Source organism: Stegodyphus dumicola, chromosome 1 (assembly GCF_044657685.1).
Source record: "Stegodyphus dumicola isolate Sdum_Otavi_A_Nest chromosome 1, ASM4465768v1".
Lineage (NCBI taxonomy): Eukaryota > Metazoa > Arthropoda > Arachnida > Araneae > Eresidae > Stegodyphus > Stegodyphus dumicola.
Window position 1 is genome coordinate 114,664,940 of NC_140768.1, and position 144,179 is coordinate 114,809,118.

General features: G+C 33.8%; 1 long non-coding RNA gene across 1 annotated transcript; it reads left to right on the forward strand.

Annotated features, from left to right (window-relative positions):
* The first annotated feature begins 63,772 nt into the window (after window positions 1-63,772).
* LOC146999212 (uncharacterized) lies at window positions 63,773-115,551 on the forward strand. Its single transcript, XR_015039527.1, has 2 exons — window positions 63,773-63,907; window positions 115,292-115,551. It is a non-coding gene; the product is annotated as an uncharacterized LOC146999212 (long non-coding RNA).
* The last annotated feature ends 28,628 nt before the right edge of the window (window positions 115,552-144,179 follow it).

Consider the following 144,179-nt stretch of genomic DNA (forward strand, 5'->3'; position numbering starts at 1 on the left):
TCGAGGTGCGCATGTTCGGATGGAGTGTTACGTAAATGAGGTGGCTTTAGATGCCGCATGCAAGAAACATGCATATACACATACATATATATTATTCATTATTTAGATATTTTTTAAGTAATATGTGGTGATAACATCTGGTGGCAACAAATTGAAAAGCGATTCGGATAGAAAAATGATATGGACAAAAACTGAGTTTCAAGACTAACAGCACCTGGTGTTAAAAGTTGAAGTAACTCCTCAAAGAAAAACAAGTACCTTATGAAAGTTTACTTTGGTCTACTATGAGATAATCGGCGCATGAGCTGGATGGTTACGAAGAAAAATGCTTTTCGCTGGCAACTTTTAGCCATCTCGGTGTTGAGGGCTAAAAATCGTCAGAATCTTCTTAAGGTATTATCTTCAACATGGACATCACTGCTAATTTTTTTAAACAATTCGATCCATTCTAACTTACTTCGAATTTATGCGCTTTCGTGTACAAATGTACTTAACTTCGAATTTATATAAGTCGCATATTAGATAATTATTCTGTTTTGAAATATATAGGGTTTGGATTTTAATTTAACTTAAATTTAAACAGCTTAATAAACTAAAAGATAACCAAAACATAGACAACACTTTTCCAAATTAATATACTTTGAAAAAGATAATTTTCAAACAATTTTGCCTAACTGGTTTCGAAAGAATGATAAAATATGTTTGTCGTTTTTGGCATGCCACTGGGATTACATTAATTCATAGACTTATAATAATGAATGTTGTAAGGGTAAAAAAAATGTCCACTTTTCTTTTCCTTCGTTGCTTTATCTCTTGCAAGTTTCTTATTGTAGACAGAATTTTTATCAGCTAGTTGAATCAAATCTGAATTAAAATAATGATTATTGGAAGAGTCAAAGCGACAAGAATCAGCGTAATATTCGTAAATTCGCGGGACTAGCTTCAAAGGTTAGATACAGAAACTTCTTCTTAGTGCCATCTATTGATGAAAAATAGAAACAACTGTAAAATAATTCTCTTAAAAGCTGTGGGTAAAGACGGTTTGAAATTGGGATCGTTAATTAAAACTGAGCGATTTTTATGAATGTGAAACACCTCTAAAAAATTGAAGTCTTCAAAGAAATATTTTTTGAGGGGAAAAGAAAAGATTTTCCTACAACAGTGTTGGGCAACACAGGATTTATGCGTTTCCTTTTTTCTTATAGACGTCTCATGGATTTAGCGCGAATTTTAAGGCTTTCTTAGTTTGACAAATGCAAATGAAACCACACTGGTAAGCAATCCTGGACGTAACCCAGGAGTTCATATCGGAAGGGGGTCCTTAAGTATGGAACTGCGAATTTTATTGACAGAGGAGATAAGACTCAAACATTGAATTTCTGTAAAGTATTTGCAGTTTGATAGCTAATCGATGGAAAGAAAGGAAAGGCAAAAGAAATTTCGTATCTTCTAAAACGAGAGGATGCTTTTGGATGAGTTGAGATGAGAACGTTTCAACCGATTGGTCAACAGTTTTAGATGATAAGCCTTAGTTATTAGCAATTGCTTTTAAATTATTTAATTCTTGATCAAGAATTGATCTTGAGGAGCAAACTTTAAGTGCAAAGAGGAAAAAAAAAAGGATTAAAATAACGCTAACTTCTATTTTGTCGAATGCCATATTTTGAAGTGTGGTGGAAGGTAAAGAGATGAGGGCTTACGGTAAACATTAGTAATGAAGTTGGATATGTTGCGCGTAATCAAGCTATTAAGGAACGCAAGACAGTTGGATGTTTTAAGTTCAACAGTGAAATGAATAACAGTATCAATGGAATTCATTATTGAAAGAAGTTTATTTAAATCATCTTTATTACTGTCAAACAGGGTATAGGTATTGTAAACGTAGGGGAACCACAAAGGGAAATTTAAAATTTCAAACTATTTGGATTCAAAATAATACATATAGATATCAGTGAATTATCAGTTATCATATAAATAACAATTAATTATGAATTTTATTAATTATTTATTTTGGAGTCATTGGGATCTTGATTACGGCGATTGACTTTCGGTGCATATTCGGAACGTTCTTCGATGTTTTTCTGTATATTTATTGACTCAATTAATATATCAAGCAAGGTAGTAATTACAATATTGAATAACCAATTTGGTCTAGAAAACATCTTGCGCAATATGCGGCAAAATAAGTAAAATAGAAATTGTAGTAAGCTCGCCTAAAAGTTACCAAAAGCTGTTGCTCCAAAAAGTTCAACACGTTTTAAAAAAATTAATACATATGAAAATCAAACCATTAAACATGTAAAACATTAAAAAAACAGAATCAGATAAAAAAAGTAAGCGGAAAATGGTAAATTAGCCTAACTCGACTTCCAAACTGGCTTTTCAAAAGAAATTTAATTTGTTTGAACGTCGAATCAAGCTAACCCCATTACGCGTTTCGCCGAAACAGACAATTGAATCCTTTTCCCTACAAAAATTTTTTAAATTTAGACAAAGTGTCTTGGAAAATTTTAATAGTCTCAATTCTCTGTTCCAATTTCCCGACGCGTCCGCACAAAATGACACATTAAGGTGTTAAAATATGTTAAAACTATTCCGAAACATCTTAAATCTAGACTAAAATAAAAATCAAAATCAAAATAAAAATAAAAACAAAAATAAATAGAGGTCTGCTATTAGTCCTAAATATACAAAAACATACGGGCTGGGCCTGCAAGCTTAAAGATTAACAATTTTATATATTTTAGAAATCTGTAATGAAAATCTGTAATTAAAATAAAAGAAAATTAAGATGATAACCTACAAAGTGGGTCTTGCTAAGACCAAGAAAAAGTTGTAACAAAAGAAACAAAAAACTGACCTGTGGCGATGCAGAGCTCTCCCTCTTAAAACTAGTTGAAAAGTAGTTGTAATTCCCTTCTGTGTACTTCAGTCGTGTGACGTATGTAGAGGGAAGCGAAGTTCTGTGGGCATCAGCCAACACGAAGAGATTGTCCGTTAGCTGCAACTCGTCTCCTATTATCGAAGGGGGTCGGAAAACTCGGAAAAACGTGAAAAGATTTCAAAAAAGGCGCCTGACATGTAGTTGGAAGGAAAAAAATTGTGACTGAAAGTGAAAATGGCTAATTCAGCTAAAACTACAAAAACTTGGCCACAAAAGCAAGAGTAAAAGTACATTTTAAAGGTTTGTCTGTGTTTGATGCAAATATTTAGCTGTATAGACTAGAACAGTCCCCAAATTTGCTCTATCGAGGATTTTCTGAATTATTTCTTTTTTCACAAATTCTTTGTTCTCTCAGATCGTCATAAGACCCGTATCAAATTTGCTGGCATTTCAGCCGACAGAGCTACAGGTGGCATTGAAGAGTGTCAGTTTAAAAACAAAATATATTGTATTCCGTTAATGGGTAGTTTACCTTGTGTATAAGACAATTTCTAATAGCTGCTGACCATGCTTAAGCACTGGGTTTTTAAACCAGTAAAAACACTTTTCAAATGTAAATTAAAAATTTTGTAATCTTCCAGTATTTGTTTTTGTTTTCATTTTACTGACTGTTAGATCATAATTTAAAAACAAAGACTTAGCCAAAAGACTTACATTTATTTAGAGTAATAAAGGGACTTTTACTCTATCTTAATGTTTCATGTAAGATTCTTGGATTAATAATTATATAAATACTAATTCAAAATTCAAACTATCAAGTTCAATGTTCCTTCTTACCTTCTTCGGGAACATACAAGGACCTGACTCGGAACAGAGAGCTTACTAAAGCTATGTTCACTAATTGTGGTAAGTAGACAGGATACAGACGAAGGGTATACCAAACCCTTTATTTTTCTCTATATACAATAACTTCCGTACTTCGGAATACACTGACCCGCTACTTGGGGTCTAACGTAAAAGTATAAAAATAAAACTAAACTCTAATTTAACTTTAGAATAATAAACGTGGAAGATTGGCCTTATAATAACAGGAAGCGTATGTAGTACAGAGACTGTGAACACTACAATACGTTTAAATTTATCAAGAGGATTAAAACCTCTGGCCTGGAAGGCAAACAGCAACTAAGTAACTTCTAAGGTAAGCGGCCTGCTTCGACTCACTGCTTCCTCTCTCTCGCTTGGCAAAAAGCCACAACTTAAATACTTGGCGTTCGCCAGACAAACTTTGCATAAAAACCTTAACGCTTATAATTCTGGCCGGAAGTAGAAAATAAGAAGTAATAGTAAAGATTTAAAATAAAATAAACGTTAGTAAAACTTAAGATCGTTACAAAACAACAAAAATCAGCGTTATATTTTCAAATTTTTACAAGACTAGTTTCAATGGTTTCACCGAACCACCATCCTCAACTGCAAGAAAAAAAAAAAAAAAAAAAAAAAAAAAAAAAAAAAAAAACGAGAAGACATACTCCTCTTTTTTTTTTTTTTTTTTTTTTTTTTTTTTTTGTGCTCTTGCAGCTGAGGATGGTGGTTCGGTAAAACCATCGAAACTAGTCCTGTGAAAATTTGAAAATATAACGCTGATTTTTGTTGTTTGACTTCTGAATTAGTATTTGTTCGGCGTGTTATTGTGTCTTAATTAATTATATAAATATTGGATGCTAATGAAAACTAATACTTTAGTAATTGTGTAACTGTCCGCTTCATTACTGAATTTGAAGATCATGTATTTCTTTCAAATGAACTAAGTTTAAATGAAATGTTGAAAAAATGTAAATAATTTAATAGGCTTACAAGGAAGTCATTTGGTGTCCACACAGGATTCTTTTATTATTTATTGCTAAAAATGCACTTATATATTTAATGACATGGGTGAGCTTGCCGATTCTTGCGCAGCGTTTCTACATTTGGACGTAAGCTGGTAAGTCTGAGATCGACACACGTACAAATGAATTACTGTTCTTTTTTTTATTTGAGTTAATGATGAAAACCTTTCTTATACAGGTAAGCAGAAGCAAAGTGAATTACAACATTTAATTTATGATTGTATAATTGTATAGTTCAAAATATTGCGGTTTCATTTGAAATGAGGTCCAGAAATTAGCTTTACCTGCTTTGAATTTCAAGACCGGTATCATTAGAGCTTCAATTAACTATTCTCTTTCATTCAGGAACAGTTCATTAATTTCAAAATTTCAATGAAAAGGATCTATTGTATTTAAAGCTTAGAAAATGATTGCCTCACAGTTTTGAGATGCAAGTGTATGTCACTGCATAATTCGTTTCCAATAGCGATATCATTTTTTGCTGAAAATATTCGAAGGTTGGATGTGAAGTACTTATCGTTTTTATACAATTAACTTACAAACCAATTAACCTCTCAAACCCTCTTGATCTCACATGGACATTTGCAACAATCAAAGAATTAGCCTATAGACAGAGATTTCGTCCAAGTTATTGCGAGAATGCATCTGAAAGTTATTCTAATGCTGCTATCCATATGCCGTCAGAAAAAAACATTATGTATATTCTTATTATTTTTGGTTGAAAATAACAGGGCTAATCTAAGAAGTTCACAAAAGCAAATTTTGAGGATTACTTCTGGTTTAGTTTGAGAAATTCTGAGATAAAAGATTGGTTAAAATCACCAAAAATAATTTATATTAAAATCATTTGAAGGTTTTCTTCTTTTTTTTTACAGAGGTCTTCAGAAGCCCTGAAGTCACATTTACAGCTCGCTTAAAAACGTTGCATAATTCATTTCAGGAAACATTTGTTGCTGTGAATACGTTTACAAAAATCAAAAGTAGTCTTTCATAATCATTTGACTTTTATTATGAAACGTTTAGTATTTGAATTCTAGTGCTTAGATTTTTAGTTTAAAATATTTTACTTTCAGTATGAAAAATAAGAAAGGAATCAAATAGTGTTAAGCCAAATATAAGCGTCAGCTAAAATATGTAAATTACCACATTTAGATGACGATATGTACGAGAAGGGAAAATATGACACGAGAAACTGAAGAGCGCAATACAACTTTCCGAAGAAGACCGAGAGACGACGTGATAGAAGAGACAAGGGCGAGAAGACTGACAAATTGCAGTGAGCCAAGTCGATATAATCAAGATCGATGGTCAACAATAACAGACGAGATGCAGAAGAATAGTTCTCTGTTTTCCCTAAAACAACCACGGGACCATGCAGAACTTTTAATCGATATTTCCTATGATACATATCTACAGCTTGGAAATGTTTCATGTCGCATACTAGCAATAGCTGTTAGAAATCCTAAAAATACTTTTTTAATAGCAATAAAACTGTGAACTTCCTAAACTTTTTCTAATCAGAATTCTTTAAATTTCTAGAGTCTTCCAAATTGTTTTAAAAAAGAATATGAATAAATAAAATAAGCATTAAGTAACTGACAGTTTTCAACAAAGCAGAACTCGAAACTTGTGTTTAGTGGAAAAACTAGTTAAAGCTATATAGCAGCGAATGTTAATGGAATCACGTTGGTCCACGGCTATTTTGATAACATTGAACGCTTAGAAAATAACATCCTTCCCAATAGCAACGAATTTTGTCTAATCTCTACATATATAATAAAACAAAGAGATGTGTGTGTGTGTGTGTGTGTGTCTTTCGTTCGCGCTGCGCGTAAGCTAATAGACCCACGGCTACGAAATTTGGTATATAGGTGCATCTGCACAAGAGCCAGTGCACCTCGAAGCGATTTTTTCGAAATTCGAATTAGAATTCTTTTTATTTTATGTTTTGTGACGAAATAGCGTCATTTTGAGACATAATGGGCTATAGGAAAGCGAGATTTTACTCTACACACTCCATTTTCACATCGTCATGAAACGTAGACACTTAGCTATTTTACGAACTTAAAATAAATTTCGTGTTTCAATAAATCGATTAAATACGAATTTATTTAACAAAGGGAGCTTAACACCTTTTCAACGGGATTTTTTCTAAAAAAGTTTATTTTTAAAAATGTACAGTTTATTTTTCTTTGATTTTTGGACACGTTAAACTTTCATCCTTGCGACTGCTTTTACAAAAAAAAATTGGGAAAAATTATAATATTTTGTATTTTAAAAAAAGTTTTAAATGAAGCTTCCGAGTACACTTCTCACACCTTTAAAAATGTGATTTTGGCAGCAATTTTCCTGTCTTATTGTTGTTGATAGGTTTTTGATGAAATCACATGAATTTGAATAGTTTCATTCTTTTGGAAATATGGGTTTGGCAACAAGTTTTCATCGTATTTCTTATGTCACCGTTTCCAAGAGATTGGCATAATTCATTGTCATTTTTATATAAATATAATACATATTTATTGAATTTTTTTGATAAAGTTGTTCTGTAGAGTAAAATTCTGCGCGGAAAGTTATGTTTTTTTAGTTGCTTTCAGGTTATTTTTTGCTTATTTCACTGTTTGTAAGATATTGAAATGTTTTGCATGATTTTTTATCTTCAACGGAAAGTTGGTTAACTTTTTTATTAGGATTATTAATATTTGTATTAAGGGATATAGCTTATTTCATTGTAATTTTTTTCTCTTGAAAATAAGATAACATATTATTAATTATACTTTGCTTTTCAGAAATTTTTGTTTTTTGTATTCTTTTATGTTATTTATTGCTCATTTCACTGTTTTTAGAATATTGAAAAGTTTTGAGTGATTTTTTTAGGAAACAACGTTTTTAACCTCCTTTATACCATTTGAGTTCTTAAAATTTTTCAAAGGAAAGTTGGTTAATTTATTTATTAGGATAATTAAAGTTCGTATTAAGGGATATGGCTTATTTCATTGTAATTTTGTTATAGGTAATAACTTTTCTTTTGAAGTTGTTCTGCAGAGTAAAATTCTACGCAATTTTTAAATTTAACGTTTGGTGTTTCTTTCAGCCATTTTTCCGGTACATTTAAAAGCCAGATGAAGGCTGGCAGCGAAGCTGCTAGTTTTATATAAAAATACCAAGAAACGAATGAAAACGAAATTTCATATAATTTTAATTACACAAATATGAAAATTTGTTAATGAACTCTTCTCAATGTCTTTAACACAATGGTTTTCATCCGAAACTCGAAGCATGTGTGTACATCTATTTAAATTTAGATTATTTTTAATGTGTTTTACAAATGTTTTACAAATGTGTTACCAAACGTGAAATCAAATTAATATTTTATATTCATTAACTAAAACTAAATACTTAATAGGTAAATAAAAATCTTCAGTGCATCTCTCCCGGTAACTACGAATTTTTCGCTGTTTGAGAACCCCTGTTCTAACGCAATGCTTCATCTACGAAGTAGTTATAATATTTATGGAAATTATTTTACCAATACTAGACGTCTAATTATAATGTGCTAATACTCGGATAGTGTCGCTCATTCACTGTAACAGAATATATACAAATAATAAATTTGAAAATTGAGTAAAATGCAACATCAATTTAAAATAGATGTTTTCAAAGAATTTTGTTTTCTTATTTTTAGTTTTCTTCCCAGGAGCAGCGAAGAAACATTCTTCAGAATTAGTTTTCTCTTGAATAAAAAGGATCCAGTCACCTATAAAATCTCTAGAGTTGCTCAAAATCTACTCCAAACTAAGTTCGTTTCTCTCCCTAATTTTAAATAGTTGACTAAAGTAAAAAGTCTGATGTGTAACCACATGACTTCCTTGTATTAAATTATACAAAATTTTTGCTGCATTTCAATTAACCTTATTTCCCTGAATTTAATTAGAGCTATATTTCTCATTCAATTAATTCAGTTCTTAATTCGCGACAAGGTAAAAATATTAAAAATTGAAATACATAAAAAAATGTAAAACGAAAAAAATCTGAAAGTTTTCAGAGTTTATTACTTAAGGAGGCTTTTTTTATTATTTAAGGGGGATATTTATTATTTAAGGGAGCCCAAAGAAGCTTTTTTTAAACGTTCGGTGTGTTACCTTTATTTCTTAAATATCATGTTCTTCGCACTTAAACCATAAAATTCAAGTCAACTGCAATGTCAAAAAATATAATATTATGTGACACTAAAGAATAAACATAATTCTCGCATGAAGACTATATTGTCCAAGTTTTTCTTATTTTCATTCACGACACATCTCATACATAAACATATTAGACTGAAATATAAAACAAGACCAAGTATAATTAATCTGATAATCCGAGAAAAAGAATAAAGAATAAATTAAGGTAGTAAGCAAAAAATATGGGTTACATTCCTAATTCTAAATATTTGTTTACGTAAGCGTTTATCGCAAGGCCTGCCGGTAAAAAAGCTATCAGACGATTAAAAACGCACGATCGCATAATCATTTTATTTTCAACGAACAGCCCTTCTAGCCGAATCGTCCCTTTGGGCTAACGCAAAAACAAGCAATTCGGACAGCGGGCTAGAAGGCATATTTTTCGGTGCACAAAACTAAAAGTTATTTTTGGTCCCACTCGGCAAAAAAACACTGAAAGTGCAGAACTAAAACTAAGCTGACTTAATTCACTATTCTGATACGTTTTAAATGTAAACAAATATGGCTGCTATGATAAAAAAATTAGGCTTGACCGCACTTAAACAATTTTTAAATTGTTGATAATTCTACAACTTTTGCATGCAGATTAACTAAAGGCGTAAAAACCTTAATCAGAAGTTAAGAACAACATAACTGAATCATTTTTAAAGCAAAAAAAAATGCACAATTTACCAACATATAAGAATAAAAAAAAACTGAGCTCATTGAGATGAGTAACAGAGTGGGTATATATATATTTATATACTTTTGGGGCGGCCGATTGCAACCAAAAACGGAGTGCTCATTTACATGTTATAGCAGTCCTATATACGAAATTTCAATGATCTGAGGCTACTCTTTTTTGAGTTATGCGAGATACATACGTACCTACTTACAGACGCCACAAAAAATCCCTTTTGAATCTATTTTAAATAAGTTTTATAATTTTCTTGGGGAAAAAGTGTCCTTTAATCTGTCCTTACGTACAGATGTCACACAAAGACATCGTTTAATTGCATTCGACAACGGTCAAAATGGATATTTTCGTTGAAATGTGGTACCCGAGTTTTTCTTGATTACAATACCGGGTGGCCATAATTAAACTGACAGTGCTCACAGTGTTCTGTAGCGCGATCTATTTGCGCGAATGACGCCACATTTTGTAGAAAGATTAAACAAGACTGGTGACGAAGGATTCCGCGAAAAAACAAATTAGTTCCAAAAGTCACCGCTAGGGGAATATTTGGCGCTGTGTAATAAAAAATAGAGTGTTAACAAATGCAAATTAATACGGAATAAAATTACCTTTTATTATGCACATTTTCTGATTTAGTTCAAGTGCAATATGGCAACACTTTTAAAAAAGCGTAAAATCTACATAAACACCAATAAAGTCTCGTGATTTGCAATATCACGTACGCTGAGCAGAAGAAGTTCTTTATTCAAATTTCACGTTACATCCATTCGCACAGTGCCAGCTGCTTAGGTTTTAAAAGGCGATGTGTTACGTTTCGAATGAATCGGATTGAAAGTTTATGTGCAATGTCTCCTTCTTTAGTCGAGCGTGCGTTACTGGTCAAATTATTTTACCTCAACCAGTGCAACGCGTCAGCCGCTCTTCGTGCTTTTAGAACACACACACACACACACACACACACACACACACACACACACACAAAAAAAAAAAAAAAAAAAGCGCAAAGGTAACGGTCCTGTGTCAGTTAATGGGCAATGGTTGTCAGCAATGTTTGCGACGTTTGAGAAAACAGGTTCTCTGAAGGTTCAGTCAGGCAGAGGACGTAAACCTGTACCAAAGAATACAATCGAAGCAGTTGCCACGGCGATTGTCGACAGAGGACCAGACAATATTGCTTTTACCTGAATGGAACTGTGAATACCCAGCACTGCCGAATTTGGGATGACAAATCACCAAATGCAGTCACAGCAATTCCCTTACATTCACCAAAAGTAACTGATGTGGGTTCACAGCGGAATTTATCGTAGGTCCATTCTTCTATGAGAACATTACCCCGACAGAACCAGAAACCTGTTCTGTTACCGGAGAGAAATATCGCCACATGTTGAACAGCTTTGTCATTCATCAAAGACAATGCCTGGGGGAAATCCTTTTAATGCAAGATGGAGCTCCTCCACACGTTGCTGTACGGGTGCACCAGATGCTACGACAGAAATTCACAACAGAAAGAGTCATTAGCCGCTACTTTTCAACTGCATACCCACCTCGATCACCTGATCTTACCCCAGGCGACTTCTGGCTATGGGGTTACCTTAAGTCCAAGGTCTATCAAGGAGTGGTCCAGGACCTTGCTACGTTGAAGGATAACATATCTCGGACTGTACGGGAGGTTCCTGCAGACATGTTATTTTCTGCTGTTGTGCATACTGTGCACAGAATGCAATATGTGGTCCACAACAACGGCAGACACATTGAACCTCATTTGAATGCAAAATAAAAGGTAACTTCCGTATTGATTTGCATTTGTTAACACTCTATTTTCTATTACACTGCGACAAATATTCCCCTAGCGTTGACTTTTGGAACTAATTTGTTTTTTTCGGGGAATCCTTCGTCCCCCGTCTTGTTTAATCTTCCTACAAAATGTGGCGTCATTCTCGCAAATAGATCGCGCTACAGAACACTGTGAGAACTGTTAGTTTAATTATGGCCACCCGGTACTTCCTTTACTTCGTACAAGGCAGTAAAAAGAAACGGTTTTGTGAATACTTGGTGACATTTTTCTGCGACTTAATAATTTTTATAATAAGTTTTAACCTTGCTTGCGGATTTTCTGTCTTGTCTGTCTACTTTACTTCAGTTTAACAATTATTCTATAATAGGTTGGTCATATTAATGGAATTGTTGATCACAATAAGCGATGTATTTTCCATATATTCGTATATAAACGGCCGGAACTTTGACAATTCGATAAGAATATCCCAATGATAACATTACGTTAAGTGTTACATCACGTTAAGTGGCGTTTTATGTCGATTTTAAAAATTTGTCTATATACTTTAAAAAGATACAAATGGAATTTATGAAGTATCCTATGGTTTATTTTATTAACGCAATTATGGCAAAATTTTTTTAGTAACATTTCAGATTTCAACTCAGCATTTAAAACTCAGTAGCCGAGATTTAATAGCTCAACTTGTAGACAACTAGAGTTAACGTGTGCGACGCAACGTTCATACATACCATAGAATAAGTTGCCAGAAATATTCAGAACCTATTAGTAAAAGATTCTACTGACAATATTCATGTTTTCATGAACTCTTCTGTAAGACTGTATTAAATTAAACTTCCGAAACATTTTTAAGTGAAAATTTCAAACCCTTGAGTAATGAAACAATGAAAAGATTTGAGTTTTCGAGGCTCGAATCTCTCACAAATTCGCAGGTCTGAGGATTCCAAAGCTCCATCTATACATAGAAGAGTATCTTTATGTTTATAATTCATACATATCACTAGTTTTATTCTGATCTTGATGAAATTTTGTACTCTTGACAATAACAGGAAGGTCAATGTCTATTTAGCGACATACAAGAATAAAAACTAAGCTCACACAGCTGAGTAGCAGAGCTGGTATATATATATATATATTTGATGCGGCAGCTTATAACCATAAAAGGAGGAGCACAACTGCATGTTATAGTAGTCCTATATATAAAATTTCAACGTTTTGAAGCTATTCGTTTTTCAGTTATACATACATACGTACGTAGAGTCGTGACAAAAAATCTCTTCTGAATCCATTTTAAATCCATTTTGGAGTTTTGTTTTAGGAAAACGAATTATTTATTCTGTCTTTACGTACAGATGTCACTCGAAAACATCGTTAAATTGCATTCGATAGCGGTGAAAATGGATATTTTCGTTGAAATATGATACCCGAAATTTTTCGCGATTGCAATACTTCCTTTACGCTGTACAGGGAAGTATGAAAACATGATCAGCAATCGGAATTAATATATAAATGTCGAAATTTGAGTAAGTGAGTGCAGTATTAACACAACATTTCACGCATATTGTTCTAATAATTTTCAGTTCTGTTCTAATTATTAAACTGGAGTTCTATCACATTTTAATATCCGTATACTAATTTTTTAATTGAAAATATTTCTGAATGAATAGAATTCCACTTTTGGGATACTCATTTGGCAATAATTAAACATGGAAGGAATAACTCAAAATTGTGTTTTCTGAATTTAATTTTACAAAAGAAAATTACTAAATGCATAAATTGTTGCCTTTGATTTAAATTCCACACAAGACTTTCAGCTGTTATTATGTTTCATTATCTATGGCTGATATCATGTAATTTTGACCAAAGGTTTCTCTAAATAATTTAATTTTTTGCTAAAATTTATTAGCGCAAATGAGCGTTAGACCAGAAGTGCGGAAACATCATTTTGCTTCCGTTCAATATAAATGGAGTATCTCTTTTTAAACCGTTGCAACCAAATATTTTCGCCCCGTATTACATAAAAAGAAATTGAAGAATCCACATGAATGTATGCACGTTTCTCGCAATGTGAAAAAGCAACGATACCTAGAACCATCAAATTTTGAATAACGTAATCCTCCACCCAAACATGGTCATCTGGAATTCCGAATTTTAAATTCCGATTTTTTTTATTATTATTTATTTCATATTCTGTAAAACTTTAACGAACTTTCAATTAACAGACTAAACGATTTCAAAGTGAGTAATGACAACACTGCACGAAAAAGAACATTTTTATCTCCAGCGCGTGAGACTGGCTATCGGAAATATTAAAGATATGCTGATTTTTAATATTTTGAGGTTATTACTCTTGAATTGAATTTTATTTAAGTGCGAAGGACATGGTATGTACTAAATAAAGGCAACACACGAAACGTTAAAAAAAAACTCCTTCATTCCTGTAAAATCTGAAAGCTTTCGGAATTTTTTTGCTGAATTCGTTTTATTGTTCTATTTATTTATTGATTTTCATTCGCTGTATAGAGCGTTCTTTACTCAATGTTTAAGTATATTTACTATTTGCTCCCTACAATTATTCCTGTATTCCATTCTTTTTCTTTCCTTTGGTTTGTTTATAAGAACTGTGACATCTGCTTACAGTGCATTCCATGATTAATTTTAAGGGTTCAGAATTTTATTTAAAGTTTCATCTGTATTTTTAATATTCTTGTTTAATAAGGTATTTCTTAAGATTGAATTTCATCATTTAAATTTATTGCTTGAAAAAGCTTGCTGAATTCACGACAAAGTTTCAAGCGATCTAAAAATATTTTTGAGGTTATTTACAGCTTCTGAAAACGATTCCAGGAAAAAAAAAAAAAAAAAAAAACTGAACGCCTGTGTAGTTGGCAGTTTGACATACTACGTTAATAGGATGTGAAACAACCTTTAAAGGGAAACAAACTGCAACATGGAAGGAATAAACTAAGACAGCGGACGAGGTGCTCGGTCCGCACGTTTCGGCAAGAAGAATTTGGGCCGATCACCTGTTACATTGAAACGTATGGCGTTTACACCACATAATGGCTTTTAATTATTACATTGAGTCGTATGAGTCTTGAAATTGTGAAATTCACAGATGTAGCAAAGAAAAAAAAAAATTATATCATAAAATCACATTTTAATATGCATTTCATTTGCTCATGAGTAATTCATACTTTTGTGTCAACATCTTTACTTCGCTAAAGCAGTAAAAATGTTTATTCTAAAGACTTTTATTATTCTAAAAATTTGAATAATAATTAAAATATTAAAATTAAAATTAAAATAAGTAAAATCAAAAACGAGCTTTTGTTCGCAATAATTTCAGATGAAAAGTATGTAAAGTTATTTTGCAGCAGTGACACGAACCCCGCACCTCTTGAATACGCCCCGAGCGTGCTGACCATTACACCACGAAAGCATGATAAGAGTAACACCTTATATCTAAGTACTAAAATCTCATTGGTCTATAAAGATCACAATGCAGTACTAAACTAATTTTATTATTTATTCAGTTTTTCACAGTTTCGTCATCATTAACGTAATCATTTATCGAAAATGTAAGGTATTCTGCACGTTTTAAAACTTTCATTTGTTGTATCAATTTTTTGGTATTTTTCTACAATGTAATAAATACAGCAATAATAATTTTATTATTATTCTTTTAAAACTAAATTAGATTTGTTATTTTATAAGGTTATTAATTAATTTAGCCAGTTATTATAATTTGGATCTTTACTATAACTTCTTCTTCTTTCTGTTTCCTCACCATAATGTAAATGAGGTCACCTAGTATTTAAACTGAGGTTTTGGGATTTTAAGACAGAGCTCATTTCTGCGTTTAACGCCTGAACGCTGCATTTAACTTTGGCAATTTAAATCTTTAGCTTAGCGTTATTCGCCTCCCGACAAATTAATTTTGAAGCTTCAGTTAGAATTACTAAGCCAGCTAAGAGTAAAATTTAAAATTGTGTAGTATTTGACTACTCCACGTTTTAATTTGCTTTTAACTACTCTGTTTAGTTACATCTCCATAAGATGCGCCTGATACTGTGAGCACAAAAAGTGAATTACTGTTCAAAATTTTGATTAACTTTTTATACCTTTCCATGGCTTTGTAGTTTTTTAGACGTAGCAATATTTCGCTTTACATCTGTTAGGGTTATTGGACTAATTGCCAGGTTCAGATCAAGTAAAATTCTAGAATTTAATTAGGTAGTTTTCCTCAGAATCGTTATCACTAATATAATCTTTTAGGGAAAGATGTACATAAGATTTTCTACATTTTTATAAGTTTCAGAATTGTAGCATTTTCTGTATTATTCCTCAAGTTGTGTTTCGTTAACATGACAGTAATAATAAATTTTTCAGTTTACCTAGAAACCTATTCATAATTTACTAAACATTTTAATATTCTTGAGAAAAGAATTTAAATTTTCAGATCAGGCTTATAACTTAAAAAAATTAGCAGATCATCCTGTGGTTCTGTTAAACGAAACCTGTGAAACAAGTGTTTTACGTTACTAGAATGGTTAAGACATTTACAACTAAACTAGCTACTATGCAGGATGAAAATCATAAGCGCAGCAATAGAAAAAAAAAATCTGAAAGGGTTCAGATTTTAAATTACGTCCAAAGAGGCTTTTTTTTAACATTTTTTGTGTTACATTTACTTAATAAATATCACATTCTTCGCACTTAAACCATAAAATTTAGTTCAACAGCAATATCGCAAAATAGTTTTAAAAATGAGTCTATCTTTAGAATTTCCGATACAGAGACTCACCGCGCTGTAGATAAAAACGTTTTTTCTGTACAACATTGCCATGGCTCGCTTTGAAACCCTTGAATTTGTTAATCAAAAATTCGTTAAAGGTTTAAAAAATATAAAATCGATCATAAAACAAATTCCAAATTTCAAAGTTGGTCTTCCACATGCCCATATTCGTAGGAGGATTACGTCATTCAAAATTCGATGGTTCTATATATCGTTGTTTTATCAGAATGCGAGAAATATATATACATTTATTCAGATTTTTCATCATTTAATTTCTTCAAATATAATGCAGGTCTCTAACATTTGGTGGCAACCGTTTGAAAAGTGAAACGGACATTTACAGTGATTCAACGCAAAATCGCAAAACTAAAACCATTGTCCTTCAGGGACAAAGCCCCTTTGGACTAATAATGATAAAGCTGCCTGAGTCATCCTAACTCCTCGGGCTGGGATCGGAGATTCACTCGCGGTTTTATCGCAGAAAACCCATTTGGGTGGTCTGTTTCTTATAATGTCCCCCAAGTGCAATTGACGAAGAAATAGTTGATGTTTCATGCTTTCTGACTTCAGATATTCAATAGTGCTACAGTAAAGTCGAAGCTCACTGTAATAGACAATTAATTCGTAACTTCGATTTGGTCGACTGGGTATCACGCCTCTCCTCAATTACTTTTTAAGTATGCATCGAGAGAGGAATATAAGTAATTATCGCCATTTCCAGTGCATGATATTATACTACAATCGGTTAGAAGGTTCGGCTTGCATTTCAGCGTCAGTGGTTTGAATTTCAGTAAATCACGGTTTTTACCTTCACGTTTCCTGATCACCAAAATAATGTTTGACACTTTAAAATGACTTTAAAATGAACGTGAAAAATTTTTCACGTTCTGTACAACGTTGTCAATGCTCGCTTTAAAGTCCTTGATTTTGTTAATCAAAATTTCGTTAAAGTGTTACAAAATATGAAATCGATAATAAAACAAATTCCAAATTTCAAATTTGCGCTCCCAGATGCCCATATTCGCAGGAGGTTTACGTCATTCAAAATTGGATGGCTCTGGGTACCGTTGTTTTATCACAATTCGAGAAACATACAAACATTTATACACATTCTTCATTACTTAATTTCTTCAAATACAATACAGGGCGATAATATCTAGTAGCAAAGGTTTGAAAAGTCAAACGAGCATTCAGAGTGATTCGATGCAAAATCGCAAAACAAAAATAATAGTCCCTCAGGGACAAAGCCACTTTGGACTAAAAACAAGAAGAAAGAAATTCTGAAAGGATTCCCATATTAACGTCGTATCAGAGGATTTGTTAAGGTGTTTTTATGCTCTCTGTGAGCATCTTAGGTTACCAATCTGGCCTTAGACTCACTCTTGCTAATAATTTTTTTTGGTCTTTTTTTAACTTTATTATTAAGCACTGCGGTCTTCGCACTTACGCCACACAAAATTCAAAAGCAAAATTTAAAAAAAAATTAAAGCTGCACATCTTTAGAATTCCCGATACAGTGTTGGAGGTTGGCATACACTTTTATAACATTGTCTATATTATTTTTTGAAAACTAGCCGGTCGAAAGGCTAGCCGACTAAAAGATTCTAGCCGACTGAAAGACGACTATCATAAAAGAAAAAAAAGTATATAATGATTTTAAGATTCAGCTAGTGTTGTTTACTAAAATTATTTAATATTTATAATTAGGCATCTTATGATTTAAATTAGTCAGATTAAAAAATGCTTTTAAGATCTGCGTTTATTGCTTTTCAGTCACTTGGTTTGCTACTAAGTAACAGAAAGATTAAACTTGAAATTTAAATATCTTATGCTTTACTGAATGGCAACACTCTAGCACATGGAGATTCTATTTGAGGCAGTAACAACATATTGCTTTCAAATAGCTGAATTTTTGTATTAAAATTGAAAGATAAATATCTTACATTTTGCTGAATGGCAAGAGTCTGGTGAGATGGAGATAAAAATGTCTATTTTTTTCTGAACCGTCTTGCCTGTTTTCTCTTTTCAGTTACTTAGTTTGTTAAACAAAAGTTGTTAAATTTATACAAAATATGAGATAAATCACTCAATGAATATAAAACCAAATTCAAAATTAAAAAATTTGTTTTTCGGCATGCCCATTACTGGTTGGAGTACTACCTGTATTAAGAATCCCACCTTCCAATTGACAAATATACATTCATATATAAATGCCCCAATCTTCATTATTTTATTTTTTGTTAAATCTTACATTTCGGTAACATTGGTGGCAAAAAATTGAAAAGTGATTCAGGCATAAATGTGATAGAGACCAAATGTGGATTTCGAGACTAATATCATCGCTGACTTTAACAAATTTTTTTACTTCTGTTTACACCTTGAATTGGACATAATGTTTATATTTTATGGTGATGAGAAGGCGATGGGCTTTGAGTCCAATAGGAAACAGTTTTTCAGCTTGAAGTGCTTTACAATTTGACCTTTTTTTCTTTACAAATAGTCTTAACGATACGAAACGTTTAGCATAAGTGGTCTAAGATGCTGAGATTTAGATGGACATGGTCTTGTTTGTCTATAACTAATTATGGTTATGGTGTATATTTCATGATATAGAAATGTGATATTGTTACAGGAGCATATTGTTACAGGAGATCTCAATATCATTGAAGATGAGCATTTACGAGAAATTATGCAACTTGGCACCAACTTTCAGTATTAATCAGCACTTTTGCCTTGAACAATTCAATAATGATCTTGATAAATTTATAACTTTAGCTAGTAATAATACCAATTTACTTATTACTACTTTTCTAGAATGGAAAGCTGCACTAACTAAAGAATGTCAGCTCATACTTTTCAAGTTACCCAATTTCAATTATTTACACAATAAAAGGCATCTAGAGACTCTTATTCAGAAACAGCAAGATAACGTTATCATCACAAAGATTGACAAAGCTAGCAACAATTTTAGTGTTATTTGAAAAAAGTTTTATTTCGACCTTATGAATAAAGAATTGAATAGCGCTTGCACTTATCAAAAGATTACTACCAGCACTAAAATTCTTCTCAATAAATTTAATGCACTTCATAAAAAACTTAAAATCCGTCCTCGCAAATATAATAACAGATTTGCAAATCTATATGCACTCCCAAAATTTCATAAGACTCCGGTCAAATTTAGGTTCATTGCCAATAGTACCAAAAGTTATCTAAAGGAAATAGATTATCTCTTTGCACAAAACCTTCATCTCATACGTGACCTCATTAATAATTATGATTTTAAAGATCTACATTGCAACTGAATGATTTCAAGTAACGAACATGTTCTAATAACCTTAAATACACTTAAAATAGAACATATAAAATGCTACGACTTTGAAAATATCTATACCACTTTGCCACTTGAAGAAATTTATAAAATTTTACTTGCTCTTCCTGAATTATTTCCCCAAATTTCTACAATATTAAATGCTGAAAAATGGAAACTTTTTCTTTCATGCGCACTTTTCAATAATTATATTCAATTCAACAACAACATATTTAAACAAATACAGGGAATTCCTATGGGAGGTAATTTTTCAATTGCTGTCTGTGAATTATTCCTTTTTACAAAAGAATTGACTTTTATACGTTCACTCAATAAGGAAGAGCATAAATTTTACCTTTAACATAATAATTATTTTACCTTTAACATAATAATTAAATAATTATTATGTTAAAGGTAAAATTTATGCTCTTCCTTATTGAGATAATGTAATAACCTTCAGCAACTTCAACAAGATTGAAAACGCTAATATCTACCGTTCATGCCTAAAACTTAATACTAGAAATACCGTGCAACATGATATAGTCTACCTTGATTTGCATATTATAGATTACAATTTTTTGAAAGTCTATGACAAACGAAGAGAATTCAACTTTTCAACACTTAAATTAACCAACTAGAATTCCAATATTTCTAAAAGAGTCATCCTCAACACAATTTACTCACAGCTGCTTAGAATTAAAAGAATTTGCAATACAACAAAACACCTTCAAGAAGTACTGTACTTCGTCACACTATTGAAAAATAACCTTATTCCTCAAAGAGTAATTAAAAATACGTTAAAAAAGCTGGCATTAACCTTACCATTTTTTTAGATTTTTTGAGTTAGATAATGAAATTTTATGCTCAAAATCCTATTGGACGGTATAAAGTGGATGGCTGATTCTGAAGATCTAATGTATAAATGTACAAACAATTCCTGTCACTAAGTCTATTTTTCCTCTTAAAATTTGGCACTATACTTTTAATTCTATTTATAAATAGATATGAAACATTTTCTGCCCAATTCTATTCTGTTATTAACTTATGGGCTATTTTGTTTCTGGCAGCTTGAATGCCCTCTAGCTTGAAGAATTACGACTTTAATTAACAAATTACTATTGTTTCATTATTTCTGCTGACTTTAGAGACCATTTTAGGTAATATTTTGTTGAATTAGCCATTTTCTCTTTTACCCAGTCCAGTTTTCTTCAAACTACTAAGACAAGACGCCATTTTGAACCTTTTCCGCATTTATCAACACATTTTACCCCTCTTTGCAATGAGTCAAATTTTTTGCGAACGGTCAGTCACTTTACATTGGCTATTTCCCAGTGACGTTGTTTCCCCCCTTTCTACGTCATCCCGCGAGTTTTTGAGCAGTGGGCACGCTCGGGGTTTGCCCACCCTTTTCGAGTTTCCGCGTTGACCAAGGAAGACGGCAGTGATACAGGTCTTTTTTTAATATTTTTTTTCCTCTAAAAGATTTTTTTCTAGGTTTTAGGAAGACCCTTTCTACACTTCGTCTATTATATTATCTTTTCCGTTTTTAAATATAATTTATGGTACTTTTACAAAGTATTAACTCTTTAAGCTCGCAGGTCCACCCATAAGATCTTGTATATTTTGACTAATAGTATATCGCTATTTATTTTTTTCTGTACATCGGCATTTCCTTTCCATTATTTATTTATTATCATTTTTACACCTTAATGTATTAGTGTAAGCGGACGCGTCGGGAAATTGGAACAGAGAATTGAGACTAAAGTTTTTGACATAGTTTATTTAATTCATTGAAAAATGTGTCGCGTACAGTTTCCATTGTCTGTTTCAGCGAAACGCGTGATGGAATTAGCTTAGTTCGAAATTCATTGAAAAAATTTTCCCTGACGTGCCAAAACGAACTTCGAATTTGGCTAATCAACCATTTACCGCTTCTTAATTTTTATTTTATTTTTATTTTTACTTAGATCAATTGATTAGTACTTTTACTATGTTTTAAATATACTTAATTAGTTTAACATATAGCTTACTATCTTTGTTAATTTTTACTTGTAAATATTCAAATGTTGTATATTTCTCTTTTAACACAATACATTGCAACTAAATTTGCGTATGTTGAAGTTTTCGCAGAACCACAGTTTTTTAGCAACTTTTTAGCGTGCGTACTAAAATTTATCTTCTAATTTCCTTAATTTTTCCTCACAATGCGCAAAATGTTTGACAACATAGGTCTCTTATCATTTGTTCTTTCTACTTTACTTTAAACCATGATATAGAAATATATACTTGAACCACAAAATTCCGTGGCCTTTATTCGAAACCATTGTTCGTGAACATATAAATTTTCTAAGTAAGCAAGGTTTCAAATAATAAAAAATTTCATGGTTTGGTATTTTTAATTTTAAAAATATCAATTTTTTAAAAATTACGGAATCTAACTTATGTACTGGCCTTCAGCATCTATAATCATATTTACGAAAATTTTATATTCATTATAAAAAACAGAATGCAGAAACTGTGACACCCTAATGACGCAAGTTGACCGAAATATTTTAAGATCATATTCATAGGTCTTACATAAACTGAAATCCAAATTGTTAATAATATTTGGCTATAATTAAAATAAAATATCGGTTTACAGTAGTGTTTTTGATGTTAAGGGGACAGTGGACGTTCAAATACTTTTTTTTAATTATTGTCATAGAATTATGAAATTTTGAATGCATGTATATTTTACTATAATTATATCAAATATCTTTGAAAAAAATTTCTAGATCATTGCAATTTAATTTTTTTTTCAAATTTCTTTTGAATTTTTAATTTTTTTTCGAAATGCTCCATGCGACTTAATTTTTTTTCTGTTTCTTGTTATTTTTGCTTTATTTTTATTGAAAATGCATTGCAAACACAACTTAGTATCAATTAGTGAATTGAATAAAATGTTAGTTTTAAATTAATATTTCTTTTACATATACCAGAATTTTGGATAAAATTTCTCACTTTAATTGGGCTTTTATCCCCTTAATGAATTCGCATTCAAAAATGCATGCTAAATTTTGTTACATGTGTAGGGTTTATATTTATTTAACTAACATTTATTTTAAGTTTAAACTATCTTTCCTGTCAAGCCTTACTTTCCCCTGGAATTGCCAATGCCAGAGTATGTAAATTTTAGTAGAACGCGCAAAGTATTCAAATTTTAAGCAGAAGTAATTTGAGTTAAATAGAAGGGAAACGAGTTCGTAAGTGTGCTTTCTTGCTTCACGAGCGTGAAGGTGGCTAGGTAGAAATTGAAGAACCGCGCGTTTCGGCCTGTGTGCTTGCCTCGGCAGATAGTTAAATCTTTCAACTTAATATTCAGATAGTTTGCTGAAATATCAGCTGTATCTTAGAACGCGGTTAGGTTAGTTACGTTTAGAGAGCCTCATAGGTAGTAACTTGTTATTATTCATTTTTAGTTTCTTATTTTTATTTTACCGCTGGATCGGCTTAGTTTGTGAGCGTCAAGTGCAAGCATCTACAACTTCTAAAGTAGAATAAAAAGGGAGTTAAACCCTTCTTAAGAGTTTTGTGTACTTTCCAGTTCATAGCAGTCACTATTATTGTTGCGTGTAGGTTGGGGCCGCGCAACATCACACATGTATAAATGGGAATCTAAATTACAAATTACAATAATTTTGAACATAAAATAAAGCGCATGGAGCATTTTGAAGATGTAATAATTGCGAAAATTTCATTATGAGAAAAATACATTTTAAGAATATGTTTACGCTTACCTATAATATTTACTTATCAGTATGTCCTAATATATAATTTTATTTAATATAAAATATTTTAACATTGTTTTACGTATGCATAAATAATTTTTCTACTAATAAAATCGTAGAATGAGAAGAAATAATTAATAATATTTTAGAAATTTTCTCGAAGACTTTCAGTAAATTCAACCAAATACTTTCTTTAAAACTAAGAATCACTTTAAAAACGTCCTGCACCATATGTTTCCACTTCCTTATTTACATTTTCATTATGTTTACCAAGTTTTGTTTTTGGTAATTCTTTTGTTCTTGCATCCAGTCGAACCCCTCTTTTTGCTTTGATGTATACGACGTTCATGTTGTCTCTGTCCAATAGATATTGAACATGAATTTATATATTTATGTTCCATACTTACAGTATTTAAACACTCAAAATTGAAGTCACTAATTGCTGTGATAACAGCTATTTTGAGTCTGTTTTCAATACAAATGTTTCCTTCGGGCAGTTCTTCCAAATGGCGCTATGTGAACTTGTAAGGATCTTAAGTTTTACTAACGTTTATTTTATTTTAAATCTTTACTATCACTTCTTATTTTCTACTTCCGGCCAGAATTATAAGCGTGAAGGAGTTTATGCAAAGTTGTCTGGCGAACGCCAAGTATTTAAGTGTGGCCTTTTTGCCAAGCAGAAGAGAGGAAGCCGTGAGTTCGAAGCAGGCCGCTTACCTTAGAAGTTACGCAGTTGCTACTTTGCCTTCCAGGCCAGAGGTTTTAATCCTCTTGATAAATTAAACGTATTGTAGTGTTCACAGTCTCTGTGCTACATACGCTTCCTGTTATTATAAGGCCAATCTTATTCTAAAGTTAAATTAGAGTTTAGTTTTATTTTGATATCTTTTAAGTTAGACCCCGAGTGGAGGGTCATTGTATTCCGAAGTACGGAAGTCATTGTACATAAAGAAAAAATAAAGGGTTTTGTATACCCTTCGTCTGTATCCTGTCTACTTACTACAATTAGTGAACATAGCTTTAGTAAGCTCTCTGTTCTAGTCAGGTCATTGTATGTTTCCGAAGAAGGTTAGAAGAAACATTGAACCTGATAGTGGCGCCCGACGAAGAATAACCATGGCCGAGTTTCAAGAAGAACCTGTGCTGCCTGCAGAAACAGCTCAGAATCCAGAAATGCCAGCTGCCGCCCTGGAAGGATTTGGGTACATTGTCCAGACCATGCGCGCTTCGATGAAACCAGAAGCAACGTTTAATGGAAACTCACAGGTAACCAGTTTTTTGGAAAAATTGGATGACCACTTCATGCTCTACCCCGTGCACGAGTTTCAAAAAGTTACCTTAGCTACCAGCGCTTTGAGGGGCCAAGCGCTTAACTGGTTCAAATGTATCGGCAGAAGTCTCTTGGGTCAAGCAGGAAGTCCCACCTATACCTACGAAAATTTCAAGACTGCCCTACTAAAAGCCTTCCCTGTTGTAAGGGATCGTGTGAAATTAGAAACAGAACTTTTCAGTATATATCAACAAAGAATGGAAAACCTCTCGAGTTTTATTTTAAGAAAAATTCACGTTTTCAAGCTCTTGTATGGAAACCGTCCGGATCCTGAAATAATTCAAATGATTTTGTCGAGGTTACTACCCCAAGTGCAAGACTTTATTGAATTGAGAAATCCGACTACACTGGAAAAATTATTTGAGCTAGCAATCCAGTTTGAAAGTAGAAGAACGGCGGACGTCGAAAGAAGACGCCAATATCAACAGCGAAACCAATTTGGTACGCCAAGACTACAGCAAACTCAAGCACATGGCTACGGAGAAAAAGCGAATCAGTGGGCAAGGAAACCCGAGCATTCAAAAACAGCCATTGAACGTCGACAGTTCAATAGACACCCAGGAAAAAAGTCTCAAGGCCAGTGGAGAAAGAAGGAAAGCACCGAAAGGAAAAATAATTTAAACTAAAACGGATTTCTGCTGACGAGAGGGTGCGGAAATCCGAAGGCCACGAAAACCCCTCTTCCTACAAGTTAAATACAGTAATGGTGAAAAATTTAACTCTTCCGAAGATTGAAGTCTTGGTAAATAATATCCCGGCCACCGCACTCCTGGATACCGGCGCGCAGTATTCCTGTGTGGCAGAAGTCTTTTTTAGAAAGTATTTTCGCAAATACCGCATATATAATGCGGATAATACAACAGTATTAGCGGCGCAAGGAGAACAATGTAAGTGCGTAGGTAAAGTACCTTTGTACATCCGTATCAAGGTCGAACAAGTAAAGGTGATGTTTTTTATAGTAAAGAATTTGCAAGCACACTTAATACTAGGAATAGACTTTCTTTCAGACGCACAAGCTACACTGGATTTTAATGAAGCGTCTCTTAAGCTGACGATGAAACCAGTGCGTGTAGAAAAGGTTGAACCGCCAAGGTTAAATCTTGACCACCTGCCTAATGACGAGCAAGATAGAATCCGACAAGTGGTAAGTGAATTTGCTTCCTTATTTAGTGATATTCCAGGATTTACCCAGGTTACTAACCATAGTATTGACACCGGAGATGCATTGCCGGTTCGTCAAAAACCATACCGGTATGATAAGAATAAGGAAAAAATTATAGAATGGCATATTACCGATATGCTACGTAAAAAGATCGTAACGCCTATCTCAAGTAGTTATGCTAGTCCGGTGGTTTTATGTAAGAAAAATAATGATTATCCTTTGGAGCATCCAAAAAGGTGGAGATTCGCTATTGATTACCGTAAATTAAATTCCATAACGAAATATCCGGTATATCCGTTACCGATTATAGAAGAAATTTTAAGGAACATAAAATCAACCAAATTTATGACGACTTTAGACTTAACGAATGGTTATTTTCAAATAGGGATCAGGCCTGAGGACGTGCCTAAGACTGCTTTTATAACCAAGTCTGGCACTTATGCATTTTTGCGAATGCCGTTTGGCCTTTCAGGCGCCCCAGCAACATTTCAGCGATGCATGGACATTGTGTTAAGACCTGTTCTTGGAAAGTCCACATTTATCTATTTAGACGATATCATTATTACTAGTGATAATCTCGACCAACATATACAGGATTTAAGACAGGTGTTTTCTTTATTAAATGAGCCGGTCTAAAAGTTAATGTCGAAAAATGCAAATTTGCAGCCCCTGAATTAAAATATTTAGGTTACAAAATATCGCAAAAAGGGATCGCGACAGATGAATCAAAAATAATCGCTGTACAAAAGTATCCGACTCCAAACACGGCAAAGAAGCTCTCTTCTTTTCTAGGACTTTGTTCATATTATAGGTCCTTTATAAAAGATTTTGCGGCTATCGCTGAGCCATTGTTAAAATTAAAAAGGAAAAAGGCAAGATTCTCGTGGACGGCCGAAGCCAATAGTGCTTTCGAAAAATTAAAACAAGCATTAACGCAAGCCCCTGTGTTGAAATTTCCTGAAAAGGATGAAAATTTAGAAATTTCAGCGGATGCTTCGGATTATGCGGTAGGAGCGGTACTTTCGCAAAATCAGCAGCCAGTGGCATTTTTTAGCCGAACTTTAAATCAAACACAAAGAAACTATTCCGCGACCGAGAGAGAGGCACTTGCAGTTCTGTTAGCAGTGCAAAAGTTCCGAGTCTATTTTGGAAAGGCGCCGATAACAGTATATTCTGATCATGCGGCGGTAACTAGATTGTACTCTGGGAAAAATTTATCCCCAAGGTTAATAAGATGGGCATTCAAGCTGCAAGAATATAATCTGGTAATCAAGCATACCCCCGGAAAGGAAAATATCGTAGCAGATGCCCTGTCACGAATTAAATTAGACGAACAGGGTAATACCGTAAAAATTGCAATGCTGACAGCGTGTACAATAAATTCCCGAGAAACTGTAATAACCGAACTGGGTAAGGATCCTGAGTTTGGAAGTATTTATGAGTATTTGAAGGATCCTGAAAATTTTAGCCACCAAGATATTGTGGCGATAAGAAATAGGGCGGCCCATTACGAACTAATAGATGGTCTATTATTTTATACAAAAACTACGAATTCCAACAACGAATTTCGACCTGTTATCCCAGCTAGTCTTAGATTAAATATCCTGCAAGAGCTCCATGACAGCCCTTTAGCTTCTCATGCTGGTATTCGAAAAACTACTCAACGCGTACGCGAGGCAGTCTACTTTCCTGAACTGCAAAAGTTAACAAGGGCGTATGTCCAGTCCTGCCCAACATGTCAAGCCGTTAATTATATTAATTTCCGCCCGGCCGGGTTTCTAAATAGTATTAAATCCGAATTTCCAAATGAAATAATCGGCATCGATTTATTGGGCCCTTTCCCAAAAAGTCAGTTAAACAAAAGTCCCTATCTCCTTGTTATAGTTGATCATTTTAGTAAATGGACCGAAATTGTTCCCTTAAAACGAGCCTCCGCGAAATTAGTTACCGATTCTATTTTAAATAAATATATTTTAAAATACGGGGCGCCCCTAAAAGTTATATCGGATAATGGTCCTCAATTTGTAAGTAATATATTTGAAGACGTGCCAAAAACTGGGCATACGTCATTTAAAAATGGTCCCGTATCGGCCGCAATCAAATATAGCGGAACGGGTCAACAGAAATATAGTGAAAATTATCCGTAGTTATGTTAAAAATTTTCATAAAAGGTGGGATAACTATGTCAATGAATTTGCTTTCGCCCTTAGGACCGCAAAACATGATACAACGGGCAAAACTCCTGCTGAGTTATTTCTAGGCAGAAAGGTTATAACACCGTTAGATAAACTATTTTATGTGCAACAAAGAGCCCCAGAATTTAAAATGGGTGATATAGAAAAACTAATAAAAGAAGCAAAAAAGAATACGGAAGTAGCACAAAGAAAACAAAAATTGTATTATGACTTGAAACGACGGGGAGTAACTTATAAAGTAGGGGATGAAGTACTAAAAATTAAGCATTCACTTTCTTCAGCACCAGAAGATAAAACTGCCAAATTTTTTCCACGCTTTGAAGGACCATATGTTATAGAAAAAATAACTCACGCTGTTGTAGTGTTAAAGGCAAGAAATGGTGAAACCTGTTCCGCAAACATTGATCAAATCAAGCCCTACTTCGATCGTAATAAAATGCAAATCTTTTCAGATCTTTTGCAGGATCCGGTACGGCAGACACCGCAGGTACAAGTTCCAGAGGTGGGAAAACGACAGGTACAAGGGCAAGCCAATGAGAGACAGAAGCAAGTGAAAAGAAAATTGCCCCGCGGAAAAACTGAAGGTAAAAAGAAAAAGAAGCCGTTCCACCGTCCAAAAAACAGAGTTCACGAACACCCCCAGAATGAAGAAGGGAGAAGGACGACGTATGTGGAAAAGACCGGGAGAAAGGACGGCAACTATAACGCGGCTGTGAAACGGAAGATTGACTCATCCGACAGAACTCTCCGCAGCAAAAGTCGCCGAACTGCGGAAGGGCCATCAGCGGCGGAGGAAAAAGTACAAGAAAAATTTGAACGGCCAACAACGAGGTCCAAGCAGGATCACGACAGAAGTTTCCCGGTTCCACCAAGACCAGCTGCCTTCAAACGGCGAAGACCACAAGCAGAGCACAAAAGGAAGATGTTCAAGGGTGGCCGTAGTGGTGAAAAACGGAAGCTTCCAGAGGAAAGCACTGAAGGGCGAGCCCGTACAAGAAGGAGGATCAACCAAGCTACGGTCTGCAGCACCTTTAAAGACTGGGCCAGGAAAAGGATGTCTGAATATTACAAAGATAAGTAAAATTTTATGTTACTTTACAAACTTAAGTTAATCTTTCATTCTTACTGCAAGTGGCAGATTTCAAGAAGTTTTACCTCATGCGAGGTCTACCTTTATCGCCAAAAGGGCGAGAAATGAGTTGTGACCAATTTTCTTATTATGTTTTTCAATTACTCGCGCGTAAAACTAAAGTTGATGTATAATAGCGTTGTATAAAGACTTAAATATTGTAAAAAGTTATTGTATAAATTTTATTTAAAACATTCTAACAAGAAAGAAGTTTTAGTCTGAAAGACTTTTTGAAATGTAGTATTATTTCAATGTAGAAAGAATTGGCACTTGCTTTGAAAAGAATAGAAGTTAACAATGTACTACTAATGTATGTTTTCAAATGTGTAAAATTAACCGCATCTTGATATGTTCTTGTATACATGTGAACTGTTATTTTGAATGTTTAGAAATACCGTGGTATGGTAAAAGTGAAAGTAATGTTGAAAATTTGTTATTCGTGTGACTGTAAAGATTAAATCATGGTGAATATGTGTTAAAGGTTGAATGATGTAGTTAGGCTCTCTGACGCTACACTTTAGAGTTAGCCACTTTCAGAATAGTACCTCAGGGTCTAGAGTTGAAATTAGGGTGTGTTAAAAGGTCTCGTATGTTGAATTTTAACACGTTAGTGTTTTGATTGTAGGAGGAAGTGTTGAACACATAGACAGAAACACATTCGTGTTCGGTGTTTTTACAACACATGTCAGACAGCACGGGGAGAGATAATTAAAATAGTCATGAATGAAATAAGAATGTTAAGAAAAGTATATTCTATATGTTATTTGCAATGTCATTCTGTAACATTTCATTAAACTAGTTTTCCTTCCAGATCTCTGGAAGGAACCAGAATTGAATAAAGCTCCTGTTTAGATGCAGTACAGATGAAAAAGAAAAAAGATTGTTGTATATTCCGGGAGCTGCTATTGTAACAAATTTCTTTCTTTTTAAATTTTCTAGTTTCTAGCTAAGTTATGATTGTAAAAGGTTGGCCTCGCGTTAGTTTCTAGAGCTAAAAGTTTTCAACAAGGTCGTTTTAGACCTCAGTTTCAAACTAATTAACTCTGGCGGGAAGTATGTAAGGATCTTAAGTTTTACTAACGTTTATTTTATTTTAAATCTTTACTATCACTTCTTATTTTCTACTTCCGGCCAGAATTATAAGCGTGAAGGAGTTTATGCAAAGTTGTCTGGCGAACGCCAAGTATTTAAGTGTGGCCTTTTTGCCAAGCAGAAGAGAGGAAGCCGTGAGTTCGAAGCAGGCCGCTTACCTTAGAAGTTACGCAGTTGCTACTTTGCCTTCCAGGCCAGAGGTTTTAATCCTCTTGATAAATTAAACGTATTGTAGTGTTCACAGTCTCTGTGCTACATACGCTTCCTGTTATTATAAGGCCAATCTTATTCTAAAGTTAAATTAGAGTTTAGTTTTATTTTGATATCTTTTAAGTTAGACCCCGAGTGGAGGGTCATTGTATTCCGAAGTACGGAAGTCATTGTACATAAAGAAAAAATAAAGGGTTTTGTATACCCTTCGTCTGTATCCTGTCTACTTACTACAATTAGTGAACATAGCTTTAGTAAGCTCTCTGTTCTAGTCAGGTCATTGTATGTTTCCGAAGAAGGTTAGAAGAAACATTGAACCTGATAAACTCTCGTTAGCGTTTTGTATTTTTCTAGATATGGATCATGCTAAAAGCTGATTACTGGCTAGTCAATTGATACATTGGCATTATTTTGGATAAAACATTTAGTTTTGATTTGTTTTTCATCATTGAATGAGATTTAGGTTTGATATTTTTAGCAATGCTACACTTAAAAGAAATGATAGGACATCTGTTGGGTGTTTATAATGTCAGGGTAATTCATCCATGAAACAAACTTGCATAAATTACAATCTTCGTAATCTTACACGTTTATATCTTACTAACAGTAAAAAATATTGTCGCGGAAATTAAAATAATGTTCCTCAAATGTATTTTTACCTTTTTATTGACATTTAAAGAAATAATTTTACATAATTTTTTGTTTTTTGTAGACGATAGAGTTAAAACCGAATAATATTATCATACGAAATTTTTATTTCCCAATTTTTGGTCGATTTTTGCTAAAATTATCGTCGACTTTCCCCTTAATAATTTAAGCGACAAATTCTGAAAATTATTGATCAATATGAGTTTTGGATACTTGCTTATAACTCCATCAACAGTAATCAGTAATTCTTTTTCTCCCGCTAAAATGTTTTGCATTTTATCTTTTACTTAATCAGAAAAAAAGTTGTAATTTTTATGACATTTACAATAAGGCACATTTTTTAATTTCTAAGCTCACTCATTACAATAATTTAAAATTGATTCGACTGCGTGATTTCGTTCTATCTTTAATTATTTTCCTTCCAAATGTTGGTAACTTTCCGAAAATTTGAAAATACGAATTGGCATTTTAGTGATACCATTCATTCTTACGTATTCATTATTAATATTTCCTGAAAAATATTGACCATATTTAATTTGCTATCAAATCAATCAACTTTTCTTACAAGAGCTCAGAATTTTGCGTATGGAGCAAAAGTATAAAATGGCCACAAAATAAAATTATTTATAACAAAGCTGTAGCCAAATGCAAAGCAAACGAAGAGAAATGACTCGCCAACACTTAGATTCATATTTAAGAGTATTTATGTCACGGCAACGTGTCAGATTGGACAAAATATTTGATTTATTTGGCACTTACTTATTATTCCCTCGACCGTTGGCGGAAACTTCCACAACCCTTGCCAGTAGTTACTGGGGAATTATAAAGGACGCGTTCATTTGCAATTCGCTCTAAATCGCGCCTCTTGGTTGTTCGATGGGATAATACGTAAGTATCGTAATAAATAACATTTATTTACATTTAACGTGAAATAATGTTTATATACGTTTTCAGAAAACATTTATTTACAATTTTGCAGGTCATATTTCGGCAATTACTGCTATAAGATAATCAGCACTTACCTTGTCGACCGTTCAAGTAGTGATATTTAGCGCCAATTATGGATGACCGTGTCCTTTAAATTCTGCAGTAACAACTGCCGATTAGCGACCTTTGCCGAAACTTCCGAAACGGGTGCCGAGATAATACATAAGCACCTTTATTATGTTTCCATATCACATTTTTCCATATTTTGTAGGTTGCTATAGTGTTTTCTAATATTCGCCGCATTAATTTTGAAGTCACTAAATTTAGCCTCAAAACATATTCAGTGGTCCCGTTAGTACTGAAGTCAGTGTTGCCAGAAAGTTTTCAACTAAAGAAGCAAAAGAAGACTAAAAAAGTCGCCAATGACGTTAGAGATCACGTGACTTTTGTGACGTCATTGTTCTTTCGATGCTTAAAGTCGTTTTTATTACGTATCTTAGGTTTAACGAAAATTTTAAAACAATATTGCTCATTTTCAATTGTTTAAATATCCATTCCTTTTGAAATTAATTCTCATTTAATTTAGATTTCTGTTTTTAAATTAATTTGTAAGATATTCCTCACGTTTACTCAACTTTTTTTTCCTTAATTGTGAACATTTTAATTGAGGAATGCTTTTCAGTGAATTTTCCGTTCTGGATGGTGGATTTATTTCAGAATCTTGTTTATGAGAAAGCCTTATTTATTCTTTCACTGATAAATTTATTTTCGTCGTTATTTAGAAAAAATGCAGTTGCTTTGGTTCTTAAGTAATTTCTTTCTATTCCTTAGTTCTTAGCAATATTATAATCAGGAGGAGAATTTTATATCTTTTTCTGTTTGGGTACCCAATAAATAGCGCGCAATCTTCAAGTTCTTTTGTTCGATTCGTTATCATCATAGAATTGAGGGGGGAATCACCATAGAATTGATTGTCTTAAAAACAAAATTTGTAGAACTCTAAAATCATGAATTAAGGTACTTAATTCTGTGTTTTCCAAAGCAATTTACGCTGTATTAAAAATCTTTGAAATCTCAAAAAGCACAAGTTTGTCAGAAGTCCCAAATTTGCGAAAAATCTCATGATCTGGCAACACTGACTGAAGTACCCATGAAGCTTTGCTATTAACTAAAAGACGAATGACAATTTTTGAAAGCGTTTCCTATTGATATTGAGGATAACTAAAGGCATAGTAATGAGCAGCCTCAATAAACTCTTATACAATTTGTCATTCGCTCTTAAGCTATTGAAATCGTGCAAATCTTTGCGAAGACAAACAAATGAAAATTTTAAATGAAAGAAAAAAATAAGGGTTTTAAATTTGAAATACTCCAAAATAATTCGAATAAAGAATTGTGTGATTGACCATGATTGCGGGTACACCAGAGTAATTTATTTTCTCTTAATATTGTTGAAGAACTTATAATTAGGTTTATTTGTAAAAGTAGAAAAGCAAGTAATAGCGGAAATAGTTAATTTTGCAAATCTCCCCACCGTCCTTGGAAATGATGATTTTACGTCTAACGATTTCCCAGTTGTTCTCCGCCACAAAATTTCATTCTCATTAACGTTTTTGGTCTCAAACGTAAAACGAATAAATAACTGGAAAATAAAAATCTAATATTCTCGCTTCAGCAAAATTTAATTAATGTACTTCAGAATGCTTTTGCTGTCATAAGACATATGATTTATGGATCCCAATTCGAAAGTGGTTTTTAACAAAAGCCTTATTTTGTTTTATCTCTAGAATAATAATGGTAATAATAAAAAGAAAGAGCCTAGTTCTTTCCATCAGCATAAATAAGCTAAAATTATTACAGTTAATTTTCTTTAAGACGTCATCCGTATAATAGGCCACTCCGCTTATTAGGTTAGATTTTTTTTTCCTGATTCCGAAGAGCTCTATTTAATTTTTATGCACTTCACGCTGGCTATTAAGTCACTTTTAAGAGATAACTCCAGTTATGCTGTAGCATTCAGATTCACGATGTGAACAAAATTATTCATTCGTCAGACGAAAAACAGGTCATATTTAATTAAAAAAAAATTCCGAATTGTAAAATTACATTTTTACTTCCTTTAGATATCCATCAAAATGCGAATTTGTCATTTCCTTTGGAAATTATATTACACATGTTTTCAAATTTTCATTTCAGTTGCTATTGCAACCATATCAAGTGACCCTAGGTAGAGGAACAATTTGTTTGTAGATTTTAACAAACTTTTCAGGTTTCCTGAAAAGAGGTTCGTTATCTCTAATTTTAACTTTTAGCTATTTCGATAATTCATGCCCAAGGTTCAAAGCAACATTATTTCTTTTCAGCGAGTCTCCCACCCCATGGATGTGAAGTTATATTATCTCCCTGTGTTATTTTTTGCAGAAATTAAATAATGAGTAATCTACATGTTTCTCGCATTGTGAAAACCAGACGGTACCTAGAAGCATCAAATTTTGAATAACCTACACCTCCACCGGTATATATGCACGCGGAAACCTAAATTTTCAATTTCAGTTTTGTTTTACTATATATTTAATATTTTGTTAAATTTAATTTCTCACACTCAACAATTGGAAAGCGAGCAGTGGCAACACTGATCGAAATAACATATTTTTATCTCCAGTTCGCGAGTGTCGCCGTTCGAAAATGTAAGATATTTAACCTTCAATTTTTATTAATGGACTCCGGTCTATGAAATAAAATATATTTTCCGCTGTCTGAAATAAAGTGCCACCATTCAGTAAAGCTTAAGATACTTTTATATTTAATGTGGAAATTTATTGAGTAATAAACAATAAACTAATTAATTTAAAGGAAAAAATACAGTTCTTAACAATATATCTTTCTGTTTTTTTTTTTTTTTTTGAGATGATTGATTTAAATAAACATGTATTAAAATTATAAGATGTCTAATGAGAAGCATTTTATGACATTACTGGACTCGTGAAAATTATTAGAGGCTTGAGAATTGTTTTGAGAACTGTTTTAGGTTACTGGCCGAGAGAACGATTAGTTTTTAAACAAGTGTAGAGAATCTAAAAAATATGTATAGAAAGCTCGAATTCTAAACATATGCTGTTCTTCAGTATCTTGTGGTTTTGCTGTTGAATTGAATTTTACGTGGCGTAAGGGTGAAGAAAGTGATATTTAGCAAAAAAAAGAGATAAAAATAACTAATAAATAATAAAAAGACAAAACAAATTGGGTTAGTTATCTGACTAAGAAAACTGAAAAGTTTAAAAAATTTTGTGATTTTTGTTATTGACCGAATGTGATGTGAGTGCGAAAACCACTATGTTAATAATAAAGCTGAAAAGGCACACATATACATTCAAAGAGAAAAATACAAGAAAAAGAAAAGAAACGGGTTAGCAAGTGTGAGTGCAAGACAAGGCTAGTATATTGTAAGCCCAGCGGGAGCGTAAAGTCCTTAACAAAACTATCTAGGTTACTGTTAAAATCTGAAACATTTCATGTTTTTTTCTTAAGGATTTACTGATTTACATCGACTTTTATACTACGTTTTAACTGAGTATTTTATTTATGAAATGTGTTTGGATATATCATGTAGTTTTAGTAGTATTTATTTAAATTTTTAAAATGCCCCTCTTTTTCCTGACAGTACATCGATATGTATGTACGTTTTTATTTAACAAAACCATTTTCTCTAAAATTCGTAATAATTTTTATGTATCACGCAAATTTTATTAAAGTAGTACATTCAAATACCGTCGATTATAATAAACTGTAATTTTCAACGTATTTAAATGCAGTAATGACTTTAATTGGATTTTTAAATGAAATAAGGATTAACGGGGAACATTGGCAGGTCTAGTGCGTATGTATACTTTCGGACGCGAGGGCCGAGGGGGAGTGGTGTTTTCTCTCTTCGCCGGTGCTGAACAAATTAAAAAATAATACGTATTTGGGAATTTTTACGATACCATTGATTTCAACTTACGTTGAGCAGACGAGTAAAATGCTGTGAGATAGAATTTCCATCAGAAATCTTTTTACTTGGTTTATTTGGCAAACGTAAACGTTTGCAGAGTTTGCTAATTAATCAGATATCCAGTTAATCGGTAGGGGACTGTACATATCCTATTTACTGGCGTATCCCCCATTTTTATACTGATTTTATTATATAAAAATCTAGAGAAGCAAATCTTACGATAATTTAATTTCTGCAGAATGAGGTTATTGTCAGAACATGACAAATATAAAGGAGTCGTTAATAAACTACACATAACTATCACAGTATTATTTCTTTAAAAGGAACCTACATTCCAATAAGAATAATAAGATTAGCATCACATTATGTAATAGGTTATCCTAATTTCTTTTTCCTGTATCTCGAATGTTGCTCGCTCTTATTGTTATATACTGTTAATCCCTCGGCCTTAAATTGTTCAATGCTGCTAGAAGGCCTGTTTAGTTCGTCTGCTGCAGGTCGTTTTGCAATTAAATCAATTAATAAGATGGAAACAATCATTACAAGGACAAATCCATTTAAATATTTAGGTGAGCTCCCTTTCTGACAGTCTTGAGGAAAGTACGTGAATATTTTTTAAATTTTCGAAACTTTGTTCTAAGAGAAAAATGCGCGAGCAAATACCGCATTTAAAGAAATAAATCATGAAATTTATATGTAATAAGAAATGAATGATGTCTAATTGACTAATATTTTTTAATTTGATATGCCATTTATTTACATGAACTACCTTCTTGCGCCACCAGCCGCCGAAAATAGCTATAATAAAAAAGAATATATATAATTACTGGAATGAGTACATTTTAGGAATCCAGTTAATAATTAATAATAATGGAGACAGGGAACTGCGCGTATTACTTTTATTTGTTATATCATTTTGTTTCTCAAAACAGATTAAATTTCAAAGAACAAATAAAAGTCTTACGTTTATTGAAAGGCAACCCACTCTGGCGAAGAAGATAGAAATATTTCATTTTCGGGCTGTGCCAATAAATTTCGTTTAAATTTCAAATAAGTTTGAAACATAAATAGTTTACGCTTTGCCGAGTGGTAACGTATTTCTTTTACATCGTCGAATGGATTATTTTTGGACAAAATATGAAACTAATTATAACCAAATTCAAATTTGGGGCTTCGAGATGCAGATGATCGTGTGGAAGACTAAGTTTATTCCAAATTTGGTGCCTCTAGCGCATCCATGTTTCGAGAATACGATAAACATGCATATATAGACACAGCTTCTTTATTTAATCATAGATTAAGAAGCATTTTTGAAGGTTTAATTTAGACTTTTATGGATTCCGACGGTAATTTAATTAGGAGTGCCAATATTACACACATTAGGACATGGACACACTCGAAGTACAAATTAAATTTATTTTAAGATGGAATATTCAATCTTCCTTCGAAGATTTCATATTCTGTCACCTACTTTCTTTTTTGTGACATAGCGACCTTTTGTTCCCTCATCAAATCGAATTCCTTTCTGTTCTCCTCCTCCCAGGGGTGAAAGTCCTCTCCACCTCTTTGGCCGTTGCCACAGGTTTTTGTGTAAAATCCAGCTCGCGTTCTTCTTTTGCCCGACGTTCCGTGCCCACCCTCTAGCGGTATATAATCGATTCAGCTTCTGCTTCCTATTTCCTCCCCTTCTTCAGATCAGTGTGTTTACGCCACATTCTCTTTCTTGAAGGGATTGATGACTGGTGACACGTCATACACTCTGATCCCGAATGTCACCGATGCTCGCTCAATTGGAATTGTATATATGCTTTTCCTTTCGTTTTTCTTTTAACCTAGCTAGCCGGCCTTCTAGAATAGTTATCATAGAAAGGAAAGAAATATATATAGGATCATTTTAATGAATCCAGCTAGTGTAATTTCTATAAAATATTTATTATTCCTAGTTAAGCATTAATTGCATCTCGTGATATAAATGCAGTGTTATTTAAGTCAATCAGAGTAAAAAGTAACCAAGATGTCCTTAGGAAATGCGTTTTGTTATTTCCAAACATTTGTTTCGCTACTCAGTAACACAGACAAATTAAATATAAAAGCTTACTGAATGAAAGCACGCTGACACGAAGGAGATACAAGAATTTTATTTCAAATAATGGCAACAAATTGCTCTTTAATAGTCGATTTTGTTGATTAAAATTTATAAATAATTATCTTATATTTTACCAGATGACATCAGTCTTGCTTGTTGAAGACAGGTGTTTTATTTCGAACAGTGTTATCACTGCATGCTTTCAAACCGCTGAGTTTCTTAAACAGGAGTTCATTAATTATGTACAAAATTTGAGACAAATACAAAACTAATTCAAAATAATACATTCGGACTCTGAGATGAACTTAACGCTTTGAAGACTATACGTATTGAAAATTTTGAGGCAGTAGGTGCTGTCGTTTTCCAACAATGCGAGAATGTAAATATTCTAATCGTTCTTTGTGTATTTTTGATTTTCTGCATTACTGTATTGTTTTATTCATTTAGTTTATTTATTTATTTTTATAATGGTCATTTATGGTTTAGTTTGCGTTTAATGTAGTTTGTCTCGTATTTAAATATTTATTTGTAATCGCATGTCTCGTATTTAAATATTTATTTGTTGCATGAAATTATAAATTTCTGAATTCTAAGTGAATTTGGAATTGTAAACTTAGCTCAATTAGAACTTGCAGTATAGGAAATTTTATCCCTGGGAGACCTTGGCGACAATTTTTGTCTCCAAACTGGTGAATTATTGAAAGATTCGCGGAAACGCATTTTCGAAGCCAACAGATTTTTCCAGAAGTTTTCAGAGTCCCTGCTGCAGAGAATAAATGTGTGTCGGAGAATTGGGGAGCTCATTTACTGACTTACGCTGGAGTAGCAATTTATGTGAAACGTGTCCAGCAGTCTTGTTTCGTTTCTGCTGATAGCACTAAAAGTTTTGAGATCGTGACTGTTTCTATTCTACTACCAAAGTCTAGTAGCACCTTTTTCAATATACTTTACAATCCTCTTGATAAAAAAATCACAGAAGTTATTCACTTGCAGTCATCCCAGAGGACGAATTCTTGAATTCTGAATGAATTCTTGCCTGAGATCTAAAAGGATATGAACTTCAGATGCAGAAGCACTAAGTATAACGGCAAAATTATGTTCAGAATTATCCTATAGCTCTAAGCTCCAGAGGGAGCCCCATACAGACGACCGGACATTCTCGAACTATTCATCTCCTGCACTTCAATTCCTATGGCTTTTGAAACCACAGCCGGCCTATTTTCGGATCATATTCCAGTCCTGGCTTCCCTCGGAGTCTCGCAATCTGAAGCTTTCAGAACTACCACCAGTACAGACTGGACACGTTTCTGTAACCTCTTCTTGACCAATGTACCGATTTTTTCTTATCTGAGCACGCCAGAGCAAATTGACTTGGCTGTACAGGAATTAAAAAATAAAATCGCCCAAGCCTATGAAAATTCTACTAACGTTATCACCAGTAAACGAAAACTCCTAAAATTATCCGCAGAAATACGAGACATCAACAAGTACAAAATTAACCTCAAGAAGTAGTGGAAAATGTCTTGGGACCTAATAATCAGGAATAAAATTAACAGCCGAAACAATTATTTCAAAAGCTGATTACGAACCATAAAAGACATATAGAGAGTGATAGGATTTTATTTTAAGTTTTATGCCAGCAGTTTTAAGTCCCCTTCCCCGCAGTTGTATTATAATACTGGCTAAAGTACCCGATGTTGCCCGGGCTTTATGCAGAGTGGAGAGGTTCCATTTAGATAGATCCGGAGAGTTTTTTTGAAATCTCAGGTAGATAGTGATTTTTCTCCTATTTGATTTCCATGTGAATTGTGCAAAATTAGCTCAGTAAAAACGTACCACTAACACAGAGCCATGTAACGGCTTTATTAAAAACTGATATTTTCATTGATATGTGTTATTTCTTTTTTCGAAAAATCATTTTCGAAAAACCACCCTCCACTTTGGCCAATTTCGTCACCGGTTTCAAAATATTCGCGAAAATCTGACAGAAAGCGCCTTTAAATACTGCTTTAAAAATTCTACACTGTTCTGTAAAGTTGTACATTGTTCCAAAGAGTAAACGAACATGGTGCCATCTAACGGTTTTACTGAAGAACGGATAGCAGGACAGTGACAAGAGCCTACGGTATACGTCATAAGCGCAAAGTTCTAATATATACATGCTCAGTTTGGACCCCTTGGAGTAGATTTTATATATACTCTTATATAGAAGGTGACTTTCCGCTTGTTTTGAAGATCAAGATTGCAAAATTTTATTAAAATACGTATGAAATTGTAGATTTTTGTAAATTACACACACATACACACACAAACAAACGTACAATCGTGAAAGCGTTGAAGAGCAGTACATAGAAGCACGAAAAACATATGCGTTATTTTTAGAATGTAAAAAAGAGTATTAAAAAAATTCGGATGTCTGGAAGCTAAAAGTTATGAATGTTCTTTAAATATATAAATAGAAACATAGAAAGAAAAAACTTAAATGTTTGGATAATTAAGGAAGTCGTTCGTGCTATTTGGCTCTAAGTGAAAAGTATAAAACGGGAACTCCTTAACAACGATCGCCTTATACCTTATTTCTTTCGAGTTGCCCACAGAACGTGATATTTAACGAATGTACTGAGAGAGGAATTCTCTTGATCCAAATCGTCACTTTTCAACCACCCGTATTTGCAGCACAGGGGAATAAGAAAACATCGATTCGAGAGGATATGCTTCGGAATGAAATAAAGTAGAAGAGCCCAGCTGAGAACATATACAGCAAAAAAAAGAATCGATTTCGTTCGAGAAGCACGAAGGAGGATCACAAATAAAGAAAAGAGAAGGTTTCATTTATGCAGATAAAAAAAGGAGTATTTGTTCTATAGCCATCCAATTTCTTGAAATTTCCAAGAACCCCTGCTATAAAAATATGGAACAAGCAGACTTTTTTCCAGCTAAAGCATGTATCTGAAAAAGGATATTTTCCCAGAAGAAAGGAACCCCAAAACAATTTTGATGAGATCACTGCAAGGTTTCCTGACAGAAGAGTTTCCTAGATCTGAGGTTTTTCCAACAAAGGAGACCCCTCTTGGGGGATGTAAAAATAGTTCCTTCGAAGAAGTAAGACACGCCTTAATCCGTCCAGGACCGGCGAAAAGAGAAAGGAGAGTTCCCCCAGACCATGCGCACTCAAAAGTATACGTAAGTGTAATGTAGGATGTTTTTTCCACTAAGCCTAATTTTATGTAAAATCATTGCTACAATTCAGTACATTGAAATTTACAGTTTATTATCATTCATAGTATCTGAATATTGTAAATAAATGTTAGCGATATTTAAAAAAATGCGAAATTTAAAGCAAATAGTTTTATTGTAATAAAAAAGCTTTATATATATATATACATTTCCAAAAAAATAAACGCCTTAAAAATTTGAGTAAATTATTTATAAAGCACAAAAAAGACTCATAACCGAAAGCACACATTGAATGACAACAGTCAGTGAAATCTTATTCAAAAATATTATGGACTCAACCGCCATCTATTGTCATTTAAAAATTTGAACAAAAGACTACTTTTTCTTTTCCCTTTTTTTGTTGAAGGACATGAGCACCATTCCTCTACCATAACGTTTAATTTAGGTAGTGCCACGTTCGATTTTAAACCACACCACTGTGATCACGGGTCTCAAGGCACGAAAAGACTCATCAAATGCCTGATATCGTGGGCCGTGAAAGAAGAATCGCGTAATCACCTACATGTGAAGTTGTAAAAAAGCGTGCAGTGCTCTTGCACAGTATTTAAGCAATCATACAATTAATAGATAAGAAAAAAAAGGCTTTAGGTGTTTTTGTTTTTCTCACCCTTTTTATCATTTTACCATTAGAAAAACCGGTCGAAAATTTTGAGAATTCAAAATTTTAGATAGTCTTTTAATAGGAATACAGGATTGGAATTGAGGAAGAGTAGTTCAATGTTCTATAGGTTTCATATGACAATTAACCTTCACTTGCAAGCGCCCCGTTGATTTGTAGATTATCCCATTGTGTAACAGTATTCATTTTTAATTTTTTAATACGCAGAAGGTTTGATTCTCGTCTTTCGGAGATGTTTTTCATTTAAAACTCTACATTATCGCAATGTTTCCATTGTAATAGCCACTGCGTTAGCTCGGTACTTGTAAGCAAGTAACACTTTAGTTTTCTATATCCTATTATTCCATATGGTTTGCCTTGTATGCCATGGAAAGCTAAGTCTTTTACCGTATTCTCTTCGCACCAACTCAATATGACTTCTGATCCTATAGACATATGAAACAGAAATATCATGTTACAATGAATGTATAAAGTGGTACCTCGGTATACGACCGTTCTAAAATACATCCAACTCGGTTGCATCCTATTTGTACGCTAAAATTTGATTTGCTATACGACATTTCTTAAGCAGCTGATCGCACTGTACTTATTTATCTTCTTAGACACAAAGTTACAACTGTCCATGAGCGTATGTACTATATATATATATATGCCTATGGCTGTTTGACATTCAACTGTTTATTCATGTTTCCGCTGGGAAGCAACCGGCTCAATCCTGCAGAACAGTTAAACAGATCAAGCCTGTAAAAAAGTTGAAATAGAAGAAGCCAGAGTAATAGCGCAAATTGAAATCTCAGATGAAGCTCATTTCTGCTTGAATGAATATCTTAACAAACAAATGCGTTGTTTTCGATGTGAAAGCAATCCACAAACGATGTAGAAGAAGTCCTTGAATTCACAAAAGTTCACTATTTGGTCGACTTTAAGGCGTAGTGGCATCAGGCATTATCGTACCTTTTTTTTCGCAAAACAATAGAAGAGACACAGTTCACCGATACTATTTCGTGATACCACTACCGGCATATTGAAAATTCTGGGGATAAGAAAATTTCACGAAATATAACTGTTAGTTGGCTTCCCAGTTGGCTGTAGTGATTTAACTCTTTTAGATTGCATTTCTTGGCGTTATTGAAAGCAATGACCTATGAAAACGAGCCAGTGAGCCTTCGAAACATTTATAAAAACATCGAACGCTGCATTTTGTGACATTATCCCCATTTTATTCCATAAAGTCATCAAAACATTTTTGTCCCAATGACGGGCTCTAGCCGCTCATACGTAATGACCCTACTACGGCCGGAAGTGGTGGCCTGTTTATTTACGGAGGAATCCATTAGGTAGGCCTTCATTGCCTCCTGTTGAAGGGACGGACACATTATATCCATGCCTTCTCTGGGATTCAAACTTGGACACTTCGTATTGCAGTCAGTGTCACTAACCACTTTTTCCTTTGGTCGGCAATCAACGAAAAGTGGATTCACCCATTTCGCTTGTATGCACTATATCGAGGTGAATAATTAGAAGATAATTTATTCAAAACTTAATGTCATAAATTGTACTTCAAAATAATGCAAAACGTTTTGTTGTGTTTAAAACAGTTTTTATTGATTGGTTAGGTTAGGTTAGTTTATTTAATTACGGCAAAGCCTCGAGGGCTATCTGCCTAAGGGGAGGGATGCCTTTGTGGAGAGTTTATAAGGGAAACTGGCTCGTATACACGTTACACATGGGGAAAACCACGAAACACCCATGCAGGCAGCCCGTGCGCGGGATTCGAACCTCGGACTTTCTAGAGTCATTAGGTTAATTGGAAGCAGAAAAGATGAAAAATATGCAACCGCCTTCACCGGGAATCGAATCACGGACCTCTGGAATACCGGCCCAGCGTGTTACCGTTACACCACGAAGGCACGCTAGGGAAGTGGAAGAAATACCTTATAACCGAACTGCGAGTGTTCAGCGACTTTACCGCTCGGCGGCTGGAGGGCTTTTTATTGATTGACTTATCATTTTCGGAAACAATTGACTCAAGTCTTAGTCAAACAAAATAATTCCTAGAATCGTGCTTGCTTAGATAGGTTACCATTTTCAGTAGGTAGCTTTTGTTCAGATGCCAGTTAAATATCATTTATTGCTTGCATTCACGAAATAGGATTTCGATAATTTTCTTCTGATTGGCGGGGGTTAACATCATCACCACGCTAAGAACAAAATTATGCTCTTCCCGCAAAATATGCGCATAAAAATCTAAAATCTAACCTTGAAACTCGTAATACGTTATTGCGCTTTGAGGGAAATGTTACAGGTTGCTTGTAATATTGTTCAACCCGATGGACTTTTAAAGTGCAACTAAAACATTTCTTTTAAGTATTTTTTATCCGCGCGTGCTTTGTGGTAATTTGTTAGTTGACTAACTAAATTAATCGATTTTTTCACATTTTGCTAGTTTTCATAAATTTAGAACACACAGGAGAAGAATGTAAGGCAAATTTTGAAAAAACTGCGATAAGTTCTCAGCATTAAGATCTAGATGAGTGTAATATATTCCAAGGACGAACTTATTATATAATTTACGTGCTTCATAAAATATTCCCATCACTTTGGCCTAAATCAGGGGCTCCCAACGGAATCTATATTGGTTCCCTGGGGTTCAACGAAATTTCGGAAGGTGTCATTGAGGATCGATAGCCAAAAGTGATCTCAACATACAACTGATATATCAAGCGCAGCTATCACATTAATTAAAAACGAACTTTTGTGCAGTTAGAACTTGTGATTTTGTCACTAAAACTTGTTTACATTTATAAAATTAAAAATAATAATAAAACAAAAATAATTCAGCAGACATCTAATAAACTATTCCTTCAAAACTTTTGTTCATATTCTTAATCTAACTGTTATTTTTATGCTATACATGCATTGCAATGTTATACAATCTAACTGCTATTTTTATGTTATTATTAAGTGCGTACGGATTGAATGAAGACAGAACCGACAATATCTTGATAAAATTTCATTTTTCCGAAATGATAGCTCTGGAACTTTTTACAAAATTACTCGCACACTTATTATCAGTATCGTTAAACACGAGACAATATGAATCAGAAGATATAAAAAGGGCTATGTGGCAAAAGTCAAATTTTACAGGAGCAACAAAAAAACTTCTCCATTCCTCACGAGAATGTCTGAAGACAGCAACAACAAATTATGAGATCATGGTAACTGGGATCCGTGTAATTCACCGTTTCGTAAACGTCTTGTAAGGACTGGAATACTTTTTTTTGCTCCTATAAAATCTAACTTTTGTCACATAGCCTCTTTTTGCATCTTCGAAGTCATTTAAAAAGCCTAAAAATGCTCCCATAGTGCTATTTCAAGACTTGACACCACATTAATTTCCAGTTTAAATTAGAGATGAATTCTAAATTAAACTGGAAACTAATGCGCTGTCTGGTCTTGTATTGTTAGCCCCCGGCCGCTGTGAAATTTCCAGGAGCTTCGATTTCTCGAAATTGCTGGAAGACACACGCAGTTACAGTTGCAAAGGGATTGGACCCGCTACGTTGACATAGGGATCGGACCAAAGTGTCGTCAAATAGTCACCAAACTTGGCGGATTTAAGCCATTTATCGCCAAGTTTGGAAACACAAATTAGTCGTCAAATCCATCACCAGTTTAGCACTATCTCGCCAATTTTCACCACCATGTTAAATGTTTTTATCCCTGTAAACCTGTTTTTCAGGCGAAGCTTCGCACTCTTGAGGACTTTTCATGTTATATTATACAAGAGATACTATAATTTACATATAATTTCATTTTTGTAACATTATATGTAATTAGTTGTGTTATGCTTACATTGTATACATCAGATTAAGAAAAATGTAAGGGGCTTTATGAAGATAACCGTTGTTACAAGAGGGATAGCTGCAAGAAAATGGCTGAAAACCCTGGATTTACCATTTCTTCATTAATAACAAGAACTTCATTAAGTAATAAACAATAAGTATAATAAATCTGATAATAAGGTAAACAAACTGAAATATCAATGACATTTGAGTAAAAATGCTTAAATTAATTTTTATGAAAATGAACATTATAAGGTATTTCTCACCCCTTCTTCGCGAGCCGCCTTCGTGGTGTAGTGTTCTGCACTCTCAGCGCTAATTGAGAAGTCCGCGGTTCGATTCCCGGCGAAGGCGTTAAATATTTTTCATCTCTCTTGCTTCCAAAATACCTAATGACTCCACAGTGGCACCCAAACTAAAAGGGTGTTGGATGAGGTTTCTCCACACCCAGGATTTGGCGACTGGGTTCCCCCTAAAAACCCCAGTCGCCCTTTAAAAGGGGGAGTATATAAGGTATTTCTCCCACCTTCTTAGCGTGTCTTCGTGGTGTAGTGGTTCTGCAGGCTGGGCCGGTATTCCAGAGGTCTGCGATTAGATTCGCGGCGAAGGCGGTTGCAAATTCTTCATTTTACCTGCTTCAAAACAATACTTAATGTCTCTACAACATAAAGTAATTGTTACATTAACTAAAGCAAAGCCTTATCTGTGAATAAGAAGAAATTGTTAAAAATATTTATGAATTAATCATTAAAAGCTTGAAAACAAATAAATAATTTTATTTAATTCGAGGAACTAAAATTCGAGGTCTCACCAGTGGCTAAGAATACTTGTAGGTTTAAATTAATTAATTAACTTAATTTCTTGGATGCTACTGAAAACGTCACGCGAATTATCGAAATCTATTCAGTCTATCGAATCTATCTATTGAAATAACAAATGGGTCAGCAAAAGGGGTTTAAACTAGCGGTCTCAAACAGACAACCTGCAGGCCGCATGCAAGTCCGTGAAGTTATATTATGCGGAAATAGTTTTATGCCACGAAGACATTTAAAATATGGTTTCAATTACGTTATAAAGATTTTGAGATTTTACTTATTTGAGGTCAGAATTTAAAATATTTTCATTTCCATTAAAAACAAACATGGACAACGCAGCAGAAAGTTTACAAATGGAGTTAATGAATTTTAAATATGACACAAACCTTATTTAAAAATAATATTTGATTAATTTTAGTTTTACTTGTCAGAAACTAAACAAGATGTGATTACAATCTTTATGCTAAGTATCATCGCTCTTGTGAGGTATGTATTACTGTGTATGTTTTGATAAATATTTAGTAAGCGAAATTTAAAATTTACATAAAATACTTTTTATTTTGTTAGTAAGAATCTTTCGTTTTGTAGTAAAAGACGAAAAATAAAATACTGGCCCGTTAGCTCATTTTAGAACTGGCATTCGGCCCGTATTCAGTTTGAGTTTGAGACTACTGGTTTGAACAACCTCTTATTTAAAACTTTAAACTTAGCAGATGAACGACATTTGCTCAAAATTAAATTTTTAAATAGGGTTTCATATAACATAAATGAACTTATAATTCAACGTAATTTGATGCTTTAGACTTACTAAGCAATAGCGTAACATGCCTTGACTCAAAAATTATATATTCCCATTTAAAATTTCAAATATAACTGATCTGCGACGTATCTTATAATATATAATCTATTCTCTAATGGTATTTTACATAAAATGAAGTGAACTTCTGAATCAAAGTAATTTGATGCTATAGATTTACGCAAACGTAACAAGGCTTGGCTCAAATTCTAACAAATGCGCGAGTGATCTGGGTAGCAGAGTGCAATAATGTAAGTCTCAAAACTGAACGAAGAAACAGAGAGTGTCCGTAAATGTTTACCCTGATTACAAAGTATGATAACTGACTGTCTACTCATAACAAAACACTACTTGAGCCTCAAATGCATGAACTCTCAAAGTTTACAATGGGAGTGAAAGAATTTAATAAACTGCCGTTGTGTGTTCACTTGGTAGCACCTACGAAGCTTCACTCTGCTACTGCTTTTAGCCTTCTTAATAAGTAATGATATAAGTAATGGATCCTGTTGTTAAAATTTGAAAGTTTAGGACTTAATTACCTTCGGACCAAGTAGTGACCTGCTATAACGCTTCTGAACCATTCACTACACATTTATTGGTGATTTTGTTTCTGTAAGCTACACAACGCATTGTATCTTGTACTGTAAGAAAGGCATTTTGACGACACAACGTTTCTAGCGCAAACGTGGCGCATGGGACACCTCTGTAGTTAACATTTATAACTTCCATGTGCAAATGCAACGCAAAATACATAGAACCATAAATATGATTGTTACAAACCATTATAATCAGTGTAAACATTTTATGTACTATGGTCAGCGCCGCTGCTAAACCTTTCTGTTTAACTTTCAAGAACTCTTGTTTTCAAATACTTTAAATACATGTGTCTTATTTACCTTCTGTTCTGAGGAAAAGTAGAATTAATAGCATAATTCAAAATAATAATATAATGGATAAACTAACATCAAATGCATAACATATTGATAGTTTGTCCCAGTTTCAGAACCAAGCAAACGAATTAGCTGTATGGGTTATTTTCCTAATTTCTCTCATATGTAACACGTAAAATCGGTGTACAATATAACGTAAAACAGAAGATAAAAGCGCCAAAGTAAAATTTAAATGTAAAGTACCTATAAAATGGAAAAGAAACACGCCTATGTAAAATTAAATGTAAAATCTATGTAAAATGGAAGATAAACAACTAAAATTTAAATGTAAAATGGCAGAGAAACATGCTAGTGTAAAATGTAATGCAAGGTGGAAGAAAAACAAATGTAAAACGGAAGAGAAATACCACTGTAAAATTTAAAATTGGATATAATCGGCGAACGGTAAATTCACTAAACACTAGTAGTTTATCAAGCGAACATTCTGGCTGCATGAGTGTTTTCATGATTTTCCCCATCTATATAGGGAATGCGATTCAGTTTCCCTTAGAAAATTCTCCCTTTCCTTGTGCAGATAAAGCCATCCTGTGCTTTGCCCAGTTCAACTAACATAAACTAAACTAGTGAACTTGAACCTAATTAATGTATGAGTTGCTGAGGATGTCCATTAATTTCTGAATTCGAATGTCAAATCTTGAGAAAAATGTGTGCGAAAACCTCCTGTATCGAACTAACTACACTCTGAAAAAGTGAAAGAGCTTATCTGCTGTTTCGAGGCTAACTTAAGAAAGCTGGGAAACGATAAAACCTACAATATTTTATTTCGTTGTAGAAAACAAGTAAACCCACGTACCATCCCTTCCCCTTTGAACGCCCGAAGCACACTAGATACCTCTAAATAAAAGGTGGCTGCATTGGAGAGCCTTTCAAACTTCCTTTGATAATAACCCAACGAAATAAAAATTTGAATCGCGTCTTTGCTTTCGGAACTCCGTTCACTTTTCTGTTAAGATAGCGTCGTCATGGAAACAGCTACCCTTTCCTATTCATAAGCAAAATGGTGGTTTTCTCTAATGTGAATCTTTCTTGGCCTCTGAGCGCACGTGCGATCATTTATGGGGATTTACAGAGATTGTAGAGCGGTGCTGCAATCATTAGGAAATCTTCCGGCCGAATAAAAACCTGATGTGGACGCCACATGACTTCCTTATACGCCTGTTCATTTTACATATTTTTGCTGCACTTCATTTAAACGTATTCCCTCGAGTTATTCTAAATTAATTAACCGATCCCCGAAGGCAAGATAAAATAGACATCAAATCCTGAAAATTTTGAAATTAAATGTCTCGTTCTAATTTTTAGGGGAGTCAAAATTCTTGTATTTTTAATAACGTGTATAAAATTATTCCCAAGTATAGAGCGCATTAAAATTTAGATTTCGTTGTTTGTATCAAATTAATTTTTAGATTTAAGATTACTGAAAAATGAATATTTTCATCCTTTAAAACACTTCCATAATTTAATTATATGACAAAGACCTGTAGAGACATTAGGTTACTTTGGAAGCATGCAAGACGAAAAATGAGCAACGCCTTTGCCGGGAATCGAGCCGCGGAACTCTGGCCCAGCGTGCAGACCATCAGAATACGAGGGCATGCTAAGAACGCGGGAGAAATACCTCATGTACTCCCCCTTTTAAAGGGCGACTGCGGTTTTTAGGGAACTCAGTTGCCAAATCCTGGATGTAGAGAATTATCTTTCAACATCCTTTTTAGTTCGGGCGCCACTGTAGAGACATTAGGTTAATTTAGAAACAGGCAAGATGAAAAATGAGCAACGCCTTCGCCGGGAATTCAACTGCGGACCTCTAGAATATGCGCCCAGCGTGCAGACCACCACACCACGAAAGCATGCTAAGAAGGCGGTAAAAATACCTTATAGACCAAGGATTGCCAAAGTAAAGTCCGGGAATGGCTTTTACACCGGGTGAGTGGGGGTGTTATATATAGACTCATAATCTTTTGGTAATGCCGATAGCAGTAAAAAGGAGAGGTGCACAACTAGGTGTTATAAACAAATTTTAACAAATTTTAACGTCCCATAAACAAATTTTAACGTTCTACGGCTTAGCGGTTTTGAATTATGCGAGACATATACATACGTACCTAGACATAATACGTACCTAGACTAATAATAAAAATGCATTTTACAAATTGTTTTTGATTAAAAAAAAAAAAAAAAAAAAAAAAGAGTAATTTTTCTCCTCGTACGTACCGATGAGACTAAAAAAAATTGTTCAAATGATTCGGAAAAGGCCAAAATGGATATTTCCGTTGAACTATGATACCCGAAATTTTTCGCGATTAGAATACCTTATAGTCCAGCTGTAACGCCCACTTTCAATTCAAAAATGAGGTCGAAAGTTATGGGTGCGCATTACACACCATGTGATAGATTAAAAAGTGATAGATTTAAAAATAAGGAAAAGATGAGCATACAAAAATTGGGCTTTTTCATGTACCTAAATGCTGTTTATTTAAAAGAAATAATATACCTTATAGATATTTTCATATAGATATAGATATATAGATGTTTTCATTACCGGATAACATAATAAGTATATACGTCTTCCGGTGTATCTTCAGGCATATCATCAAATAATGTTTTATATTCACCATCACTGTTACTCTGATCCTTGAGTACATTGAATACAGCTCACTCTTCTTTGCAGGATTATTTAATCCCTTACGCTACCTCCCCACACACATATTGTTCTTCTTATCGCTTGTCAGTTCAGTGTAATACTGCTCAAAAGCCTGGGGGAAATCTTCGAATGAATGACTTCAAAAGATAACAGCATCGAATTTGTACCCCTTAGGTTTCTTCATAAAGAAAAGGATGCGCGTTATACGGTGAATATATTTAAAAATTAAAAAATATAGCTTGAAATTATATAAGTGCGCGCTATGCCGGTGCGCGATGTATGCCGCAGTATACGGTATTTCCTTTAATTCTCAAAAAGAAAGTATTTTTATATTTAACAACTTCAAAGATTTATTTTCAAAAAAAAAAAAAAAAAAGAGGGGGATAGGAAATCAAAAAAAAACAAGAACATTTCCGAGATTAACGGTTCAAAAGTAATATCCTTTTAGCATATAATGCATTAAGAAGGTAAATGTCCTAAATAGTACACTGCTGACCATTAAAATTGCAACACCAAGAAGGAGTGATCTGACGAAAGTCAAAATCACATGAAAGGAAGAAGAAGTTGGGGTATGTAAATGATTAGTATTTCAGCACATTTATACTATGCAGGGGGAAGAAACGACATCTGAAGCACTGCATAAAGAAACGTTGTGTAATGGATTTCTGATTCGGAAAGGGTCTATAGTTGAAGTTTGCTCAGATTATCGTGTTATGTTTAAGCATTACTTATGGAGCTTACAACCCAGAGAAAAGGGCTCTCGGATATAACATTTAAAAAAATACTTTTTAGTTTTAAACACTAATTAAACGGTTCCGGAATCTTCCTAATAACGTGTAAACGCTTTCTCTACTGAGTAAAATCGAGAAAAGAGATTTATGATTTCATTTAGCATAAACGGTGTATGCTTTTACGCTACCAAGGATAATTAGGCTGCTAAAAATAATTATTAAAGATGTAATTTATCGTAATTAATTAAAGCTTTTATATTGTTAAAGATAACTCATTTTAAATACCTCTTAAAACATTATTTGCGAAAATATGTAAATAGCATTTGCTTACTCAGAGAAAATGAAGTAAAATTTATAAAAGTCACTAACAAGGTTAATAGGGACTTGGATCTTAGGAAATAAAATACGAAAGCTAACTTTAATTAGACGATTAAGTGCACAAACAAAATAATTTGCTAAGACCTTTTAACCAAATGAAAGAAAGAGAAGAGTAAAGTGGGCATTTCTTTGAGAAGCATTTTCCTTATTTTGCAAAAAGAAGTTTGCTTTGTAAACAACTGCAATTATCTTTTAAGTTAGATTTAGATGGTAATTGCGTATTTGTGATTCTTGCGGATGTCAAAAAACATTTGCATTTAATTCAAATAAAGTTCGTTATTTTGCCAAACGATATTTGCATTTGTAAGTAGCAAGTTCGCAGTGAATATTCTCGAACAAATCGGAACATTTCAAACCCTGTCATATGAAAATTCTTTACTTTTAGATTATTTTCTACTTTCACATCAAGAATATGAAGAGATTAAATACACTTTCTCTTTGCAAAAGTTTTCAAATTAATTTTAATTTCTAGTTTTTCTCATTTTTTTTCTAGAAGCTTTGTGAAGAACGACACTGAAAGAGCCACTTGAATTTTCTCTTTGCAAGTCGTAGGAAATGAAAAATATTTTGTTTATGAATTATTCGCCTTGATTAAAAATTGCTGCAGTTGTAGACAGACATATTAACTATTTTGTGCTTTATGAGATAACTCTTGAGGCCATTAGAATCTTCACATAACGTTGATTGTAAAAATGTGCTTATTAAAAATTATGAATATTTTAAAAATGCGAATTTATTAAACTTAGTTTTAAATCTGAAGTTGGAGGCATAAAAGAAGATAAAGATAGAGATAAAAAGAAGTACAAAAATTGAATGTTTTCATATAGATAAATATAAGGAAGATATATATTTATATAAGGAAGAGAGTTTCTTTATTTGTTTCTCTCTGGATGATTCATACATATCAACAGTTTTATTCCGATTCGATAAACTTTTATGCACTTGACCTCAAACCTTCAAAACAAGAGGAAGGTCACCGTCTGCAATAAAATTCTAAAATCCCTTCCCACAGCGTCTAAACTCGTTTATACTAGAACGTTGAGCTCACTTTCTCCATTTTACGTTCACGTTGCAGTTAATGCTTCACGCTATCAGTGGAAGTTATATACGCTATCGAAGGATTTATAATTGCTTTTTTACAAAAAATAAATATTAATATTTCTACAAAGTTTCAATTTTTAAAACAGTTGGCCCATTTTAGATTCCCGTCACCGTTGTTGCGTTTGAGCTGGCTGTTCTTATTAAGGCAGTTAGATGGCGCCACGTTTGCTTAGTGTTTGGAACAGAGTAGACATTTTTAGAACAGTTAGAAGCTTTAAAGCAGAATATAAGTGCTATCTTTATCAGTTTTTTGCGAATTTTTCAAAAAAGTTGAGGAAATCGGCCGAAGTCAATGAATGAATGGTATCTTGAAGATCATTTCCGAAAAAAAAAAATATTTATTGGAGGACGTTTTATACTTTTTTCACTTTTCAAATGTACAGAAGATATATAATGCTCCCATATTAGTTTGCATGTATATTAACCCAGTTTCCTCTAAAATGTTTCGCTTTTTCACCTGAACCATGTTTATGGATAATCTCTACTGATAAGCTTTGTTAAGCATGAAGAGTCTTCTTGGACGACCCTTAAAATAGGAACATATTCAGACATTTCTAAATGTTAATTTCTTCCTGGATTAATAAAATTTCTTGAATATATAAAATTAATCCAATTACTATTCTGTATAGCAGACATTTTACCATTTACAGCTTTTTTCTTTAATTCTGAAATTTTTGCCCTTTAAATGTCATTAACTAATTTAATCAACAAGTTTACTTAGTCCGCTTCATTTTGCACCATGAAAATCATTTCTCGCACCATTGCTTTTCCTCATTACCTGGATATAAACTTCCTCATAGCAAGCAGTAAAATTTTACACTCTCTCAACACTCCATAAACAATCTAGTCCCTCACGTTCAGTAGAAACATTATATCCCGTGCGAATAAATCTAAAGTTTACGACTCAGTTTGAGCTAAGAGTTTACGACCCAGACGGATGATATCTGCTGCAAATGGATTTGTTTTATGCCACGGATGCTAATGTGTTGTGGGAACGTAATTAGTAATAGAGTCTGAAGCGAATTACTAAAGACGATTACTTGTGAAGATAGTGCTTGGAGTTCCTATCGCTGCAAAAATGATGCGCTGAATGTCTTTTATGTCGCGGTAAATTAAAAACTAAAGGCAATTTATGTTTAAAACTTCAACAAGGTAGTCTAAAATATTCATAAACTTATTGAAATACTTGACAAATCTCAGTCGATGATTCTCCATTCACTCGAACCTATATGGTGTCAAAATAAATGCAGTGGTGGCTCGGTATATCTCATTAATCCGTTTTAGATCCTTGTATATATACCAAACTACAGATATACAAAACGAACGTTTTCAATAAGAAATAAAGTGAAGACAATAAATCCGTTCTTTAAAAAAATCCATTTTTATTATTATAACACAGCTTAATATTAAAATACAAATTCATTGGGTTAAATATATAATGTATATAAATGAAACACTGCGCATGATAAAGTACATAAATGTTTTTCCGCTATTTATTTTCTAGAACAAAAGAAAATTTTCACCATGCTGTAATGTCTCTGATTTTTGTTTGGTAATCGATTTCACCCACTTCTGAACTTTCAGCCGATTAAATAACGTCTTTGTTTTTTACAGTCGTAGACAACATCGTACATGGCGAACGGTATACAGTAACTAAGTTTCGGATTTACGCATGCCATTTTCATACTTTTCAACAATGCCCTTTTTTTTTCTATCTCCGTGGGTATCTTAACCATTTTCTTCAATGCTTGACTCTTCCAGTTAACTTTACTAAAACTCATTATTAATGAATTTAAAAAAATAGTTACCCGGGAAAAACACAAGATAAATTAAAATTTCAGATTTATAGCTCGGGTTGTTTACTGAATAGTAGCAAAAGGTGTCTGATGCTCAAAAGCAGTTGTCTCAGAACAGGTTATATGGTTGTACTAGAAATACTTGTCATTGGTTCTACTTGGTCTGATAATTGAAAGTTTGGTCTTATAACCCTACGCGACAAGTAGTGAATTATCGCTTTCTGAAATAGTATAACAGTGATTTTGAAAGGTTTAAACAAACTTTGTATTAAACTGAACTTTTTATTAAGCAAGGCACGGCTCATTCTAAGATAATCACCACCTGTGGGGATGCAAATTAAATAATAACAGGTGATAGGTGACAGGTGAGAGCAGGTCCGGACACCCGGACGGCTTACATAGACTAGTCGGGTATCGTCCGGAACCAGCAACAATAATAACAGTCAAACTAAATTTAAACGCTGATCCGTAGTCTTAGACTACACAGTTAAATAACTGAGATACAAGCTGGCTCAGATAAACTACCGGCGCGTAAGTTTAAAGTATCCGTTGCGAAAGCACACAAAGCCAAGATAATTACATTTAGCTAGAGATAGCAGAATTCTGCCCAGGACGCCTATTGTATGATCACTGGATCTGTCTACAACTTAAGCGAACAATATTGACTCAAAGAAACCGGTATGGACTGCTATCAACAACTTATCGGAGAAAGCCATTCTGTGGTCCTCAGTTGGTGGGCGGGTGGGTCCATTTAACTTTACTGAAAGGGGACAAGGCTTCAAGGAGCTTTAGACCAATCGCAGTACAGACGAGTGACGAAATTTATAGCGCGCCCTGGCTGAAGTTCTAGGAATATTCTCCCATTATTTCACTAACTCACACGCTGCATTTGTAGTTCGAAAAAAATTGCACAAAACAGTATTATGACCAACACGCAGCGGAATATGCTGCTGTGTTATGTGAAGGAAAATTCCGTTTTTTAAGGGGAAACTTAACTCAGGAATTTAGAGCTAAGAAATAAAGAGTGATATGGGATACCACGAAAGCAATGGTAAATAGATAAAAGTAAATGAATTAAGCTTACTTCAAATCCTTTTAGAAATAAACAATTTTAATCATTTAAATTTATAATATGATTAATTTGCATTACAATCTAATAGCAAACTAAGTTTTTTTTTTTTCTTCCCATGCTTACATTAAAACTGTTTTCCCGCAATTTATTTTACAGTTACTATTGGAAAAATATTTCTTTACATAATAAATTAGAAAGAAAATATTTCTTTCTTAATATTTCTTCCCTTTTTTTTTATTTTCTTTTACTATGAAAATTATTTCTTTCAGGAAAAGAAATAAAATTCATTCGCTATTACAGTATGGCCGATTGCTGCTGCATTCAACTATCACACACGCATCAAAATGCTTTATTTTAAATAATTTATTCTATAATTAACATGAAAGACAATATTTTTTCAATATAAAATATATAACCAAAATTAAACTAATCTATCCTGTATGTGTGATTAATTCGTTTTGCAATTTTTGTCACACAATTACTAACACCTTTTTTTTTTAATATTACATTGCTGTTACTTGAATTTTTTATATATATAAGAACTGCTCAGTTTAAATATTCTTCCTTCTCAAAAGATTTTATTCTGTGAAAATAATTAAAATATACTAATATTTTCACAGTGTAAGTACTAAAGTAAAAATAATCAGTTCAGTCTCTTGCAGTTGAAGTCTTTGTCAAACAAGCGTTTCGACACATTTTAAATAGAAAACTAATAATCAATATCTCTTTTACAATATAAAAATGTGAATGCTATGAACAGTATTTTTTTTTTTTTTTCGTTGTTGTTAAATTTGCAAAGAAACAATGATTTTTTAATACTATAATAGGTTACAAAAGTACTATTCCATGAATAAACCCTCAGTCTTATAGCATTGTTACTTCATAGCATAATACAATAATAATGCAGTATAATTCTACTAACAAGCCCACCAGCTGCCGAGCGGTAGAGTCGCTGAATCTGTAGCAATCTGTAGCAATCTTGTTTTTGAGCAAGAAGAAAGGAGGTGAGGACTTTGGCGAACGCCGTTTTCTCCAGTCCGTGAGGAGAGTCGCTGAACGCAGATAGTTTGGTCCGAGGTTTGAATCCCGGGAACGAGCTAGCCGGCGTTTTTGTGGCTTTCCACATGTGTAACTTGTATACGAGCCAGTTTCCCTTAGAAAGTCCTCACTTAGAAACCATTTTTAAAACGTAATAAAATTACACACAAAATAATAATAAATAAATAAATAAATAAATAAATCTGAAAGCCTTCAGATTTTATATTACTTCCAAAGGGCCATTATTTAACGTTTTGCGTGTTATCTTTATTTATTAAATATCATGTTTTCCGCACTTAAACCATAAAATTCAATTCAACAGCAATATCATATAATTTAAAAAAAGCATATCTTTAGAATTTCCGATACATAATCTCCCGCGCTAGAGATGAAAATGTTTTTTTCTGTACAATGTTGCTATTGCTCGCTTTGAAATCGTTGGGTTTCTTAATCAAAAACTCATAAATGCTTTACAAAATATGAAATAGATAATAAAACAAATTCTCAGTTCCAAATTTGGGCCTCCAGATGCCTATATTAGGATGGAGGATTACGTTATTCAGACTTTCATGGCTCTAGGTAGCGTTGTTTTATCACTGTGCGAGAAACATTCATACATTCTGCAGATTCCTCATTATTTAATTTCTTTAAATATAATAGAGTGCGATAATACTTGGTGGCAACGATTTGAAAAGTGAAACGCCACAAAATGGCAAAACGAAATTAATAATTAATAGCCCCTCTGAGCTAAAACTTATTTTTGAAAGTATCACATTAGTAGTAGTACAGCTACTGAAAAAGATATTATAAAGCTATTTTATAGTTTTATAATTTTTTTTTAAATTTTTATTTTACAGTAGTGTGAATTTCGCGTAATAATGAACGACATTCCTTTTTGTGTTCACAGTATTATTGGTAAGGTATTCAACTGTTAGATTTTAAAGTAAACGTAATTCTTGCTGTACATAAATCGAGTAGAAGCTTATCGGATGTCTATATTTGTGTTAAATAAAGAAAGTTTATGTGCTTGATAAACTTATCATCTTCTACATTTTTAAAGCATACAATTACAATTTATATCTATAATTTCTGGAATAGTATAACTTTTCTTTCAGTAGAAATAGCGTTCTTGTTTTCTGAATGTGGCTCCAAATACTCTCTCAGTTCATCGCAAATTAAAATAACTATAAATTTTGGCAATCTGAAATACGCAATGAAAACATCTTTTGGCAGAGCAAAAGCATCAATATATTTTCTATAAATCCGCCACCGATTCAGAGATCTACGACCGTATTCTTCGTTTAAATATGAAAAAATCAGCAGCGAAAACACATACAAAGCCATTGTCTACTTAGTACGTCAACTGCACAACCCTGATTGACGGCGCGGCAACACTTTTTCACGCGCTTTCGACAACTTCCGTACTCAGAGAATATAGGATGTCGGGCAGACCTGTTTTTTACTAGCAGCGACATCTGGCGGCCCACAACTTGCTGTCGACTCTCGTAGCGTAGAATAACCGTCCAGGCCACGCGAAATCCAAAAACGTCTCGCTCTCACTCATTCAAAACTCTCAGCTTAAATTGTCTTAAGTTAATTTGTATAATAGTGAGGAATACGGAAAGAAGTTAAAATAGAACGGGTAACGAGAATTGAGCAATCGGACAGCATGCGAGCAACAATAATCGGCGTAGATGGATTTATTTTGCAGAACTAATTTCAAAGCTTTAAACATAGAACTTTCTTCTTCAGAAGCAGAAGTGCCCAGTATTTAATATTCCTAAACGCCAAAAGCCAGTAGGAAAGTAGTTCCCACTTGTTCGGGATAGCTCACAGCATCTTTTCACGACTTCGGAAATCATTTCAAACTACAGGAACAGCTGTCTGACGGTTCAGCAGTGGTCGTCCACGAGCAACCACAGCAGAGGAAGGTCGGTACATTGCTCTACAGGAAAAAAGAAACAAGTGGCAGACAGCGGGAGAAATCTTAAGAGAAACGGAACAGGTGACTGGACGACCGATATCGCATTTTACCTTGGCCAGGAAGCTGCCCAATTGGGGTCTATTTGCACGACGACCTGTACGGTGTATATTATGAACGCCTCCTCATCGGAGAAGGCGTTTTCTGTGGGGCAGGGAACGTCAGAATTGGATAGACATTCAATGGGTTTCGAGAACTCTATGGGTGAGAGCAGATTTAGTCTAACTCCTCCAACATCATCAAAAGGGATCGGTTTGGAGGTTGGAGAGTTCTCGTTTGGGAAGGCATCATGCTTGGTAGCCATACCGACCTTCATATCTTCCAAGGAGATTCAGTCACCTGGGCCCGCAATTGCAACGAGATTCTCCTTCCCTACGTGCGTTTTTCAGAGGTGCTATGGGTCCTCAGTTCCTCTTCATGGACGACAATGCTCTAACTCATAGCACAGCTGCTGTCGAAGAGCTCTTGGAGAGTGAGGATATTGAGCGAATCGATTGGCCGGCAAGGTTTATGGATCTAAATCCTATCAAGTATGTGTGGGACGCGTGGCAGCACGTAACGTATCACCAGTAACGATTCCGGAGCTGCGATTAATGCAACAAAAGGAATTGACAGCAATGCCTCAACAACTCATTGACAACCTCATACTCCGCATGTTCAGATAATGTGAAACCTGCACAGCAGTCAGGGGAGATCATATGCCCCCTAAAGCCTGGATGTTCTTGCGGACACCTGTCACACGGATGCTTCGGCCTTCTGTCGTACTGGGCTCCATGCTACGTTTTCAATAAACTTAATTTTTATCCTTTTGATTTCTTATTTTGGAAAGTTTTGCTTATATTACCCATATTCTTACGTCTTGAAGATCTTATGGTATTATCTTTGTCAATTTGGAAAGCTTTTGGGCAAAGTTATATGGAAAAAACTATCTCGTCATTAATATTTGCAAACCAGTGTAAGTGTATTTTCTGCACCTCTTTCTGCTATTTTAAATTGTAAAGGGCTCCTCACTGAGGTATGTGGATCGAAACCATGCTTTCGCTGTTAGTGCAGACTTAAGTATGTTTGTATATTTAATAGGGCTTTTTAGTTTTAAGAATTCATCACTACTCTTTTCTGTGATTTTGAATATTATATCAGTACAAACAGCAATAATCTCTTATTCAGCTTTTGATTTGTTAACAAAACAAAATATTTCCATTGATGATGTCACTTCTTTTATGTCTAATTCCAAGAAAAAAATTTCTCGGGAACAGTAAAATGGGCTCCATAGAAAACATATCGTACAATTGTCTTTTAATTTCTGAGCTAAAATAAGAGAAGGTTTTCAACATGTTGATGTTAACATGTCATGTTTAGACAGATCATATTCTAGAATATATTCCGGGTCTAGAATGAGAGTAAATGACAAAAAATATTCATAGTCTCTTCAATAATTTGTTCTTTTCTAAACCGATTTTAACTAGAAAAACAGATACTGAACTAATCCTTTCCGATACACGCTTCCTTTTTCCTTGTAACGCGGTATTTAGGTCATTGAGTTTTGCAGTGATATCGATTAATATTTCCCGGTCAGCAAGGCCACTCCATGTGATCCAAAGTTTGGTCATAGTTGTCTTTGGACATGAGAAAAGTTTTAATCTCTGAAGAGCATTGCAACAAATCTTGTTAAAATCTTCTTCGATTCAGCCACCTTACGTCTAAAAGTGAGCTTTTTAGCTGTCAGATTTTCTTGATGAATGATGCAGTGGTATGAATTATATCTGGTAAATATGCCATCCTGCTTACAGAGCCTAGTATTATTCCCGATCATAGCCGGCGCACAATCGGTTGTGATTGTGGTGAGTTTTTTTTATTGGTACCTTTTTTCATTTACATAGTTCTTAACTGCATCACATATGTCTTGTCGTGGATATGTTTTGCCAAAGTCAGCATGGTCAACAATACTTCTTTCATACAGAAATCAGGGAACATCATTTTCGTGAGCATCAGAAGATGTGGTGAGCCATTAACATCGATGAATTCATCAAACTGCAGGAAAAATTACGCACATTTTTGTAAATCAGATGATTTCTGTGCACAGATAACTTTCGCTATATCATCCACTTGTCATGCCAACTTGTTTTATAATATAAGCGCATATTTTATAGCTGAGATTATTTAAAAATACATTGATATTGCCTGTACAGCTTCCTTCACAATGGTCCCGTTTGACTATGTCTTTTTATGTGATGCAGAACTCCGTACAAAAAGTGTAATTGTATATTTTGTATGGTTGCTTTTTACTTTTTGTTTCGTGGCGATACTGCAACTGCGGCTGTAGGGCGCCTAAATTGCGGGCTACCAGGCGCCTTCGAGCCACTGGTTGGACATCACTTATTTAAAGTCTCCTTTCTACTTAGAACTAATAATAAAATTATAGAATAGAACATTTTATTCATAAATTTGGGAAATGATAAAAATTAAACTCACATTTAATATCTAAAGCTATAAAGAGATATCGCTCTTTTTCGAGGAACCATCTTCACTCGCTCAATGAAGTGAACTGATTCTTTGAATTCGTTCGTAAACAGATACCATTTCTGAAATAAGATACCACATCTTTTAATTACATTTAAATTACGAGTGTTTTTGATTAGAAAGGCATATTAACAACTAAAAGGCAAAAGTGATACTTTATATAAAGCCCATAACAGTTTTTATTGAGCCACCGAAAGTGGCACTTGAAACCCATAGCAGTTTTAACGAAAACTTTTATTAACACGTTGAGCGCCACGTCAGCAATCTGTGGCTGACACTAGATTTTCCGTTTAGGCCGCGTCAGCTATCCTTGGCTGACACTAGATTTTTCGTTTAGGCAGCGTCAGCCATCTGTGGCTGCACTAAACTTTCCGTTTAGGTCGCGTCAGCCATTTGTGGCTGACACTAGACCTTTTCGTTTAGGCCGCGTCGACCGCCGCTGGCTGACAGCGTGTAACATGATATATAACTATAAAATTTACACTGTTTTATGAAATTACACAAAATTTATTTAAAATTTACTTAATTTTGATTCATGATCTGATTTTGATTCATTGGATTTCATTGAAACACGGTAAATATAAAAACGGTTCTCCATTACAGCTATTACAAAATGTGACAACACTCTTTTAGTCTTTTTTCTGGCCATTACTCTACCAGCTTCTGTTGCATTTTTATCATAACATAATTTACAATATTTTCGTACTTCAGAGGCTTTTCCCGGTTTTCTTCGGATTTTATGTTGTCGTTTTCTATATATTCTTGCATTTTTGTTCGACGCAATGTCTTCTTTTTCACAACTTGTTGCTATCTTCTACTGCGATACGAATCACTGGCCCTACAATACCAGAGCTCTTAAGCAAAGCGCGTGGCCTGAACGGGATTGCCTAAAACATACGCGTGGCGCTCAACGTGTTAACCTTCCAGCACGCGCGCTTGGCAATTTTACATGAGAACGCGCGTGTCGTATTTTTTACGAAATCTATTGCGAAATCTATCTACCGTTATTGGCACGAAAAACGACAGAAAAGGGTGAATATTAACAATAAATTTGTTAAGAAATGAAATATTAACCTTATTATTGCAAAATATATCACATTCAAATGAAAGTAAATTATTTTTAAATAACTATATTAGTTAGGTGATAAGGCAATGATATATTTCATTACAGAAAATTTAAAATTTATTCTTTAATGACTTTATTTTAAAGTCCAAGCTAGTTTTAATATTCATCTGTCCCGCGTTATTGATTTTTCATCAAATCGAAAACAACTTGTCAGAAATAAAAATCTTTTGTAGCTCATCACAGCTCTTAATATTTCAGTTCCTGTTCCATCACTTGAGAACAATTCTTTTACATTTAAATGCTGTCCTTTTTCTTGTTCCTATCATATATAACAATTCAAAGTATGCCATCATTTCTACTCTTGAGGTAAAAATTCAATCTCTGTCTCTTGATTTGCCTTTCAGCAAACTTATATATTTATTTGTACATTCCAAAATTTCATCTAGCATATTTATATCAATTATTTTGAGAAACAATCCTATTTCATTCTCTATATCCTAGGAATGGTGTTTTAGGTCAGGTAAAGCTTTTACAATATTCATCTTATTCCACTTTATTTCGAATCATTATTTTCGAATTATTATTTATTTCGAATCATATTCGAGCGATTTGCATACTTCTGTTTTCACCACTTAGAAGTTTTACCCTTATAACATAGAACATATCAACAACATATCAATGTTTCTACATCATTATTATCATCATCATCCGAAATTTATTATTCAGACTCACTGCTGATATTATTTATTTCTATATTTTCTCACTCAAATTGTTATTGTTCTCACATCCAAACATTTCCTTGCCTTCCTTTTCTTCATCAGATAATTCTTGAAAAATGCGAGCAAAATCAGCTGGTTGCATTTTTTTTTGGCCATGAAACCCGATATAAAAATATACATTCGAATTTATACAAATTAAAATAATACACGTTAATTAATAACAGAAAATTTCAAAATATTTGGAAAAAGATATTTTTCGAATTTTCCCCGACGAGCACATGCGTGTCGTAACTTTTACGAAGACGCTGCCACGTAGCATAAAAGCCCAGTAAACAAAAATGGGGCATATGACTTCCTGTTGGCACATTCTATGATGTGGGGAAGGGTTGAAAGATGGGATAGAAATGACTTTCAGACGTCTCACCTGCGATATGAGAAAAATGTGCATTAAAAACCGAATTTGTCGTAAACTTTGTGATGACGTGCGTACTGGAAGGTAAAGTATAAATCTAAAACTTTTTAATTTTAGTAATTAGACTTTTATATCGATGGGAACAACGTATTTGGGCTTAAACTAATATACCGACAGCGATACTTTACTTGAAGCACATTCTTGAAAATACTTTACTGAAGCTCTTTCGTTCTTTAGGCTATCGTAGAAAGAAAAAGGAGTATTAGATAATCCAAAACTTCTCATAGTCGCTACTTTAAACATGTATATCATTGAGAACATTTATTTTTTCACATTTAGAAGTATTACATGTATTCCTGGAATTATGCCAAATGCGACGAGAGTAACCTCGTTATAAAGCGGAGCTCTTGTTATAAAACAATTAGTCTCAGTCCTCAATTTCATGTTCGTTTCACTTTTGTGCAGAATCACTTTTCAGATAAAAAGATACTGCCAGCAAATGCTATAGCTATGTGTAATAGATTCACAATAATTTCTGCACCATCCCCCCTGTTCATCAACGAACAAAGTGTTGTAAAGGTTTCAAATGATATCGTTTCTAGTTCCTAATAAAGGAGCTTCCCTCTGAATAAGGGAAACTTTAATGGAACCCCTGAATGGAACTAACTCAAACTTTTAACCTAAAGAAAGGACGATGAAATAATCCTTCTAGGACAATACTGTCTATAAAAAAGATGAACTGATACAGTGCATTTGGGGAAACTTCACCTTAGGCTATTATGTACTTTACGGGGTACAGCTAATTAATAGAAATTCTGATAGTAGTGACGAGTTCTATACTGAATAAACATTGATTTCAAGACCTTTAGGTAATATTTTTCTTATATTAAATTATGATCCTGTAAGCTAATAAAAACCAGCTCTTCAATCAAATAATGTTTTCTTCTTTTTCAGCTTTCGCGTTCCAAGATCAAAGTGCGTCTTAAACAAGGAGAAATATATTAATCAGTTAAATACATTTAGAAGAAAGTCTAGAATCGTTATTTTAGGAACTGCAGAAGTATGAAGACGAAAATACAGAATTGCTGTTCTTGAAATAAATTTCATCAGCAAAACTGAAGTTCGGCTTTCCAGGTTGAACAAACTAATAAATTGGTAGGCCATTCACACAAGAATAATGCGCCATTTGAATCATAGTGGTACATGGAGCTTATAAAAGTCTGCGGTCCAAAATATACTATGAATGCTGCCGCAGCCATAGAAATGATATTTTAACTGAATGAATCACATCAAAATCATTTCAGTATTCTCAGTGTTTGTTAAATTGACCAATAGGATGACAATGTAGTGACATATGGCCGTATGTTTGCGATATTGATGAATTTAGCATTCGACACAGCACTTCTGCGCTGCTGCACAATTAAGGCTTTAGTTTAAATTGGTTGTATATTAAATTTGTTATAAAATAAACAAAGGGTCAGTTGTAAATCCATGTGTTAAGTACTCTAAAATTATCAGTTTTAAAGAAAGCAATATTTTGTATTAGTTTTCTTTCAGCCCCAACAGGCTATTAGTCTCGAAACGCAATTTTTTGTGTGGTCCACTGTAAATGAACTTTTGCACTTTTTATTCGAATCTATTCTTATTTGGAAAGACATAAGATACTATTCTTTCACATTTAATCTGTCTGTTATTTTTTTAATATTTAATCTGATTAATTTAAATAAAAATGCATTTAATTCATGACATATCTGATTAAACCCATTAAATATTTTTATAGAACGGTGTTGCATTACATATTTTTTCTCTTTTTTAATAAACAGAATATACGGAATGTTCTCATGTTAGTCTAAATGCATATTCGTCTAATATACTGTAAAATGTTTCTCTATTCCATATGAGCTATCTCTGTTAATAATCTCTACTGATTTAGAAGAAATTTCTTATCCGTGCGTTAAAATCTAAACATTTCCAGATTAAAATTTTCTCTTCCAGATTAAAATTTTCTTAAAATTATATCATTTTTTTCTTTTGCTTTTTTTTATAATTTTAATCTCTATGTTATGTAAATGTTGTAATGAAAATAAAATACTTTTATGCACTTAGAAAGAGAAGAATAAGGATTATTACTGAATAGCCCATTGCAATAAGTGCAATGAATAGACTTTAAAAATACTTTGAGGTAAGTATATTAGAGTGAGTGAAATAGTATATTGATTGCAGCAGCTCATACTTGTTTTCGGACAGTTGTATTTTCGAAATTTATCTGTACTGGATCTTATAATTAATATCGAACACACTAAATATTATTCTATTGATAATATATTCTTTATCTCTAATTTAAGACTTGCTTGATACAAGCCATTAAAATATTTTTCGTAATAATACAATTTATTCAAAACATATTAGTCGGTAATTCATATAATAAATCGGAGAGTCAAAACTTCTGTTTAAATTTTTTGCAGATCTTTTTTAAATAAAAATACATCCAAAGAATTTCCAGCCGAATTTGGAAATTCTCACTTATTTAGTAAAATATATTAACATTTTCATATCTGAAGTGAACATGGCAGGACACTACAAACTAACAAAATATCGATTAGAAATTTAACTATTCATTGTTTTAAAGACGATATAAGTATTCGAAATATCCAAAAACTCCTTCATGTAAAGCATTCAAATATCTTTGATGGTATAAAATGATAGACACTGCATGGAACTATTGAAAATGCACTGACGTCTGGACCATATTTCAAGCTAATACGAAGGACCGGAGATTTATTCTACAAAAAGTAAACCCAAATCCAAATATTAATACTACGAAACTGGCTGTGGACTGTTAGAAGAATCATTACAACGCACGGATACAATGAGTGATCAACAAGAAAAACTTCAACAAGGAAATAAGGAAAATACGCCTAGCGTTCGCAAAACGTATGATAGGCAAAGATTTATCATAATAAAACAATTTTATATTTTCCAAACGAGTCACAATTTAATCCATTTAGGTTGACTGGGCGAATTGCGGTGGAGCGAAAACCGGAAAAAATTGAATTCGAAAATTTATTGCATACTGTTAAGCATTGACGGTCGAGTCATAAAAGTTTGGGGATCCTTTCGCTACCTCTGGGATGGAAAAAATAGTTTTTATAGAAAACAATATGCATAAGTATAAATATGTAAATATTTTTAATGAAAATACATTCACGTTCTATCAGGATAAAGAGCATGAACATACAACCCGTTCGCTTGACGTTACTATGTAAATACTCTGAAATTGTCAGATCTCCTCCGCATTCTTTGCACTTAAATCCAGTCGAATATGTATGGAGGAGTTGGAGAAAGAATATGGAAATATGACATTCCTTCGAAAGCTTTGCAAAAATAATTCTTACTGAGGAATAATACAAAGCATTCTTAATAAATTAGTTGAATCCATTCCAAAATGCATCAAGAATATAATTTTAGCTAAAGGATTTTCAACAAAGTACTGAATGTTCCAGTATCTTTATACTCTTATTAAATATAAGCTGTTTGTTCAAAGTGTCTGAATACTTATGTGAGTTCATTTTCAGAATTTTTTGAATACTTTCTGTTTCTTTTTTTAAACCAAAAACGCTTTAAGTAACTTTCTCTAAAACAAGGAGCGAAGAGGGTTTTAAGAAAGTTGATTAAAGTTATTTCTTTAGTTTCGTAGTAATAGAAGTGAAACTGGAAAATACGAGTGTGGGATAACAAATGTGAATCACTGTATGTGTTTGGATTCCATCTTGGCAACTTAACAGCGGTAACTAAAGTTTAAGTACGCCTGTGTATTTCCTAAATATAAATGAGGACTCGACGTCTATTTGTACTAATGCAATGAATAAAATATAAGTTTATTTAATAAATTTATGCTTGCATTAACACAAATACTTTTCTTTGTATCAACACACAAAAAGAAAATTACCATTTTATTTCTAGAATTCTGAATTCTCGTCGTTGCCAATATATTTTAAAAATGCATTCTTTAAAAAATATACAGAATCACCAATTATCGGCAGACGATTATTTAAATGTTTTCTTATCTCCATACAAATGTATTCCATTAAATATTCCTATCACGCTGCCTACTGCTTACGCATCAATCACTGTTATTTTACGCTGCAGATTTACTTTCGAATTTTATAACTCGGCACGTTAGTTTTACATTTTAACATTCCAAAAATGAACATTAGTGAATTTTTTATTATATAATTATTTCTAAAGCAATATTATTTTTTAATTATCAAATTTCACATTTCCCGGTACTTCCTGGTTTTACGTAGTATTCTGTAGTTTTATTTTGATGATTGGTGAATATTTCGAGGACTTTAAACTGAGCAAATACCTCCCCAAAATTTCCACAACTACTGTTTTGAGCTTTTTGCAATCACATATATTAAGGCACAATTGCAATGTGTTTCTGCAAATTGTTTTCACACACGCATGTAATATTTAATTCATCATTTCTTAATTTTCGTTTTCTTTGCGTAAAATAATTAAAAGTAATCAAATTGTAAATGAGTAAAATGTATTTGGCTGAAGGGTTTTAAGCTATTTTTAAAATTTAGAATTTTTTTTATTTAACTAATATTCATTAAAAAAATTAAGAATTAAGAACCCTACTGAACATTCATTTTTTATGGAATTAATCAATTAATTTTAATATTTGTTAATGACTCACCTTTTAGTGATAAAAAGGAAAAGCAAGGGGAAGTGTAAAAATCAAAACACGTAGCTTATTTTAAAAATAAAAATAAATCATACTTGGATACAATACATCATTTAAAAATACATACAATATATCATTTAAAAATACACACAATACATCATTTAAAAATAAATCATATTCATAAAAAATACATCATAAATAAAAATAAATTAATTTTGGCGCAAATGAATAAAAAGCGCCAACATAAGTTGTTGAATTTCTCCGTAAATTTCGCACCAAATTTTACAAAATTTAATATTTACATAGGCATAATTTGAGTCGTAGAATCGAAATATGTAAAAAAATTGGTATGTTATTTCAGAAAAACTCCGATTTTGTGTCAAAATATATTAGATATGTTAGAATAGTGCTATATATAAATCTAATATATATCTTAAGTCGCACTTTTGAGATATGAAGAACGCAATTTGAATTTCGTGAATCGGCCCAGTAGAACGGGGAATATAAAACTATCCTTTTTTTTTGTTTGTTTGTTTTTTTGAGCAGTGTACATATTAGATTAAATAAGTTATACAATATGGGTACTAAGTATGGCCATAGGCCGTCTACTATTATTTGGGTCATTAAAGTCGTAATCGTAAATCCTTATAACTGGGTTGTTGATATTAACAAGATTGGCATAAAAGTTCCGGGCGAGCCGGCAGTAAAAACACTTAAGTTGTTCTATACCCAATTCTTCATGTAACTTTTGATTTCGTACGTACCAGGGCGAATTGGTAATCTGTCTTAGAACACAATTTTGAGCCTGTTGCAATTTTTTTCTATAAGATTTGCATGAATATGCCCAGATCGGGCAGGCATAGCATAGTATGAGTCGCAATACGGTTTTATAAATAAACAACTTGTTGTCTATTGAAAGTACACTGTTTCGAGAATTTTAAAAATAAATATCTTTGCAAATGTAAAGTATAAATGTAAGTTCATCTTTATAGTAAATTTTATGTTTCCTGATTTCTAGGTTCAATTTTGTGCCATAAATGTACTATTGGATTTATGTCAGGCAATTGAGGCGCGGTCTTTAACTGGCGACGAGCGTTATAGAGAAACCACTGCCGAGTGAGGTTCGTTGTATGCTTAGAATCATTGTCCTGTTGAAACACGAATGATATTCCTAAGCCACGTTTTTGGTGAATGAATTCCAAGTTACGGTGCAATATGTCAATGTGCGTAGTGCTTTCCTAATATCATCAATGAAGCACAAGTTTCGATTCCGTTTGCTGCCATACAGCCCCAAACTAGGATGCTCCCTCCACCACGTTTCACAGTCGATGTTAAATGTTGCTTTTCCCAATTCGGTGTTTGACTTTCTCCCACACATATTATCGTCCATAGCTCCCGAAACTATTAAAGTTCGATTCGTTTGAGAAAATGACTGTGTTTCATCTGATAAATTAACATGAAATTTTGCAAAATCTTATCTCTATCTCTCATTTATTTCTGAAATTAAAGGTTTCTTTCTAGCTGCCTTTCCATAATGACTTCCTTCATGTAAAATATTTCATATAGTCTGTACACTAAAAATTTTAAGCGGAGTATTAACAACGTCTTTGGCTACCTGGGGTGCACTTATTTTAGGGTTTTTCTTAAACTCTTTGATGATGCCAGATCTTTCTATTGTCAAAAATATTCGAGACCTCCACTTCTAATTTAATTTTCTGTCGATCCTGTCTGGTTGAACTTTTACAACACTTCTAACAGTAAATTTAGTTATATTCAGTTGTACTCCTATAGCACGATAAATTTAACTCTAATTTCTGATCTGAATAATCATGTTTTTAACATTAACATTCAACTCTTTCGACTTCGAAGCCATTTTATTACAGTATTAGCAAAATAACGTTTTAAGAGTTGTGCAGTAGCACTGCACTAACAGGTTTTCTTATCACTCTAAACACGTGACCTCAACACAACAAAATGTTCATAGCAGTTAGAACTTCAATACTTTTTTGACATGCAAATGTGCGTTTTGTTGTATATTTTGTGTAAAAAAGCATGTTAAAATGAAAGTTTCATTAGATTTGGGTGTTTATTACATCCTGCGTTCGTTAACTACAAGTGTCAAGCATTTCTTTCGTTAGCTAATAGGATCAATTATAGGCAATTGCCAATACTTTTTTACCCACTGTACATGCGAATAGGGTGTGAGACTTAGCGGTTAGCTAAACTATGAATTAGGGTTTATCCTGAGAGTGATATGAGGAACTTAAACGATTTATTTCGTGTGTTAAGGAGGAAATACTGAATATCCGCTTTCTCGTTGAGTTATTTGCAGCATTATGGCTCTGTGTCTACTATTTGTTCTGGCTATTTTCCTAGTAATGTTTTCATTTCTTCCTGCTAATCTCGGTTTATTATTTAAAGAAACATCAACGATTCAGTAGCTCGAAATAATGTTCTGCATTTAATTTGTTTCTGCTTTTTACTTCTTTGTCCGAAGTAAAGGAACTATTGTAATCGCAAAATTTTTCGGTTATCATATTTTACATAAATATTCATTTTATCATTTTCTGAATCCATATGGACGATATTTTTTGCATGAACTTCTGTACGTACGGAAGAATAAAGCACACCTTTTCCCAAAATGGATTTAAAGTGAATTCAAGGGGATATTTTCGTGACGTCTGTACAAATTTGTATATATGTATGCGTGTATGTACTCCTCAAAACTGAAAAACGATTAGCCGTTGAACGTTGAAATTTTATATATGAGATTTTTATAACATCTAGTGGTGCACCTCCCTTTTTTATTGTATTCAACGAAATCAAACGATTATATACATATAGTCACCTTCTTAACCCCCTTGAAAGTTCGGCTGATCTTTGGAATATGGTAACTGGTAGTTTGGAGACAGTTTGGAGGTGATAAAGGTTACTACCTAGGACTTTGGTAATAATGTGAGAAGCACTCAGTTCCGATTACACATTATTTTGTGTGAGGGAAATGAGAGATCATGAGATATGTCATGTGACATTAATGGACGAATTACAGTTGTTTAATCGGAAAAGGGGGGAAATCTGGAAATTTCGTATTTAGCTATATTCTGTGTTGTGTGAAACGTGACATTAACGGACGAATTACAGTTCTTTAATCGGAAAAGGGGGTTAATTTGGAAAAGCTTCATTGTGTGTTGTGTGAAATAGTGTTGATTAATTTTCGGATTGCATGGCGCTATGTAAAGTGAATTCTAAAGTTTTAATGCGTTTATCTGATAATAATAATAAGTTGAGATTGTGTGAAAGGAAGGATATTACAAGTTTAAATGGCGGTGCAAGAAATAGAGTGAAAATGGACATTTTGTGAAAAGGAGTGTAAGGAAGGGTACGTGGTTTGCTGAAAGTAGTTTGAGTATAAGTGAAATTTTATTAATTTCTTATTACTTGGTGAATAGACTTCCAGTTGACTACTGGATTTAGGATTTAGAAATTAGCAGTAGTACTGCAGCGACGTAATGAAGATTCTGAAGAATAATAGTAGTTAGTATAACTAGTAATAGTAATAGTAACTAGTAATAGTAATAGTAACTAGTAATAGTAATAGTAACTAGTAATAGTAATAGTAACTAGTAATAGTAAGTTAGTATTTTTAATCATTTGAGGATATTATTTTTATGCATTGTTCTAAATGTAAGGAGTAAATAAATTAAAATGGTATTATTTGAAAATTGTTATTAGCAATGATTTAGTTTAAAGTAATTAGGATTGTAATCTAATTTTTATTAATTTAATGTATGTGCTTATTTATATTTTAAGTAGTGTTTTTTAATTTAATTATATTTTAATTTAATGATCGTGATTTTGTGAGTTATATGTTTGTAGTATTTTGGAATATGTTTGAGTAGTATACGTTGAGTATTTTCATGCATTTTCGTGAAATTTTTCTAATTTATGAGAAAAAAGCAGTGTACATGGATATAGTGAAGGGTGTGCGCAATACCATTTTTGTGCAATTCTGGAATGTTTTTTTTAAGTAAAAATAAGTCGACGTGTACATGGTTTAGTGATATTTTAATTAAATGATAGTTATTTTGTGAATTTTATGTTTGTAGGAATTTGGTATACGTTTTAGTTGAAGTAAACGTGCATGGAAATAATTTAAATATTTGACACTAAGTATTTGTAATGTTTGCGGTATGAATTCGTTGGTGACGTTTATAATATAATAGATAATTTAGAGGTAAAAGTTTTTGGATATTTTATTTATTTTATACGTGGAAATGTTCATATTTGGAAAGGGTATATACTTTTTCGCGATAAGGTAATTTCATATATGTTCTTTTTACCGGGTTTAAAGATTCAGAAAATTGTCATGCATTTTCGTGAAATTTTTCTAATTTATGAGAAAAAAGCAGTGTACATGGATATAGTGAAGAGTGTGTGCAATGCCATTTTTGTGCAATTCTGGGATGTTTATTTAAGTAAAAATAAGTCGACGTGTACATGGTTTATGTGTATGTGTTATTGTGAAAAACGCGCAAGGAGTTTGCGATTGTGCACTTTTTCCCAATTTTGCAGTAAATATTTGTCATGATTAAGCAGTTTTGTTAGATAAACTTTCTAGTATAAGTGTAATTTGGCTAGTAGATTGTTGGAAAAAGTGTTCAGTAAATAAAAAGAAAAAAAAAACATGTCTTTACTTCGTGAAGACAAAATGGCGGCGGAAAAAAAAATATAGAGGGTTGCTATAGCAGAGTTGGTCGCCAAATTTTCGCCAAAAAATCGCCAAGTTACCATAATCCAAAGATCAACCGAAAGTTCTTACCCGGCCTTTATTTTCGGAATTGTTGATTCTAATATTACAGATATATTTGAAAAGAATAAAATATTCCTATTCGGCCTGAAAAAGACCTTAATTTTGGACAAATAACGAAATCTAACTTGGAATGCGGTATCCGACTTCTTATACTTGTATTTGGAAAGTTTTATACTCTTTATAAAAAATTACAATAGTTTGATTTATGTACGACAAAAATTGACAACGTGTGTGTATGTGTATTGAGAATACGGCAAAGCACACTAGGGCTATCTGCCTAAGGGGAGGGATGCCTTTCGTGGAGGACTTTCTAAGGGAAACTGACTCGTATACACGTTACACATGGGGAAAACCACGAAAACAACCATGCAGCCAGCCCGTTCGCGGGATTCGAACCTCGGACCGAACTACCAGTGTTCAGCGACTTTACCGCTCGGCCGCTGGTGGGCCAAAAATTGACAACGATATTTAATTTCAAAATTTGCATTTTTGTTATATAATTCTCAGCTTGCCTTGAAGGATCTTGCTTTAAGTTAAACCAATTCGTGGATATCATTTTCAGTGAATGACGAATTACTTGTTTTAGGGTAGAATTTCTAATTTTAGTTGCAAAAATTTTTCTTCTTTAACTGTTTTTAACTGCATTTGGTGTTTTAGTTTTTTTTTTTTTTTTGTATGTTATGATTTTTAATGAAGACGTTTTAAGAGTTTTCATGTGTTTCTGCCTTGCCACGAAATGAGACTTAAATTGATTAAATGAGAAATATATCTCTTATGAAATTCGACGAAATAAAATTAAATGAAGTGTGGCAAAATATATGCATAATTTATTAGACCGTCAGCGAAATCGTGTGGTGTGCACATCAGATTTTTTTAATAACATTTAGTGACAATATGTAGGACGTCGTGTGGACACACACAGAGACACAAAGAAAAGGGCTGCGTTGGTTAAGATATCTTTGTTAAAATATTGCTCATATTATCCCTGTATTTATAGAAAACAGCTATCCATGCATCTATCTCTTTCCATTTTGAGTACCACAAGGGAAAAAAATTATCGCGGCTTTAACTATTCTAGAATTAGTTGCCTTGAGAGCTTTATAATGAAGCTGCTGAAGTAATTAGTAACTCAAATTCTATGGAACAGTAATGCGACGAAATTGTTAATCTACTTTTGAGAATGTCTGTATAATATGACTTCACGAAACTCACATATGTCTGTGATAGCTGCATTACCATGTTCTAGAGATTCAATTCGTTGCACGAAGTTGCATGAAACTTTAAGTAACAGGAACATTGCTCAACGAGAGTAATAGCGGTTGATTATATTACGGAGCAATATGTTTGCATTATTAAGGAAGAAAAATAAGATTACAAACTTACATGAGAGAAAAAAGGTATGCAAGAAATGAATATACACCGCATCCAAAAATTTTCTTAAGAGACTTTTATATTCCGTTGTCCTGTTATATATTTATAACCATTTGTCGTTCTCGTGTATTTCAGATTACAAAAATGTTTTAAATGGAGCAGGGATTCGTGCTTTAGTATTTTTAAATTAACAAAAAATTTTGTTTAAAATACGAATTCTAATCTTTTCACTTCAGTCCATATAACTACACTTAAGAAAATTTTGAGTACTTACATATTAACACAAACAACTTGGCGCACTTTGGCGATTTTAACAGACAAAAAGTTACTTATGGGATGGAAGCTGGTGTTTTTTTTCAGTATTTTTTGAAAACATTTCTAAATTGTCTATATTTATCGTAAACTGGCAAACGTTATCAACGTATGAAAAGCCAACATCCTGTAGCAATTTAAAACACAAAATTTAATTGTTAAATAAGGATTACATTTTATATTAAAAAAATAAAACACTTACACTCGTATCCAAATCTTTCTGTAGTTTTTGTGCACTGTTCTTCTTCCCAAGAACACAAAGTTCTGTTGTCGCTTGATAAACATTAAAGAACTTCAGAGACTCGGCATGGCGCAAACCTCAGCAGCACCGGCTCTCTGCCATGAAACGCATATCCTCATTGTTCCCTTTATATTATGCGGCAAAATTTTTGTGTTGAAAACAGAATTCTGTTTGATATTGGAATATAAACGTGCATAGAGCTTGGACACGGGTCAGCAGCATTTGCAAATAGTTTATCGAAGTCTCTTTCATTGCTAGGAATTTCCGTGAACGTCTATTTTAAAGTTACGTTTAAGGCAATCGTTTAGCATCACCGTTTGTTTATAACAAACGTTGGAACATCTAACACAGCGTAAAGAAACCCATACGAAAAGGACGACGTTGCTTTAATAAAGGGTTGTTACGAACATGGTCGCCAGAGTTTGCTACATTCTGAAAACTGGGCTACTTTAACTAAGGTAGTTGCGATACCATGTAAATATTAAACTTTGTATTCGTTATAAAAAATAAAATAGAAAATGCTCGACTTCCGTACTTAAAAAATTGGCTGACATATTTGATATTGCAATAGACACGTGCACAGAGCTTGGATACGGGTCAGGCTCCCAAACGGCAAATTTTAGAAGGAAAAAAAGGAAATAGCAAGCACGACATGAGCCTGGGAATAATAACAGCAGCCATGTCAATAGCAAACATGCCTCCATAATAGCACTCAGTGATTCAGCTGCAAAAGAGAATGACCTCGAGATTCAAAACTGGCGCTTTTCAAAGCTAGTACAGTTAAACCAACAATTAAGCATCTGATTCAATGAAATATTTCAACAGTGAGAGAAACAACTAATCATATAATTCTACTTGCTTATCATGCAAACTGAAATGAAATGAGTTCTTGTCTGATGAAATTCTTTACTAATGCTATAAGAAACAAATTGGCGAGTAACTCTGTTGCAATAGAAACTGGTGAAATCGCTTAGCTATTCGCATCATAATCTGATGCAATCTCTCAGCGATTTTCATAAATATTGTAATAATTCAAAAACTTAAATTTAATGTGACCTCGTCACACAGGCTTAAATGCTTCATCCCTACATGCCTACTTTAACATTCAGTTGTTCGGTTACAGCTCTTCCTAAGTATGACACAAAATTCAATCCCTCCTTTGCCATAGAGGTGCCTTAATGTCATGCCGTGATATCCTATAGACGGACTGCTTTGGTGTTGCAAGAGTTTCTCCTGGTTGAATGCCGATACGAGCTAATTTACTTCAGAAAATCCTTCACGAAGGCAGATAGGCGTCGAGTACTTTTCCATAAACAAATACCCCAAACCTATGACATGACAAAACGTACTAAATTTTCTATTCGTTGTGGCCAGATACTGAAGGCTGTATCTGCCCAAGTGATTAAACACATTTTTCAATAATCAGTTGATGGTCAATCATCAATATTCAGAAATCCAGAAACAACCGCTGACCATGTATGGTGCCCATGTTGTCTAACTTAGTAAAGCTGCTCTATTTTGTGATTTATCACATTACGCTCAGGTAATAGACCAATACTAAATATACGTCTGTGTTAAGATTTCGCATGTAGCATTTGGCGTGGTAGGTTCTGTATCATCATTGAAAACACAGTTAAAAAAAGTAAATTGCTGATTACATTCGAAAACTTAATTTATTTATTGATAATTACATTAAGAAATAAACAGATTTAACAAGTATTGGAGGGGCAACAGCACTGACTGTTAACAAAACAATTCATATGTATATTGAGAAATAACATATGCCATTACATTAGTTTCATAGATTTAGTCCTAAAAGTGGTCAAGTTGTTAAGCTTGCTGACTGCGAAGCCCAGCGAATGGGCTGGCTGAATGATGGATTTTCATGGCTTTTCCTCTTAAAAATGTCTTTTCACGAATGCATTCCCTTTCCTTAGGCAGAACGCCCTCGTGCACTTTGCCATATCCAAATTACCTGACTTGTTTCATAAACGCTTTTAGAAACATCTGAAAACCATGTATATATATATATATCTATGTAGATATAAATCTGATTTTATATTGTGTCCAAAGGGGAGTTTTTTTAACGTTTCGTGTGTTACTTTGATTTATTAAATATCATGTTCTTCGCACTTAAACGAGAAAATTCAAATCAACAGAAAATTCAAAAAATATTTAAGAACAGCATATCTTTAAAATTTCTGATACACAGGAAGTAAAATGTTTTTCTTTCCCCATACAGTGTTGCATTTCTCGCTTTGAAATCGTTGAGTTTGTTAATCAAATCTTTACAAAATATGAAGCAGATTATAAGACAAATTCCAAATTCCCATATTCGAGTGGAGGACTACGTTATTCAAAATTTGATGTTTTCGTTGATTTTCCCCAATGCGAAAAACATGCATACGTTCATGCAGATTCTTCCTTAATTAATTTCTTTCAATATAATGCAGGGCTCTAATATTTGGTGGTAATAGTTTGAAAAGTGAAACGCCGTTTATAGTTAACCAACGAAAATCGCCAAAACGAAATTAATAGCCATTCTTGGTTGTCCCTGTGAGCTAAAAGAAAATAAAAGTAATTGTTTAGGAGATACTGTTTCCTCAAAAGCTAATTATTTTACCTTCACTCAGACGAGATCATTCGTTAAAAAATATAAAATTCATGTAAAACGAATTTTTGCGTAAGTTGAGGGATTTACAATTAGTGAGAATGCTCAACAAAAAATTTCAGATAAAATAATGAGAGATAAAACATGTACGCTTTGATTTTAAAAATGAGCTTGCCACTTCTCAGAGCACTGCATGTTATAAGAAACAATTTGTAATCCTTATTATATGTAATTACACTAAAAAAAGAGCTTGTCTGTTAAATTTATGATGCACTATCGTTTTGTTTGCTTACGTTTGAAAAGCAATTTGGGAAATTTTCTTCAAGTTTTTTTTCCGTTTTGTCATATTCTAAAATTGAATATTAAATAAAATTTAGTATAACTGTCAACAGGAGCTAGAATAATGAGCAATATTCGCTACACTGTGTACATAGCAAATGTATTCCATTATTTAAAGCTGATTCTTTATGTATTCTTGATGTAATTGGTTTACTTTAGCGATGCAATTAGATCAAGAAAATGCATTCAAATGCGCTTCTAACATTCATTAAAATAAAGTAAATTGAAAATAATACGAAAGCGTTTTAAAGCTCACGAAATTTTATTGAAATGCATTTTGTTTAAGTGCTTAGATCGTTAATGGTAATTTCATATTATTTTTCTTTTTGTAAGTATTTCAAAACTGTACTTATATAAATATCTTAAATTTTATTACGTTTCATAATCATAAAATTTATAACTTCAGATATATTTTTGTAACGTAGTGAGCTTCTTTCTTTGTTACTCTTTTTTTTTCACGCGAATTAAGAAATTAACATTTGATGTTCCTTTCTCTATGAATTTTTTGGTATTAGGGAAAGAAATTGGTCATAATTGGTTAGGAGATAACATAAACATTAAATATATTAATTAAAATAATAACTATATTATTTTATATTAATAAATTAATTTACACACACACAGAGGATATAAATATATATGTGTATGTGTAAGATAAAAAATATGATAGCAAACTTCTTATTTTAATTGGCTATAGCATCTTTTATTTTTTATTTAATTTGGAGACTTCCTCTCTATGTTCTCTCTGAAAACAGTTCTTATAGTTTAAAATAACAAAACTGAATTGAAATCATCATCCTTACTTTTACAAATCTCAAATCATCTCTTTGGCAGACAAATTTACTTTTCAGTCATATATGAATACAATAACATCTTATATACACAAATAGAGAGAAACTACGTCATTTCAGGTACGAAAGCATAAGCGGAGGCAGAGTTGTTTGCGTTGCAGAAATCAGGAAGGAAAAGGGAACGTAGTTCCTCGCAAAGCCGTATTTAAACTATGTAGGTGCAGAAAGTATTTTAAGCTATGATTGGTCAATATTAGTTTTAGTTACCTTTTTCAAGTAGTGTTATGTAATTTGGAATGATCTCGAATTTGGGAGAACAGATGAATTTAGGGGAAGAGCACGAAATCTAGATATGTTAATTTTAAAAACTTACTTTTCTTGACTTTATATGATTCACGAAAGTTTATGTAAACAATACAAGTGTCATGTTGCTATTTCATGTCTAAAATAGTTTTTGAGCCTTCCCTTATCATCAGGAGTTTAGCGCATTATGGCCTTTTAAAGCTATGTAGCATTAATTCCATCATTCAATTTCAGTTCAGTTCCCTTCACTTACTAGACTAGCCGCTTGCGCGGGCAGCGGCCTAAGATAGTTATCAATGTCAATATCAAAAAGAAAATATATCTAATGAGTTTAATGAGACCACCTAGTGTCATTTCATAAAAATATTTTATCTTTCTAATTAGAATCTCATGATTTTAGTGCATTTTATTGAAATCATTCAGACTAAAAAGTAGAAAAGTAAAAGTATTCTTATTTATTGCTTTTAAATTTCTTCGTTTGTTATTTCATAACAGGCAGATTAAATTTCTAAGTTAAACATTAGATTTTGCCTAATGGTAACAGTCTGGTACCTGGAGATAAAAACGTTTTATTTTGAAGAGTGTTGCCACTGCTTGCTTTTAAATTGCTTAGTTGGTAATTAAAAATTCATTAAATTCCTACGAAATATGATAAAAATAGAAAATTAATTCAAGATTGGGGCCTCAAAGGGCCCATGTTTAGAAGGAGAGCTATTTGTATTCAAAATTTGGTGGCTCTAGGTGCCGTCTTTTCTTAACTATGAGAGGAACATGCAACATATGCAACATACATATATATATATATACATGCAAATTCCTCACTACGTAATAATAATTTACCGCCTCAGATTGTTGTCATAAAACAGAAAAATACATGATAATTTTAAAGAGTCCAGTTTTTATAAGTTCATAAATGTATTTAATATTTCTAATTAGACATCTCCTGATTTCTATTTAAATCAGTGAGATTAAAAAATTTATAAAATATTAAGAATTTCGTTATTTGCTTTTAAATCGTTTGGTTTATTAACCAGTAAGAGAGAGAGAACGGAGGACGTGGGCACTATCCTCTTATCAAACAGTTAATTAGTATAGCACCACGTCCACCACTATCTATAGCACCCTTTCAAAATGCATAATGCCACCTGCAAGATGTTCAACGGGCACGACAAGACATACAAAATAACATGTCACAGAGTTACAGATTAATATTCAAGATACATTACTGGTACATCAGTGATGCAAATATGACAGATGCAAGACTCATAAAAGGCTGATATAATACTGATACTGATATTAACACTGATTAATACTGCTACAGTACTGATTCATTGATATAACACTGAATATTATGATTGGTTCAATGGGAATGATTTTACATGAGTCGGTAAATAAATCAACGAAATAATACGTTACAGAGACTCAAAATATTGCGAATTAAAATATCACAGATCAATGTTCTACTGTTACATTACTTGTACAAATCTCAACGTTAAATATATTACGTTTTCTGAATGGCAATCCACTGGCGGATGAAAGATAAATGTATTTTACTTCAGGCAGTGGCACTATATTGCTTTTAAAATAGTAGTGTCCCGTATTTATATTATAAGAAATATAATCCCTTTCAGAGACTGTCATTTACAGAAAAAGTCGCCAAAATTCACAGTGCATTTGGGGGGTATGTCAATTTAATCTCAAATGAAAAATTAAAGAATTCATGAAAGTATTTCATCACATTTTTTTTTTCTTTTACCACTTTTATCTATGATTGCTAAAACACTAGCTTAATGATGCGGAGTTTGTACTCTCTATGCAGAAAAGGAGGTCTGGAGATCAGTACAATGAACACGTAAGTCAGTAGAAACGTCATGCGTATGCAAATATCAGGAACGAAACGTCAGAGGCGACGTGAGCGTACACAAAACGCCTGATGTTGGCGCGCTCAGCTCAACAGTAGGATAAAAGGAAGGACGGAGACGCAATTTAACATATTCACTGCAAGTGCCAGTGAGTCAGTTCGTGAAACATGGCTAGAAGAAATCACCTGGACGACTTCACACGTAGAAGAATGATCGGAAACCTGGAGGAGGGGCGTACTGTCACCAGCGTAGCTGCAGATTTCGGAATCAACAAACGTGTCGTTTCGCGCGCTTGAAAAGCGTTCCAAACCACAGGTACAGCTGTTAGAAAGGTTGGTGGTGGGCGCCTGACGACGACAACTGCAGGGGATGACCGATATATCGTCTTGCAGGCGGAAAGAGGCCGACAGCAGTCACCAAGCGCCATTGCTCAGCAACTCTTTACAGCAACGGGGCGACAAGTGTCGCGGTTTACTGTGGCCAGACGCATTCACAAAGGGGGCTTATTCGCCCGCCGTCCTGAACGCTGCCTCCCGTTGACAGTTGGCCACCGACGCCACACCGTTTACAGTGGTGCAGAGAGCACAAAAACTGGGCAATTGATGAATGGAGTCGTGTCCTCTTTACGGATCAGAGTCGGTTCAGTACCAGAAACGATTTTCAACGCGTTTTGATTTAGAGAGAGGTCGGGACCCGGTTTTGTCCCATTAACATCAAGGAAAGACACCGTAACGGTGGTCCTGAGTTCTTGTCTGGGGAGGCATTATGCTGAACGGGTGAACTGAGCTCCACGTTTTCGACAGAGGGTCTGTAACCGGGGATCGCTATTGTGAGGAGGTACTCCTTCCCCATGTGCGTCTGTTCCGAGGTGCCATTGGCCCAGACTTAATTTTTATGGATGACAATGCACGGCCACATCAGACTCTTGCTGTTGAGGAGCTACTGGAAAGTGAAGATATCACTCGAATGGATTGGTTAGCGTACTCCCTAGATTTAAATCCCATCGAACATGTGTGGGATGCTTTGGGCAGACGCATTGCAGCACGCGTACATCCTCCGGAGAACACCCAACAACTCAAACAGATGCTGATTGAGGAATGGGTACTCTTACCGCAAGAATGTTGCACCAGCTGGTTCTGAGTATGCGGAGACGGTGCGAAGCAACCATTGCAGTGAGGGGAGGGCATATCTCATATTAAGGAATATATGCTTGTTGTTCTTCCGCTTGGATAGACAATCATGAGTCACGATACTATGGGTTCAATAAAGCTGGTTTTTGTTTGATTCCATACCGTATGCATTGTATTCCTTTTTCAGCTCCGATGCTTTTCGTCATCCCTTACGTACATAATACTCTCCTTTATTTCTGTATTTCATGTTTCTCAGTTGATTTTCCGTGGAGTTATGGCAAAAAACCCTGCTGTTGCTTAAGTTTTGCACACCATGTAGATAGGATATAATTTTCGTTAGAAAGACTTCCATGAAAGCATTTCTTCCCATAGGCAAGTGCTATGCTTTACCATGCTTTTCCTTAATCGATTAACCTGAGACGTAAGAAAAGATACTCTTGATTATCTGTATATGTGTCTTCTTAGGGAGGTGAGTTTTTAACATCGATGGTTACGTTCTCAAAGATACTGGCTATTTTCAGAAATGGTCGCAACAAGAGAACTCATTGTAAATGAGATATAATAAACGACTGGCTACTGTTTCTTGCATGGCTCTGTCTACTTAAATTTTATCTTCTGATTGACTGTATTTAACAAAATATTTAATTTTGTTTGCAATAGTACATATTAACTATATTTTTGGTCACGTGTCATGGTCGTGGATGTAAAGTCAATCAGGGTTTAATTGAGAAAAAAAAATTAGCGATATCTTTCACGATCTTTATTACATACCACTAAGATATTTATCTTTTTGGAAGCTGATTTAGCAGACATAATCAGCATAACAGCGTTTGCAGCCCTTTACAATTATCAGAACAACAGTTGTAAGAGGCGAACTATCGACGAATTATTTCGATTTTTATAATTTAAATTAATTGCAACTTTAAATCCCTTTTGTAAGATTAAATGTGACAAACAGTAATAAAATAAAACTGTAGGCAAAATTATCAAATTTGGTCAACTGAAAATACAGAAAGGGCTAAAATGTGTGTCCGTGGAAGTTACCGTTTTTGCGACGTAACTGCAAAGCATTTCTCAGCTTCGGCGACATCGCTAATTCCTGCTATCAGTTCCCAGGTCGCGAACGTCCTAGTTGTGTATTGTTGTTCTTTTCTTTTCTTTTTGTTCCAAATTTCTCCCCAAAATCTGGCCCCTTTCCAAGAGGTAGGACGAGACGAAGCACCTTCATTATTGATCGACCTCTCTTTAACTATTCTTCGGCGCCTAACCACGCCGTTTGACTTTTTGTGATTTTTATGGTATATTAAGCGTGATTATAGGGAGATGGGAAGATCTTTGCAGCTTTTCTGAGACAGGCCAGGCAAATAAATTACTGTAATTCTTGGATAATTACACTGATATCCTTTGTGCTCAGTCACTCGAAAGTTGTCAGTTTTAAGAAAAGCGTCGGTGTTAAAATTGACATTTTTAAATGTCTTTGCAGCGATGACGTTTTTGTTTCTTTATGGAAAGAAACATCCAGAGAAGTGGTGTCAAATTCAAATTATATGCAGGCTCCATGCACAGTCTGGAAGCAATAAAGATGATGGAATTTTTTGTTATCCCGAAGGGGCGGTAGCCCAGAAGGGCTATTAGTCTCAAAACGGCATTTTGTGGCGTCTCACTATAAATGGCGTATCACTTTTCAAATTGTTGCCACCAAATATTATCGCCCTGCATTAAAGAAATTAAATAATGAAGAACCTGCATGAATGTATGTTTCTCGCATAGAAAAAACGACGGTACCTCGAGCCATCAAATTTTGAATAACATAATTCTCCACCCAAACATGGGCACATAAATTTTGAATTTGTTTCATTATCTATTTCACATTCTCTAAAACTTTAACGAATGTTTGACTAACAAAATCAACGCTTTCAAACGAGCAATGGCAACACTGTACGAAAAAAAATGATCTTCAAAGCACGAGACTATATATCGGAAATTCTAAGGGTATGTTTTTTTAAAATATTTTGTGATACTGCTGTTGAGTTCAATTTCATGTCGTTTAAGTGCGAAGGACATGACATTTAATAAACAATGATAACATACAAAACGTTAAAAAAACGCCCCTTTGAGCATAATATAAAATCTGAAATATTTCAGATTCTTTTCTTCCCTTTCTTTTTTCCACCTTGAATTAAAAACTTTCACTGAAAAACAACAAACATTATAAACAAATTTTAATTAATAAAAATATGACATATACAATAATAATAGTGTCGTAAAAGAGAAAATTCAAGTTTCTATTCATTTTTTATCTGTAATTTAAAGCTAGGTACGTGCAAGAGATATTTGGTGTTCACTCTTTGTAATTCAAACACACTCACAGCAGAATATTAAACTCTTCGATGGACATACATTTTAAATAATTCTAACGTATTTAATTAATTATTAAGATCCACCAGCGGCCGAGCGGTAATGTCCCTAAACACTGGTAGTTTGATCCGAGGTACAAAGCCCGCGAACGGGATGGCTTCATGGGCGTTTTCGTGGTTTTTTCCACGTGTAACGAGTTAATACACGAACCAGTGTCCTTTAGAAAGTCCTCCACGATAGCATTCGTCCATTCCGTGTAGTGCCTTAGGGCGGAACACGTAAATAATAATAATATAATTAATCATTAAGTAATTTACTTAAACTAAAATTATACAAATTATGAAATATTTCTCAGTTTTCGAGATACTTTTCCAAGTGGGAAAAAACTTGAGAATAAATTATAACAACCTAATTTCTTTCTCTAATTTTTAAAGTTTTTCTTCGGAGCAAAAATAAAAATACGTATGTTTGTGTAGAAATCATAATAAACTCTTTTATTCTTACTTAGTGCTCGATACTTGATGATATTGTATTCTGATAAAATATGTAGCCTTGGCGAGAAATTGTAGAAAAAAAAAAACGAGCCTCCGGAAATTGTCTTCATCAAGGATTGTAGATACCAGTCGCTCAATCGGGTTCTTTTCTCATAAATATTCAACTATGAAAGAACGCTGCTCGCATAAAAGCGTGTTCCCAAACATTCACAAACTATACTGCAACAATCCAAAGAAGACCGAAGCATCATGTGTTAGGTTTGGTGAACATGATTATAAAGAAATTCACTAAAGCTCTCTGTCTAAGGGGAGGGATGCTTTCAAGGAGGGCGTTCTAAGATAAACTAGCACCTATCTATGGTACGCATGAGAAAAAAAAAAAAAAAAAAAAACACAAAAACGCTCATGCCACTAGCCCGCTCGCCTAGGATCGAACCCAGGTCGAGATACCAGCGTTCAGCAACTTTACGCTCGGACGCTGACGGACCCGTCTTTTTCTTATCTATTTTTTCCGGGGGGGGACTCTATATTTAAGACACATCATATTCCTGCTAACTGTTCCAAAATTCTGCAATATTCGGAAAAACGAAATTCATGCTCTGTTTTGAAAAAAATTACAAGCATTTACTTCGTAGTCCAAGTTCAGAACTGTAACGCTTCTTAATACAAGTGCATTGTTACTTAACGTTTCAAGCTATATATGTTTCAAAAATTTAAGCTTGAACTACAGCTGAAACCTGCAATTATAGCTTGAAATTTGTTTAATGAACATCTCATTAAAAAGGAAAAAATACATCTTTTTATGGTATAGGCATGTTACAGTATGGATGAACAATACATAAATTTATTCTTAGAGTGTTCAAAACCTAGAAATAACTTGTAGAAAACTGCAACAATTTCGGCCATATTGTCTCTACATGGCGTCAGAGACACCATATTCACAAGGTAAAATTATGGTTAGTTGATTTCGTTAAAGAAGCCAAGGAAGGAATTCCTGGAAGGGGGGAACGTTGTAACAGTGTTTCGCATTATGACCTGTATGTATGTAAACCTCGAAATGCCTCTACAACTTACCTATTCACAAGAACAGGAACCCGAAACGAACTATAAGTGTTTAGTAGTATTGTTTCCTTGGCAACTATTGGGCATTGGTTGTGCTTTGAGATTGCATTGGTGTTGATTAAGCGTATAAATATGAATTTACAGATCTTTTGTCTAGGAGCAAATTAACTTGTCATTTAGATCTTCAAGACTTCTGAGTAAATAATTAGACTAAGTTAGACTATGAAAAAATATATTACAATATTACTCGAAGTACTAAAATGCAGGTAATATGCGAAAACAATTTCGAAGACCACCGGCCGGCGGTTGAGTGGTTAAGTCGCTGAGCACTGGTAATCTGGTCCGGGGTTCGAATCCTGGCGAACAGACTACCTGCTTGGGCGCTTGCGGGGTTTTGCCCATGTGTAACCAGTATACAAGCCAGTTTCTGTCTCAAAGTTGTCTCGAAGGCATCCCTTCTCTTAGGCAAATAGCCCCTGAGCGTGTTGCCTTTCTCGTTAGAATTGAATTGGATTATTTAATTATGGCAAAGCACACGAGGGTTATCTGTCTAAAGGGAGGGATGCCTTCGTGGAGGACTTTCTAAGGGAAACTGGCTCGTATACACGTTACACATGGGGAAAACCACGAAAACGCCCATGCAGCCAGCCTGTTCGCGGGATTTGAACCTCGGACCGAACTACCAGTGTTCATCGATTTTACCGCTCGGCCGCTGGTGGGCCGGTCTTTCTCGTTAGGATTTGAATATGAATCGAACTACTATTTCTCTAGAATCTTATCAGCTCTGCCAATGGTGGGCTTCCGTTTTCAAGAAAGAATGTCTGTAGTAAAGAAGCTGAATTTAAAAATAGGTAATAACAAGCAACTATTCCTTTCTATGTAATATTTTAAGTTTGAAAATGCTTAAATGAATACTGACGGTATGATCACGCAAAGTGCGTTTACATTTTTAGGCCAAACTGCATATTATGTGATTGATAAGCTTAAGTACTATATGCAAAATTTAGTATGAGTGTAGAGATTACTTGCATGAGCGATGCTGATGTAAAATTTATGTCTATTTGAATTAAAGTCCTCAGATAATAATGTCCATGAAATACAAAATGCAAAGCAGAAATATTTTATTCCTTAATTCGTTTATTTTAGATATTAGAACCAGAACTTAAATACTATAATTATAATTTTCGCGTAAACATCAAACATGACGTAAGAATATTCAATACCTTGTCTACTAAATCTATTTCGTAAAAATTTCCTCTTTACTGTGAAACGTTGGAGGAAGTTTAGTTAGAAGGAAAATAACAAAATATTTATTCACCGAAGTGAAAAATTTTAAATATATCTACGATGTAAGCGTTTTTATTATTTTGTTTGTTCCGCATCCACTTAAGAAGCTAAAGTGTTCAGTATAGATTATTCATATCTTGCGCAATGAAAGAATTAATGTCAAATATTTGTGTACGTTTATTTTGATTTTGTTTTAAATTATAGTGCTCGATTTGGATAAGTAAAGTGCAAAGAGATACGGAGTTTTTTTACTCTTTCTTTTGATTGTAAAGGAAATAAAATTTTAAATTAGGAAAATTTAAAATTTTCTTCAGCATTTTGCATTTATTTGCATATTAATAACTATTATTCATTTTTATATTGCTGAAATTAAGTATATAAAAAAGCAAAAAATTAAATCTGAAAGGTTTCAGATTTTAACAATCGTCCAAAAGTGTTTGTTAAGGTTTATTAAATTCACGCTGCGCTCCAGTCTTCCAGTCTGCTCTTACACTCACTCTGTTAAACTTTTTTTTTTTTTTTGTTATTGTTTTCTTTTTATTGTTAAGCATCATTTTCTTGACGCTTACGTTACATATTTACACTCCATACATGCAGCAAAAATCCCAAAATGTTTAAAAATAGCACAGCAGTGTATGTTCAGAATTTCCGATGCAGTATTAAGTGATGACAGAAACAACTTTCTATTTTTTTTTTAGTCTTTCTCATTTCATCACATCAATGTTCAGTGTTCTCAGTAAGATAGCTTATAAAACTCCTTTTTGTCATTTTTTATTATTAAAATTGTGTGTGTGTTAACTTTATTTACTAAATATCACGTTCTATGCGCTTAACGCCAGATAAATGTTGAAAGTATAATCACAAAATATTTAAAATCTACATATATTTAGAATTCTCGTTAGAGGTGTTAGAAGTGCCATATATATTTTCTTTATCTGCTTTATTTCTTTAAAAACTAACCGCCGGCGCTGCCAATCGTCTAAAATAGGTGACATGAAAACGAAAAAGCATATAAGGATTTCAATGAGTGCAGCTAGTGTCTTTTGCTGAAAAATATTAAATATTTTAATTATATACCTTATGATTTTAATACATTTTTATATAAACGAGTCACATTAAAAAATAGAAAACATATTCTAAAGATATTGCTTTTAAATCGCTTTGTTCATTACTCAGTAACAGTCCAGATTAAATTTGAAAATACCTTAGCCTTTAATGAATAGGAACACACTGGTGCGTAGAATAAAGGGTACTTTTCCGTCATCAGGATCGGATTCATAAATTCATGTATGCATACGTATGTGTGTGTATGTATACTTTTTCCCCTTGCTTTGAGGAAGGGACAGAATTTTCGAGTGAACTATTATAATTAAAATACATTGAAACGGTTCATCAGCTAATTCAAGATACAGAAAAGCAAGGATTTTTGTAGAAAAGAGATTTCAATTGATTTCAATGTTCCTCCTTTCTGTTGAAGTGACATTGAAGTTGATTGAATTCTTCCTCTTTTTTTGTTCTTTTTTCTTTAAATTTCTAAAAAATGTTTTGAATTGGGGTACTGCTTGTTTCAAAGTTTTGGTTTTAAAATTTTACATTTTTTTTGTCGCATTTATAGGATTTTTTTAAATTTATCAATTACGAATTTCAATTTTGGGTCTTTGTGAAAAACTAATTTTAAATTTCTTACTTTATGTCTTTACCGATAATTTTTCAACAGTTTAATGCGCGAAAATGCTTGTCACGTTTATATTTTGTTTTTTAAAAAAATTGTTTTGTAATTATGTGTGTTTACGCATACACGCATGTACATATACACATGTATACATTAGCACATCCATCCATACACATATTTCTGCATCCGGTCCCGATAACAGAAGAATAATGAAAATAAAAGAATTTTATTTTACGGCTGTGGACACTCATTGCTTTCACAGAACCGACTTTGCATATTAAAATTAAGATGAATAACTTACACGTTCGGAACAGGAAACGACTTCCGTGCCGGAGGCAGAAATGTTGTATTTCGAACAGTGTTTCCACATCTGGCTTTTAAATCGTTCTGCTAGTCGGCCAAAAGGGTTTGCAAAGGTTTTTTACGCTTTCTCTCTTCGCAGTTTACCAGTCTGCTGTTACACTCACTCCTACCAACTCATTTTTTTTTCGTCTTTTTAGCTTTATTATTAAACATTTTTTCTTCACACTTAACACCATATACAGCTCAGAAGCAAAATTACAAAAACTTTAAAATCAGCATAGTAGTATACGTTTAGAATATCCAATGCAGCATTAAGTGTTGGCATACATTTTTCTGATTTTTCAGTTTATCACATCATAGTTCAATTTTCTTACTAAGATGAATTTACAAAAAATTTAGTTGTCTTTTTATTATTAATTTTTTGTGCGTTTACTTTATTTATTAAATAACACTCTATTAATTCGTTTCAACAACAAAATCACAAAATATTTACAAATACAAATAGCTTTAGAATTCCTGATAAACAGTCTCGCGCGCTGGAGATAAAAATGTTTTTATTTTCCATACGGTGTTGCCACTGCTCGCTGTGGAATCGCTGATTTTGTTGAAATCACTAATTCTTTAAAGTTTTACAAAACACGAAATACTAGATAATAAAACCAATCCGAAAATCGAAATTCGGCCTTCCAAGTGGCCATTGTCGGGTGGAGGATTACGATGTTCAAAATTTGATGGCTCTGCGTGCCATTGTTTTCTTACAATGCGAGAAATATTCATACATTTATGCAAATTCTTTATTATTTAATTTCTTTAAGTATGATACAGGGCGATAATATTTGTCGCAACAATTTGAAAAGTGATACGCCCTTTAGAGTGATTCAGGGTAAAATGCTGTTCCGAGAATAATATCCTATTCGAGAATAACGTCCCTTTGGATGTGTTTGGTTCAAGGACTACGTTATTAAAAACTGGATGGCTCTTGGTATGGTCGTTTTTTCGCGATGCGAGGGACATTCATACATACTTAGAGATCCTTCATTATTTAATTTCTTTAAATGTAATAACGGCGATGATAAAATTCGGTGGAAATAATTTGAAAAGTGACTCAAACATGTAAATACACCCGAAAATTCCTTTTGAAAGAATTATAGCCCCTTTTGGACTAGAAATAACGCGATTTCATAAGTTAATTGGCTCAATATATAAAGCGTAATAAAAATTAGTCTTTGAGATGTTTGAAGAAGCGATTCTTTGAATTTTTATACTTGCGTGTTAGTGCAACCGCCGTGGCACAGTTTTGCGGTTTTTTATAGAAGGAAAAAATGAGGACTTGCAATTGTAAAATATTAATTCATTCGTATTTTACGTTTTAATTAGGCTTTTATCCCTAAAATCTGTTCATAAGGTTACTTACAAGCGAGTTTTTACTTCCTTGTACGAAGTAAAGGAAGTATTGTAATCACGAAAAATTCCGAGTACCATATTTCAAAGAAAATATTCATTTCGACCGCTATCGAATGCAATTTAACGTTGTTTTTGCGAGACATTTGTACGTAAGACCTGTAAGTAAGATCTGTACGTACTTTTCTCAAGGAGGGAATAAAGGACTGTTTTTTTCTTAAACGAATAACGAATTATAAAACTGATTTAAAATGGATTCAAAAGAGATTTCTTTCCTGGCGTATGTACGTACGTACGTATGTATCTCGCATAACTCAAAAACGAGTAGCCTCAGAACGTTGCAATTTTGTATATAAGCCTGCTATAGCGTGTAGTTGTGCACCTGATTTTTTGGTCTCAATTAGCTGCACCAATTGTATATAAATATATATACCACACTGTTACTCGGCTCCATGAGCTCATTTTTTTATTCTTATATGTTTCTAAATCGTGCTTTTTTTGGTTTAAAAATGATTGAATTGTGTTGTTCTTATCTTCCGATTAAGGATTTTGTGCCTTTAGTTAGCCTGCATGTTATAATTGTAGAACTATCAACAATTTAAAAGTTGTTTAGTGCGAGTAAGCCTAATTGTTTTATCATAGCAGTCATTTACATTTGAAACTTAGTAGAAAAGTGAATTTGTTGCCAATCTAGAAAAACTAAGCTCCGCAAGAACAAAGTAACGTCTTCTTTTATTATTGCGAATTAAATCATGCTTGATCCATTCTGGAATTATCATTTAAGTTATTAAATTATCTTATATATTGACTCAGTTTAATGTCTACAACAAATTAAGTCAGTTTCTACGCCTTCATTGTCTTTTTGCCGACCGAGACCAAAAGTAAACTTTCAGTTTAGTGCACAAAAAAATATACCTTCCTGCCCTTTGGAAGAATTGCTTGTTTTTGAGTAGAATCTGTAATTTTAATTGTAATTCTTTTTCTTGTTTTAACTGCATTTGTTATTTTATGTTTTTCTATGTCTTTCAATTTTTAATATAGATATTTTGTGTTTTTATGTATTTTTGCCTTATTGCGATGAGAGCTTAATTAATTGAATGAGAAATGTATCTTTAGTGAAATTCGAGGAAATAAGTTGAAATGAAATGCAGGAAAAAAATGCATATAATTTAGTATTCCGTACTAGGAAGTCATGTGATGTACACATCAGATTTTTTTCCTTTCACTCTGGTGGAAATATTGTGATGATAGCTTTAAATATAGCTTCCAAGCAATGATTCGTTTGAATCTGTTTCTCAGAAATTGTACATCACTTGTTTTTTCTACTGGTAAAAAATTTTGCGCTTTTTATTAAGGGGTCGCGTTAGGACATTACGCAACCAAAATTTTTAATAAGCTTTTCTTTAGTTCACTTATGGTGTTTTACTGTGCGTGGAATTTCGTCATCGATTTATAAGATACTTCTTGTTAAGTTACTGAATTTAAAATTTCTACAGACTCTGTTGGTCGATGACGATGCAATGTGGTGAAGAGATATTTTAAAAATTCGATTCAGATATTTTTTTACTTAATGTTTAAAAGTGTTTTCGCGTGTATCTACGTTTAACGAGCAGACTAAACACTTGTACGGCCGAGTAGAGTTTTAATGTTTATACCATAGATTAAATTGGAAAAAAATCTTTACAATGAAGCTTGTATGAAAAGTGTATCTTAATTTATGAATTTTTGGCGAACTTTTAAAACTCGCCGTATCCTTAGACTATGTGACATTTAGGATTTTAAATTTTCAACTTCTCAAAGGGAATCCGATATAAAATTTTGAAATTTTCACATTTTATAAAACAAATTTTCGTCTTCTTTTAAAGCAGAAATTATAAAAATATAGTTATGAGCGATTTTGTACATTTTTATTTTAAAATACTGAAGTATGAAGCAGATGAAAATTGTTTTCAAGTTTGCCATTTTGCCGCACTTAATGATTTATTGGCAATATTCGTTTTTGCTTCCTCGTAGAAGTAAAGGAAGTATTGAATTCGCAAAACATTATGGTTATTTCAACGAACATATCCATTATGACCATTCTCGAATCCTTTAGACGATCTTTTATCATATATGTGCGTACGGACAGAATAAGGACTTTTTTTTTTTTTTTTTTTTTTTTTTTTTGCCAAAGCGGACTCGAAAATGGATTTAGAAGAGTTTTTTACTTACGTACGCAATGCATGTATTCCGAGTAACTTAAAAACGAGTAGCTTTAGAAAGTTGAAATATTGCATATCAGAGTGCTAGAATATCTATCTGTGTGCCTCCCTTTTTTATTGCAATCGGCTGTACAAACGCATATCTTTATATTATATAAGCGGCTAAAGTGTGTGTCGCCGATAGTTTTTTGTTGCAACTCGAAGAAATGAGCGCGGAAAATAACGTTTCCGCAGTTTTTAATTAATATCTCTGCCGATTAAAGTCGTACGAAGATGAGAACGGTATCGGTGGATTCGGAGAATTTTTTGGAATCCGAGGATACGCGTCTCGAATTTCAACTCGGCGCAGCTTCATACATATTCGTGTAAAAAGAATTTGGCACGTAGTAATTCCTGTAATAGGGAAAACCCTTGAAAGAAAGTGGAAAATGTAGGGAAAACGTAGGGGAAAATTAGTTTTTAATTAATATCTCGGCTAATTAAAGTCTCAAGAAGACGCGGATGGTCAAAATGTTGTGTCACGGACCTGCGAAATCCAGCGGTGTGCTTCGCTAAGCCTGGGAGCCAGCCGTTTCAGAGGAGATAATGTTACTTCACCCCATATATATATATATGCTACTTAAGTGTCTGTTTGTCGCCGATAGTCGGTTGCTTGCGTAACTGTACTAGCCAATGGGGTGAAGTTGACACGGCACAGGGTTGCCGTTTCAATTGAGACGTAGACAATTTCCTGTAAAACTTGCCTTTGCTATGACCATCCATAAGTCTCAGGGACAAACGCTTAAGCGTGTTGGCATTTTTTATCTGAGCCTGCATTTAAACACGGTCTATGTTGCCTGTTCAAGAGTTCGTGAAAGAACGGGCGTAAAATTAAAAATAATGGATGGTCCTCTGCAAGGCGAGCTTAAAAAGGGTGGAAAGATCTACACAAGAAATGTTGTGTACAAAGAGATCTTTGACATGTGAATTAACATTTCATTATTTAAATCACCTTTATTGATTGAGCTAGCGGAGGGCTCTTAAGAAATGTACCGCCAGTAGTTTCCTTCATTGCACTCTACTTTAAGTAATTAAGCAAGTAGAAGGCGGAAACCCCGTGGGGCAGTAAGCAAAGGGGCGTCCTCGCCGCCTGCCCTGGGTAATTCAGTTTAAATTAGCAGACACCTTTTCACAAATCATTTTAATTACAATTTATAATATCTAGAACAGCGGTCATTTCGTATGACCGCCGGGCTTTCTAGTATATATATAAATAAAGAAAAATTTTATTCTTATATGTTGGGAAATTGTGCTTGTTTTGTTTAAAAGTCATTGAATTATGTTCCTCTTATGTTCCGGTTAAGGTTTTTATGCCTTTAGTTAATCTGCATACAATAATTTTAAAATCATCAACAATTTAAAAGTGTCGCTAGGTCTTAATGTGGCGACTATTTGTGTACAAAGGAAGCTGTTATTAGCATAGTGAATTAAGTCATTTGGTACACCAACTTCATTTTTATTCATCTTTTATCAAGCTAGTGGGAACAGCAGTTAACTTTAAATCTTTGTTTATCGAAAATTTTGGTCTTCCTGCCCGTTGGCCGAATTGAATATTTTTGCCTAGAAATTCTAATTTTAATTGCAAAAATTGTTTTTTTTAATTGCTATTTGTTGTTTTAGGTTTTTCTGTAGTTTACAATTTTTTATGAAGATGTTTTGACTTTTTTATGTGTATTTTTGCCTTGACGCGAAAAGAGAACCGAATTGATTGAATGAGAAATATATCTCTAGTAAAATTCGATTAAATAAATTTAAATTATGTGCAGCCGAAACTGTGTACAGTTTAATAGGCCGTACAAGGAAATCATGCGATGTCCACATCAGATATCTGTATTTCACGTTTAAAGAAATCTTTGTAGTATATATCTCAGTTTAACGAACAAACAAGCATACCCGAATTTTATTGTTTCTGCCATAAAATACAGGTGAAAAAAAGTGAGACTTGCAGGAAGACTGTAATTAAATTTTTGAATCTTTGGCGAATTTTTTAAAATCGCTCAGAATTTTAAACTATTTGGAGTTTATTGGTTTAAATTTCAGACTTTTAATTAAATATTGTCTATTTTTATATTAATTTTGAAATTTTCTCAGATGATAAAATACATATTTGCTCTCTTTTAAAATAAAATGATAAAAAATATTGAAATATTTCATGCATTTTTTAAAAACTATGTTGCAGTCTGAATCAGACGGGAGAAAAATGAATTTCTCATTGAATATAATGACACATTTTAGAACCTATTTATTGTTAATAATTACTTTGAAAACAGGAATTCTGTCAATAAAGATACGGACAACGCATTTAATTTTATGTAGGCTTTTAGGCATAATTAAAAAGCAAAGTTGCTTTATATATATGTTTAAACAGAAAATTCTTCCTGTAGATGAAGGGAATCAGTACTTTTACACCAACAATAATAAGCTTATTTGCCGAGCAAAAAACAACTTCTATATTTATCTTGCTTATAGAACGACTTTATGCGTATCCAAAACAGCAAAACAATACGGTAGCACCTCAATATACTTCATTAATTCGTTTCAAATCTTTGGACGTATATCAAACGAGCTTTTTCAATAAGAAATAATAGACAAATAAGTAATCTTTTCTTATAAAAACTACTATCGTGATTATTATAACGTTGTTTAATGCTAAAGTAAAAATGCAGCGGGTGAAATACTATATACTGTATTATAAGTAACGCACTCTACTTAAACGTTTTTCTGTTATCTAGATCCAAAGCAAATTTTTAACATAGTCTAACCTATCTTTTGATTGGCAATCGATTTGAACCCATTCGCATGGTTCACCGATTTAATAGCGTCTTTGCTTTTCACAATCATAGACACTACGTACTCGGTATAAGGTACGCAATAGCTATAAGTTTTCGATACTTATATCATCTTCATACTTCTCAAAAATCTCTCTTTTTACCTACAATTTGAAAACGGCTTCAAAAATTGCAAATTTTGAAATTAAATATTCCTGTCATTTTTGCCGTACAGAAGTCAAACTTGCTTTATTTTTATTTTAGCATAGTGTGTATAAAACATTCCAAAAAAAGTATAGGAAATGGCAGACCACATTAAAATTTAGATTTCGTTGTTTGTCTAAAGCATTTTTTTTAAGTAGTTCCTCTAATCGGTTGCAATAGAAAAGGGAGGTTCGTAACTAGATGTTATAGTAGTTCCATATACAAAATTTGTACGTTCTACCGGTACGTTACATTTTGTATTACATACACAAAATTTCCAAAGTTCAAGGTAGTTTCAATCTTCTACGATAATCGTTTCTGAGTTATGCCAAATGCATACGTTCTTAGACGCATCAGGAAAAACACCAATTTGAATAAATTTTGCAATCCATTTTGGAATAAAGAGTCCTTTAGTCTGCCTGTATGTACTACAGACGTCACGTAGAAAAATAGCCAAAACAGATTCGGGAAAGGACAAAATGATATTTCCTTTGAAGTCTTAATTTCGTAACTTTTCTCGGAGACACTGCTAGCTTCATTTCGTGCAATCAGCTAAAAGAATGTAATTATAAGCGTCTAGTTCGTGCAGTTGAGCGGGTCACATTAATTTTAAATAATATCTTGAATAAAGTACACATTTTATGTATTTTTCATTCCTCTTCCTTAAGAGTTCACATTGACCTTTAGTGTATCTTCAACTGAAGATCATTACATTATTTAAAAATCATCCCATCGATCTTTAGTTGAAGATTAAGTTGATCTTCAACTAAAGGTCAGTATGAACTGTTAATCAAGAGGAATGAAAAATGCATTAAATTTTTACTTTATTCAGGATATTATTTATCCAGAAGATTAAAGATCTTCTTTAGGCTTTCATATTCAGCGATTAATTTTATGACAAATGCATTCATTCTCCTGTTTCATATTTGATACTTTAGAAGAAAGTTTATTCTTCTACAGGAAACTTTAAAAATTCTAGTTTTCTTCTTACTGTTGCGAATGTTTGACTTTCAAGGAGAAAAGTTCTTCTTTTGGAATATTTCTTCGAGGCTTTAAATATTTTAACTTCTTCTTAACATCTTTTCCTGAGACTTTATGCTGTAAATTTTCGACAAAAGACAGGGGGTCTTTTCGGATGTTGTAGCAATCAATCTCCCTGTCAAAAGTTTCGTATATTATTTCACTGAAGGAAAAAAAAATTCAACCAAGTATCAGATAATATTAGGGCATGAAATTCTTACTGCATATTTTTTACTTCCTTTCACGATGTAAAGGAGATATTGTAATCGCGAAAAATTTCGGGTATTATATTTAAACTGAAACATTCCCATTATCAGTTTCCGAATCCCTTTTGACTATTTTTAGCGTACTGTCTGTATTTAAGGACAGAATAAAGGACTCTCTATTACGAAACCGATTGTAAAATGGATACGTATGTATATATACGAAAAAACAATTAAATTTGTATTTAAATTAAATTTATTTAAATTCAATTTATTCTTATGAAACAATTATATATATATATATATATATTTCTCATAACACAAGAACGATCAGCCGTAGACGCTGAAGTTTTGTATATGGGATTGCTAAAACATCCAATTGCGCATTTCCCTTTTATTCTTGCAATCGGCAGACCCAAATGTACATTTATATATATATATATATATATATATATATATATCAAATATATATATAAATGTACATTTGTGTTATATATATATATATATATATATATAGTATATATATATATATTATATATATATATACAGAGAGAGAGGTAGATATACTCAATACGGCCATTATTTTCACAACCGTTAGTTGTAGCTATATATTTCCAATTACTGAAGTGTTTTAAATGATCAAAATGTTCGCGTTTTGTCAATGCCAAGTTTAGAAAAATTAGTTTTGCGAAAATAAAGAAATCAAAAATTTAATGCTATCATCAGTCTGTACACGATCTTTATTATCGCAACCTTTAACCGTAGATATTTACTTCCAATTACAAAAATGTTTTAAATGAAGCATCTTTGTAACTGGAAATTTTGTAAGCATTAAGAAATCTAACGTATTGTGCTTTCCTCTGATTCCTAGAAAGGATTGGAAGGAGAATTTTGCATTTGGTATAAAAAATAAAATGTTAAATATTTAGTTACTGCACTAAAAACTTAATCCAGGTATTTAAATTCAAAATTAGTGATTTTTAACGTCCTATTTAGTTTGCGTTGAGGCGTCGGTAAATAAAAATGTAGAATAAATCGAAGCTGATTTTCCCCCTTAAATACATTTTGATTATGCTATTTACTGGTGTCTTTAGTTTATAATATTATTACATTTGGTAGTAAAAGATTTTTCACGCAAATAATTTACAAATTTCCCACGTTTAAAAATGCATTATTAACCCTTTGCACTTTAAAGATGACTCTCGTTTACCACTTAATTTTATGTTATAGAGTTGACTCTCGATACTTTAGCTGTTGGTGTTTTGCTTATTTAATTACGGCGATACCTAAGGGGAGGGATGCCTAAGGGGAGGGATGCCTAAGGGGAAGTTATCCTATGGGAAACTAGCTCGTATACACGTTACACATGGAGAACATCAGCAAAACGTCCATGCAGCCGGCCTGTTGGCCTGGTTTCGAACTCCAGAACAAACTTACAGTGTTCAGTGACTTTTGATTCAGTTTGAGCAGATAATTCGAGCAGTAATAATGTTTATTTAGTTATTATTTTTTTGAAAATATTGCTTCATAACTGTATTCAACAGTGTCATGATTGCAGAAATCCCTTGGCTTGTTATTGCTGCTCTGGTGAGTATAAGAGTTCAGAATGTGATAAAAACGAAGTGCAAGTGTGTATTAATTGCATAAAGTTTAATAAAAAGACGAAAAATGCAACTAAGAAAGTTGATGTAAATCATAAGCATTTTCTGGAACTTGCCCCAGCCATACATTTATGATGAACCTTAAAGCTTCAAAAATTAATTATGGGTAAGTCCGACAATTAGTTTCTTTTGTACAAATAAGTTTGCACAAATCAAAACTTGCTACGCAGCAACTTATTTTATATATGGAGACAAATGACACTGATGTCGCACTGATTCAGGAGCCGCACTTTTATAAAGGTGTTCATCCTGGCTTTTCAATAAAATATAGTTTACTATGATTCCGAAGCAGAAGTTTTCAAGTCTCCTGTTATTGTTCGCAACCAGAATCTTTCTCCTTTTTTGGACTTAAATCATACAGTTTATAATAATGTTGTTTTAGATATAAAAATTAATGGATCTTACTTAACTATTTGTTCCTCTTATTTCGAGCCCCAAACTAATATTGACATAGAACTATTAAAAATTTCAAGTATTTTAAGGATGAGAAAACCATGCAATTTATTATGTGGTATGGATTCGAATAGCAAATCAGCGATTTGTCATAGTCCTATTACTGATGCTAGAGGAACGAAGTTTAGTGATTTTATTAGTGCGAATCATTTGTTTCTACTTAATGAAAATTGCGGACCTACTTTCTGTTCCACGCAAGGCTCGAGTTATATTGACCTTACTCTTTGTAGTTTAAGACTGCTGCCATACGTTCAACGGTTGGGATATCTCTGAGGAAGATTCTCTTTCTGACCATAAAATGATTATCTTTAATTTTGTTTTATTCCGTCCGATTTTATCTTCTAATTTGTGTACTTTTAATTTAAAAAGAGCGAACTGGTTTTTATTTACTGAACTTTGTAAGAGAGAATTGTGTAACTTGAATATCCTTCTTAACAGTTGCTCTGATTGTATTGCATTAGAAAATGTTGTAAACAGACTTTCTACCGTTATTTTTAATTGTGCTTTACTTTCAATTCCGATGAAGAAAAGTAAGAAGAATGGGGTCTCTTGGAGGTCTAAGGAAATTGATTGTTATAGAAAGCATGTAAATGCTGCTAGGCGTAGATTCCAGAGAGAAAGAAACTGTCTTCTTAAAAATATTTATAAAATTAAATATTTCGAATTGCGGCATAATTATAAGGCTAAATTAGCTAATGCCAAACTTGAGTCGTGGAGAAATTTTCTCTCAACTATTAATGTTCACAATGTTTGGAAACATATACATAAGTATGGGGTTAAGACCAATTTTGCGAAAAGGATTGAGATTTCGAGAATTAAACTCCCGAATGGCAGTGTTACTTCGAGTTTGAGTGATACAATTGTTACTATAATGACAAAGAATCTCCCAAGAGATAATGCGCGTGATGATATAGATTCTCATAGAACTATGCGTACTGAGTCTGATGGACCTTATATTTCTTTTATGGACTGTCCGTTCTCTACTTCAGAAGTTAACAGTGTTATTAAAAATCTCAAGAAGAACAAATCACCTGGGCTTGACTCTCTTTCTAATGCAATTGTACAACACTTTCATGCGGTGGATAGCACATTTTTACACAGACTTTTCACAGACCTTTGTTTACAATTAGCAGTTTATCCAGAACAATGGAAGAGGGCTCGGGTTGTTTTAATTCCTAAAACTTTAGATACAAGAACCCCTTATCTTGATAATATTAGACGCATTAGTCTTTTGCCTACTTTGGGAAAATGTCTTGAAACTCTCTTCATTAACAGAATAAATTGGTATTTGAGACAGAAATACTTTTATAATGATTCTCAGTTCGGATTTACTCCTCGGAAGTCCGCTGAAGATGCTATTATTCGCCTTTGTAATATCTTGCAGTGTGCAAAGAAAATGAAGTATACTACACTTCTTATTTTCCTGGATTTCAAAGGAGCTTTTGATAATGCTTGGTGGCCATCTATCTTAAAAATTTTAAAAGATGATGGTATACCACTTAATATCTATAACCTTCTTAAAAGCTTCTTGAACGAGAGTACCGCTGAGCTTCAGCTTGGGAACGAAGCTAAGGTTTATTTTCTAGAAAAAGGTGTCCTCAAGGCTCTGTATCCGGACCTACGCTTTGGAACATTATCATAAATGATCTTTTAAGTCATCTCGACGGTTGTTTAAAAAATGCTTTTGCAGACGACTTACTATTAATTTTCCAAGGAAAGATTTTGAATAACATTCTTTTGAGAGCACAAGAAGTTCTAGATTTTGTCTCCAGTTGGGCGATTTCTTATAAACTCAGTTTCAATCCTTAAAAAAGTAAATTCATATTCAGTCAATTTAAGTCATATTCGCAGCAGGATTACGTCATTCAATATATTTGTTCCCAGTACGTTTGATGAACAAAATATTGCTCCTTTGATGCTCGATAATTCTCCGTTGGAATTTGTAGAAAATGTTAAGTATCTTGGTGTCATTCTTGACCAAAAATTAACATGGAAAAAGCACATTGAATTCCTTTCTGCTAAATGTAGAAACATTATTAATGGCTTTCACCGAATCGCCAAAAATACTTTTGGAGTAAGCTACGATGTTAAGAAATGCATGTATAAGCAGTGTATTGTACCTTTCACCTTTCATTTCGTAACGCTGTCGTGCTTGGGGACATGTTCTTGCCAAGAAGGTTGACAAAAGAAATTTAAGAAAGATTCAACGGAGAATTCTTCTTCGTATTATTAGTGGTTATAGAACCTTAAGTTATGAGGCTACTTTTGCTCTTGCAGGAGTTCCGTCTATTGATTTTGAAATTGCATGTAAGAATAATATTTTTGAGTCATTGGCAACTGATGCTTTGGAAGACTGTATTAATGGAATTGTCCCCTTCACTGATCTTCCTCATCCCGCTACTTTAGAACCCATAAATTTCTGCGATTGTAAGGAAACTTCTGAAATAAGTTTTCATATGGTTTTCTTTACAGATGGCAGCAAGATGAACAACAAGGTTGGCCTTGCATTTGTTCTTTTTGAAGGCCATTTCGAGGTTTGTATTTTAGACACCGTATACGAAATGAATGCAGTTTTTCAAGCAGAACTTCTATGCATTTAACTTGCCGTCAAATGGATCCAGGATAATGGGACAACATCCTCAAAGTACCTTATTTGTTCCGATTCTCTTTCTTCTCTTCAGCGTTTGAACAGTATTACCAGTTGCGATAAATTAGTTATCGAAACCCTAGTAACTGTTAGTTCACTTAGAATTAGAGGTATTGATATCTGCTTTGCTTATGTGCGTGCTCATCATGGTTTCTACGGAAATGAAAGAGCTGATTTCTTAGCTAAAGATGCCTTAAATTTACCCATTGATATCAACATTAGCATTCCAAAGAGTTATTGGAAGTCCTTTCATTATAAAAAGCTTTTAGCTATGTGGAAATAGGAATACATTTCATCTTGTAATGCTGAAGTCACCAAAAAGTTCCTTCCTTCTATTTACCATAGACTGAATTCCGAGTCTTTCCTCTCTTTAAATTTTAAAGTGTCTCAGTTTTTATCTGGTCACGGTAAATTTGCAAGTTACCTGTTTCGTTTTAACCTACGATCAAACAATTTATGTGAATGTCCAAAAAGACTTCCTCAGGATGTGGAACATTTGATTTTCTCATATCCTACATTTGATGGCCCAAGCTTACGCTTACAGAACGATTTGAAAATGTTCGTAGTGACTTGGCCAGTAAACGCATCTGTTTTCGTGAAGTCCAGACTGCTGTTCTCTGCTTTTGTTCGCTTTATTTATGCATGTAACTTTTAATGTTTATTTATGCATGTAACCTTTAATGTTTTAGTTAACTTACTTCTGTAAGCCCCGCGTTGTATATATGTGGTGCACTGGAAGTCTGTTCTCAAAGAAAAAAAAATACATTTTTACATTTGGTGTTATTATCCGTTTTCGACATTAGTGCAAACTTGACGATCTGGCAATAGCAATGTTATTTTCAAAGTTATGTAACGCAATGTGCATGGGATACGATGAAGGAACCAGTTGAAGTGAAGATAAGTTAGGCTTTTCGCTGATGAAGAATGAAATTACGTATATGTATAGACAACTTGACGATAGAGAGGAGAATAGCGTTGAGAAAAATAGCGATGAAGCAATAGGGTGAGGAGGCAAAATATCGGGGTAATAGATAGTGAATGTGAAAGTGACAGTGATACCGCAGGAGAGACAGAAAATACAGAATGGACAACATGCACAGAATCTGAACACCATTTAAAAGAACCATCAGATTTCTGTGAAAATATTTTAAAGTAGCTGTAAGAAATTTACCAAATATATGGAAATACTTTATTTCTTTACAATTATAATCTATTCATCGAATAAAAAATTCAATAAAAAATTAAAAAAGAAAGAAAATTTGAAATGTTTTAGATTTTAAATTATGTCCAAAGTAGCGATTTTTAACATTTGTTCTGTTACCTTTATTTATTAAATATCACGTTTCTCGCACTTTAACCGTAAAATTCAGTTCAAGAGCAATATTTCCGATACAGAGTCTCGCGCGCTGAAGATAAAAAGGATTTTCTGTACAACGTTACCATTGCTCGCTTTGAAATCCTTGATTTGTTAATCAAAATTTCCTTAAAGGTTAACAAAATATGAAATCGATCATAAAACGAATTCCAAATTTCAAATTTGGGCTTCCACATGCCCATATTCGCAGCAGGATTACGTCATTCGATATTCGCGATGGCTCTATGCACCGTTGATTTATCACAATGCGAGAAATATACATACATTTATGCAGATTTTTCATTATTTAATTTCTTCAAATATAGTGAAGGCCTCTAACATTTGGTGGCAACAGTTTGAAAAGTGAAACGGACATTTATAGTGAACCAACGCAAAATCGCAAAACGAAAACAATAGTCCTTCAGGAACAAAGCCCCTTTGGACTAAAAATTAATGCTTCTATATTTGTATGAAAATGACTAACGGAAATATTGACGAATTCACTTTTAACTTCTATTTAAGATATGTATGGTTGCAAATGAAATGTTCAATAACTTTTGTAAAGAATATCCTACATCCTTCAAAAGATCGAACGAATGAGAAACCTCCATTCGAAGGACAGAACTGAGATAGCATTTACACTCAAACAAACAAAAGATAAAAATATTTCCTTTTATTAAATTAAACGAATCAACTGTATAACGCATACTCATAAGATTCAGTTTTTTCTCTTTCACTGAAAAGCCAAAACCTCACAATTTGCATCATAAAATCTGCCCAGCATAGAGCTCTATTTGACAACAGTCAAAGAAGTATACATTTTTTTTTTAAATTAATTTAAAAAACATTGCGAGTCACCACATCACCATACTGAAATCTGCCAGTTTTTTCTAGAACACGAATTCTATAAGAGTCTGTGAATAAGTTCTCTATTTCGAAATAAATTATGCTAACATTTTTTTGCATCAATTTGCAAAAACATACTTGCCACGTAATTTTTTAACATCCGAAACTTTTTTAAACGATATTTTATTATTAATTGCAAACAAATGCAAACATTTCGCTTTTCAATTTATGTACAGCTCCTAAATAAGATTTTTGATTTTTAACATCAACTACCTTAATCAATTTTTGTCGTGTAACATTCAGACTTGTTGTGCTTTATTTCCGTTCAACGGATACAAAATTTTCCAACTATACAAACAGGAAAAATATGTAAAAAGTTAAATTTTGTATTAAATTTTTTTCATTAAAAATACGAAAACGTAAATCTCTGCGCCAATTCATACTTTTGCACGCACACGGGTTTGTAGTGATTTAAATGCACACGAAACCGATGATAGCTTCGCGAAATTTAATTTTCCGAAAACACTTTACAGTTCTGGAGTTTTTTACACTCACGTAATTCTCCTGAGTATGACAGAACACAATATTTGACGACTAATAATTATGACTAAAAAAAAACTCAAATTGTTGAACATAAGGCAATACAAAAGGCCTCAAATGTGTAAACTCGCAAATTTTTCTTTCAGTACTCTCATCGGAACTAAACTCATCTCTGAATTAACGTTGATGCTCTCTCACTTCTTATATAGTTTTCCTCCGGCTGCTGAGAAATATAAATTACCTTCCGTTTCTCGGAATGCTGGAAAGCATACGTCGTTAGTTACATAGGGATTGGACCTAAATGTCGCCAGATTTGGCAATATTTTGCCATTTCTCACCGCATTCGGCGATAAAAATTAATTTTCAAAATTTTCGCCAGCTTGGTGCTATCCCACCAATTTGGCGAGATATTGTTGCAAACTCACCAATTTGTCTCAACTAGCGGCAGCTGGCGCTATCTCCCTAATTTATCTAAATGTTAAATGGACTTACTTCAGTAATAAAGTTTATCCGGCCATGCTTTGTATTTTTTTTACTTCCTTGTACGAAGTAAAAAGGAAGTATTGTAATCGCGAAAAGTTTCAGGCAGCATATTTCAACGAAACTATCCAATTTGGCCGCTATCGAATGCAATTTAACGATGTTTTTGCGTGATATCTATACGTAAAAACAGAATAAAAGACTCTTTACCTTGAAAAAAATTATAAAACTGCTTTAAAATGAATTCTGAAGAGAATTTTTCGTAATGTACGTACGTACGTACGTATCTTGCATAACTCAAAAACGAGTAACCTCAGAACGTTGAAATTTTGTATATAGGACTGCTATAACATGCAGATGTGCACCTCGTATTTTAATTGCAATCTGCCGCACCAAACGTATATAAATATATTTATATACATATCCACTCTGTTACCCGGCTCAGTGATCTCAGTTTCTTTACTCTTATATGTTTGTAAATTGTGCATTTTTTGCTTTAAAAATGATTGAATTATGTTGTAATTATCTTTCGGTTAAGGTTTTTATGCCTTTAGTAAATCTGTATGCAATATTTTTAGAAGTGCCGCTAAGCCTAATAATTTTTTTGATGGCGGCCATTGCTTGTTTACATTTGAAACAGCAGAGTAGTGGATTTGTTACGAATCTAGAGAAACTTAGCTTCGCAACAACAAAGATAACGCCTTCATTTATTATTGCGAATTAAATCATACTTAATTCTTTCTGGATTGTTTTCGAGGAAATAAGTTTTTAAGATTTACTTCGTAATTTTTAATGCAGATATTTTGACTTTTTATGTATTTTTGCCTTGTCGCGAAGTGAGAACTGAATTAATTGAATGAGAAGTACTTAATAGTCTGTGAACAACTGTTTTTTGTTTTGTTTTGTTTTGTTTTGTTTGCTTAATTTCTTTTATACATCGTTCTAGCTTTTATCGTATTTAAATAGAACATGTGGCAACGATTAGATAATTCTTTAAATGATATAAATTTTGTGCATTCTGAGTTATAATATGAACGAAATATAATTATGTTAAGTGAACCAAGCGTCAGAGTGTCGCTATGGTAGACAAATAGAGTGAAGTTTAAAGAATGCATTTATTCTTTTGTGGTTTATGCGCTGCCGGCGAAGTAGATTTAATTCAATCCAATAAGTTTAAATGAAATGCAAGAAAAAGTGCGTATAATTTAGTATACCGTACAAAGAAGTCATGTGGTGTACACATCAGATTTTTTTTAAGAACGGAATTAATTGGATGCGAAATACTCAATCGTCTGTGAAAAACATTTTCTTTTTTGTTTTGTTTGCTTAGTTTCTTTTATACATCGTTCTAGCTTTATTATAGTATTTGAATAGAACATGTGGCAACGATTAGATAATTCTTTAAATGATATAAATTTTGTGCATTTTGAGTTATAATATGAAGAACCGCTTTTTCTTCGTCGCTCAAGGAAATGAAAAATCCAATTCAAGACTTATAAGATCCAGCGTCCCAGAAGGAAGTATTCTCGGTCCAGTGCTATATCTTTTGTACATATTAGATTTTCCTCACCCTGGTTTGGACAATTACTCTCTGTTAGCATGTTAAGCCGACGATACGGCGATTGCAATTAAATCCATCCAAGCTAATCATGCAATAAACAAAATGCAAAATTACCTCTATGCCGTAGAAGACTGGTTGCACCAAATTGGCGCGTAAAAATCAATGCTAGCAAGTCACAACTTTTAATTCTTAGCAAAACTAAGAAAAACATTGCTTTTAAAGATCTCTACCTTTTTCAGGAAGCTGTTCCTCTGATCACAAAGGCCAAATATTTAGGGATTATTTTGAACCAAAGGCTCACATGGTCTAACCACATTAATAGTGCCAAGAGCAAAGCCATGGGCATAATATGCAGATTTCTCCCGGTCATTGGAAAATATTCAAATCTTAGCTTACGTACCAAAATATATTTATATACCACTTGCACTCGACCGATACTTTGTTATGCTGCTCCTGCTTGGAACACGGTCACTCAAACTCAACTGCATCAATTACAAGTAGTGTAAAACAAATTTCTGCGCATTATTACTGATTCACACTATCTTATCCGCAATGAACTTTTACACAGAGACTTAAAACTTGAGACGATTCCAGATTACATCAGAAGATCTAATGAAAAATTCTTCAACAAAGCTGTGCAATGTGACTTTGTTAATTACTCCCAAGTCCTTAATTATGAAATTCTCTTCGAAGATAGAAGATTCAGACCACTTGCAGCTCACACCTTCATGGAAGGAGACGACAACTTTTTCACTTAGCTCCTCAATTGGTAGTGTTTATACTTCCAACGCATCTGATTTTGATTGAAGTTCTTCTGTAGCTTGAATATTGTTCTTGGAGATTGATAAAACTAATGCTGTGAGATTTTTCGCATTGTGATGCAAAAGTAGAGTTGTAAATAGGTTGCTTAGGTTGTTGTTGAGTTGCTGTAGTGTATTGCGTTGAATAGTTGTATTAAATTGTGTTGTATAGTTTTATTGTATTGTATTGTATTTAGCACTATTGATTGAGGTTGTTTAGTTTTATTTGGATTTGTCATTGGAACACTTGCTGTAGTGTATCTTCTCATATTGTTGTCATTGATTTGCATTGTCTTGGGTCCTCCTTGGAAGCTATGATCGCTCGTCACGTTTTGCGAACTTGTCCGATTGGATTGTCTTGCTCCTTTTGTACCTCTCTTCTTCCCCTTTTCTCCGTTTTCTTATCTGAGATTTTCTCCACGTCCGGATTTCTTTATGTCAAGTGCACTTGGGCTTTAATTCTGGAACCGGCAACACTGCTCTTCGCAATAGCTCGGTCAATTATAGAGTCTAAGTCTTATAATATGACTAGCAATGAACGAAATATAATAGTGTTAAGTGAGCATAGCGCCAGAGTGTCGCTATGGTAAACAAATAGAGTGAATTTTAAAGAATGCATTTATTCTATTGTGTTTATGCGCTGTCGGCGAAGTAGATTTAATTCAATCCAATAAGTTTAAATGAAATGCAAGAAAAAATGCGTATAATTTAATATTCCGTACAAAGAAGTCGTGTGGTGTACACATCAGATTTTTTTACATTATACAAGAGATACTACAAGTACTGTTTATGTGAGTATCGTTTGCTTCATTTTATTGTTGCAAACAGCGTAAATTTCTTTTTGTTTTTCTTCCTTTAGTTTTGAACTTTATGTGTGGCAACAAGATAATTGATTGATAGAATTGTGTTTGTGACAGCCATGTAGAATGGCTCGCTTATTTTGTATCAATTATTTCGCATCGCTGACATCTTATTTATAATTAGTGTAATGAAATAAAAATGAAGGAATAGAGTCCATATGTTAAGTGATTATTGTTTGTGAAACATATTAAGTAAAGATCAAGTACTATTTACATGTATATAAAATTCATAACAATACATTTTCGGAAATACAAGCTTATGTTTACGACCAATGATTGCGAAAATATAGGATGATTCAGGATTTTTATAGACACAGTGTGTACAGCAAATCAGGAGAAGGGGATGAATTTATACGGAAAGTTGGAAGATCGCAGTTTGATGACAAAAACACCAAAAAATGGCCTATCCTAGCAATTCTCCTTACGATCCCATGCAGATTGTATATAAAGCAAAAATATGCGAATTTCAGAAGCAGTTATTTTACTAATAAAATTGCCCTCCATCTTCACAGAGGTCCCTGAGTGGTTGCGCCCACAGAATACTGGTAGTTCGATGTCGTTTTGTTTCGAATCTCGGAGATTGGGCTGGGTGCATGGGTGTTTTCTTGACTTTCCTCATGTTTAACATGAACACGAGAAAGTTTCTTGCAGAACGTCCTCCACGAAGACATCCCTCTCCTTAGGCAGATAGATCTCGTGACACAGCCATATTCCAGATAATTTTCTTTTCAACACATTGCTACGGAATAGAAGCTCATAGTCCCTAATAAACCGAAGTTTAATCAATTTAGAACTGTTCACATATTTTTACTGTTTTGAAAGAGGTAAAGGGAATACTGTAATAGCGGAAAATTTTAGGTACCATATTTAACAAGAAATATTCATTTTGATAGTTTCTGAATCCATTTCTACGATTTTTTATGTGACTTCTGTACGTACAGACAGAATAAAGAACTCCTTTTACCAAACCTGTAAAATGGATTTTTGTTTGTAAATTCTGTGTGCAGTTTGTATCTCGCATAATTCGAAAATATTTAGCCGTAGATTGTTGAAATTTTGAATATGGGACTGCTATGGCATTTAGTGGGGCACCTCACTTTCTTATTACAATCGACAGTACAGATACAGATATACCCACCACCCTTACTAGGACTTATTTTCGCAATCATTTGTCATAATCATATACTTCCAATTACAGAAATGTTTCAAATGATGAAAACATTCATATTTTGACGATGTAAAATTAAAAAACAAATTTGGATACATAACGAAATTTAACTTTTAATGTGATCTCCCACTTCCTATACTTATATTTGGGAACATTTTACACTCGTTTTGAAAAAATAAAAATACAAGAAGTTTAACTCCATTACAACAAAAATTAACCGTGGCATAGAATTTCAAAACTTGCTATTTTTCATGTGCTTTTCAACTTGCCACGAAGCATCGGGTCGTTAAGTTAGGATAATTCGAAGAAATGAATTTAAATGAAGTGCAACAAAAGTGTGTATAATTTAGTAGGCCGTAATAAAAGTACATCATGTGGTGTCCACATCAGATATTTTACGAATAGTTCTTACTTGTTTAAAGATCTGTCTCCAGAAATTTTCTATCTACAGAGAACAACAATAAAAATAATTCAAAGTGTTGGGAATTTATAAAAACTAAACTTAATTTTAACAGAGAGATAAACATTATATTCTCCTGTGAAATCCGAACTTTCTTGTACGCTTCCACTAACAGCTCCCAGTAAATGAACTCTAAAAGAGTCAACTTATATTTGCTGCCCTTGGGTCATATTTAGATTAAGGATTGTCCTGGGATGTTTTATATAACGAGCATCGTATTATCATAATCATAATCGCTAATACGTTCATTATTAATAAAGAAAGATTTTACAATAAATTTCTTGGCTAGCTTACAGTATACACGTCTAAGCTTCACAACATTCAATTCCTCATGTAATTTATTGTTACGAATATACCAAAAGACATTGCTTACAGGATGATCATAAGAAAACTTCCCTGATACATGCCTTTTTGGACGAATCTGGAGTTCGCTCTATCAGTAAAGTTAATCGGTTCTTTGAAACAGCTCATGAACTAAAACAGCTTCTCTGGGTAGAGCACAGAAAACCAAAAAATACATGTAGATGCAGTAATATCCACATGCAGATGCTCGCTTTAAAAAGCCAGAGATGTTTCTCTTAAATAATAAATAATACTCGTGTTTACCTAGGAGGAACGAACTTTCCTGTCACGCTTCAACCACTTTTTATCGTTTTTTAAGCAACACTTTTTTTTTCAGTTTATAACTAATGTTTGCTCATATGGACTGTTTCTAAATTTATGGGTGTTTCACCATTATTTTCCAAATGTTTTTGAAATTGCGTTTTGCCTTGCATCAATTGAAATATTTTCGTTATCGTTTTAAGTACCAGAGTTTCTGCGATGCTCAGCGTATGATCTCCATGTGAGAAATAATAAAAATGCCGACTTACCTTAGCCAAGGAAGGTCTACATTAGTAGAGGAGAATCTGAAACAAAGTTGAAAAATAATCTGAAAAAGATTAGAAGGAAAAAAACAAGGTAATCCAATGAAGGAATGGAGCACTTTCCCATTTCAGTGACTTGAACATATGAGATATGAAAAATATGCACGATTTCAGCAAAAGCATTTCGCGAACTGTAAAAGAGCTGCCACTCCTTTTTATGCAGCCACTATTCATTCATCCTGTAAAGTCAATCAGCTCTTTGATTCAATTTCGGCGTAAACAGGCTGACTCTAGACATAATATTCAGATGCTGATAAAGGAAAATGCTACTAATAAACCAATGAAAGCTCAGAATGATTCTTCGCATTTTGTTTTACACTCACTGTAACAGATGTATAATGAATGCCCAAAAAATACCTGAAAGTTAAGAGTTCGATTAAAATCCGAACATTGAGAGTTCGGTCATCAGGCTAAGGAAGGCAATAAACAAAGAAAGTAATAATGAAAATTAGTTACAAAAGCTTTCGACCACTGCAGTGGAAAGGACATCCATTTTAGTGCTAAGAACTAATTTGTGTTGCAGCCAATTAAACTGAAAGTAGGTCAAAGGAAATTCTCTTAGCGACTTTAAATTTTTCTACGGTGAACTAACGACAGAATGTCCAAATCCTTTAACTACAGGAAATGAATTTTCGGTTGCTCAGCATTCCCATTTAATTTAATTTCGAATCTGCGACTGATTACTGCTGCTGAAAAGAATAAAACATTTCAATTTACGTGTCTAATTTGTTTCAAGCAAGAGCAAGCCACTTAGAGAAGTAAATAAATATGAAAAAAAAATATAAAAATTATTTTAATTAGTCCATCTAGTGTACTTAAGCATATAGTGATTAAAGTGCTTTTTATTTACATCAATCGGATAACAAGCAGAAAAAAATATTCCTTAGAATTGAGCTTATAACTTAAGCTCAGTTTGTTAATCTATTAAATTTGAACGTCTTACGCTTTACTGAATGGCAAAACGCTGGCGCGTGGAAAACGAAAGTATTTCATTTCAGGCAGGGGCAGCATATTGGTTTCTCATATTTTAATATCGGATTGAAATCGTGTAGTTGTCAGGCTGCCTATGCTAGAGTTGTCTGATCGACTGAAAGAACCGATTCACTTCACTGAGCGAATTTACTTCGATTCCAGAAACCAAAGTTGTAGATTTTTTACAATTTACGAACACCTCTTGTGCTGGAAGTGAGCCAGTAATAGAGATCTGTTGTTTTGAATCGCGAAAAAAGAGCGGAGATCTTGTTGGAAGCGTGCCAGGAAAGTTCGATTCTCATTTCAGCGGAGAAAAAATATATTATCCTCCCATATAAAAGTAAATTAATTTGATCACTTAAAAAGAAAATTAATTTTATCAGATATAAAAGTAAATTAATTTTATCACTTTAAAAATATATTATCCTCCCATATAAGAGTGAATTAATTATATCACTTACCGACATTTTGAAAAGTTTTTATTCTAAAATTTTACTCTTAGTTCTGGGTAGAAAGCAGGTTTTGCGGATTCTTAAAACGAAAGAAATCAGTTTAGGAGCTAGCTTTTGAAAAATTGAGTCAATATTTCCGATTCTACTGCTCATTCGATTCATTCCGCTCTTCGCCGCATCCTTGCTAGTTGCTCTTGATTCACTCTGGATCTTTTTAAATAAGGTATTGTTAGTGAGCGTTCAATCATCAAAAAGAACAGATTAATTTCAGTGAGCGACGGGTTGTTCGGATCTGATCCGATGCAAGTCGTTTTCACACATCTCTATTCTATGCACGAGGCAATACCCTATGGAATAATTCGTTTTTCGGCTCATGCCATTTTAAATAACATCATTGTGATTGATAAGTCCTACAGTCCAAAATGTTAGAAGTTTTACAAATTTGCATTTGAATAGAACGTGTAAATAATAATAACAAGCAGCACAAATTATATTTGCTGTCCTTGGGTCATATTTAGATTAAGGATCGTCCTCGGATGTTTTATATAACGAGTATCGTATTATCATAATCATAATCGCTAAGACGTTCATTATTAATAAAGAAAGATTTTACAATAAATTTCTTGGCTAGCTTACAGTATACACGTCTAAGCTACACAACATTCAATTCCTCATGTAATTTATTGTTACTAATATACCAAAGGACATTGCTTACAGGATGATCATAAGAAAACTTCCCTGATACTTGAATTCCTCGGGGCCTATCCGTTCAACCAATCGAAATGAAATTTTGGATCTTATTTTTTGAAAGTATGCGGGGGAGATTGTGATGGTTTAAAACAACAGAGCTCTCGCGATTTCGGCTATTGTGAAAACATTTTGAAATCTTTCAATGGCATCATCCAGTTTTTTCCTGCTCCAAATGATCAGCGCGTTGGAAAACATAAATCTTGTTGGAATTACAAGTTTTGAACGTGCCCGTCTTCGCAGACGATAACGCACTATGGAAGATTGTTGATAAATCTGTATAAATCTGTACAGCTTCGCGTTTTATAGCATCTTTCAGTTTTGAGAAATCTCTTGGATTTGATGTGTATAACCTAGATTTCAGTTAACTCCAGAACCAGAAATCCATCAGAGTGATGTCGGGGAATCGATGGCCACGAAGCTGCAAAGTTGCGTAAGATGACTCTTATCCTGAAATTTAAGTTGAAAACTTGTAATTCTAATGTTTTATTTTCCTCTCCTCTCCTGTGTTGTTATTAGACCTTTACAATGCTCTTCTTTGGTTTTATACCGGCAGTTTTCGTCATACATATATCCTCTAATTCCATTTATGGTTTCTCAGTGGACTTACCAGTTTGCGAAGGAAAAAAGTGAGCTTTTCCATTCGAAAATTTCGAAATTCTTTCACTGTCACCGTAACTGTGAGATCTGTATTGTTTTAAATCATCTCAATATCGAGCGCGTGTTTTCAAATAACAATACCGGAAATTTCATTCCGATTAATTGAGCGGACAAGCCGCTAGGGATTCACATATTAGGGACTTATTTTGTGACACACCCTGTATTTGTCGAAGAATAATAGTCTGTAATTGCTTTCAATTAGTGCCCCTCGAGTACGTCAAGGCAGGGCATTCATAACATAACGCGAAACTTTGTAAATGAGTAGTTTGTTGTGTACAGAAAAACTGTTTCGAGAAATTATGCAGAACAGTCTAGTTTACCAGCTTAAAACTTCTGAATAAGAGTTGTAATGTATGGGATCTTTTATTACTCGAGTTAATGATTACTTTTAGTAACCCGTCACATATTATCAATAATTAATTATAACTGAGGTGTTAAATACTCGAGTAATTGAATCGGCTGATTAAAACTCGATTTAACTCAAGTCTGTTGATTGCCTCGTATCGATTTTAACTCGGGTCTATTGAATAAAACTGAATGATAAAATATCTTACATTTTGTCGAATGGCAACAGTCTAGTGGGCTAAAGGTAAAAATGTTTTCTTTCGAGCAATGTTGTCATTGCTCACTTTTAAAGGGCTGTGTTTGTTACACAAAAATTCATTAAATTCGTACAAAATGCAAAACAAATCAAAACCAGATTCTAAATTCGGGCTTCGAGCTGCATATGTTCAGGAGGAGGATTACGTGTGTTTAAAATGTGATAGCTCTGTGGGCTTTCTGCCATACGAGGAACATACATACATGTTCCTCACTATTTAATAGTAGAGATTAATTGGCTTACGGAATTCAGCCGACTGTCTTAAATCATGACTTCTTTTCTTCTTCTAAGTAAAGGCACAACTAGTCAAAAGAATTCAGAGCTTTCATTTTTTTTTTTCTCTTCCGTCACAAAAAATAACGGATCAAAAAGAATCTTAATGGATTAGGTATTGACAGGCATACGCTGTTAGATAAGAAATCTTAACCTTTTTTTTATAAAGAAGAAATTTAAATGTATTTCGTCTGCATATTTATCTCCAATCTAGGGTATTGAGTTTCTTACTGAAGCATTGTCCTTCGCCATCTTTTCCTTACAGCATTAAGAAGAAATACAATCTTTTCTTCCTTTTCCGAATCGTTTAGTGTCCTTTTGTCGATTTAGTTTTTGCCCAGAGCGAAGTGGGGACGTAATTGTGTTCATCTGGTTTTTCTCCCTTAGTTAATTTCTTCTTTTACGTGTTTAAATAGAAGTATTCTTTATGCATTAATTTCATGACAACACACAAAGTGTGCTTGTAAAGTAAGGAAGTACATTACTATGCTGAGATTTTTTTCTAACTTTTTATTTGTTCTCTGTTAAGCAGGTTACAGACCACTGACTATTTAAATGGAATGACTGTCTTCAAGGTAAAATGGACGTTTGCTACAAATAAGAAAATCGTAATGTACTTGGGTTTCTTTCAAATACGGTCAAACCCCGTTATATGGAACCACTGGATGAAATGTACGAGCTTTATAATGTCCTCCTGTTTCCTGTACACGTAATATAATTTTATATTGTTATAGTGAACATCCAAAGGTACAAAAATTGTATGTAACGAAATAAATCTTCAGTGGAAACGTTTTTGTATTTTGCGTGTTCTTTTCAGAATTTCTGCACGTTTTATAAAAACGTCAATAACCCTTAAAGTCCACCACGTTTAGGACGTTAGGATCCACATGCCATGCACAAACGACAACACCATTATGTTCCTTTGCTTTCATGTTCAACCTAACTTTTCTCTGTATTCTAAATGGAGACTAGGCGAAGCAGGCATGAAACGCAGTCTAGAAGAAAGAGGACATAATAAGCAAATGCCAGTGGATGGACAAAATTATGGAAACACCTTGTGAAATGCATGCTTGAAAAGAAAGATTGATTTTAATGAAATATGTAGGTGGTGCTGGCGTTTTTGACTACTGACGCCACCTATACAACTTCGTAAATGTGCTCAACAGTTCAGTTGTTGTCGGACTACTGTTATGTGAGGTTGTCATTGCATTATGTCAGAGTTAACAGACTTCGAACGTGGGCAAATTGTTTGAGCACGTATGGTAGGTACTTCCGTAAGCAAGGTAGCCGAGGTGTTTAATGTTTCAAGAGGTACTGTATCGAAGATTTATTCCGCATATTTGAAAAGCGGAAAAACATCATCTGCTAAATCACAGCGCGGACGAAAGTGTGTCCTGAGTGATCGTGACAGACGATCATTAAGGGCAATTGTGACGAAAAATAAGAAGACCACAGCTGCAAAAGTTACTGCTGAAATGAATGCTGTGTTACCGAACCCTGTGAGTACCAAAACAATTAGAAGGGAGCTTCATAAACAGGGAATTGCTGGCCGTGCTGCAATTGAGAAGCCACTCATCAGTGATGCTAATGCCCGTAACAGGAAAATGTGGTGTTTAAGTCATAAAGCCTGGACTATAGAGCAGTGGAAGCGAGTAATATGGTCTGACGAGTCTTCTTTCACACTGTTTCCCACTTCTGGCCGAGTTTACGTCTGGAGAACGCCATCTCAAGCCTATAATACAGACTGCTTGTTGCCAAGAGTGAAACATGGTGGGGGTTCTGTTATGGTTTGGGCAGCCATATCGTGGTTCTCTGCTAGCCCCATGATATCTGTGTCAGGGCACATGACTGCCAAGACTTATGTGAACATTTTGGCCGATCAAGTTCATCCCATGGTACAAACTTTGTTCCCCGATGGTGATGGTGTCTTCCAAGACGACAAAGCCCCTGTTCACACAGCTCACATTGTCCAGGACTGGTTTTCTGAGCACGAGGATGAGTTGTCCCATCTTCCCTGGCCACCACAGTCACCAGACCTGAATATTATCGAACCTTTGTGGTCTACATTGGAACGGAAATTGCGTTCTCGTTATCCACCGCCAACATCGTTGTCTGAACTTGCCACCGTTTTGCAAGAAGAATGGTATAATATTCCCTTGGCAAACATACAGGAACTGTATTTATTCATTCCGAGAAGACTGCAAGCTGTTTCGGATGCCAGCGGGTTTCCTACACCATATTAAGCAAAGAAACATGTTTTTTTAAAGGTGTTTCCATATTTTTGTCCAACCCCTGGCCGTATATGGCCGTTAAACCAGAGAATGTAAATGGTTTCTTCGAGTTCATTAAAGTTCTTTGACTGTTGTCAAACAGAGCTCTATGCAGGGCTGATTTTATGATGCAAATTGTGAGGTTTTCGCTTTTTAGTGAAAGAGAAAAAATTGAATCTTATGAGTATGCGTTATACAGTTGATTCGTTTAATTTAATAAAAGAAAATATCTTTATCTTTTGTTTGTTTGAGTGTAAATGCTATTTCAATTCTATCCTTCGAATGGAGGTTTCTCATTCGTTAGATCTTTTGAAGGATGTAGGATATTCTTTACAAAAGTTATTGAACATTTCATTCGCAACCATACATATCTTAAATAAAGTTAAATGTGAATTCGTCAATATTTCCGTTAGTCATTTTCATACAAATATAGAAGCATTAATTTTTAGTCCAAAGGAGCTTTGTCCCTGAAGGACTATTATTTTCGTCTTGCGATTTTGCGTTGGTTCAATATAAATGTCCGTTTCACTTTTCAAACTGTTGCCACCAAATGTTAGAGTCCTGCATTATATTTGAAGAAATTAAATAATGAAAAATCTGCATAAATGTATGTATATTTCTCGCATTGTGATAAATCAACGGTGCATAGAGCCATCGAATTTTGAACGAGTAATCCTACTGCGAATATGGGCATGTGGAAGCCCAAATTTGAAATTTGGAATTTGGTTTATTATCGATTTCATATTTTGTAAACCTTTAACGAATTTTTGAGTAACATACTCAACGACTTAAAGGCGAGCAATTGCAACACTCTACGGGGGCAAAAAACCTTTTCATGTCCAGCGCGCGGAACTGTGTATTGGAAATTCTAAAGATATGCTCATTTTAAAATTATTTTGCACATTGCTATTGAACCAAATTTTATGATTTAAGTGCAAAGAACATGATATTTACTAAATAAAAGTAGCACACAAAACGTTAAAAAAACGCCCCTTTGGACGTAATTTAAAAGCTGAAACCTTTCAGATATTTTTATTCATATATATATATATATATATATATTTTGCGAGATAGTCTGCTTTTCTAATCGAGTTGTATATAGCGAATTACGAATTATAGTGACTCAAACTTCCCGTCCATTGAAATTTTTGGTTTTCAGTCGTACCCACATTAGTAGTTTTATAACTGCTGAATAAAGATTCAAGATACTTTTTAAAGAAAAATCCACTAGGCCACCTACTGAACTCCCACGATTAAAGCAGCAACTGGATTTTACGTATATAACTGTTTATTGATCATGTAGCGGGAGGGGAATGTGAGTTTTGTCATCCTAATTTAAATCGTTTGGTCCAAAAGTCACGATTTCTTAGCTTCCTTTTGTCTTGCTTGTTACGGCAGCTTATAACAAAATGTGAAAGCTTCATTTTTGACTTTTTGGGCTTAATTCATTTATATACTTCATTTTTAATTTATTCTTAAGTAAATTTTATTCTGTCTATCGTATCATACATATTGTTCTAACTAATTGCTATTATTACTTTTCCTCTTTTGTTTTTGTACACTCAGTGAGATTATAACGTTTGTAATTAAGGATTTAAATTTCCAAAATGCAAAATATGAATGGATAAATATTTGTTGCTTAAACGCCTATACATATTCTTTCGGATATTATAATATTTATCAGTATTTATATACTAATAAAAATACATTGTTGCAGTGTGGTGATTTTTCATAGATGAAAATGTAAAAATTATTTCTTGTATGGTTTTCTAAATGCATTTTGAGGCCCAGTAATTGCTTTTATTAAACAATACGGTTGTAGCCGTTTAATGTGTTTGTGCACGGCTATTTTAGTAATATTTATCTGATGATAACATTAAATGATAATAAAAAATAGCCTTAAAAATAAAAATAGTATTTAACTAATTTAATACAAATACAACAAGAAACATATAAATAGGTATTTTCGCCGAATTTCGATTAAGATAATTCAAAAGTTGTTTGACTTCTTCATAGCATTTCTGGAAATTATTTGAGCGATGCTGTACCCCTGCTCTATATACTTGAAGGTCATCCCTCATTCACTGCAGGACAAAACGCAAATGTAAAATTTAAAATTATTCAATAAAGCAACCTAAAAATGTTTTGAGAGTTCCTCCCTCCCCCCAGAAAAAGGGAGGAAATAATCCTGAAGGAATTTTTTGCTTCTGAAGAAGAAGGACCTGCGTCTGATCACCGTCAAAATCGATAGAAATTTTCAAATGTACATCAAATTAAGGTTGCGTTTTACATAATTTTAACTAGTTGATTAAAATCGGAACCAAGCTATTTGGCGACTTTTCTCCCCTGGCGATATTTTTCTGTCACTTAGTAAATTTTTAAAATTTATTTTGACCTTATTTGGCATTATATTTCAGATTAAAATATTATTCTGTAGTGCCTTGCTAATATCAATTGAATTATTGATCACAACAAGCGAAGCATTTTCCATGTTTGTGTGTACAAATGAGCCGGAACTTGGCAATTTAATAACATAATTCGAATGATAGCACTAGCTGCGATCACATTTAAGTGGCATTTACTATATCGAGCTTAAATTCAGATACACACTCATTGTGGATGACAATACCACGCGGAGAAGTTTTTTTTTTTTTTAAATTTTACTTAAATCCTTCAGACTTTAATGTGACACGATTTTCGACGTACCTTCGTTCAATGAACAAACCAAAATTCTCAGAATTTGATTGTGAGCACCAACAGGTAGAGCAGGAAAAATTTTCAGAAGAAATTTATGTGAAATATCAACGTAACTTTTGATTTTTTGGCAATATACCTGCATTTTTGGACCATTTCGCATAACAGAATTATTGAAACTAAAAGAGGGGTCTGTTCATTGCTGAGAAATAATTATCAAGTGAATAATTTGATTGATAACATGTAAGCGACACTAAAAAGTTAAAATAATAAAAGGTTTTATATAACAAACTTTTATTTAAAACTTTTAAAACTATTAAAAATCTAAAAGGAGAAAAACAATTTATCATATACCGTGGGTGTTTCCAAAGATCTAGAAATTTAAGGTATAAATTTTTTTCTATTTCGTCAGTTTTCATCAAAATTACTTTGCATGTTTTTCAACATAGTCCCCATTCAATTTAGTACACTTATCCCAACAAACAATCTAATTTCTTTAAGCCATCCTGAAAGAACGTTTTCGGATTCTCCTCAATCCACCCATTTATGGAATGGTTGAATTCTGATATCAAAAAGGTCTTTTTCAAATGTGGGAAGAGAATATTCCTCGCAGACGTTGAACAATATCTGAAGTTTTTACACACTCTTTCCACCAAAAGAGAATGACAGCTCTTCGGATCTTCCATAGTTACGAAAACAGAGTTACAAAAATACTCCTGTATCAGTAACAACTAAATCCGAGAGACGGCAAATTAGATATTCTAGAGGCGTTACTCATTCATAAAAGTCTTTTTTTCTTGCGATCAACAGCTGATATGAGCTGGTAGAACAAGGAATTCATCTGGAAAATGCATACGGTAATTGTGAATTAGTAAAACATAACGGGTCCAGTATGTGTTTTCAATAAACAGTTAACGAAAGTGAAGAAAAGTACGTATCATGTACGTGAATATAGAGAATGAGCCGCAGAAATTCTAAAAGCAGTGATATGCATTGCTTATAGGAAATGACCTGTACACGTTCTAAAGTAACATGCGGGAGATGCGATATAAAAACTACCGGGCAATTTTCATGTAAGAAAACGAACTTTAAATGACTTCCTTGTTAACATACCTCGAATTTCGGAAGACACATGACCACTGTCAAGGTTAAAATGTTCACGTCATCAAATGCAACACCATTAACAACAAATACGGTGCTAAAGACATTCATTAATTAACCTCACAGAAAATTTACTACAATCCAGTGTTTTTCAGTCTATAACTGGGGAACGCAAATGCTCCTTCTAGATTTCCAAAACGATTTTTAAAAAAATTTAATTAACTGCGTACGAAACTCTAAAGCTGAAAATTTCTAGAATTTGAAAATTTCACATGAGAGTTTTCTACCGGATTTTCTTCTAAGACTGACATTTTATGAAATTTTAATACTGTTTATCCTGCTGGGTTGTTCTGCCATTAGTAGATAGATGGTGCTCTCGTCGCGTGTCGAGAAAAGTATCAAAAAATGACTTGGTGTTTAGAACTCTTCTTGATACTTTAACTTTGTAGAATTATGGATACTTGAACTCTGAAGTTTGAAATATTTGTTGTGATTTTCACGACCGCTGGCAGATGCGGAAATTATATAAATATGGTGTGTTTCGTTAATAAAATGTTGTTTTGTGCTGTTCAATTATTTATCTTGGATTATAACCTACATTGATGATTATTCTCACTACTCGAGTGTTCTAAGGAATTTGAAAACGATGCTTATGCTCTCCCAACTTGACGTCACATCAAAGGTAGACATTATCCAAATTCTTAATATCTTTGAATTATTAAAAACAAACATAAATTTTCTTCTACTAAATTAGTACCAATCGAAAATTAAAATTGTATTTTCAAAATATAATTATGCTGGTAGTAAATTTTTTTTAAATATTCCTTTGTCCTTTAAAATGTTCCTTCTACAAGGGTAAGGCCGTCCGTAGAGTATTCTAAGTTATGAAAGTGATCTCCACTTGAAACAAAAAGTGAGAAACGCTGCCATAATCTTTAGATACGTAAAACGATTCCATGTGCAACTGGTACACAAAAAATCTTTTGTTTACGGCAAGAAAGGCACGTATCTGTTATTAGCTTCGAATGCGCAGACGGCACTAGATTAATGCGAAGCTGCTGAGCCATTTGTTTATTTGGAGACAATCCAGAATTCGTGAAGGATTATTCGAAACTTTTGGTCCTTTTCCAAGACTGCTGAAGTCTAGAATTAGTTTGAAAGGTAAATTATAGGTTCATCGTTTTATGTTTGAAATAATATACTCACAATGCTAGGAAATTAAACGAAATAATATATATTACGGACTTGTTCTGATTATTTATTATACTAGAGGAAATATGATCTTCTTTACATGCAAAAATCGCTGTGAAGTTTTATTCTGGAACTAAACACATACGGTCCTAGCTTCCTTTCTTTGCCCGGAGATTCGTTTTCTATCGCCAGTATATACCGCATATATTGTATATATAAAGAGAGAGAGCGAGAGAGATACAAATAGATATAGATACATAGACAAAGAGGGAGAGTTCACGAAAGTATTTACCCAGCCTTTATTTTCACAACCAGTGAGCATAGATGCATTCTTCCAATAAAAAAAATGTTTTTGCGTAACGCTGAGATAATAATTTTGCGTTTTTAAATTTAAAATATTGATTTTGTATAAAATACGATATCTAACATTTTAATCATTATTCCTGTACTCCGCTTGTATTTAGGAAAGTTTTGGGCTCGCTTTAAAATATAAAACATAATGATTGACCTCCGGAAAGCAAAAACTGACCCAGTCATTTGATATGAAACTCGAGAACTATATTCAGTGGACATACACAAATTGAACAGCGAAATATTGCGTAACGCAAGTAAAATAAAATATTTTTTAGAAAACATTTTCTGATGTCCAGAAATTGCGTGACCAGCATTTGTATGCAAATTATCGTGAAAAATATCGATCAATAAAACGTTTCTTCAAAATTGTTTTGATTCAGTTTATATGATTATGGCAAAGCTCTCGACAGCTAACTGCCTAAGGAAGGGATGCTTTTGTGTAGGACTTTCTAAGAGAAATTGGTTTCTATGCACGTTACACATGCTGAAGGCCACCAAAACGCCCATGCAGCCAGCCCTTTCGTTGAGATTCGAACCTCGGACAGTATTATTAGTGCTCAGTAACTTTACTTTTCTCCCGCGTTTGGGCCTTTCTTCATAAATGGAAACCTTATTCACATAATCTTACAAAATTCATGTTCTTGTTAATACTAGCAGACTCCAGCATTGACAGGTAGCCAAATGCATTAATTAAAAATGAAAAATATTTGTACTTTAAATTTTTATGTTTCATTACCAGATTAGGATTCCGAAGTAATAAAACTTCACGAGGATATTAATAGCACATTTTCAGACTTAACTGTACAGAATTCCTCACTTTTATTCTGTTAAATTAAGTGCCTAGGAACCTTATGAACTGTTAAGTGAATAATCGCTTGGTTCCAAGATTAAAAAGCGAAAACTCAAGAAGGGTTAACTAACTTTTATTCACTCAAAATAAGATTAACAGTCAGCCTCTTTCTTCGGGCGTACAGCAAAGCCTCCACTTGGGCTTAAACTCAAAAGTAAGAAATAAGAACTAACTAATGACTAACTAAGAGATTTAGTCGAAGCTAACACAGTTATAAGGTAGCTGGCCCGCAATCTTTAATCAGCCACGATTAATCTGTAATCGTAATCTTTAATCGAAAGGCACGTAAAACGGCCGAGCGTAACAGCACTTAGAGATACGAAGCCCAAAGGCAAACGTGCGCTACTCAGATCTTAACTCTTTCTTTCGAAGTCAATTGAATTTGGCTTAAATACTATTCTCTTCCTAATTTGCATTCAACGCGATTCTAAAAACTCATTCTGGTAGGGAGTTGTAAGTTGAAGTGAGATAAGACAGGAAAGGTTCACTAAATTAAAATAACTGTTATAAGATTAAAATATACCTTACAACTCCTTTTGTACTCATTAATAACGCATTCTTAACCTTTTAAAAATACACCCATTACTTGCGTGAAAATTACTTCGACATACCAAATGTAAAAAATTGTAAACTGAAGAAAAAATTGCAAGACAGTGTCATTGAATTCCATTTAAGGAAGGATAAGCAAGACTGAATTATTCTACTTTATCTATTAATCGAGCCCCTAAGGTAGATTGAAAAGGACGTCAAAATGTGCAACTTTTGAATTTAGTATCTCATTTGTCGTACGAGGATCAAAACGTTTGTGTTATTTTTACTTCCTTGTACGAATCGAGAATATTTCGGTTATCAGATTTCAACGGAAAATGTACATTTTGATCTTCCTCGAAGGCCTTTTTCAATATTTTTTGTGTGACTTCTGCATATACGAACAGACTAAAGGACAATTTATTCCAAAACAGACGGTATTGATCGTGACGTCCGTATGTATGTCTCTTATAACTCAAAACCAATTAGCCGTAATTGTTAAAATTTTATATATGGAACTGCTATAAGATCTAGTTGCAGTTCTAATTGCATTAATTTGCAGTTCAGTTAAGACTGCATTAATTTGCAGTTCAGTTAAGACTGTTCTAATTGCATTAATTTGCAGTTCAGTTATTTGCAGTTCAGTTAAGACGGAGAAGCGTCATATTTCGTTTCCATTACTTTCCTTGATATGTAAACAAAAATATTTATTATAAAATTTCATCTCAGTTTGTATTTAATGTATCTTAGAACTAAGAGGAGCATTATGTCATCTCTCTCTCTCTCTCTCTCTCTGTACACTGCCAGGAGTTGATACGGTTACACTTTTCTTATGGTACATACGGGCTCGTGGATTTGGGGGTGAACGGGTTCGTGGAACGATGACACTTGATAAAGTATCGAAACACAATTTATTAGCCAATATTATTCCAGACAGTTTCAAAATCACGTTTACAGTCGTCGAAGAACTACTATAAACACGCTGACACGATCAGCGACACAGTCTCCGTGCTATCAAGCTATAACGGTGGAGACAGCTTGACGGCAAAGCACCAGAGTACAGTTCCCGGCTCTGCTCGGTCGTTCTCGGAACTTTACGTACTCGCGATGCAGTCGAGTTCAGCTCCCGACTCGGTTCAGTCGTCTCGGAGTTCAACACACTCATAAAACCCGATGATGCACTAACTCGCAATACACTAGGAGACTCTCTCGATGCACTCGACGACTAACTCGGCAGTAGATTTCGAGACACTCGCTCACTGACTCTTAGCTGACTCGACTAGGTACTCACTGACTGGCTATCAAGTCGATGGACTCCGCGCTGACTGACTCGTTACCGCGTACCTTCAGAATTTGTGTTCGAGAACATTCTGTGCTAAACCAGTAAGAATTCGTTCCAGAAGATTCTCCATCCGTCTATGGCATATCGCCAATTTTGTCGCTAAATGGGCGATTTCTCGATAAAATATGGCAACCCTGCAATTTTCCCAACCCTTGCCCTGCAACCCTTGCCATTTTCTGACAACCCTAAACCTGCTTTGCGGGGAAGTTATCTGACCGCCCAACAATATTTAGAGTAATGTGAAATCATATGTGATGATTACTAGGAAGTAACTACTACGAATGAATAACTTGAATCAATTCAGATCAGGGTAATGCATGAAAGCTTTCAACTCTAGTGGCTTTTTGGAACAACGGCTATTGAAATCAGTAGATGCGCAAAACCTCTCGACAGATTGATGAACCAGCAAAAAAAATGCGAAACATTTGGCTTTCATCTGCTATGGTACTGAGGATCGAATCTACGATGGAGTTGGAATATAAGCATTGTACTTAGTTAGAATATAAGTATAGTACTACGTGTGTATTTCCCTCTTTTTTAATTAATATTTTCGTATTAAAATTTATACAAATAACTTGATTGCCGAAACACGCAATTGTAGTAAGAACATAATATGTGAAAAATATTTATGAATAAACTTCCGCTAACTATAAAAATATTATATGTTTAAAAGAAACCTACATTTCAATAAGAATGTATAGTAATAGTAACATCCCAATATCTTCATTTCTGCGTCCTGTATCTTGAATCTCGCCGGCTCTTATTGCAATCCACTTCTACTCCCTAAGCCTCAAATCATTTAATACTGCTCAAATTCTGCTACAGGTTGCAATCCGTCAATATGGTCTCCGTTTAATTTGTCTTCCCGATTACACGCGAAAACGTCTCAAGAAAATCGTCGTCGCACAAAACATCGTGGAAGAAAAAAATCGCAGTTCTACAATTTTTACGGTGGTGTTAAACATCATCGTCAAAAATAAAGCGGTTCACTGACGTTGCAATATTAAAACATCGTCGCAAAAAATATAGCGGTTGAAAAAAGAAAGCGCACCTACAAATCATCGCATTACGATAACATCGCACGCATGTGTTTTTCAGGTTTTAAAAGACGTATTCGCGTACATATTCGCGTAATGATTCGCGAGCGTCAAAAGGAATGTAGAATATTTTTACCTCTACATTTTTGGAGTAACAAATAAATCTTTGCTAAAAAAGCAAAAATGAAACTTAAGCATTCGTAAACGGAAAATAAGCAGAAAAGTAACTGTTAAATTGTAAAACTATTTTTTTCGCTTTATTAATGTGATATTTATTCTTTTAATAAAAATTAAATCTTGTTTTGTTGCAATTATTAAATAACTTTAATATATCCCTTTCCTAATGCTTTTAGACTGCATTTTTCATAAAACATTCGTTTAAAATTCATTTTTCATAAAAAAGAGATTAATTAAACAATGACTTTTAATAGTTAAGTAGATAAATTTAAAATTCTCTTACGTAGGATTATATTATTTTTCTATTCATTTTCAGTTTTTGAAGACTTACGTTTGCTCCTTGTTTTCTTAGCAAAAAAATTATTAATTAATCCAAAATATGAAAAGTACTTTTCCTTCCTTCTTCCTCTCCCAAATTATTGTGCGAATATAAACACATATCTGAATGTTATCGTTATTAATAGTTTGCACTTACTATTAATTACTATATTTTACTACAATATTTTTACGACGATGTTTTAAAATTGCAATGTTTTCTCCTGGCTTTCCTTTTTCCCGCGATGTCTTGCACGACGACGTTTTTACAATATATCGTTTCCATCCTCGAAGTTTTTCCCACTATGTTTTTGGCGGACACTGTCACATATGCGCATTGAATGATCATCAGAACTCTCATGAAAATTATATATCCACGTTTTTTATGCTTTTCGTAATTATATTGCTTCATCAGTGTCTGGAATTTTAAAATTTAAGAAAAATTAAGACCCTTTGAAAGCTTTCAGGAAGTATAAATTTACTTGAATAATCTGAAAGTTTTCAGAACTTGTGCTAAGAAAGCGAAAGGGGAAACCAGGCAAGTAAATACGATAATGAAATAATCCAGATTCGAATTACGAGGAAGAAAAGCAAACTTTTTGCCAAAATATGGTCCCTTATTGATGAAAGTAACTTTCAAAAATGTTAAAATTACAAACTAGAATATTTAGTAAAATATTTCTAGGCAAAACTAGAACAAAGACACTTGAATAGGTAACGATAATAGGCAGTGATAACAGACTTAAAGCAAGCAATAAGAACAAATTCTCCAATGAGAGAAAGTACAAAATGATATGTTTGGTTAAACCTACTTCATCAGAAAGTAGACTTTACACAGTTTACAAATATAAATGTGATCTAGTTTCTATAGTAACCTTGTGATACTTAACATAGAATTTAATTATATTTACTGCAAACAAACGCCAATGGTAAATAATAAGTTGCTCTAGTCTTTGTGTTAGTTAATTGCCCATTTTACTGAATAGCCTTCAGATTTAAGAAATTTATCACTGATGCTGGGAAAAAAAAGACTACAGATTTTTATCGCTATTATTAAATATTGAAGAATCTGGTAATGTGTGTACGCATGTATTTTCCTCACATTGAAGAAAATGGCGGCACATAGAACCACCAAATTCTGGTCACACATAGTTAGTTCTGCACGCCTCGAAGCCCGAATTTGGAATTTGTTATTATTTTTTTGTATGAAGTAATGGGAGTATTGTAATCACAGAAAGTTTCGGCTATCAGATTTCAACGGAAATATCCATTTTGAACGTTGCCAAATTCATTATGACTATTTTTCTCATGACATCTGTACCTACGAACAAAATAAAGGACTCTTTATTACAAAACGGAGTTTAAAATGGATTCAAAAGTTGTTTTTGTTACGTCTGTTCGAAATATATATATCTATCGCATAACTCAGAAACAATTAGCCGTAAAACGTTGAAATTTTGTATATTTGTCTGCTATAATATCTAGTTGTGCACCTCCCTTTTTTACTGAAATCCGCAGTACTAAATTTATATATATATATATACATGTATATTCATCCCCCTTACCATGCTTAAATACCCTTACTCGACTGGCTTTTATTTTCACAATCGTTGGTCGTAGACATATACTTCCGATTACGGAAGTGTTTTAAATAACTAAAATATTCATATTTTAGCATATTAAGTAAAATTTTTCAAAAAAATAATTTTTGACAAATGGTTTGATTTACTTGATTATGGCAAAACACTCGAGGGCTATCTGTCTAAGGGGGGAATGCCTTCGTGGGTAACATTCTGAGGTAAACGGGCTCATATACAAGTTACACATGAGTAAAGTCACGAAAGTGCCCATACAATTCGCCCTTCCGTCGAGATTCGAATCTTAGACCGAACTACCAGTGTTCAGCAACTACCACTGTTCAGTGTTCAGCAGCTTTCGGCTGCTGATGGGACTAATTTTGGTCAAATAATAAAACCTGACTTGTAATATGATCTGCAGGTTTCTGTACATATATTTGGAAAAGTTTTATGCTCGTTATGAAAGGATAAAGTACAAGAAGTTTGATCCTTACACCAGAAAAATTAACCGAGATTTTTAATTTCAAAATTTGCAGTTTTTGATGTCACTTTCAACTCGCCTCGAGGGATCGGTTTATTAATAATTCAAGGAAATAAGTTTAAATAAAAAGCACAAAAAATGTGCATAACTTAACACAGAAGTTATATGGTGTCCGCATCAGAATTGTCAAAACTGATACCAGACATAAGCTTCTATCTACAACATTTTCGAAAAAAATGTAGAAAATTTAATCAAAACAACTTCAAGATTAGACTAATGTTGGTAACTAATGTAGTTAATATTGTGAAGAGAAAATTTAATTTCATGACATAAAACTACAAATTATTTAAGTATTAATTTTTTAGGGTCAAACATAAAAGCTTCATAATTTAGGCTTAAATCTGGAGGAGATGTAAACGAACAAATTTAGTGATTTGGATGTCCTCAGATTTATTCTGCCGACCCAATACGAATTTTTTCTCCTAGAATAACGGAAAAACTACAAATGTAGTTTAAGTTATTTTGGTTATTAACGATTCCATATTGGTATAATAACGCTGATCATTCCTGTTTACCTCATACTTTAAAGTTTAATTTAAAAAATGTCTGGGAATTTTGCGCGTTAAATGTATAAGTCTTTCCAGAATTCCTTAGATTAGAATGGAATTTTATTAATTGGATATTCTGCTGATCAAATACCATCCAAAAAATATTATTTAACTTATGGCACCATTTTATTGTCTTTGTTGAAATTGTTTTCTTAAAACGCTTTGCCTTATTATGAAAAATGCCATTATTGGAAGTCATCTGAGGTTTAAGAAATCGATATTTACTAAGAAAGCCAATATTCAAGGAGTATTAAGTATTGGCTTCTTTGATATTGATTTCAGATAATAAATAATAATATATATTAACTCAATATTTAAGAAATGTTCAAGAAAGTCCTTAGTCAAATTTTCTGAATGGTATGAAGGTTAAGAGCCATAACTCTACTGAACAAATATTATGCCCATCTGAAAACAACAGCGGCTATTTCCAACGTTTGGCATACTCAATAACATGGCTAAGAATCGTTTAGAATGTTTTGATTATTTTAATAAATTGAATTAATTTATGAAGCGATATTTCTTCCTCATCATAATTTCCAATTCATTTTATTATAAATAACGTCATTTTCACCTTGATTTCAGTGTTTTGCTATTTTAAAGTAGACAACGATGTATTTTTTTACCTAATTTGTTAGCATTCATTAAAGCCGGTAGAATATTTTTCCTGCTTAACGAGATTGCTACATTCTCACGTTCTGAGATTTCTGACAAACAAAAGAAGTTTAATTTATCGTCTATTTGCAATTGACTATATTTCCAATTTTCTGTTTAATGATTTTTCAAATTCTGGACTAGCTCGAACTAGCGCGATCGCTTGGCGCATTCACCTCAAATGAGTTCGAATGCAAGAGCTATTTTCCAATTTGTTTCCACTGAAAATAAATTGTTTTGCACAGGCACTACACTATAATTCAATAAACTCAGGAACAATGGACTGTATTATATCTCACTTTAATTCTCATTAATTTACATAGTTCATGGCCACTCGAAGCCACGAATTCTCTCACACGCTCTTAGCTCACAATCTCATGTCACAAACTCCAAGAGCTCAAGACGCATGCGCCGACGCTAGTAATGAAATGCGCGCGCAGGCGCAACATACCGCCCGCCTTGACATGATGCAGTCATTCAAAATTAAATCTTACAATAAAAAATTACACAGAGTGACAATACGAAAAACAGGTAAATAATTGTAAACATCAAATAATAACATCAACAAAATCAAACTACTATAATAAGAAAATACAATAATTAATTACATACAAAAAATTAATTACATACAAACATTAAATTTACAAACATACTTTTTGTTTAATTTGACATAGGTAAAAGACAAATTTTATTAATTGATCGCTTAAAAATACCTCCTTTCGTTTTCACTGAAACTAATCTAACCTTATTGTCTTTACCTAAGAATATCTCTACGATTCTGCCAAGAGGCCAGTTACATACAGGAACATTATCAGTCTTTAAAATTACCATAGTTCCAACCTTGACATTGTCTTTTTCAAAGAACCATTTAGTTCTTCCTTGCATTGCACTCAAATAGTTATTTCTCCAATACTTCCAAATTGTTTGCACTATTTTAGTCAATTTTTGCCAGCTCTTTAATCTATTATCGTTAACGTTTAAAATATTAGGTTCTACAATAGCCGTGATAGGTCTGCCTATCAAGAAGTGGCCTGGTGTCAAGATATCAAAATCCTCTGGTTCACATGAATAAAGGTTGCAAGGGCCTAGAATTCAAAGTGCCTTCAATTTGAGCAATTACTGTAAGAAACTCCTCATAGGTTAGTTTCAAATTGCCTACTACGTGTTTCAAATGAAACTTAACAGATTTGACACCTGCCTCCCAAAGACCTCCATGATTGGGAGCTCTAGGGGGAATGAACGACCAATCAATACTCTCACTCGATAAATAATTACCTAATTCATCATCTGGTTTGCTGACTAGCCTATTCAATTTCTTTAATTCTGCGTTACTACCAACAAAATTGGTTGCGTTATCTGAAAATATGCGTGCACACTTGCCTCTCCTGCTGAAAAAACGCTTTAAGGTTGCAATAAATGCTTGACTAGACAGGTCTGTTACCAACTCAAGATGACAAGCTTTGGTAACAAAACAAACGAAAATGCACACATACACCTTGTTAAGGCGACCTTTTCTCTGATGTGGGTATTTTATAAAATAAGGACCAAAAAAATCAACTCCAACACAATTGAATGGAAAATTCGGGCTGACTCTTTCTTGAGGGAGTTGACCCATAAGTTGTTGACAGGGCACTGGTTTTGCTTTGAAACATACGACACACTCATGTACTATTTTTCTACAAGTGTTGCGCCCGTTTAAGGGCCAAAACCCTTGTCTAACAATAGACAGTAAACCTTGTGGACCAATATGCATGTATTTCTTATGAAACATCACAATAATCAGATTAGTCAACTTATGATTCTTTGGTAAGATTATAGGAAATTTTCTATCAAAATTCAACTTACAATTAGCTAATCTGCCTCCAACTCTTAAAATTCCATATTGATCTAAAAATGGAAAAACACTTCTTACCTTGCTATCTGGAGGTACCTTACCCTCCTTTTCAAGGCTTGAGATTTCTTTTTTAAATTCACTATCTTGAATTAGCTTAATCAGTTTAAGTTCAGCTAATTTTAATTCTGAGCTCTGAAGAGGACCTGAAACCTTATCCTTCCCCTTGCAGTTGTTTACAAACCTAAAAATAAAACTTAAAACATGAATAATTTTAGTGTAATTGTTACTTAAATTTAAGAAATCCTCAATGAAAGGGTTAGCTTTCACATTAAGAAAAATATTAGAGTCACTAAGGATTTTAAGTTCGTCTGGAAAGTCTTTCACAATGACTTCCACCGGAATCTCTCTATTTGGGTTGTCGTCGTATCTCAGGAACAGAGGGCCTTTCCACCACATATCATTTTGTAGAAGTTTACTGGGATCCAAGCCTCGGGATATAAGGTCACTCGGATTCTCCTTTGATGACACATGACGCCATTGATGACCATTAGTCAACTCTTGAATTGTTGCCACTCGATTTGCAACAAATGTCTTCAACTGGTAAGGCTCCTTCTGTATCCATGAAAGCACGATCATGGAGTCACTCCACAGATAAACGTTGTTCACAGAAATCTCTATTGCAGATATTACTCTAACCATCAACCTTGCAAGTAGGACTGCCGCACAAAGCTCCAGTCTCGGAATAGTAACTCGTTTAATAGGCGAGACTCTGGATTTACTCGTCACTAGTCTTGTCTTCACTTCTCCATCTCGCGAACGGCACTTGCAATATATGGTTGCTCCGTATGCTACCTCAGAGGCATCTGCAAATCCATGAAGTTCCACATAGTCTACTTCTGCAATAAGAATAAACCTTTCAATTTCTATTTTACTTAAAACTTCCAGTTCAGTAGAGAACTTCTTCCATTCATCAGCTTCCTTTTTTGGTAGTGGTTCATCCCAATTCAGCTTTAACAACCACAACCATTGGAGGAATATTTTGGCTTTACTTATGATTGGCCCTAGTAAACCAATCGGGTCAAACAATCTTGCAATTGTGGTCAATATTTGTCGTTTGGTAACAACTATGTCATTATCGAGTTTCACTCTAAAACAGAAACAGTCTCTTCTAGATCTCCAAGGCATACCAAGTGTTGTAGATTCTGCTTCATTAGGAAAGGAATAGGAGTGATCTTCTTCCTCAAGTTCAGCATGATTACTGCACCACTTGTGCAGTGTCATTCCTGCACTCTTCAGTATTGCAGTTAACTGAGATTTAAGTTCCTTAGCTGTACTCAAAGATTCCGCTCCACTAAGCACATCATCCATATAAAAGTTTTTAAGTAAGACTGGCGCAGCTAATGGAAATTTTGGACCTTCATCAATCGACAATTGTTTAAGAGTTCTCATAGCTAAGTATGGCGCACTAACTGTACCGTAAGTCACAGTATTAAGCTCGTAGATTTTCACAGGTGCATCATTTTCTTTTTTCCACAGGATTCGCTGCAAGCATCTCTGTTCAGGGTTAATTTTAATCATTCTATACATTCTTCTAATATCCGCCGTAAATGCGAATGGGTACTTTCTAAATCTAAGCATGATTGAAAAGAGATCATCTTGAATAACCCCTCCATTACGCTGTAAAGAATTTAGCGAAATTCCATTTGATGTTAAACATGATGCATTAAACACTGTTCTCAATTTAGTTGTTGTTTTTTGAGGTCGGTATATCCCATGGTGTGGCATATAGTACACTACCCTAGGCTCATTTTTCTCTTCAACCTCAGTCATATGCCCTAGCTCTTCATATTCCTTTAAAAAATCCTGATACAGACTCAAATATTCAGGGTCTTTAACTAATCTTTTCCATAGGGAATTTAATCTCTCAAGGGCAAAATCTTTTGAATTTCCTAAGCAAATAGGATCTTCCTTTAGTGGCATTGTTACAATGTGTCTCCCTTCTTCATCCCGCTTATGAGTTTGCACATAATGTTCTGCAGTTCTTGCAGTTTTTGACGGAATGGTTTAATGCTAGGAAATTAAATCATAATTTATGACTTTTGATGATTTTAACCCGATCATTCACCGGTTGTTTCAAGAAATTTGGGCATTTTGCCAAAAAATGATTTTCCTCACAAAGAACACACTTTAAACCTTTTGCATCGGCAAGGAATACCTTTGAAACATTTTTCGATGTTTTGCAATTGCTGCGAGATTTTTGAAAACTGTGCACACTTGCGGCAAAGGACTTTCCGCGAGATGTGAAAAATAAATCTGCTTCCTTTGCCATTTGTTGAGGCGGAAACCAACTTTCAGCTTGCCTTATAGAAATATGGGCTGACGTTTCTCGATCTAATGTTTCAAACAATTTCTCCGATATTATTAACTGCTTCAGAGTTTCAAAATAAGACACTTTCCTCAATTTTAAGTAATATTCGAAATTTGTGGTTAATCGCGACACGAACTGCACATAGGACTCATTTAGGCGTTGAGCCTTTTTAAAATTTTCCAAAACAATTTGTGGTGTAGGTTCGAATTCTTTTAGAATAATAGCTTTTACTTTTTCATAGTCACTTAGCTCCTCATCTCTAATATACACGATAATGTTCGAAGCCCGTTCCCCTAACAAGTTTAACAATATTTCCGCTTTAGATTTCTCAGGCACATTTTTTGTCGCGAAAGCTCTTTCTAAAGACGAGAAAAAATAACTCCAGTTTTCAGGTTTACTCGGAACCTTCAATGTTAGTGTTCATATACTTTTAATAAGAGAATCGGAACTTTCTCCTTTAGTTTCGTTTTGATCATTATTAACACTTTTGGTTTCAGCTCGCAATCGAGCAATTTCCAGTTCTGTTTTACATCTCTCTAATTTAATTTGTTCTAACTGTAATACTTTAGCTTCTTCAGATTTACGATGCTCTACTATGGAATTACCCAACTCTATTACCGAATTTGGATCGGATTTAAAAGCTTCACTATTAATCGCTAAATTTAAATCTGTAACAGTTATCTTTTCACTTAATTCTATATTCAGTTCTAAAGCCAATAGCTTTAAATCCTCTTTATGTGCACCTTTTATCAACATTGTACTCTTAATGAAATAACACAAGATAATAAGTAATTCTTCTCAATTACTTAAACACAGTAACACAGTATATAAATACTATAATTTTTCTCAAAACTCTTACACAGTATCTCAAAATAACAAAATGGCACTTTATTCTTAAATCGAAACTGCTGACTTACTTGTTACTTGTAACTAACTCATCCATAGATCTCTGGCCCATGACGGACCTCGATGTTTTGCACAGGCACTACACTATAATTCAATAAACTCAGGAACAATGGACTGTATTATATCTCACTTTAATTCTCATTAATTTACATAGTTCATGGCCACTCGAAGCCACGAATTCTCTCACACGCTCTTAGCTCACAATCTCATGTCACAAACTCCAAGAGCTCAAGACGCATGCGCCAACGCTAGTAATGAAATGCGCGCGCAGGCGCAACATATATGTTTTCTTGGTTTTGCAATTCTGTAAATAACAGAATTATGTTAATATAAAATTTATTAACATTTTTACACGTAACCTATAATAATTTTACATTATTTTATTATTATGCATGGAATTTTATCAATTATTTACATAATAATTTTATTACTTATATAAATACAGTTATATAGTTATTAAGCTATATGCTTTAAATTATTAGGTTTTATTATATAAATCTAATTATATATATATATGTGTGTGTGTTTGTATATAAGAAAAATAAGGAATATGTAAAAGATTAAATTAGCAGCAAAAATTACTTCCGTTCTGTTTTCTAAAAATAGTAACCTCTATTTGTACTGCCTCATTTCGAGAAAAATCTATGTCGTATGACTCTTACATAGTTCTGACGATGTAAAGGGCACTAAAACTCAAGCAGCCAATAGTAATTTTACAGCAATATTAACTATCCAGTCAAAATGCATCGAGAACCAAAACTAACTCTCTCTGAATTAAGATTTCATCCTGAACATAACGCACTTGCTTTCAACGCTTTGGCGTAGCTGGACTGTTGTCTGAAATGCTGTCTTGAAAAATACAGTTATTGAAAACTTTACAAATTATTATATCTGTTCTGAGATCGATGAAAGTCTTCTACTGGGTTCGGATCATGTCATCTGCTTTGACTACTCTGACTGGCTTAGTAGCTCGGAGGATTATGGATACAAAATTACCCTATGTAGACGAAAAGCTGTCAGAAGACATACCTGCAAGAGAGATTTGTTCAGAGATATGTCCGTTCGTGTAGATGTAACTTTATTATTTGTTCATACAAGAAAATGATCTTAAAAGCAGCATGCTACACCAAATATTCATTTACGGGTTGTTCCTTTGACATGATGACTTTTGGATCTCTCTGTCCTCTAAAAGCTCAATTTGTTTCTATTGATGGAACATTAAAATATTTTTATGATTGAGATGGATTTTAAGAAAAGAAATTCATTAAGCTTATTAGAGGAAATTAAGTTGATTTTAAAACTCCCTTTTTTTGGTAGGAAGTATGTTTGCCGCCTCCTATTGTGTGCTATTGAAGGTCAGGCTGTAGAGCTATTAGGTATTTTTTGGAAGGAGGAGAGATGAAAAATAAGCAACGCCTTCGCCATGAATCGAAGCATGGACCACTGGAATACGCACCCAGCGTGCATACCACCACACCATGAAGGCATGCCAAGAAGGCGGGAGAAATACCTTATAAGGCTACTTTATGCTTTCTATTTTTTTACGTGTCACTACAGGAGATTTATATAATACAATTTGTAAATACTACAGTATTTAAAAAGAACTATAAACTAAATATATTTTATATTCATAGATAATGGGTTATTTTCACCTGTACTAGTGTTAAGCTATGGAGCAGATAAATCAAGATTCTTCATCCATCTGAATCTTCTTCCGAAACTTCAGGGTCACTTGTGAGGGCCAAGAATAGTTATACAGATTCCTCTACTGTATATTTCTCGCGTTTTTATACGTTTGCATAGTAAGTGTAAAACCTAATTTAACTAAACTAACTAGAGATTTCCAGTAGAAGCAAAATATAAAAAAACACCAGCTATAATCCAAAATTTTACTTACTGCTAAGAAATGGCCTTAAACTTGAACGTCTGTGTTTATAAACCACTGAGTTTATAAATTCTGTACTTATAATCACAGATAAAAATGAAAAGAGATGATCAAATGAATGTAGAATTATGTACTAGAAAAAATGGCTTCGTAGTGCTGTCCTCTCTCTTTCACCCCAAGCTAACCTTTATCGTTAATACTAGTATACACTGACTACCAATAAGTATTTGGACACCTATGCAAATGAAGATATCTGCTGTCCTAAGGTACGTCACGGACTTCGCCGGTATATATCGTGTAGGAAACAGCATCGGCTTTAGTCGCATGCAAGATGCCTCGCAGTTCGGAGCTTTCTGATTTCGAGAAGTTATAATTATCGGGTATCACAAATGTGGCCTTAAAAGACATATCCTTAAGGGACATATCTAGCGATCTGAAGTACCCAAAATCGACAGCGGCCTATGTGATTAAGAAGTGGAAGGTGAGCGGTGATTGTCGGAATGTGTCCCGAGTCGGCAGACCAACGAAACTGGGAGATAGAGACCGACGAGTGCTGTCCAAAGAAATTCGGAAGAACCGCACCCAACCGATGGCCTTCATCCGCGAGGAATTTCAACAGGCATCCGGGAGTATTGTTTCAATGAATACCATCCGTAAAAAAGCACATCTGCTTGGTTTTCATGGTCGTGCTGCTGCCCATAAGCCTTTGATGACAAAGTCCAACCGTGCTGCTCGGTTAATGTGGTGCAAAGCACATCGATATAGGACCGTAGATCAGTGGAAACGGGTTCTTTGGAGTGACGAATCAAGGTTCACCCTTTACCGTTCGGATGGCAGGGTCTGGGTTTGGCGTCTACCTGGAGAACGTCTCCTGCCAGAATGCATTGTACCAACAGTCAAGTTCGGTTGAGGTGGAATTATGGTCTGGTGTTACTTCTCCTGGTATGGGCTGGGACCTTTGGTCCCCATTCATGGTAAGCTCAACTCCGATGCCTACTGCACTATTTTGGATGACAATGTGCTTCCTACGTTGTGGCAGTTTTACCAGTTGAACCCCTGTTACTTTCAGGACGACAATGCCAGTTGTCATGTTTCGACGTTAACCAAGGCTTGGTATGGTGCCAATGGAGTTCATGGAATGGACTTGCCTGCCCAGAGTCCAGACCTGAACCCTATCGAGAACCTCTAGGACGAGTGGCATCCCCGAATTCAGGGGTGCACTACCCGTGCAAAAATCGGTGAAGGAACTTCTATGTCTTCTCCAAGCCGAGTGGAAGAAGCTAGCTGTCATACAAAGACTTGTGGAAAGTATGCCCCGGAGGGTCCACGCTGTAATTATCTCTCGTGGATTCTCTACCAACTATTGATTTTGAATAAAGTTAGTTTTTCTTTTGTATCACAGGTGTCCAAATACTTATTGGTAGTTAGTGTATAATCAAGACATTCATTGACATTTTTGTATTTTCTGAAGCTATTATTAGATCTAAGCACTAACCAAACGTCATAAAAATAGCTTAGCATGGACATTTAAAAATTAATGAAATTGGTAGGAAGTACATTTCAGTCTTTCGTATTAAGGGCTAAACTAGAACAAATTGTTGCAGAAAAAAAACCCTTTGATATAGATGTGCTTGATACTTGGAAACTAGTATACTATAACACAATCAAATTTTATGGCATAACCTCTTACAGGGTACCTTCAATAATAGGATAAACGTTGTTCACGGACTTTGCAGGTACTTTATATATTATATAGAAACACAAGTTTCCTGTGATTGGTTGACCTACCCGAAACAGAGTTTGTAGCCCAGTTTTCGGCAAGTGTGATAAAATACGGCGGGTAAGTATGCGAAACAAATCTCTGAATGCAAAACTCTTCCCAAAGTTCAAACTAGCAAGTATAACTGCAAATATTTGGACTCAAGTGTTTCCTGTCTCTCTTCTCTACCACCAACTTCTCTTTATCCTTCCCCAAACTTTGGTTTGATGGCACTGTAACTACTACCTAGCAGCAAAAATCCATTACCATTTAAAAAAATCATGGTATCTTCTGAACGCTAAAAACTAAATGAAAGAAATTATATTATTGCTGCTGATGTTGCATCAAATGAATAGATACTTACAACTTAATATACTTCTCATGAATGACTAATACTAATAGGTCGTTTAGCTATCTCACCACGAAAATTTTTTCCCCAAGGCGCTTTATAGTGTATCGCGGATTTTACACCCTCCAAGTGAACATGCCTTAATAAAGAACATTGGTGGGGATGGATTTGTAGAGAGAGATTTTGGCAGTATCTGAATTGCCGCACAGACGCTGCATGCTTAGAAATAACGAAGCCTTCTCTAGGACTCGAAGTTATTTAAATACGACAAAGTGAACGAGGGCTATCTGCCTAAGGAGTAGAATGACTTCGTAGATTATGGTCTAGGAATAGAAATGGGTCTAGGAATATAGGTAGTTCCTAGGATCTAGGAAATCTAAGGAAAATGGGTTCGTATTTACGTTACACGTGGGAGGAAAGCCACTAAATCCAGCCATGTACGCAGCCCATTCTCTTGGGCTCGAACCCAAGCACACAGCGAACCCCCGAGAATCACGAGTATGCAGTGATTAAGCATTCGATCACGTGTGGATGCTTGAGAATTTCCTAGAATGTAGATGGAACTCAGCGACACTTCTTAAAGTAGGGGCCTGAACAATAGGGTTGGGTTTTAAAATGTTATAAACACATAGGTTTGGATGAAATGTGTAATTTTTAACATTGCCGTGATGTGTTATGAAGTTCAGGTAAGTTTGTAGAAAATTATGCAAGTATAGACAACTCAAGAAGGTATATTTTGTCTGGAATGTTTTACTACTAGGTTATTATGCTGGAATATTTGTAATAATAATCATGAATAACAATGAGAAAATTCGTTATACATAAAAAATCACGAAATACAACTAGAACCCTCTCATCAGGGACGACCCTCAGTCTAAATACCAACGTTCAGAGATTTTAAATCCTTGGCCACAGAACGGCGATCCTTTTTCACATTAAATTTATGCCGCATTATTTAAAACAATCCTTCAGAAATTTCAGTTGTGTATTTCCTACTGGCAAATGACAAATATGTTACGTAAATTAATTACCGACCTTTTGTTGACGTTCACATTAAAGCAAAAAATTTCCGATTTAAAGTCAGCCGGATAAAACTAGAGCAAAGACATTAGGTTAACAGATCAAAAGTCTGAGAAAACGGACTACGTTTCCTTACCCAATGGACTTTTATTACCCTATTTAAACTGAAGTGCTTTCCCGGCTTCTCAAGGAAGAAGGCTTATGATTTCGCTAAGGGTAGACAGGCATCTTGAAAGGAGAGAAGGTGGCAGGTCGGAAGAAATACTCTGCGACATTTCATTTCTTCGGGCGAGAGTATGTTTTAGCCTCTTATTTATGTGGTGGAATGGGAAACGTCCCAGTGTATCACGTGTTACTATAAACATCTGCAAAAAGAAGTGACATTTTATTGGCAGAAAGGTTATAAGAATCCTTGAAATGACGCTATGGGAGTCGGATTGTTGCAGACATAACAGAATAAAATTCAACAGCTGCCATTTGTCTCTCGGAATGAGAGCGGGAAGCGTAGAAGGGTTGCAGATATTCGTTTTCTAGTGTTATGTCTCTTTTGAAAATTTTGGTGGATGTATCCATTTTTTTTTCTTTCTATTCAAATATAAAACTACTAACGCTTTTTCCTACCAAATCTGCAGAAATCTTTTTTTTTAATCCAAATGCATATTTTAGATGCATTTTCAAAGAATAATCTCCTATGACTGAAGTGGTTAAAGGGGTAATATCACAGTCGGGCATTCCTTTCGGCTGGTTGCTGTACGGTAGCAAGTGATTAATTTTTATAGTTTAAATAATGAATAACATCTTTTCCTTGATACTATTTAGGCTTACCTCTCTTAACATTCAATGTTCACCAGCGGTCGAATGCTAAACTAGCTAAACAGTGATTGTTTAACTCTGCGAAAGAGTTAGTTGCATGGTCGTTTACGTGGTATCCCTCATGTGTGACTTACTAGATACCAGAAAGTGTTTCCTTTAAAAAAATCCTCCACGAAGGCATTCTTTCCAATACGCAGTAACTTTTGAGTTAATTTTGTCTGAATCAGTCAACCATAATATTAAATATAAGGGGATCAAAAAGTGTGAAAATTTTAAAGCTGACATTAAAAGCATACTGTTTCAATGGATGACCTTCATATACTACTAAACTCGCTAGCAATTTTAGTTGCAGTTTTATACTGTTAGCTTTTAAAAATTATTTGTTTGCTGCAATATAGAGATCAGTTTTTCAAATGCAGAACACAATTTATTTGATTGAGCATCATTTCTCAAACCGTTCTGATGGGGAAAATTCTTCAAGCGTTTAAACAAACTTTTTTATATGTTCCTGAACCTAAGAAGGCATACATTTCCGCTTGGTAAAAATTGTTGTATGATTTAGTTTATTATGGCAAAACACACTAGAGCTATCTGCCTAATTAGGAGGAATGTCTTCATGGAACACCTTCAAAAGGAATCTGGCTCGTCACGTTACACATGGGGAAAACCACGAAAATGCCCATGGAGTCAGCCCGTTCTCCAGGATTCAAAACCAGGTCGAAACTACCAGTATTCAGCGATTTGACCCCTCGGCCGCTGGTGGACGCTTGGTAAAAGGATTTCAAGAATCTGGAAACGTTCGTTTATCATGGGAATGGAAGCTACTGCTTGTGTCATCTGATTTGAAATAAAATCAATGAAGCTAGTAATAAAGCTATAAAGGGTGTGAAAAAAATAGCATGGCAATTTAAGTTATGCTTTGCAAAGTAATCCTCAATCATATGTTTAAAAAAAGAAAAAAATAATTCCTGTAAAATAAACGTTTTGTCGACATATTTTCGTATTTTTGAACATATTATTATTATTTATTTATTTATTTGTTATTTGTTATTTATTTATTTTACTAATAAATAGGAAAACTTGATTTGCATAATTAAATAAATTTTAAAAATACGCAAAGCACAAGATCCTTAATAATAATTATATATTAAACTTATTTCCGCATGTATAGTGTGTATAGTAATAATATACGCACTACACATTATTATCACAGTTCTGGTACAAAAAATAAACGCTTTTACTGTGTGGGGTATTTCTAAGATCTGAATAATATGGTACTCAGTATCGCACGTTTATATTTGCAACGCTAAATGATAAAGAATAATCATAACAACAAGGAAAACATTCCATTCAATTAATTTTCACGGCATTCTAGCGTCGTTTTTAAGATTCCAGATAAAAACGTTCTATTTTCTGTACACTTGACGCGAAGCGGTTAATGCCAATGAACAATTACTCTCCAAACCCAGGTGGTGAAAAATTATCGGCCCCATATTTTAGGTCAGTCACCACTTGTAAGTCATTAGCTGGTTAGCTCATCATTTGTAGTCATGAGAGCAAAAAACATGAAAAATGAGCCATGCCCTTGCAGGGATTCGAACTCCAGACCTCTGATTGCCAGCCTCACGCGCTTCCAGTTACACCACGAAGGCAAGTAGCAATGAGGAAGGTTACATTCTTACATTCTCTCCCACTTAAAGGGTGTTGAACAAGAAGGAGCTTTAGTCTCTAAATTCTGGAGGTAATGAAATACCGTCCACCACATCTTATTTGGGACGCCACTTACCGTCAGAGAATGAAATACAAAACAAATCAACAATGAATTTCCAAGATTTGAGCTCCGAATTTTCCGACAGCTAGCAGGACGTGCTTCTAACTACATCACGAAAGCAAGCAGTTAAGAGAAAGAAAATGCAATGGTATCTTGGTATACAACCTCTTTGAAATGTGTCTAGCTTCGTATACGTCCGGTTTGGATGTGGAAATTTTTGTTTGGTGTAAAATGCACAACAACCCGCTTTCGTAACTTAAAAACGTTTCACGGAGTGCAGGCGGGTATAATTTTTGTGGGTAAATATGATAACAGGATATGTTAAGCATTGATATTTAAATCCTTGAGATTTCTACTTCATTATTGCACATAATTTAAATATGGGAATATAAAAAATATTACTAATATTGCATTTTAACTTATTCCGAATTGTTATTTTAATGTCACAGTATTTTCTGTTTATGTTATAAGAAATATTATTTAAGTAACATTACGCAAGAATGCAAATAGCAGGTTTTATACGATTTTTTTTGTACGTTTGGCTTAACTGCAATATGCTCCTCTTCACAAAGTGATGACGCCCACCAGCGGCCGAGCGGTAAAGTCGCTGAACACTGGTAGTTCGGTCGGAGGTTCGAATCCCGCGAACGGGCTGGCTGCATGGGTGTTTTCGTGGTTTTCCCCATGTGTAACGTGTATACGAGCCAGTTTCCCTTAGAAAGTCCTCCACGAAGGCATCCCTCCCCTTAGGCAGATAGCCCTAGTGTGCTTTGCCATAATTAAATACACCACCACCGCCATCTGTATACGAGCCAGTTTCCCTTAGAAAGTCCTCCACGAAAGGCATCCCTCCCCTTTGGCAGATAGCCCTAGTGTGCTTTGCCGTAATTAAATACACCACCACCACCGCCATCACAAAGTGATGTTCAGCGCCCCAAGGTCACTGGGAGAACTTAGCTCGCTCACTGTCTGGAATGAAATGGTTAAATAACCTCACCTAACCTAATCTAACTGCAAACTCAGGTAATACAAGAAAGGAAAACCAATGATGAAGCGGTAATCCCGAGAAGTGCCAGTCTCGCGTGAAAAAGATACTATTCAATCCTAAATGTCTGAGCTGTGTCTGAGTCACAGATGAAGTCACTGATGCAGTGTGGCAGCGAATCTATCTTAACTTCTTATAATGAACTTCATTTTCTGGTTATAAATCTCTATTGTCACGGCTTTTGACAAGCGGAGGATGAATTGTGAACGAGCTTATCATTTGTTCACAAAAGTAACCGGACCAGACTCAGTACTGAAGTTTATCGACTGCCTGCTGAATGAAAATTAGTGAAAACTGGTAATTTAATTTCGTATAGTAAACTGCTGTTTAAACCGCATTTCCTCGCCTATTTTTCGCTCCCTTTTTTTCCATAGTTTTTATTGTCCGTAAATCGAGAGATAAAATTATGCGAATAATTTAATTCTCTTAGGACGCGGTTATAGGTAAAATTTAACAAATCAAAAGTTGTCGTAGATAAACTGCAGGTTTTAACA